Source organism: Cyanistes caeruleus, chromosome Z (assembly GCF_971803275.1).
Source record: "Cyanistes caeruleus chromosome Z, bCyaCae1.hap1.1, whole genome shotgun sequence".
Lineage (NCBI taxonomy): Eukaryota > Metazoa > Chordata > Aves > Passeriformes > Paridae > Cyanistes > Cyanistes caeruleus.
Window position 1 is genome coordinate 1,807,644 of NC_141732.1, and position 144,179 is coordinate 1,951,822.

A 144,179-nucleotide genomic window follows, 5' to 3' on the forward strand; every position below is an offset into this window, starting at 1 on the left:
ATAGAGCCATATCAGTTATTTTATTTTTTTTTTGTTTTTGTTTTTTTGTTACTGCCCCACCTGGGGCAGCAGAAGTTCCCATGTGACTCTCCATGACAAGTTTATCAGCTCTTAATTCTTTTGAGCCCGGATTGTGTTTTAAAAGTGAAGACAATCCAAATGAAAATTCACATGAGTAATTATACTATAGATAATATATAATATATAATACAAATAATATATAATATAATATAGATTATATAATACATAATATAGATTATCTACTATATACTATATATATATAGTATATATAGTATATAGTATATAGTATATATACTATAGAATATAGAATATAGAATATATAAAATATATAGAATATATAGAATATATATTATACATTATATAATACGTTATAATGTTATATATTATACACATTAGCAACCCCTTGTTACTGAAATTTCTAAATTAAATACAATATAGATAAAATAAAAAATCTTCTAATCTGTGAGAAGTCCTGCTGAATTCCATGCACAGTTAACCTTGCTTGAATTATTACTGCATTGCTTGAATGCTTTGCTACTGCAGCTTAGACATACCCAATAAAAGCCTTTTTAAAGAATTTGTCACAGGATTGGCTGAAAATTACCAAATTCATCTGTATTGTGGATCAGTGCAGAAACTTTAGCCTTGAAAAATGCATTGGAAAGATGAACATGTCTATAAATAATGTTAATTGTGATTAAGAATTATCACAAAGAAGTGCTATGAGTGTGCTTATTTCTCAGGGCATACATATTTTTGTGTTTTTTTTTTTTTCTTTAGCTTTTTAGTTTTTCACTCACAATTTATATCCCCTTTCACAGAGAAGATTGAGACTTATATGCTATCTTTAGAAATTTGTAAAAGGAGGTTTCAACTTTTCTGGAAGCATTCAGCCTTGAAGGTCATGTTTTAAAAATGGGAAAGGCAGTTTTTCCTGGCGCCATCCTTGATGCAGCCCTTTTATGATAACTGTCTCTGAGATAACTTGAGAAGTGTTTGCAGAATCTGTGAGAATTGGAGGCCTTTTTCGTAGCTCTGAGTTTTGGGGATGTTCTTCTGCATTTGGATGCCACCTCTTGGGGTAAGAAAGGTGAAGGTGTTACTGTGGGACTGAGATGCAGAGAAATGTTAAAAAAAAGGGGTTAAAAATACCCCAAATGTTAATTTTGTGCTGGGCACTCTATTTTCCAGAGCTAAATATCCCAAGAAGCTCCCCTGAGACAAGCTGATGCAGTAAAGCTGAGCTACACTTGATTGCAGTCAGTAACAGCATAAAATCTTATTTTAACTGGCTTTGCACAAAAGCAACGCTGGGTGCATGATAATCACACTCTGCTGCATTGCTCTCTAAACAAAGAAATGCTTTGTTAGTTTCCCCCAAAAGAATGGACAGAAACCAGATTACTTGGGTGTTTTTTGGAGCTGGTTAGGGTATGGAGGCTTGATTAAAGTGGTATGATTGCAGTTTAGTGCTGCCAGCTTGAGACACTTTTGAGAGCCCAAAAGTCACTCTCAAACTTTGGGTTTTTTTTTTTTTTGTATCATTCTCTTGGCAGGCTGCAAAAAAACCAAACCAAACCAAAATAAAACAAACAAAAAAACCAAACAAAAACCAAACCAAACCCCTGTTTTTAAAATGTAATTTTTCTTGGGAGCCCTGGTGGAGGGCTAAATGCCTTGAGGTGCACTCGGTGTCTGAGCACTGCCATCATCCCCCAGCCCCACCACAATTCCATGGGAGGGCTTGGAAAAGGAGAGCAGGAACTGGGGAATGGTCCCCTGGCTGCCCTCCAAACCAGAGCAACTGGATCTTCAGCACTGACCACAGCCAGACACGTCTGCATCTGCACAGTGCTGAGTTTTAGGGCTTTTTTTCACCAGGTTGCATTTCAGTTCAGGCCCTGAGGCACAAACCCACCCTGTAGATGTGTTTTGAAGATGTCCCAGGGCTCAGGGATTGCTTCAGGCCCCTTTTATGGATGGGATTTGATGTTCCACCTCGTCCTGAGCTTCATTTTGTTTACTTTCCTCCAAAGAGAACCTAAATCACATGCACAGAAATTGTATAAAAGGAGGCCAAGGGCAAAAAGGTGGAGGTCATCGGGAGCTGCACTTCAAAACCTCATGGCTGCCCTCAGTTAATTGCAGTGATTTTTTTTTAATGCAGCTGACCTCAACCTGTGTGCACAGCACTTAAATTGTCAGCTAACCAGAGAAATCACTGCTATTTCTGTTATAGTCAAAAATTTAGAAACACTTATCTAGCAGACATTTAAGTCCAAGGAAGGGCTAAGCAGGGTCAAGTAATGAGTTTAAGTACTTCTCCCACTAATTAATAACATAAGTGTGAGTGTCTACAGGACAGAAATGATGTTGGCTTCCCCCTGACATCCTTCCCGCTGGTTTCTGAGATGTGGTTTTCTTGTTCCTGGTGAAAATGAAATATTCCAAACTAACAAAGAGCTAAAACCTCATTGAAAACCTCCTTGAAAGTGAGGGAAGTGTAGAGCCACCGATGGCTCATGTTTCTAGCACAGAATGTAAATTCATTTCACGCAGTTTTTTTTTTTTTTTATCCTAGTTAATTGTAAGAAGCAGGCCCAGTTTTGCTGCAAAGAAGGTTTCTCAGTTTGTCTCTCTTGTGTTTGAGCTGGAAAGCCAAAATTTTTAAACGTGACCTTTTTCTGCAAACAAGGAACTCGATTTTCTTCCAGCTATTAAATCAGGATGAAAGTAGCAAGAAAACAGCATCATGTATATATGTACAGTGAACATCCGTGTAGGAAGTACTGAGCTGAAATGCCTCACAATGTATCTTTTTAGGCAAAGAACAAGCCCAAAACTGTCCTTGTTCAGTACCAAGAAATACCATTTTGGGTCTGTTTGCTGGCATTTAAAAAAATTAATCCATGAAATACCCACTGGGTGCACTGGAAAATATACCAGTGAATAATTCATTAGCTGAGGCCTCTGTTAGGGCTGTTTTCATTTGTCAAACAAGTGCTTGCCTCTGGCAAAATATTGAAGAAATAGATGGGCTTTACAATTTACAGTGTTGTGTCTTTATGGATTGAGACATTCTTAGACACCCCCCTCAAAAAAAAATCCACCAGACTGAGGCTTTGCAAAGAAAAATTAAAAATCCCTTCCAAACTCTTGGTTTGCTATTGATCTAGTTGGGGTTTTTTAAATTATATGATTAAACATGAAGCTTAATGATTACTATTAGGCAATGTATAACATAATCTGTGTGAAAGATCAGGAACTAAATTATTGCTTTCTGGTTTCTTTCCTTTTTCTTCAACAACCTGCATGTTTTAAAGGGACCTTCACTGTTCATGGCACGGGAAGAAGAGAAATTATTTTTCAGTTGTTATCATTACATAATTTCCAGCAGTGGTGGGTTTTCATTTTGTTTTTTTGTTTGTTTTTTTGTTTGTCTTTTTTTAATGTTTTTTGTTTCTTTTTTGTTTGTTTGGTTGGGGGTTTTTTGCTGGGTTTGGTTTGTTTTTTTTAATGATTTTTTGTTTTAATTCTCTTTTCTAATTTGAAAGCCAGAGGAGTCTTATCTCTTTATATAACAAATTATCTGGCATTAGGATTTTTCTGCTCCAAAATACATTTGTTAATCTGTTGTAACTGCTTCTGAAAAAGGGACAAAATAGCTGAAAATGGCTAAAAATGGCTAAAAATGGGTAAAATTCATCTTCTTGAAACATTCAAGAAGGATGTCTGGCTGTTGTGGAACAGAAAGACCCTGGTATCATTCCTGGGGAAATGAGAGAAGGGCTTAACACCATGGCAGTGTTTTTAATTTTCTGAGAGTTTGGGTGAAAATCCTCACATTTCTGGCTTTGAAGGTTCTTCCATCAAGTCTCAAATCCAGCCACTTCCAAGCATGAAGACAGTGACTCTGTTTTGAACAGCTAGATATTGCAGGGAATTAAAATCCTTATCACTGAGTGCTTGTTCCTACAAAAGGCAATTTTAATAATGTTGTGAAATGAAAATGCTGCAAGTTTTAAATGTTTTAAACTAATTGTTTAAACTTAATTGCTAGAAACAAAATTGTTAGAATTGTTAGAAGCAAAAGGATGTTTTTCTCAATCGTGTACTCAAGATAGCACAGATTTCCCTTGTTCTGAGTGACAAATTTTCCAAATTTTTGTCCTGTTTCTAAACATGGCCAATGTACCAAAACTTTATGGAATATTAGTATTTCCCAGCAAAGTGGTGCAGTGCAGGCAAGTTTCAGGGTTAACTTTTCTGGCACAGATCAATAAGAGAGTGCAGAAACAGTGTGATTACAGAAGCTGAAAAGCTGGCCAAGTGCTTTGAATAATTAATTCTTGCCTGACGCTGGAAATTTTTCTTGTTTCACTTTACAAAGAGAGGTTTTTTTGTTGGGTTTTAATTCATAAGGCTGGAGGATTATATAAATAGTTTAATAAATTTTCTCATACATGAAACACTGTCCTACATCCGATTTCTTGAGATGGATGTGCAGTGCCATATCAACCATAACTTTAAATTAATTTTAAAAGAACCTTCTTTATTTATGGCTTATTTTATTTCAGAAGATGGCAGAAAGCACAAAGAAGAAATTAGTACTTGCACTTCTACTTTAAAAATGCTTCAAAGAAGCATAAACCAAAGGATTTGGAACACAGTTCTCTTTATTTTATTTGTGAATCATATTCACAGAGCAGTCTTTCCCCTTCCACCCCTTAGTTTTATAATCATGTTGTTTACTATGGCAAACTAAGTATTTTCATATTTTGATCTGTTCCTTTCCCTATTTGTGTTTTCTGGGACAGAAGTAGAACAGTCACTCAATAAGGAGAAGTTATCATATTGGAAAGAACAACACAATTTAATTGTTGTTAATTCATGGGCATTAAAATTCTGATACATTGTGAAATAGAAGATAATGACAGAGAACACGACGCTAACAATATTCTCTCATGAACAGAAAATAGCACAGGCTTTAATCCAGTTATTAAGCTGCTTTTTGAAGTTTTTATTCAAGCACCTAGCTAGCTTAGTTGAAAATAAGAAAAACATCCCGACATTTGACATTACAAAAGGAAATGGAGTCATTAGCTGTAAAAATAAATATAATTCGTGTCTTTTTGTCCATTTGTGCCCACTTCTCAGGTAATCATACACATTTATTGTGGTCTTTATACCTGTTTACATTAGAACTAATTTTTTTTTTTTTTTACACACTTATTTGTGTTTTTTCCCCACACAAACACATTTTCACCGGACTATAATCGATTAGCTGTTACAATAGCACAGTACACAGACCTAAACCTAATCCCAGGTTAGACTACCGAGCTCCTGGTGAGCAACACGGTGGGTGTGAGCCCACACCCTGCGACTCCACACACGAAATTAACAAAATTACCACCCCCACCCCCCTACAACAACGAGCGACGTCTCCAACGCCAACCCACAGGCGGCAAAACCCAAATTGGGACGCCTGTGTGGTCAGCATCCCTCTGGACACCCTCCTTGCCCTCCTGGTGCTGCCAAGCCAGGGGTTGTCCCCTGGGTGGGTGGTGCAGAGCCTGCTCAGCCACCCTCCTGGGCTTGGGCTGGGATTTGGGGGATGCTGGAGGTAGGGGAGGGTCAGGGGATGCTACGCCCAGACCGCGGCTGGCCCGGGGAAGATGTGGACACAGAAGGCAAAAAACAAGAGCAAGCCTGAGATTGCTGTGATTTAGGACCTGACCAGCCATCTCCAGAGCGTTGCAGAAGTTGGTGAAAGGCTGAACTTGGCCTTTCCCGCAGTGCCTTTGGTCTAGCAGTGAGGGCACTTCAGCCAGCCCCACGAGTGGGTTGGATCTGTACATTTTTATTAATTTATTTTATTTTTTTTTTTTAATGCAGGCAAAATATAATCCCCATTCCTGCAAAAAAAAAAAAATTAAAAAAAAAATAAAAATGCGTCTGGGTGAAACCCTGTCGAGGTTTCTTTGGAGAGGTACAAAAAAAAATAAAAATTTCATGAGGGTCTCTTCACCTCTGTGCAATAAGAAAACCATGCAGCCTCCTCCAGGTGTAGCAGATCTTTGGGGAGGGTAGAGCCAGTTGCATAAGGCTCCCCTCTTTACAGCAGCTCTGGATCTAGCTGTGGTAATTACTTGGATATTCTCTACAGCTTTTCCCATCCCACAACCTCCCTGTCCAAACTTCAGAAGAAAATCTGTAGAACAGTTGGCATTTTTTTCCAAATTTTCTGAAGGTTGGATGGAGGAATGACAAGTATTCCTCTTGATCATGGTCCACTTTCACATACCCCACTCCTTATCCTGGTTGGATACTTAACATTTCTACTTCCATTCCCACTTTTTTTCTCCAAAGGTTTCAGAGAAGGCTCTGAATGGCCTGAGAAAATGTGTGAAATGGGCACTGATTTTAAAAAATGGCTGTTCAAAAAAGGTTGCACGGTTTTAGGGACTTTATGAATAGTAAATCACTATTTATAGCTAAGGGATACTGTTTCGAGAAATTCCAATTCCTAGTGGATTAAAAAACAAAGGGGGGGAGGGGTTTGGCACTGAGATTGCTCCACCTGTAAAATATGAACAGATATCAACAGAGGATGCAAATATCCCCAGGAGGATGGAAATTTGCTTCAAAGGGAAAGAACTCCAATAAAATACACCTTGCGCTATGGCCCCTTTCCATATCTAGCTCCTGGTTTGCTCACAGAGTCTTAAAACAGGACCACAACCACTCTGGGAAAGAGATTTATTTACTCACATCCACGGGAAAACAGCTACACCGAGCCATCCATGAAAGCATACAGGTTGTGTCCTAGTTGGATAAATCCCACTACACCTCTTTTAAATCATGGAAACAGTGGGCAGCTATAAAACTTGGCGTAAATACAAATGTTGGTCCTCTGAGTTCTTCGTAGTTCAGCAAGCATAGAGCAGGAAAAGGAGTTCTCCATTTTTAAGTGGTAGAACCAATACTGGATAGAGAACATCAAAACCCGCTGAAGAGATTACCCGAGACCAAGATATTTTTAATCAGTGGCCTCCCTGCCTTTTTTTTCGTTTGTTTTGGATATCCAGCCTGAGACACCATAAGTGGAGTAAATTTTCAGAAAGCCTCGAGCACCTGCTCTCTGAAAAACTGGTTGCATTAAGGTATCTGAAGATGAGCACCATGAACTGCTGCATCCAAAGTGAGTTTTGCATTGGAAATCCCAAATTCCCTCAACCTGGTACTTAGGGAGGACCTAGTGCTTTAGGCAGCTCTGAAAATCCTAGGCACCATGCACAGTGCGTGTTTTTCTCTGACACTGGCAGATTTAGGTAAACATCTTCTGCCTGGACCACTGCAGATTTAGTGAAAAGAAGTATTTCAATAGCTTTATTTCCTGTTATCTCTAAGGAGGACTAGCTAAGTAAATCAGGGCTAATGATGCTATGTTATTTCACTGACAGTTTAAAAAACAGGTGCACTTTTTAGATACAAATAAGATGTAAGGAAATTAAGTGTTTTGTTTTTTTTTTTCTTTTTCTCTTCTAAAACTGAATGGCTGGTTTCAGATTTTGTCTAATAGTCTTTGTTTAAGACTTCATCATTTTAAATATTTTTTTTTTCTAATTTTTATTTCTTGTGATGTGTAAATAGCTAAGAAATATTAAATATTGTAATGTTCTATAATTAAGACAATAACATTTCAAAGGCTAATGTAAAATCAAGCTGCTAAAGTTTACAATTTCTCTGTCCAGCAGTTCATTTATACAACTGCCCTGAGTAGATGCTATTATGCTGCTTAGCAAATGGCCTTTAAGAGTTTAAAAATAGCTCAGTAAAGCTACTCAAAGGTAATACAACACTTCTCAGGCATCTTTAATTGGAGATAAGAAGAAAACAAGAGTTTTCTTGTTAGTTAATTATTCACTCAATGATTTATACACAACACAAACACAATTGAAATGTTCAGGAGAACTAACTGTGCTTCTTCCTATGCATGGGACCATGAGCTTATTTTTTCAGAAAGGCAAGGTTTGAAATTGTAAAACTAGTCCTATTTTTGTGGACCGTTTTAGCTGCTTTTGTTAAACTCTCTGTTGTTCCCATGTGAACCAGTGAAAACAGTTATTTGCTAACATATATTGTTGTGAGATTTCTTTGCGAAACCTCACTGATCCCCTTTAACAAAAAGATTGTTATATTTTAAAATTCCTGTCATAATCAATTTGCAGTGTTTCTCAAACTGGTACAAATATGTAAAATCTGTGCTTTTAAAAGCTTCTGCTTTGAGTAGCCTTACACTCCATAATTGTGCCCTAGCAATTGTCAAGCTCTATTGCATGCCCCATTCATGAAAATTATAGTTTTGGGATGACATAGCTTAAAGAATTTGAATCTAAAAGTTCCTTACCTAGAGCTTCCATTAAATTATATTAATTTAAAATATCTATGGAATGATATTTTCACAAAAAAAAAAAAAAAAAAACGAAACAAAACAAAACAAAACCACTAAAATGAAACAAAATAAACCAATGGGTTTAGGGGAGGGAGTGCCTATGAAAATGACTCTTTACAGTAAGTAAAAGAGGTTTATCACAGTTTTGGTAGCTTGCATGAGTTCATACCGAAAAGGAAAAAAAAAAAAAAGAAACCTTTCACACATTTTATCAAAAAAAAAAACAAAACAAAAAACCAAAACAACTGTCATGCTCTAGGTAGGCTCTCTCAGTTGTAGGCCCTGAAGCAGTAGACACCGTACAGCTTGTGCTTCTTGTCGGGGAAGCCCACGAAGCGCACGGCGGCCTCGCTGGGGCTGCAGCGCTTCCGCGGCCGGGAGATGGGGTAGCGCACGCTGCCGTCCGCCAGCCAGCCCGCGTCGCAGCGGTCGTAGCCCAGCAGCTTCCAGGCCGCGAAGATCTGCCCCACCTTGGCGATCTGGGAGCCGTCCTTCAGGCAGGCCTGCACGGCCTCCTCGTAGGTCAGCTTGGTGGGGTGGATCAGGTAGTAGAAGCGACCTGGGAGGAAAGGAGGGAAGGTGGAGTGGTTAGCGGCGCGGAGGTTGGAGGTCAGCGGTCCTGGAGGTCCTTCCCAACCTTAAATCCTGTGATTACGGAATCACAGATTCACTGGGCTGGGAGAGGCCTTCAGGATCATCCATCCAACCCAGCCCTGACACCTCAAGCAGACCACGGCACCGAGTGCCACATCCAGTCTTTTTTTAAACACATCCAGGGATGGCGACTCCACCACCTCTCTGGGCAGAACATCCCAGTACTTTATCGCCCTTCCCATAAAAACCTAAATTCAACCTAAATTCCCCTCAGGGCAGCTTGGGGCTGTGTCCTCTCATTCTGCCTGGAGAAAGAGATCGACCTCCACCTGGCTACAACCACCTTTCTGGGGATTCTGTGAACCTCAATGGTGTTGCCTAAAGATTTTTACTTTTTATGTGCTTTTCCTAAATCCACGGCTCTGTATACCAGCTGTGTAGCTCATGGTAATTTTCCTACTCTTTCTCTCAGATTTTGGAGCAATTATCTGATGACCTAACACTTTCCTGAAATTCTGTTTGGTCTTATTTTCAAGTAGAGGACCTATAAGAAGATGTAACAGGAATTGGGGCATGGGAGACCTTGCACCAACCCAAGGGGCAACTGAATCTCCTACTGGATGTACCTCTAAGATATCCTAATTAATTAACCCTATAAAAACTGTAGAAATTCAATACCAGAGTGCCCACAGCCCATGACTATGGATACACCTGGAAGATTCCAATAGGGAACTGCTTTTTTATTTTAACTGCATTTTAATACTGTGGGAAGGGTTTTTCTCTGTTTTGATTTCAGGCAACGGTACTGTAACACTGACTTTCGAGGAGAAATGCAGATGTTCCTTAAGGATCATGTCAAACAGTGGTTAATTTAGGTCTGTGCCAGTTGGGGGTTGTGTTGTTAAAAAAATTGTGATTTTTTTTTTTTGTATGGTGAGTTCATAAGTATCAGGAGGAAAAAAGAACTTACCCAAAGAACAACCCAGGTGCAGAAAACAGATGATTTGAACTAAAAAAACCCCAAACCAACTCCACAAAAAACCAAACCAAAACCAAACAAAACAACAGCAAAATAAAAACCCAAAAGCAATGCTATATTTATTTCTCCTAATACCAAAGTATTTCATCTCCACCTGAATTTTTACTCAGTGATAGCCTAACACATGTTCTTTAGCTCTCTGACAGGATGGTGACCTTGTTTCTGATTAAATACAAGCAGAAATAATTTTTTTTTCCTTTTTTATACAGTGAGAAAGCCAAGGTATCAAACAGCTTTTCAGGAGGAGAGTTTGAGCCTGTGGTAGAGCAAAATTATGTCTGTCTTAAGTCTTTACCAGCAGTTCTGCAGCTCTGTTTCTTTTTAGGCATCAAAGGGTATACCCTCACCACAACACGAGACTGAACTGATAGTGCTGCTAAGAAAAATGTTCCCTGTCTCAGGATAATGAAAATATATGCCAGAAAACAAAGCCCAAAAAGTGAAGTCTCCCCTACTAATCCATACACAGCAATAATATTAATATTGATTCCATTTATCAAGGCAATAAACATTCACTGTAAGCATTTCATTCATTATTCTTGGGGCTATTTATCATCACTGATTTGACAGCCAAGTGGACTGCAGGGGAATCGTGTTTCTTTGAAGGCATTCAATAATTTCCAAATAAATTCACAACTTTTCAATCTGCCTATTCCTGAAGAGGAGAGTTAGCTGAAAAAAAATAAAGGAGTTTATTTTTGTGGGCACCTTCTAATTCCAGAGCTCACTCTTTACTGCTTAATGTACTCCAGGACAATATCCATTTTCTGCCTTGCAAAAATCAGGTAGATACACAGAACTCTGCTTAGTATGAAATTACTTTCTTGGTGAAGAAAAAGGAGTGAGCAAGTTAAGAGTTATGTCAGCTTTAGATTCCTGTGAAAATCAAACAGGAATTTTTTTTTCAAATGAAGGAAAGCCAGGTCAGATGACAATATAATGGCAATTGAATTAACCCTGTCTAAAGGTCAGAAATTGTATATCAAGACAAAAACAGTTTAAAAAATGGCATTGACATTGCAGCTGTGGTGGAGAAGAAACTTTTCTAAAATTTCATTGCTGTCAGTGACAGCATCTACAGAATTTCCACAGAAAACTACTGAGAACAGGTAATCATCCCTCTGTAAAACACTTTTTAAAATTCCATTTCGGCAAGTTGAGAGCATTTACAACACGCTGCTAAAGAGAAGGTTTACTAAATGGAATCCTGTTACTGATACACTATTAAGAGGTCTCCCCAAAGCAAACAGGATTTCTGATTTAAGGGAACAGGGGTTTAGGCTGATAGTGTGTAAACTTCACCTAGTTTATGAGTTCCTCTTCAAACCATATGTCAGTGGAATGTAATTTCCTAGGGATTTGCAGTAAGGTCAGGCTTTTGACATATGACATCAATAATAAAAGCTCCTATACTCTGCTGCCTCCTCAAACAAGAGAAATTGAATAGTAAAGCCCATAGGGATGCAGTGTGTATCCAGATTGTCTGATTACATAAAATTCCATGAATAAGCTCTATTCAGATTTGCAGGTTTGTTTTTTTTTTTTTTTTTCCCCTGATAATAATCGGGAAGGCTTCCTAACTATTCAGCCTCATAATTTATTAATTGACGTGGAAGGAGAGGGAGGAATTGATTCTCTCTCCCTCATGTCTGGTGGTTGGGTCACTTCTACAGAGGATCCTGCCTGATTTGGCTCCTCACACCCAAACCATGGGGCAGAGGGTTTGTGCAAACCTGCTCACACCCCATCTATAACAGCTATTTTAAGATTTTGTGTGCAACAGGACAGCTTAAAGAGGCAAGCTCCAGCCACTGACCCAAATACCCCACACCCTTGTGACTGTGGGAGTTTGAGGGATGAATCACACTTGGAAATTTCTTCAAGCTCAGTGCTAAATTGGGAGGTTTATTAGTGAGTTTCCCTTACATAAAGAAAAAGGAAAAAAAAAAAGAAAGAGAGAAATATTTATGACCTGGTAAATATTTTGACATCCAGTGATCCTCTCAAATAGGTGATTTTGAATTAAAAAATGTGAGAAAAAAAAACTTTTAAACACACCAATATCAGTAATGGCTCTGGTGATTCAGAAGCAACCACTCCTAATAAAAGGTGTGTAATTTTAGTTTGGGTTTAATTTCTCTTTTTGGAACAGTTGCTACATGTTCCCAGTGATAAAATGTTGTGAAATGGTCAAAAGAACAGTCAGCATTATTCAGACAGGACTTTCCACAGCTTTCTCCTCTTTAAATGGCAGAGATGGTTGGCTTGTAACATGCACTGCTGTAAAAAACAGGTGGCTCAGAGCTGTGCTTTTAACATGCTCTCTGAAATTTATTCTTTGTGCTCTTAACTTTGTTAAAATAAGATTTTCATTTGATTCCCCTACAGGTGATGAAAGACCAATTATGCACTATGATTCTGTGGACAGGGTATATAACAAAATGAGTGTTAATGAGAAGAAAGAGTGATGCAAGCTGTACTTGTACCTTGTTTAATTTTCTCTGAAATTGCTTAATTATAGAGGACCTGATAAATAAATTTACATTTAGCTCTTTTAGCACTTTTCAGTGCGAAAGTTTCTCATGGGTTTTCCTTCAAAAAAAGAAAAAAAGTACTGTTGTCCTTCAGAAGACCTTTGAAAATAAACAAAGAGTAACCACTCAGCTCTTCCATTATACATTCCTTGGTTTATGGCTATTAGGCTCAGTGGGGAAGATTGTAACAAAATGATTCATCTGAATTTATTTCCTCAAATTGATCATCTGGAGTCATTGCATGGGAGAGGAGCCTCCCCATTCCTTGGGACAAGGCAAGGAGAGAAATTGGGGTGATTTTCAGCCCTGGAAAATGCGAAAGTTCCAGTGTGGAATTCCCAAATTTAAGTCAGACACTCCCCACTCCTGTGAATTAATTTTCAATAGTCCTTATCAGCACAAGGAATGTAAAATCAGATTGGGAAACATATTGCCATCCAGTGCAGGCAGAAAATATTCTGTTATTTCACAATATTTTGATGGATTTGACAGATAGCATCAGGCTGGTGTTACTCTTTGCTTTGTTTTATGAAACACACCACTATATATTCTAATAAACTGGTAGCTGGCTGGTGCTATTAGATATAAAAGGTGTGAAATGATTTCATGTTCATGGATACAAAACATGAACAAGTCTTGTATGAACCAACCGAATGGTTTGAGTATAATTCATCTACACAGGCAGAATACAATGTTTTAGTATTGTATTTGCCTCAGTCTATGAAAAGGTATCATAGAGGGTAATTTCACAAAGTAACAAGATTATTTGATATTGCAGTTTTGCTCAAACCATTTCCCTGTGCAGGTAACAGAAAAGCATGTAGAATTTTTTACTGGTGGCATAATCCCTTCATTTTTAACCATTATTTTTTGTGTATCCAGGTAATCACAGTTGAGATCCAACAATTCCACAGGGAAAACACTGAACATGGATTTGAATTCACTGCATTGATGATTACAGTTTCATTTTTTTTTACCCTAATAGCTAAATACCATGGCTTTTACCTTTCTTCTCCAGGTAAAAAAACAAGCTTTGCATGTATTTCAGACCAAGATTTCTTGCTTTTACAGCTGAATTATTTGAAATAGAACCTTTCTTTTTAATGGTCTCTGAGATCATAATGTATTTGGGAAATTTTTTCCCTATAGAGAAACCATTTAGAAGGTATCTAAACTTAACCTCTTTTTTTATAGAAACTCCCAAGAGACCCTATTTTTTTTTTAAACTCTCCTTATCCTTCCCTGCTCCTGTGGCCCTCGTCATTTTCCCATCTCCATTATGTAAAGTTGAAGCCTCCTCTGTTCTCTACTTTCAGGAGACTCCAGAATCCACTGGGAATGCACTGTGTCTTAACCACCTCTCATTTTCCTTGGCTGTTCCTGAGCTGAGAGAATCAATATTGGGTCTTGCAGAAATACTGCTTTTTTTGAGTTGTGTTGTTTTTTTTTTTTCCTTTTCCTACACATATGCCATTAAATACACTTATCCAAAATGCTGTGCTGAAAAGAGGGAGCTGGCAGAGTGTCTGGGTTAATTGTGGGTGTGAAGGTGAGCTTGGGACAAGGAATAGTGGGAAAGACAGCAGGGATGTGTGAGGGAAAGGTGATTTGGTGAGTTAAGGGAATGGAAGCTGAGAGAAGAAGAAATCTGGATTTTCAGATGATGCCATGAGAGACATTTGACATTGAGTTGTGGGGATATCTATCTATCTATCTATCTATCTATCTATCTATCTATCTATCTATCTATCTATCTACCTATCTATCTACCTATCTACCTATCTATCATCTATCTATCTATAATCTATCTCCATATATGTATATAATTTATATATCTATCTAAATATCTATATCTATAAAGCTATATATAGATACACTTCTCCTCTTTTTTCTCTCTCTCTCTCTCTCTCTCTCTCTCTCTCTCTCTCTCTCTCTCTCTCTCTCTCCCCACATTGCTGTGCAATATCCTGTCTCCAGGTCAGTTTCAAAACTCCTCAAGGCTGAGATTTGTGTCTGTGTCTTGTCTTTGATTGCTCTCCTACCTTATCCTCACCTTACCTTTCTCCTTCCCCCTCTTTCTTTCTCCTTGTATCAATGCACAGACAATATTTATCTTAGTCAGTACTTATTATTCTTCCTTTTCCCCAGAAATTTTGCTTCTGCTTCCTTAAGGGATGCTGCTCAGCTCCTTGTGTTAAAAAGGTGGTAGACACAAGGTTTTACTCTGGAAGCATTAGAAAAAAAATGAAAAAGTGCAGCTATTCCATTTTAATTATTTTTGTTTGATTATTTAATACCTTGGTGATATTTCTATAGCACAGGGTTAAATCTGTATAGAAGAGATGAGTCTGTGCAGGATTCCACCTTGGATAAATGAAGCAAGAAAAACTGAGCCAGCACTTAATGGGATGAAGCAGTATGATAAAAAAAAAAAAATCAGCCAAACTTTTGTTTCAGATCACTTTGAACCTAATGCAAAACTAAACTGTTGGCTTCAGGATTTGTTTGGGTTTTCCTGCTGAGGTTTTTTTTCGTAGGGGTTTTATTCTTGTGTGTATTTTTTTGTTTCGTGGTGGGATTTTTCTGGGTTTTTTGGTGTTTTTTTGGGAGCTTTTTTTTTGCTTGGTTTGGTTCATTTTTTTTTTGCATGGATGTGTCTTTTTCTGAGGAGGGTGGTGCAGACTTAGGGCTGGAGCACATCTTCTGAAATCAAGGCTTATGTTTATTTTTTGCTGCGCTGTAGGATGGAGCTGCTTTGCTGTGGATAAGCAATCTGTGCATAAATAAAAAAAGGCCATGCTCCATGGTCTGAGTGTGCTGCAAGCCAAACATGTGCAAAGTTGTGCAGGAATTATCCACAAGTAGGATGCTGTAGGAGCACAAGTAGGAGAGGAGGAGGCATTCACAGAAATGCTCTCTTAAATTTATTTTAAATGTTTTTTCCTGACACTAGGTAAACCCTGAAATGACAGCAAGCTGAGATTGGGTCATTTAATTTTGTTTCATACCTAAAAAAACAATCAAATAATAGCAAAACACAGGTTTACAGCAATCCAACCTCAGAGCAAAAGTGGTCGAAGGCTTGGCAGTGTACTAAGATTAGAAATCTGAATTATTAAGAAATAAAGCTAGAAATAGGTCTGTTGATAAAGAACTATTAGCTATATTAGACCTGCTACATGAGCAGGAGCTGCTTGACACTGCAGACAGGTGATGATCAGAGTATTGTTTTGGTGGCATATTTAAGCAATATGGACAAAATCATTATTGACTTCAACAGGAAACCTCAGTCAACGAACTGCAGGTTCCTTCGACCGAATTAAACTGGTTACACACCAACATTAAAAGGGTATGTATAAATTTCAGTGGGGTGAGAGGGTAGATATTAAAAAATCCTGCCATTACAAGCCCTGAGTTGTAAAAACTACCTGTGTGACCACGTGGCAAAGACGACTTTACTCTCTGCGTGCACCCTTGCAAATTCCACAACATTTTTAACCCGTTGGTTATTTCATCCCTAGCATTCCCCAGGTTTTACATGAGCTTTGACAAACCACACACCCCTTCCTGCCCTGGCTGCCTAAGCCTGGCCATTTTGCCAGGGAAGGGCAAAGGAGACGCTCTCACCGTTGAAGTTGGAGGTGAAGCAGAAGACGTCGTAGCGGCTCTTCTCCTTGTCCCAGAACCCGTAATTCCTGACTCCAGGCACGGTGTTCCTGCCCCCGCAGGGCTCCCTGGGCTTGGTGATGGGGTACTGCACGGAGCCGTCGCTGAGCCAGCCGGCGTTGCACCAGTCCAGCCCCGACCTCCAGGCGTCGTAGAGCTGGTCAAACGAGGCCATCACCGAGTCCTGCTCCGCGCACGCCCGCTGCGCCTCGTGGAAGTTCAGGTTGTACCGCCCCAGCCGCGGGGAGTAGGGGAACACCACACCTGGAGAATGGGAAGAGGAGGGTTACCAGGTGCTGAAGGAGCAGAGAGAAGGGAAACAGCTTTGGCAGCCACCAGGAGGAGGAATAAAGGGGAAGGTTGGCTCCATGGTGCGTGGCTTACTTCTGGGGAAGAACGCCCACGGCAGAACTGGTTTTGGGTCTTCTTGGTTTTGGGTTAGGGCTGCCAGCCTCTTCCCAAAAGCAAAAAAAATTTAGGTTAGATGTTAGAGAGAAATTCATCACTGAAAGAGGGGTTGGGCACTGGCATGGGCTGCCCAGGGAGGTGGTAGAATCACCATCCCTGGAGGAGTTTAGAAAAAGGCTGGACGTGGCACCATGGTCTGGTTCATGAGGGGGTTTTGGGTTGTAGGTTGGACTTGATGATCTCAAAGGTCTTTTCCAGCTTGGAAACCTCATTCTGTCAGCCTGTGATTCTGTGCTGCCTTAGCTAGCTGGCTCATCTCCCAGTGGCCTCGTCCCCTTCCCAATGGGAATCCTGCCAGGTCTGCAGGTCCCACCTGCACCTAGCTATCACCACGGTGGTCTCACTCCCCTGCTCCCACGGGGCTTAAAGAGGAGCAGAGATAGATGGAATTTTGCAACTACAAGTTTTTTGTAGAAATTTTCCATTTATCCATTGTAATGTCAATTTCTCATTTTAAAAAGGGAAGATTAAACCCTAGCATAGCTCCAATTTTGAATTTGTTTGGTTTTGTTTATTTTTTTACTTATTTTAATTTTGTTTGTTTGGGTGACTTGTTTTTTATGTGTGTGTTTTTGTTTGTTGGTTGGTTTGGTGGGGTTTTTGATGCATGGAAAGGGAGCAGGTGAGCCCCTGGCAGTTATTTAGAAAGAAGAAATTGTTGAGTTAATCACTACATTTCTATGGATTTCTTCTTTTTACGGATAGACATTGAGACAAAATGTTTAGATCAACATAAAAGAGCATTGTGTTCTTTGCATGAGACCTTACCAAGATTTCCTGAGAGATTCAAGACAGTTGCTTTTTTGTTTGCTTTTTGGGGGTTTTTGTGTTTTGTTTTTTTTTTTTTTTTTGTTCACTTGTTTTTTGTTTTGTTTTTTGTTTGGTTTTTTTTTCTTCATTATTTTTTTAAATTAATTTTATATTATTCCAGGAATGGGAATGTCTGCCTTAACAACAGCATTTCAATCTGGTAGGAAGCACAACTTCAGGTTTTAAAGCAGGAACAGCTATGGGGAAATTAAATCAGCGGATCTGTGTGGGAGACTTTCCTGCTGCTTTCCACCTGGTTTTGGGCCATTTGCCACCTCTCAGGGCAGGTGAGCCCCTCACAGAGGGCAGATGGTGGCACAGCCCTGGTCACAAGCCATGTGTGACACCAGCGTCCCTCTCTGCCCCCGCAGCACTGAGGGCTCAGCCTGAGGGAGGGTGGCTGTGCAAGGAGCATGGCCCTGCCAAATGCTGTCTTCCACCCCAGGGGACAAGGACACAGCCTGAACCCAAGCCCTGTCTGGTGCTCCTGGCTGCCCAGCCCTTGCAGACAGCTACAGCAGACAGAGGACATCCAAGAGGGGCTGGGAAACTTGGGGACAGCTCCAGAGTGGTTTAAAAAGTGACATCGAATCACAGTCACTGCCTTTACCCGACAGCTTTTGGGTTTTTTTTCCTTCTTCTGCTTGTTTTATAAAAAAGAAGTTAAGCATTGTTCCTTGGAGCATGAAAGACATCTCAGAAAGCACCGAAGGACCACCTCCCCATGTGGGTTTGATAAAAGGGAAAAGAGAGACTTGAAACAAAATTTGGATCAGACCACCCTAATCTTTGGCAGGGCTTAGAAACTTAACCCAGACCTAAATTTTACAGCTGGCTTTAGCCCAGCCTCATAATAAGCTGAAATAAAATGGTATTAGAGAAGATCCAGCTCAGAATGTTTATCCTCAGACATCTCTGTAGATCTAAGTGCTGTAGGACTCAGAGGGACTGAAGACAAGATAACACATCAGCCAAAAATTTAGCACTGGCATAAATATCCACCTTTCTTTTTACTTTTTTCCTGCTGTTGGATCCTTTTGACTATAACAATTTCATTGTCCTCAGGGCAGCGCAGCACAGGATAGAGAAATTACACAGTGGTCAAGCATGGCGGTCACCATGTGATGAAGCCACTCTTCTTTCAGAACATTCTAACCCATTTCTGTATCTATTCCACCAGTTTCCTAAAGTCCCCTTGCTTCCTCTACTCTCCCTCACCCTTCTGTCATCCAAGTGTTATTTTTGTTAAACAAAGTCTTTGCTATTACTAAATCTCAGTCCTTGGTCCAAGAAATCCTCAGTGACTTGGTCCAAGAAAATAAAGCATGCAAATGTAAACTTGGCAGGGTAATAATAAACAATATTTTGCTCTCCTTCCTCAATTAGCTAAAGAGTCTGCTTCAGTTCTTCCCTTTTTGTAAATCCTTTGTTAAAGGGCTTTTCTGTTTTGTGATGTTCTGAACTGCAGCGTATGAATGTAATGTAACACAACCTGTGTTAAATTTAACTTCATAAACAAGACACTGAAGATGTTTCCTATTTTTCTGGATCTCTGTTTTTCCTTCATCATATGTTTGTTAAGAAAATATCCATTCTTCGTCAGTGCTAATGGATAGAAATATCACTGGGTATAATAAAAATTTAGCAAATGTAATAGGAATCCAAGCCTTTTTACTTTATTCGAAATCTAATACTTATTATTTTTTCAGAACTACATTTCCCCAGACAACAGACTCCTTTTCCAGTACATGTGTTTGATTTGCATATACATTAAAAAAACACCCTACAATTAGGAAAGATCAAGATATAAACTTACATACTTCTAAAAACTGAGCAACAACTAATTGACAGCTATTTAAACAGACTTGATTCCTTAAGGTTTCCAAAATCACTTTTCAAAAGGGGCTAGCTGTGTATGTAAATGTGTTACAAATCTGAGTTTGACAGCTTGGGACATAATGTTTTTATAACATAAATGTGCACTAAACTGTAATATTAGCTTTGGGCTATATTTGAGCAGACTGCATAGAAGCTGATTTTTTGTTGGAGTTCATCTGCAGTACAAGCCTGCAACTGATTAGCATTAATTTCACCCTGCAGCTGGGGGTGGCCAGGGGAGATTTTGCTGAGGAAAATGGACTGGGTATGTGCTTTGTGCAGTTTTGCATTACCTTGCAGTTTTGTTAATTTTTTTTTTTTCCTCCTTAATTTCCCCACCAAACCTTGATAAAATTCATAGTGAGAGCTCGATTTTCATCTCCCCTTTCTTTTACTGAGCTTTAGTTAATGGCAGGGCGTCTTCCTCAGCCCTGGACCTTACAAACCCGTCAAAGTGTAATCCATCCCATCTGTTCCTGAATGGACAAAAGCTGTCCTGAGGCTCCTTGCTGTTCCCAAAGCACTGAGCCTCAATTTCTGACTCCAGCCCCGTGCTCTGCCGCTAGACAAAACACCCGCTCCCAAACATTAACAAATTCAGCTTAAAAAACGCAGGGAGACAAAAACCTCCAGCCTCAGAAGGTTAAAATCTGGTGACTTTGTGGGAAGGCAGAGCTGAGGAGCCTTGGCTTGACCCTGGTGATCCCATTCCCTACCCCAAGGAAGCCCTGTGTGGAGCCCGAGTGGGGATATTAATTTCCATTATAAGGAATCATGGCGTGGCTTCTCTCCCAAACCCAGGATTCTCTGGAATTGGTTCTGCCCCCAGGGAAGGACCTCCTTGCCCCCAAAAGAGACAGGAAGAACCTGAGACACACCAGCTCAGCGGAGAATGGATCTGATGCCGAGAGAGGAGGGGATGTATGCACCTGTGACCAAGCAACTGCAGCTGAGGAAATGAATCCTGTAATGGAAATTGGGATTTCTACCAAATCAGGACATGAGAATTGTACTATATATCCTCCCCACAGGAACACCAGCACTTCTATGGATTTCTCATCCAAGTGAGAAAATGTACAGCTCTTCTCCACTTGCTGTGGGTTTTTTTTGGGAATGTATTTATCTTATTTATATTTCAAAGTCTTATACGTAGGTAACCCCTAAAATTCAGTGCAAGTAGTCACTTCAAACACACTGTCAGCACAAGGAACTCCAGCATTTACTCAAAACAACAATATGAGGAAAAAAAACCTCAGAAAGCTCAACTCCTCTATTGGTTTATGAGCGTTAATTAAGCCAGCACCACACACAATTAGCACCAGGACTATTGACACGTGGAAACAGAATAACACAAATTTCTGTTGATCCATACGGGGGAAAAAAAAAAATAATAAAAAAATCTTTTCACAGCTGGAGTAAAGAAAGGCTTACTTGAGTTTTAGCCAAAACTGGAAAGTAAGTTTTCCTGCAGCCAGTGTAAACATGGGGCAGCAGTAGGGTTTGCTATTTACTGTACTGTAGGGTACAGTTTTATCTTGGCAGGTCCGTACACTCGATGGCCAAGTTTTCCATGCTGGATTCCTGAAATTCCATAAAAACTGGTGACCCCCTCATTTTCACAGAGTCTCCATCATTTTCCTGCCTGTCAGAACTGTCAGATGTGTGATCATCCAGCCACTGGCTGTCAGCAGGTATCAATCTCCCTAAAAATGAAACTGAACCTTTAGACAGTGTCCCCACAGCATCCCATTACTGTCAGTGGGGTTGCTTATTTCTACGCAATAAAAATACACAAACTGCACTGATCTGGCCCAGGGAAGATTATTCCCTTGTATTTCTGCCCCCTTTATCAAAAATTTGGAGACTGTTGCCTCTCTGCTCTCCTAAGTACTCCCAAATTTTTTAACACTTTCCTTTTGTGTCATCATTTTCAGTTTCAATTCAATTTCAGGCGAGTTTTTTTAAGCTTTTTGTTTCACCTGCATCTTTTAAGGACCATTTTTTCAGAGCATGTGCAAACACAGCTCTGTCTGCAAAACCCTGCCACAGAAGGAATTACATTGGTCTGCTCTTGACAGCCCCCCTCTTTTTGTTTTTGTTCTAGGGACCCACAAAAGCTGTGTCCTATAAAATCAGTTTTTCATCAAAGAGTAGAATGGATTATCACACAGAGGATATCAGAAATGGTTTTGGTTTTTATTTGGTGTCTTTATGGATGTAACAGCAACACACAGAGGAAACAAATATGGCATTATTAGGCTAAATCTGATTTCTCCTGCTCTTGAGAGCATGGAGTTGATTTCCTGTTGGTTTCAACTCTGAATTCCCCATTGTTTAAATCCAGCTGAAGACCAAATGAACAGAATAGGAAAATGATTGTTTTGACAATTTGAAAAAAATTGTTTATATGAAGCTTATGGTTCTGTTTGAGCTATTTTGAACTATAGAGTCTGGTTTTGAAAGGGATGCCTGGTTTTTGGGTTTTTTTCTCCTTTCTTGGACCTAAAGACCCACATAGCTCAAAACAAGAACTCAGATGCTGGTGGTTTTTGGTTCTTGGGGAGCTACACAAAGGGTTAGCTTCTATCTAGAGGCTGCTTTCTACAGAGGCTTTTAATGATTTTATCCAGATCTTCAAATTCCCAGAAGAGCTGGATGTGAAAGGTAATTATTTTATAGCCTGTGTTCAACTCTCACCTCCCTTTGAAGAGCGAAACTATTAATAAATAATTCTAATAGAGTAAAAACCTGCCTTTGGCTGCTTAGCATTGTCCTGCTTTCTCTGTCACCCCTCCCAAGGCTCTCCTGAAGGAAGGGCAAAACAAAAACCACACAAAACACACAAAACCTGTGCCTGAGCAGCACCTCAGGGCTGGAGCTTTCCATGCCCAGGAGGCCAAACTCACAAACCTGGCGCAGTGAGATTCATTACAGCGCCAGGTATTCACGGGGAAATAAACTAGCAAAGCACAAACATAAAGAAAATTTAGTGTGGGACTGTAAAAAGCTGCCGTAAACAAAATTTAATGTAAGCTGAGGATTCTTTTTTTTGCTTACTACTCGGGCAACAATATCTGCCTGCTGTCTGAGGCCTTTTAATATGTCAGGCTTTTGACTTTCAGGACACAAAGAGTGTAAAACTCATGATCCATATTTTATGTGCAGGAGGAGAGCAAGGCCAGCTCAGAGAGAAAATGTCTTTGGTGATGAAATTGATTCTCCATAAAGAATGCCCTGCTTTCCTCAACTTTTTGCAGCTGCTGTGCCCAGACCAACCCCTCACGAGCCCCAGGGCCATTCCTGCTTCTTCAGGCTACAAGCAGGGTGAAAATAATGACATGACTGAAAAGATCCTAAAGCTGGTGGTTGTGGAAAGCTCCAGTTCTTAGTTTTTGCTGGTGCTCAGCATAATCTCTCAGGTCTGGGGATAAAATGTGATCCCAAATTAAATAAAATGAGAAAACACAAAAATGCAAGGTATGTAACAAATTCAGACTAACTTCAGTGTTTTTCACAAAGCTAAAAGTGCCCAGTTGTGATGGATGGTTTATTTCATGACAACCCCAGGAGGCCTTTAAGGCCTGTAAGAATAAAATGCTATCAGAGTGGGAGAAGAAAAAAGGTCCATTGAGGTGGAGGTCAACAATTTTGATATTGATACACAGCCATGGGTTTTGTACAGGGAGCTCACACGGGAGCCACCAGCTGCTTTGCACTGCTCTTGGGCATTCCTGGGTGAAAATGGCTTTGTCCTGCTGCCAATCAACATCCTTAAGGCCACCACCTCAGGACATCAGGCTGCTGATGCAAATCATTCCCACTGTGAGATCAACCTGATTATTTACACCAGACTGTAGAGTGTTAGAATGGGCCCATATACTTTAATTTTTTGTCCAAATATTGTTTTTGTTTTTTTCCCCCCCAGCTCTGTTCTGCTTTGCTCAAATGCATGAAATGGCAATTAATGCCAGAACTACATAAACCTGCAGGGCTATTGGAAAAATAAACACAGGGGCATGCAAACAGAGGAATATATTCTATCAGCTATAAATCTCCACTGTAATATTACTATGTTTTAATAATTATCTTTTTATTAGGAAATTTCAGTGTACCACAGACCCAGAATTACTGGATTTAGTCAACACAAGCAAGCTTGTGTTGACTCTCACCACTCTTATCTTACTTGAAAGCTTACATTTTACCATAAAGTTTTGCAAATTTCAAAAAAATTATTTCATTTTGCAAAGAAAATGTTCCTGCCAGTTTAAGAGACACCATTCCACAATGTCAGAAATGAACAGCCTTTACATCTGTCTGGTGTTTGACAAAAATCACTGAGAAAACATTGCTCCTTATGTTAGTCAGACACTGGTTAAAATATATACACTTTCATTTGAATGCAGGTTGGAGCATAGTCGGCTGAAGAAATATGATTCCTTCTCTATTTATGAATTTCCTTGTTTTGGAGGGGGGGACCTTGACCTTGTATCCAAGGCTGGTGCTATATTACAAAACAGTAACAGTAAAAAAGGTAAAATATTTCCCTTTTTCAAAACAAATCTCCCTTGTGTTATTGCATGCAGTAAAGAAATGATTTCTCTTTGCTCTGCCACTGTAGTTGCCATCTAATAATGCACTTCAGGTACGAAATTCTGCATGTGCACAAGAATTTGTACCAAGCTTCAGGCAAACTTGCTCTCCTTCCCCGTCCATCAGCATCTCCCCTTCCCAGGCACAGCAGGAAGTGTTCACAGCACAGTTCCATGGCTTTTAACAGCAGAAAAATGATGAACTTTTGCTGCAGAGGAAGCAAGAGCTGGGGCAGGTGAGGAGAGCCTTGTTTCACTCAGGTAAAGCTGAGTCTGCCAAGAGGAATTGCTCTCCCTTCAGCGGCTGAGCAGCTGAGCAGCCCCTACAGAAACTGCCCCAGCAGAGGGGAGGCTGAACACACAAGAGCTTTTGGGCACCAGAGAAGAATAAAGTGTTTTCTCCTCCAACTCATTTCTGTCTTCACTCATAGAAGCTTTAGAGAACTTAGGCTAAATATGTAAATGCCCAGTTTTCTTTAACTCAAAAGTTTGAAGAGAACAGGGTAGGTTCTTGTTAAAGATGAATTATGTGGAGTGGAACAACCTAAATGCAGTACCCCGCTGGCATGGAAACTGGGCAGGGATTTTCAGCAGTCCAAAGTGGGAAGTTTCTGTGGCCTCCAGCCAGGAATGAAAGAATAGATGTAAAGAAGTAAACTAAGCCATTATGTCAATTTAGTTCCAAGAACCACTCAGACATTATAATTGTGCAGGCTAGCTGTATCCTTCCCTTTTCCTTTTTCTTTTCCCTTTTTCCTTTTCATTTTTTCCTTTTCCTCTTTTCCCCTTTTCCTTTCCTCCTTTCTTTCCTTCTTTTCCATTTATCCCTTTTCCTTGCCTCCTTTCTCCCTTTTCCTTGCCTCCTTTCTTCCTTCTCCTTGTCCTTGTCCTTGTCCTTGTCCTTGTCCTTGTCCTTGTCCTTGTCCTTCTCCTTCTCCTTCTCCTTCTCCTTCTCCTTCTCCTCCTTCACATTTTCTCCCTTTCCTCTTTTCCCCTTTTCCCCTTTCCCCCTTTTATTTTCTTTCTCCTCTCCCTCTCTCAGGATCCCTCTGGCACACACTTGCTGCTAAGTGTCAGAGATGTGAAATGTCTTCATGAAACCTCTGTGTTCAGTGCAGTGCTTTGGGAAAAAAAAAAGGGAAAGGGCTAAACACCCTTTTACGTGCATTGAGACTCATAAAATGTATCTGAATTGCATAAGAAGTAAGGAAAGCTGAAATTTAGTCCTCTTTAAACCCATTTCATTACCTTTTCACTTTACTCATTTCAAGAATAATGCTGAAAAAAATGACATTACATGTAGGAGCTATCCTGACAGGTAATATAAAGATCTTATCTAATTATAAGGCTGCAAAAATGCAAACCCACTGTCTCTGGATAACTACTCCAACATTTTTCATCTTTAAGAGACAATTTGCATTTTCTTGATAATCTAAAATATCCTGAAGTTTTGTAAGTTACTACTGGGGGGGAATTTGAAATAATTTCACCTAGGTAAAAAGATGCAGCGGCCTCTGCAAAATGACAGGAGAAAATTAAAAACAGATGTAACTCTTCATACTGTGTTTGCTCATCCTTTCTTGGCTCCTCTCACACCGGGTCTGGCTGGAGTCTGGACAAGCCACGGGCTAGCATGACCTATAGTAGCCCTAATGTTCTTCCAATATTTTGTCATGACATTTTTGACATGATTGTTGTCACGGGGTGCCAGACCGAGATTCCCTGGGGCACAATGAATTCTGCTTCCTCAGCTTGCTGTTATTGTTGATAACACAAAATCAGTGATAACACAAATATCACTGATAACATCAGTGATAAACCAGTATCTGATAAAACAACATCACCAGTACCAGGAGGGGGAAAAGAAATCAAAAAGAAAGCAGGAATTCCCTAACACCACATCAATCCTACTCGAGGTGTGACTCAGGTGTCACCTACCTTCCAGATTGAGAGTCACCACTGCCGTGTCATCCTCCAGCCCTTCGATCACCTCGCACTTGTACCTGCCGTAGTCCTCCAGCCTGATGTTGGTGATGACGAGCGAGGCGTCGTTCTCGCTGCTCTCCCGCAGGGACACCCTGCCCTGGTAGCTCCCGTAGCTCTTCCTGTGGTGCCCCATGGCCACGAACACATCCACCTCCTTGAGGTAATCGTAGGTGAGCTTGGTCCACTTGACGCGGATTTTGTGGGTTCCTGAGCCGGCGGTGGACGTGTGCTCGTGGTAGAATTTGCATGGCAGTGTCACGTTGCCGCCGCGGTGAGAAAAGATTTTGGCTTGCTCTGCTACCACGAGGAGACGGGGCCCATTTTCTGTAGGATTTGAGGAGAAGAATGTCAAAAAAAACTACCCACCCCCAAGAATTTGTTTGCACTCTTCCTTTTGCAAAACAAATGTGGTCGATGCCGTAACAACCAGCTGCAGGATCAGTGCCCTGCAATCATTCTGGACCTGTGTTTATAATAAGGTTTATAAACCTGTTGTAAATAATTATTTGCTCACCTAAAAGAACCTCAGTGCCCCTCACACAGGCAGAGACCATCCTATAATCATGAGGAGGGCACTGTGTAAATAGATTAACAGAGCTGTACTGCTGATGAATGAACACCATCACCCATAAAAGGCTCCGAAGCAAACCCCATTATTTTCCTTGCTCAAGAGTTGTCTAGCAATGCTTTGTTTTTTATTTCCACAATCCAATTTTTCTGGGAGGGATTCAGCTTTGTTCAGGCAGCAGCACAAAAAGCTCCTTGCAGCCTGGGATCCAGAGGATCCCACTCACAAGAGCAGGAAAAATGTTAATATATCAAGCAACACTATTTACACTGACATGAAAAGTGTCAGCAAAATTCTAAAATTTTAGGCATTTGTACTTGTATTTTATTCTAACTTTTGAGTGTAAGTTCCTCTTCTGATCATAGTAAGGAAGTCCAAATGTAAAATCTGATCCTCTGCTGCCCACTCTCTCCATCATCCCAATGTTGTTTCTCCTCATCTTTTCTTCTGACTCTCCTTAAAACTTGTCACTGTTTTATCTTTTATATTTTGACCTCACTTTTCATGCAAACCTGTAAGAGACCTGTCTCCTCTCCTCCTCACCCCAGGATTCCTGCTTTCCTTCCCTCTGGTAGGTCACCACAGCAGATGTTGCCCTGTGAAATAATTTTGCTTAGGACAGTCAGCTGGGACAGGTGCTCACTTCCAGCCCCGAGTCTCTGGGGCTTTTACAGGCTGTGCTGCCCTGGGAAAACCCTGGGAAATGCAGATTTCATGTGCTAGTCAGCAGATGTACCCAAAAGTGAGAATTTCCCCCCCTTCCATTGCCTCTTGCCTTGCTCCTCGTGCGAAGTTTGCAAAACTGGCTGAGCAAGCTCAGCGCTCCCCTTGGGTTTGCTGTCCTTGACCACTGAGACAGCGACCAAAACCCCCAGAAAATCACCATCTCACTGTGAAAGCACCACCAACCTTATTCTGCATTCACAGGCTGTCAACAAAGTCTTTGCAACCCCCTGGGCATGTTCTGCAGGTCGATGTGGCTGTCTAGAAATGTGATTCCCCAGGCCAAGGCTCGGCCTGGCTCTCCCTCAATCCAACAAAAGCTGTGGGTAAGCTCCCAAAAAACATAGGCTGCTGAGGGGCTTGCAGCAATTTTCTGCTGGGGATGAATCTGGGTTGGTTCAGGAGAAACTGTTGGGAAAATTTCCCAAATGGAGGGAAGGGCTGGGATGACAGGATTCGGGTGGTGAGCTCTCCATGGAGTGTCTATCCCACCCCTCCAGGCCTCTGTCCTCAGCACTGCAGGAATCTGCGGTGTGTCCACAGCACGAGGGGTCTGCAGGGAGACTTTTGGGTCATAAATGTCCCCAGACAGTCCCAGGCTTCTGAGTCCTGGTGACATGTCTGTGGTTAAATGAAATATCGGCCTGAACTGCAGCCTCAGCTGGGTTTCCCTCTCTGTCCACTCCTGCACTGAGCTGCACCCCAGGGAACGCAGCATTTTGTGTTTGTGCAAACACGTCTGAGGGTGGTAATTGCCAAGACAAGCTTGCTGAGTGCAAATGTGCATCTGCTTGAGGAAAACAGGTATCACAAAGGTGCAGCCCTTTGTCAGGAGGTGCTGTGTCCAGAGCATTGCTGTTCCCTGCACAGGCCAGGGCTCCAAGAATGAGCAGGTTTGAGTGCTGCGAGGTGTTTTACCAGGGTGAGGGACCTTCCTGCCTGGTGAAAAGCCAAAGCTGCAGAGCAGGTCACCTACAGCCCCTTTTAAATGATGTTCTTTTCCACTGCCTGCCTTTCCAGAGGCTCAGGGATGCTCTAATTATCCATCTTCCCCCTTTCTGGGGAGAGCATCCAAGGAGAGAGGTGATCTGAGGCGAGGCACCACAGAAAGTGTTACCAGCAGTTTCCACAGGAGGAGGAAAGGGAAGACAGCCAGCACAGCTTGTCTGCAAATTTTCCTGTTTCCTTTGGGGACAAAGACGTTCCACTGTCCTCTGTCCACCTTGGGAGGAGAAATGTTATGCTTTGGGGTGGTTATTACCAAGAAATCTGATTCAGAGCTCAGCTATGTTGGGTCTTTAATACTGAAATAGTCAAGTTAATAAATATTAGTGGAAAGGACTGGGGCAGCAGGGAGGCTCTGACTCAGGCTGTCAATGCTCACTCTTTCTAACAACTGTGCCTGTGCCAGCAAGGGCTGGAGGCTTGCCCAGAGCACTGTCACCTCTGACTCCAGCATCAGCATCCTAATTTGGGGATGCTCCTCCCGAAACTGCTGGCTGCCTTCTGCCTCCTCTGGCCCTCAGCAGCAGCCATCACCTGAGTCTCAGTGGCTGTAAAGAACAGAGGGGATGTTAACCCAGAAAAGGAAAGGAAAACATGGCTTTTCTCATCCTGGAATATCTCCTTTGCCCCTGGAAGTTCCAAGGGAGATGTGACACTTGGAATGTGCTTCCACCCACAAGTTTTATAAAAGGCTGGTCTTTTATTTATTTTTTTTTACAGAAAATGGGATGATGTGCCCTTCTCACTGGAAAGACGGTGAGGCAGAAAATTACTTTGCTGCTGCTGCTTCTCCTGGATCTGGGAGAGGACGAAGGATCTCTGGCTTTCGAGGAAAAGCAGATGTCAGACTGGGGAATGAGGGACAGTTTGGACTAAAAGACATGAAGGCAGCAGGGACTCAGGATTAAAAATTAGATGACAGGGGTTTGGCAAGAGGCTTAGAGGTCTTTATTATCCAGTAGCCAGTGAAAGCCAAGGATAAATCTACCTAAACTGCACATTTTTTGGAGTGTGGCAAAATGAATGGTCCTGTTCTTCCTGGAGCTGACAAATTTAAAAAAAAAACCAAACCAACAAAAAATCCAAACCCCCAGGAAACCAAACACAGAGCAAATCAGGACCCCTTAATTTAAAATATGTGGTTGTCTCCGCTTTAACTGTTGTGAAACTCAGCTCAAATGAGCAAAATGCTTACTGATTCCTGGGTCATCTAAGTGAAACAAGGACTGATCTGCTGTGAAGCAATGATGGGAGATCAGTGATGGGATGATGGGGACAGTGATGGGAGAGGAAACACTGATTTGAAGGGCAGTAGCTCCCTGGCTGCTCCTTTCATGGGCATTCTTACAAGGCTAATACTTCTGAATAAAATTGCTTTTGTCTCTAAATGGCAGGGGTATCTGAAAGGCGGCTTCAAGAAGGAAAAGGGTGGGACACCCAGGTGTGGTCACAGAGCCCAGGGTGTCACTTGAGGAGGATAACACTTCTTTCCCAGAGCTGCTCCTGTCAGAAATACCAGAATTACCAGAAATACCAGAGAATTCATGAGGTGAACAGCCAAACAACTGTAGGACTCTGGAACCCCTGGAATAAGGAGGGTTTAACCCTCATTGAGGAGCTGTCCTTACAAGCAGGACAGTTTGGATTTTTGCTGGGGACAGGGCAGGTCTCAGGTATCACTGCTGAGCCTCAGATGGTGGATGAGCAGTGCTGGGCAGCTTCCAGCTGCTCCTTCTGATGGGACAGAGGTGGCAGCACCCTGCTGACTGGCTCTGGTCTCAGCTCCAAGGGCAGAATTGGGATTATAAAGATTTCCCAGGTGGAGTTTTCCACCCTTCCAGGCACATTTTGCATGGTCAGACAGGCAGCAGCCGAGCTGTTAGAACAGAGCCAGGCCCCACTGCTGACTAATTTTCAGTGTTTCTTTCCACTCCTGCCTCCCTGCTATTGATTCTGACAGACTGTGGCCTTTTGTTAATCCTTTTGGTGCAGGTAGGTGGATGACAAAGGCAAAAAGCACAGTGCAGGAGCAGCCAAGCTGGCTGGAACAGGGTTGGATGCAGAAGGAGTCCAGCTCTGCAGGACAACACACATGTCCCAGGCTGTAGGGAAAGGCTGCCTGACAAAAGATGAAAACTCACTTAAAACATTGATTTTTTGTGGGCTGGCTTTGCTGTATCTCAGTATCTGGTTTGAATTGTGAGGGAAAGGATATTTTGCTACCTTAAATGATGAGGCACAGGCTAGGCACCTGTTCTCTCCTCCTCCTCCTCCTCATCTCTGCCTCCCCAGCAGTGTGAAAGTGGCACAATGAGCACTCCTGCTCTGGTGGTCATTGCTCTGTCCATTTCTAACCTTGGTGTTGGTCAGTGTGATGCCCATTTCAAGGACACTAAGGTGGCCTTGCTCTTTTGGAGCTCTCACTTCAGTCCCTCAAATTTTTTTTTAGCTCAAAATTTTAGTATATGTTAAGGTTTGTTTGTCTTTTAATTGTGGGCTGTTTTTTGGGTTGTGTTGTGGTGTTTTTGTTTTGTTTTTGGGGTTTTTTGTGGGCTTTTTTTTGTTTTTTTTTCTGTTCTGTTTGTTGGTTTTTTGTTTTGTTGCTTGTTTTGTTGTTTTTTTGTTTGTTTTTTTTGTGTGTGTGTGTTTTAATTATACTTTTTAATTATAATTATATTATAATTAAATATACTTTTAAAATTATAATTATATAATAATTATTGTTATTGTTATTGTTATTGTTATTACTACTACTGCTACTACTACTACTACTACTACTACTACTACTACTACTACTACTAATAATAATAATAATAATAATAATAATACTGTGGGGATTTCTTCTGGTCTCCTTTTTTATTTACTTTTCTCCCTTTACTGGGTTTTGCACACCAGCATGATGGCAAGCCTGGCTTGGAGGGCCAAGAACACTGTGTGGGGCAGAGAGGATGAGCCACACCACAACCCCTGGCAAACAGCTTTATCTGCTTTATCCACCAGGACTATCCACAGTTCTATGCTGGCCACAAAAATTATTTACTCCAGCATTTTCATGGAGTGTCTTACAAAGCAACAGCAGAAGAACAAATGTGCATTTTTACATTCAGGAAAAACAAAATCATGAGCAAGGGGTGACATCACAGAAGTGTTTTTTCAGAATTCATGTCTCCCCTAAATGTTCCACACTGTTAGCAGGCCCCTAGCTTAATAATATTCTATGCCATTCTGCTTAAAAAAAAACAGAGACTTTTTTTGTTATTGTTTTTGCACTTGTTATTTGTTAAAGTGTTTACTTAAAATTAAATTAAAAATTAAAACTTTATTAAAATAAAAGTAGAGAAATGCATTGCTGATGTATGGGAGTACCACTCAAAGAGCACTGAGGAAAAACATGAGGGAGAATTACACACACTTTTTTGCACATAGTGCACATTTTTTCTATATGTATTTTAACTAGTTATCTTTTTACTTCTGCTTTTGGGGGAAAAAAAATTAAAAATCTTTTATATATATATATCAGCTGCAAGACTGGTAAAAGATGTTCTTTTTTGGCTCAAGCAGGGATGCAGTTTTGCTGTGTCATGAGAAAGAAAAGGCAAGGATCCAACTCCCATGTTCCTGCCTCTGAACAGACAGGATAGAACACCCCCAACACATTCCTCTTCAGTTTTGATATAAAATTGGTAAGACAAATGCTAGATAAATCTTTGTGAGAAGCTTCAGCTTCCAAATAATAGTACAGCTAAAAATACCTGGTTTATATATGGCAGAGAAGAAATCTGTCTTTGTAAAAAAGACATTACAAGGCTGGGATAAAACATTTTTCAGCTGATTCCATCTCCTCAACTTGAGTAACTCGTTGAGAGGGGATTGTTAAAGAGGACATATTAACTCAGGTTTAGGTTTCTAGGAGACCTAAGACCACATAAAACCATCAGGGAAATAACAAACATCATCTCTTTGGAATTATTGCCTTAAATAACTTCTAAGTGTGCTTTTCTTGGGTGTAGATAAATTTCATGGAGATCAGGTGTCACAGAGCAGAAAGAAGAAAGGAAAAAGGATGGAACAGGAATCAAGGCAATGTCTCTGCACTCTTTCCTCACAGAAGTAAATCTTCATGGGTGGCATGAGGACTGTTTGACAAAACCAAAACGCTACGCAGAAACTTCAAGGAGCCCTTCCAGTCCCTTCCTCACCCCTAAACGCTATTTATAAACGTGGAATTCCACTAACGTAACCAGAAAAAGGAAAATTAATGATTTAAACCTGTGTCCCATGTGAATCCTTGTGTTTCTGCAGCAATATGCGTTTTTTAGAACCCAGATATAAACCTATCACTTAGGGTGTGCTCCCGAGCACGAAGTCTGGGGTGCCCTCAACGAGAGCACATCCTCAAAATTGTCCTGAACAGCAAAACAAAAAAGCAAGGAGGAGAAAACAAGCCAGACATAAAGCAGGAAACACAAAGGCAAGAAAGTGGAAAAAATGTCAGTGTTGTGGCAAGTGGAAATATACAGAAAGGTGGGAAGAAGGAAAGAAGTCAAATGTGGAAAAGCATGAAGATAACCAAGATTGTCTTGAGCAGATAAGAATTAGTGCATTTAATCTTTTATCATGTTTTTGTCTGGTCCAGAAACAGTTCAGATTCTTGCTCTTTCAGAGCAAGACTTGATTTCAAGAAAAAGAGGTGGACTGTAAATAAAACTCATTATACTGGAGAAAAAGTTGGTCAAACTTTTCCTCTGCTTTTCTTATTGGTTAATAGACTTATTTGTGTGTGCTTAGGATTTTTTTTTTTTGCTTTCTCTTGTTTTATTTTTAATTTTTTTTTTTATTTTTTTGTTTCAATTGGGCAGCATTTAGAAGTATTCTCTTAATGCCATGCTGAAATATTTTTTTGGTATGCATAAATAAATCTGTGCAGAGATCTTGGCAGGCAAAGGGGTGCATCTCAAACATAGCAAAATGCTGCATAACATGAATTTCTTACATTCAGAGGAACGCTGAAATGTTAAATTTGATCCTCCATGAACCAAACTTGGTGCTGCCTCTTGTGTTTCTACAGCCTGAAGAAACTGGAATTGTGTTAAAGGCTGTGGTTCACCTTAGGTAATTAACTCAGGAATTAAATGGCTTGGTCAACTCTCCTTATTCTCAGAGCAGCTACACCCAGGGGAGTGCCCTTATCTCTCAGGGGTGCTCTTTTTTTGGGTAATTGGTCAGTGAGCAGCACCAGGAGCAGATCAGAGAGAGGGACAAAGTGAGCACTGAAAGGATCCATCCTCTCTCATGGGTCACAGAGACTTTGTAGATCTTCAGGGGGGGAAAAAAAAATAAATCTGAGTCTCTAATTACATTGATATTCTGGGAGCAATGCTGTTTTCTTTCTGACCAGAACCATCAAATCCACCACAGGCTCCAGCAAAGAAAATAAGGCCACAGAAGATGTAAAATGCAGCTTTACATATTTTATAAATTTTGTTGATCGATGCAGGAATAAAACCAAAGGAGGAAAAAAATTTATAACAAAAGAAATTGGGACAGAGGAAATAAGCTGAAAACACTGTGAGAAGAAGGGAGGTGAAACTGTCTTGCAGATAAGAAATTTTGCTCAAGTCCAAATTTAACAGGATTAACCAACAGAGAACCAGGAGCTGGAACTGACACTGTCAGCAGGAACAGAGCTGTTGATGAAATCAGCAAATCATTTCTAGAGAAAAACTGAAATATTTAAAAGAAAACAAAGACATAAAGCTGTGTCTACTGCAGTGTGAGAGACTGGGGAACTGTTTAGTAAAGATAAAGAAAACTCTTTTTTCCCAGGGATTGGACATTTGAAAGGCACAGCTTTGTGTCTATGAAAGCAAAGCATAATTGCAGAACAATAACAATTTAGGAAACGCTGCTCTGATTGAAAAATATTGAATTTGAGAGAGTTGTCAGGAGATTTTACACTGATGTAGGGGCAGAAAATTGGGGTACCCAGACCTACTGGCAATGGGTGTGGCAAACCTGATGGTGAAGCTGTGACCTCACCTGTCTCTTTAGGACAGTACCAGGCATTTCTGGGCAGCAGCAAAATAACAAATACATGTGAAGAAAGTAATTCAACCATGAACCAGCTAATTAGTCTGACCTCAGCAGCAAACATGGTTTTAGATCAAATTTTGAAGTAAGGTTGTTGAGCAGCAGGAATAGAGTCAGGACTAGAAAGAGGGATAAGATGAAACAGATACTTGCCAAAGAAAATCAGAGTAATCTGATATCAGGTATATAATAAAAACAAATGTGTAAGGCTGAGGAATGTGATGTATTATTTGCTTGGAGCTTAGGGAATTGAGTGATATGGTAAAAATATATGAAAAAGGCCAGTGAACCGCCTCCAGTACAATTTCTCTAGTATTTCCACTAATTTTAGCTTGTAAAGTAATTGTGACTTTTGGATAAATAAAGTTTTCACATGGCTTGTTAAGCAGTACTGGAGGGGGGAAAGAGGGTATTTAAAATATTTGAAGAAAGAAGGGTAAAAAAGGTAGGATAACATTTAATGCTGAGTGCAAAACACAGCTCTTTGAGGTCCAGTATGAAGAGTTATTGATATAAAGCTTGTACTTGTTAATTTCAAGAGGCAGTGAGGGAGATTGACAGCTAAATACTTTCTATCACCACAGGCTGTTGATCAGCACTGCAGCACAGCTGGGAAGAGCAAATTTGATCCAAGGTCTGAAGAACAAAGCACTGTTAAGTGGAAAACAGAAATACTAAAGGCAAATGAGGATTTTATGGATCCTGGAATAAAGATTCTGGAATAAAGTTCTGTCTGGGTGTACTCAAGGAGCAAGAATTCAGATGAGAACCAGTGTAAAGATGAATTCCTGATATTATCAGGTGACAGCATCCATCTAGTACAGGGATCAGGAGGTGATACACTTAGAGAAGAATTTAAAAAGTACACTCAAATGATAGCTGTGTGTATATGGTTCTATCTTATTGGTGTTTCAAAGTGAATTTCAAAGAAGAAAAAAATGTTATTTGTAAGCCAAAAAACAACAGAAGGAGAAGAACAAGACCATAAAATAAATGTGCAGAATTAGGAGGATGTTTTCCATATCAGAAAAGCCTTTCACAGTAAGAAGACCTGAAACCCAGCTTTTCAACAAATTAAACTCAGCCTACAGGAGATTGCATGAGGTAAAGAATGGGGAATATAACAGTTTCCTTCTCTGCCTCAGGAAATCCCTTTCACCTCTCTGTAAGTACTTAAATACACAATGTTCACACACCTTTTGTAATTCCAAGGCATTCCCAGGCACGCCACCCTGGCAGAGTTTAGCTACACATCTCCTGCATTTCAGCTGTGGAGAGGGATGCTGGATTTGTTAATGTGATTAAAAAAACCTCACACCTGAACACCTTCTACAGCATTCCCTGATCTCCATCCCATCTCCAGGTGTAGATTTTTTAATCTCTTTTTTATTTCTTCTGCAGCATTGGGGCGGAGAGGGATCCCAGCCCTGGTGGGATTCCACAACGCAGAGAGGAATAGCAAAAACCAGAAGCAAAAATGCCACATCCCAAGCAGTTTCAGCCTCTTTGATTTGTGGTCTGCCTGTGTATTTCAGAGCCTGAACCAGCTGGTGGGAGAGCTCAAATTTAAATCTTTATCCGGCTCTTCTTCAAAAAATAAACCCTTGAGGCACAGGTGAGTTCTCATGGGGAGGGAGAAGGGCTCACCTTGAAACCTCTGTGAGCTCTGAACTGCTTGGTTTAGTAACAGGGGACATGTATGACAGGTGAATGACACTTACTGCACTAATTTAACTCTCCAGAAAGGTAAAGCTCAGAGATAAAAAGCTGCACTATACAAGGAAGGGCAAAATATATGTTTATTAGACATCAGTGTTTGAAATTTCCTGGAAATTGGTGAGCCCTGGGAGAGAAGTGCTCATCAGAGCAGCGATAGGTCTTCATTTTGACATCACACCTTCATTTGACCTTCATCCTGTGATTCTGCTCAGAGGGAGAGCAGCTCTCTGACCTTGACAATCCCTCTTTTAATAGGTGCAGGGTGCCTTTAACTTCTGTGACTTTCCTGTGATTTTCTGAGCGTTCAGCCCTTTCCTGGTGCCCTGCTCTATCTTGGTAATTCATATTTACACAGAAACTCAAACAGCACGATTTTCTGGCTGTTGAGAGGGGGAAATCAAACTTTAAAAGGAGAGAGAGATAGGGAGAGAAGGGAAGGTAATTCTGCATTTCTTAATTTTGCAAAATTGATTTCAGCCAGGCTCAAGGAAGGCAGGAGTGAGAGCAGGAAAATCCCTGCTCATTCTTCTTGTCCTTACTGCATAAACCCCCTGATTCTTCCTGTGCAGGATAACCCTCAATGACTGAAGCTGGGACTGAAAAAACAGCTGCATTGTGCTGCAGGCTCAAATCCTGCACAGCTATAATCTCTGGGACTCAAACATGAACCAAACAGGATTATGCAGAAGGCCAGGATAATATTTAGTGTGAATTAAAGGTATGAGGAAAGGCACTTTTCTTTCAGGGTAAGTTTCTTTTTTTATTTTTTTTTCCCCTCCCTGGTTTACGTTGCTCAATTAAGATCTCTGATGTGCTGAGCCTTTTTAAATAAACCACAGCAATAAATTTCTGTGCTGTGGAGAGCTATGTGGAGAGCAGACCTCTTAAAATCAAATCTATTCTACAATAAACTGAAGTATCTCAACCCACTGCAGTTGTTTATTACTTTAAGATGCATGCTTTTTCTCTCTGTCTTAAATCATCCTGTACTTTACTCACTAACCTTTACAAGGTTGTTACTAAGTGCTATTAAACAGTGCAACTTTCTTTTTTTTTCACTTTGCTTAGGAGAAGTAATAATTCAACAGAACCAGATTAGGAAACATTTGGTCACCAGTAATAAAAGCATTTAAAAAACAGTGTGACAACATTAAAAAAAATTAATTAAGGATCATTAAGCACATTATTCTGTTTCCCTCAGCAATATGAAGATATTGGTATTTTCTCACTTATTTCCTTACCTTGAATGTGAACAATTCTTTCATGCTCCAGACTTGAGTTGCCAGGGTGAGGTTCAGCCCAACAGACAGAGATCAGCACCAGAAAAAGTAGACTCTTCATCTTTACAGCCAAAAGAATCTTCTTCACTGTAAGGGCATCACACAGGGAGAGGACTGTGAATTTTTGGAAACCTTTTACAGTGTTGCACTGCACAACTTGTTTGAGCAGTGATCTTATGAGGGTTTTTTTTTAATGTATTGAATCCACTCAGCTGACAGAAGTTACAGAAGTTAATTTTTTGGGCACGAATATTAGACCATATTATTGTGGACTTCAACTAAGTGAAGCTGGCAATCCAAATTTAACTCTGCCTGTGCGGAAATGCAACAAGAAAAAAAATAAATAAGTGCACAGACAAATATTCCTGAGCCCAACTCCTTCCAAGACCACATGTAAGCAGTACCTGTGTTTCAAAAGAGGCTCTGGTGTACTTTTGATTTTCCAGACCTACTCTAGGTCTGGTCTGCAAATACAATTAAAACAATCAAAGCTCTATCACTGTATCTCGACCCACTGCATGATGCAATCTGCTGGTGACAGGTTTTCAAGATTAAAACAATCTTCTTGTAGGTTTTGGCTTTTCCATCAAGTCTGCAGCTTAACTTAGCAGTCAGGGTGGCAAATTTGCTCGAGCTGAGCAGCAAAGATGACAAAACATTTATTGGGCTGACTAGGAAGATCAGCTTTACTTCAGATCCACTTACCACTTTAAAAGATGCCTAAGCACACAATGAAATGTTTGAAACCATGCACAAAGTGGGTTAGAGTTGAGTATGCTACCACTGCAGCTGCCCTGATTGATTTTTCATTCATTTCCACCTAGAATGCTGACGCACTAACTGAGTGTGCCAGGTAGGGTCTCTGCAGTCAGCAGAGCTCAGCGCTGCAGGGAAAATCTCTGCCAGCCTCTGAGAAGTAATTAGGCAAATGAGGACCTGAAATAGAAAAGGAGGCATAAAATACAAGAGGTTTTGTGTGGAGGCTTTGGGCTGCTGTTGTGTTTTAGGGCTGTAATTTTTATGAATCTGATTCCTTGAAATAAAAGGGAGTTGTTTCCCAACTTTGCCTTTCAAGAGAGTAGGATTTCCCCCACCACCCCCATCATCAAATAGTGGTGGCATTATTAATATGTTTTTTTTCTCAAATGCAGAGAGATAATTCTTTCCTTTTTTTTTTTTTTTTTTTTTTTTTCTATCAGAGCAAGAAACACATAAAATTTGCAGAGTACTCAGTCAAAACCAGGGTCTAGGTGTAAGTTTTGAAAGCAGTCCCCTACCCCCAAGCAGACACAAAACCTGAAGTGCTTCAAGTCCACATCTAAATGCTGTAACCTGAACCAACCTCTGCTGCAGACAGAAATGAAAAAAAAAAAATGCTATTGCCAGTTTTCCATATCAGAACATGCACTTTTACTTGCCTGCCCTTCCATTTCTTCACAGCCAGCTTGGGTGGGAGCTCAAAACCAGCTCAGCATCCCTGAATCCTTCCTGTGGAGTGGCTTGAGGTAGGACAAGTGCTGTCTGCACTCTCTTTCCCAGGTGGTCCAGGCTCAGTAACTCAAGCCTCCACGGCCACTCCCTCTTTCCTGGAAAGCTTGGGAGGCTGGTGACCTCCATCTGGGAGAGCAAGGACAGATGTGGCTCCCTCTAGAGCACATCAGCCCGAGCCTGGGCTCAGGGAGGGTCAGCTGGGTGCTCCTTCTTGATGCCTCAGGATTTTAGTTTTGTTATGTTTCAGCTCCTGCAGTGCACTGGTGCACAGCTCCGAGCTGCATGCAGAGTGTCAGCCACTGCCCTCACACTTTGGTCACACACAACAATCCCTCTGGGCCCGGAGCTCAAGCACACCCCACAGCCTCAGGCCCCAAAAGCACAAACAAAAGTGACTTGGGGGCAGCAAACTGGGGCTAAATGACTTCATTAGCTGAAGCTGTAATTGCAGGGTTAGCCCTGAGATGTGAATGGACCCAAGTTAGAACTGTCTGAAACACTCTCATCCATTTTGGGTGTAGCCCCTGGGAGGTTTCTGCCTGCCCAAGGTGCATCTGTTGAAGGCCTTTAATAAATATCCACTTTTATTCTGCCCATCTTGCCCAGCTGCTGCTCCAGGTGGCCGCTCCAAGGCTCCTGCAGGGTGGCACTGCTGGCCTGGGACCCACCCCTGTGACACTGCCCCTCACCAACCCCACACCCTGTGTTTCCTCTCAGAGTGCAAAATGCTGCAGCTTTAGGGTCAGGGGTGGGCTTTTTATTTTACTTTTTTATTTTACCTTTTTATTTTATTTTTTTGGCTGCTGGCTAACATCTGACCGTTCTTTTTTATTAATGATTTTTATTGATTTAGATGTAGCCTGTTTAACAAAGGAGCTGTGTTTGGAAGGCAAGGTCTGTGGGAGTATTCCCAGCTCCACCTGCAGCTTGGAGGCAAAACCTCCAGGCTCTGTGAGTGGGGCAAAGCCCTCAGGGGCTCTGCAGATCAGCCTTGACAGCTCACTGACACTTGGACTTTACTTCTTGCCACGAATCTGCCCTTTTCTGTGGCACTGGTGGCAGGAAACAGTCTCAGGGACCTTTCTTGGGGGCATCCAGACCAAACACAGGCAGTGAGGAAGATTCACCTGCTGGTAGCAGGGATGGAGAGCTCCATACGTGCCTCACCTCCCTTGCCTGACTCCCTAAACTGATGGGGGAAACTCCTCTGTGCAGCACCATGCGGTGGTGATTTCCAGAATGAACAATCTTAGGATGGAGGATACACCTTTTAGGGATATTTTCCTCCAGGCAGGTAAACATGGTTTTGCTCCAGAGAGTTTGTGTGATAGCATCACACAAGCAGGGTGAGAGGCAGGCTGGTTCTGACCTGGAATTCTTTTTCCTTTTCCTCAGCATCCAGCTGGACAATCCCCACGTGTCACAGACATGGCAACCTTGTGGCTACAGATCATCACAGGGTTTTGGTTTGGATTCTGGGGTGGGGATTTAGCCAAGCTGGTGGCATTTTGGATCTGTAAAAAGGCAGAGATTGTGCCACGTGTAGCAGCAGCTGGGGAAATGTGTGTGCCTGAAGTGAGGAACGAGCTGGTGCCACTCTCCTCCTGGGATTCCCCACGACGGGAACGGGGGCACCGAGCCAAGGATACATTACCAGCCCAAGAATCTGACCCCTGGTGCTTTGTAGGTTATCCAAAAAGCAATTAGCCAGAGGAATTGACATCCTCAGCCTCTAGCCAAAGCAATAGAAGTCAGACTCCATTTCTGCAGCAGCCTGGGAGGACCTCAGGGGAGACGTGATAGGTGTGGATGTTTTCATATTAAAATTAATAAAATCTTGGCTGGGGCCAGATGATTTTTTTATTTTATTTTATTTTTTATTTATTTTTTAGGTTGTGGTAAAGATTAGTCATACTCAGGAAACTCACAGTGGTTTCAATTACTGCAGTTTATGATTCTGCTATCTCCATGGACAGGCACGCAGAGAAGCTGGGAAGCAGTTTTAAAGGGAAAGAAGTTTTAAAGGGAAAACCTCAAGGCTCAGAGAGGTGTTCAAGGCCACTGTACATTGTGTAAATGCACATTTAAATTCTCAGGAACTGCTCATTCCCAGACACATTTTGAGGCTCTGACATTAATCACCATTTTTTAATACTTACGTAGCCTTAATTCATCTACTACTGTCATATCTAAAAGGCTGTAAAGCACCAATTTTTGTATTTTAACATCGTATTACGAGAGTTTACAGCATGCTTTCAAGCAATTCTGCTGCATAAGTGACAAGCATCTCTCTGAAGGGCAGAGCACTGAAAAACAGGGTCACCTACCAATGTCTGTTTTGAATAGAATAACATATCTCTTGTTTACTTTTGCAGCTGCTGTCTAGCTGCAGAACACGCAAACATCCACTGTGTGAGGACAGGGGCCACCTACCTCAATATTCTCTCTCTGGCAGGAGTTAAAAGCCTCTAAAGTGGAAAGCTTTGTGTTCACAGGAGTTACTTTTTGTCTCATGTGAAGAGGTGATGATGTCTCATATCAAATGTTTGTTTCCCTAATTTGGAAGACCTGTGGAAGCCTGAACTGAAAATGGCACAGGAGAAACCCAAACTCCTTGGGCAGAAACAGGGAGCCTCCTAATAAAACTTGGTATTTTTCTGTGGAGCATTATAAACCCAGTACACTGAGGCTCAGCGAGTAAAGGAATCAGTGGCACATAAAGCAGGCAGCAGAATTAATAAAATCAGTCTTGATAACTTGGGGTTGAAATAACCCCCAAATCCATGGATTATTCACACCCATGCACCAGCCTGCTGTATAACACAAGCCTTTACAGGCTCCTCTCTGTGGAGCTCGGATCTGTCTGGGAGCTGGTGTTAAGCAGAGAGAAATATCCATTAGCAGAACAAAATACGTGTATTTTCAGGGAGATGGTGCCAGCAGCAGTAATGAAGGGTGTCTCATCTTCAGACCTGTCTGGTGGGTAATAGAATAAGAAGACCAGTCCAGGCAGTACTCACACACTCCCTTCAGCAGCTTTTCTTAAATCTGGCAGCTTGGGGCAGAACACTTCGATCCAGCTGATTAAACAGATTTCTGCTCGGTCCCAAGGCTCCTGAAGATCAAATCTTATCTGTACATGTGGACCCCTGGGTTTTGGCAGCTGAGCCAAACCACGAGAATGGAATTCAGCTCCAGACTGTGGAGCACCTGAGCTGTTTTGTCTGTGTGCAAAATGTTCACATCCCACTCAGAAGCCCAGACTATTGTCACAGTCACTTTGTACCCGGTCAAGGTGGTCAGTGGAAGGGAGGTGTGTGTTTCACCGACCTAGGATGCCTTTTCCCCATTCATTTTCATTTTTTAATATTCTCCACCTCCTCCAGAAACCTTTCATTCTCCGAACACAACCAAAAATTCTTTTCCAGCTGAGGACTTGAGACCTCAGCTCACCAAATCTGATGAAAATCCATTGCCATGACTACCCTTACAATGCCTCCTATGGATTCTGCTTTTTCACGTGTTTTGCTAAGACAACTCTTTCTCCTTGAAAAAGTCCCCCAGGATGATGGAATCAAGGCAGGACAGATTCAGCAGACTGGTCCCCAGGCTAAATTGCTCTTGAAAAATAAAATTTGCTGGTGCTGTGGTGAAAAACAAAGAGCAATTGGTGGCAGAGGAATAACAATGATTACATTCTTGATTAGGATGACTTAAAGGTCACATTCCAAGGCCTTCCTATTCCTTGGTACTTCAGTATTTGAAGCAGTTTGTGAGGCTGTGTGAGATTTGGGGCCATCTCAGGTGGCAGACAGTCTGTCTGGAGAACAGGTTGTCATCGTGGCTCTCCAGCCATGGGCAGAACAGCTCAGTGCAAAAGCAGCATGACACCCCAAACACATCTGCAATCCTCTGGAGCCCAGTAATTTCCCAGGAGGAATGCTGATAAATTGCTTGCAGAGAGAAAGAAAATGTCTTTAGGGCCTTTGATGTGCCTGGTTTGCACCAGATATGGAATTTATACCAGAATTTATTCCAGAAACTCAGGGTAACAGCGCTCCTGTCATGATTTGTAGGGTAGAGTCAAGGTCGTGTGTCCTAGAAAATTTGGCATTCCCAGTTTTAAATACAATCAGGGATAAAGCAAATTTTACTGTTGAAGGAATGCTGTTCACTCAGTGCCTCCATTAGATTTATTTCTTGAGTTTTCTTGGAGTTTTTATGGGTTTTTTGTTTGTTTGTTTTTCTGTTTGTTTGTTTGGTTTTGTTAGGTTTTGGTTTTTTTAAATTTTATTTTAATAATGCTCTGAGTAAACATGTTTTTAGTCCAGGAATTTGGATGCTTTTCCTTGAAGTATGGCAGTGGGATGCCCTTTGATAACAAAGAAAGGCAAATTTGCTTTCTGTGTTATGAACTGGATCTATTTTTTGGCAGTCTCTTCCTCTAAACAAAGTTTTTAACTCAATCTCCACTCAGCAGTAGCCTTCAAAAAAATGAGAGCTGTCTTTCCAGACAGATTGTGTTTGTATTCTGATATTTTCCTCAGCAAAAAGCTCTTCTTGAGCATGCAAGCATGGAGGTCACTGGGAATCAGTAGAAAACTTGATCTCCCCCTCACTTTCTTTCTCTTTTAGCTGTATTTACAAAACTGGCTTTTCATCAGGGCCTTTCTGCTCCCCAGGTCCTCTACAATTACCCTCATCTTTTCTTCAAGGTGATTCTTTGGTGGCAGGAATATTTCCCACTGCCCTGGAAAACTTCTGCAAACTCTCCTTGGGAATTTCTGCCAGGGTTTTGGTGTTTCTGGTTCTGCCTGTTCTCTCCTGCATGCTTGGGTTTCTACAGGGTCATGAATGTCTTAAATTTCCAGTGCTCTATCCCCCTGCCAAGGCTGAATGAAAGCTGGGTGCCTGTCCTCTTTAGATAGTTAAAAAGGAATAAATCTAATCTATCAAATAACACTAGGCAGTTTCTTACAAACTGTTCTTTTAACTTCTTTACAATATGATTTTATTATTATCTATTATTTTTATTATCTATTATTATTATTATTATTATTATTATTATTATTATTATTATTATTATTATTATTATTATTATTATTATTATTATTATTATTATTATTATTAATTGCTGTCTTTGGGAGCTTGAGCTGCCTTTCTGTACCCACACTAGTTGTGCCAGATTTCATGCTTTAAACTCAATGGTTAGTCCAGACCACCCACCTTTTCTAATTGGGCAGACAGAATTTTTGAGGTTTTTCTGTGCAGTGAAAAGGCAAATAATTTACTGAAAGCCCATTCAGGCTGGTGGACATTTTGAAATTTAATTAATTAGGATGAAACTAGGGATATTTGAGTAGGGAGGCTCTAGGACTGATTGTTCCCACTATCAATTTTCAGGCAACTTAACACCAAAGAAGCACCACTCTCTAAATTCTGCCAGGCACAGCACCCAGGATGATGAAAAATGGGTTTTTTTCCAAATTGTAGTCCCATTTCACATCTTTCTGTGGTGAGTGGTTGCTCATTCCTCCCACAGCCCATGCCACGTTTCCCCCCAGAGACCTCCCATGCCCTCCCAGCCACTGAAGTTGGGGCTTTGAAGCACAGCTGGAAGATGAATCTACACAATCTAAACCTTCTCCAGCTCCCACCAAGTCCATGCATATCCTTGGTGGAAAAAAAAAAAAAACCTGTTATTGCACATGGAGAAGAAAATGAGCCTCAAACACCAACCCCCGCTAAAAAGGACAGGGAAAAAATTATTTTCTGGAAATATGGCAAAAATTTAGTTAATTCAGAAGCAGACAGGTAAACCACCTACTGATACACCTTGCATGAATTCTGTGCTGCTGCGGGCAGCTGGCTCCCAAACCCATTTCAACTTTTTGGCCACTCAAACCAAGTGGTCTGATGGTCATTTCATATTTAGTCTTAGACTTTTTTTGCTTAGGAAATATTGTAAAAGTCATGGGAATGTTAGGGAAATGTCCATGTAATGGGTAGTGCTCCGAGGTTTGGGAATGGGCCAGGAACTCTCTGTTTCCTCCAGAGGAGGTGCAGCATCTCCTTCCTGACTGTCCCACATTTAATGTGGGGGAGTCCCCATTCCTTCCCCCCAGCCATGCTGACTGTCCCAGCAATATAAAGATTAAAATTAAAGACATTAAGAGTGCTGTCACATCCTTCAAGGATACCACTCTGTGAGAGAGCAGATGCGCTGCCAGACTTCCTGAGCGCGAGCTGTAAGGAATTACTAGCGGTGTAACATTTTTGTCATGGGTCCTGGAGCAGAGCATAAAACAGGACTCCTTGTCCAGCCAGCCATGAGAACTCAGTCCTGTCCTCTCTCTTCTTTTCTTTTTTTTTTTTTTTTCTTGTTCTTGTGGTCTGAGAATTGCACTGTCTGCACTCCCAGTGTCATTGAGAATGACTTTAAGAAGCCATTCACTTTCAAAAAGAAATAATACCAATGAAATAGTACCAATGATACAATGATACAATGCCCTGCACACTTTCAACCTGAAGTTCCACCTTGAGTCACTGCTTCTGAGAAGGTAAACACTTTAGTTTTACAACAGCAGAGCTTTCATCAAACATCTGCTCCTTACTGCAAACATACGTGAGTTTTCTTTGGCTATCTGGTGGTGAGGAGCTGGCTGTGGGTGCAGCCAGATCAAAGCCATATGGGGGTCATTTGTGAAAGCACAGCTCTTTCAGCAGTCTTTTTTAAAATTGAATTAATCTGCAGTCAATGGCAAAACACACTTTCTACTGAGATCAGTTGTTCTGCAGAGGGTGGAGGTCTCGGGGTCAGGCCATGGGTTCAGGCTTTGGGGGGACATGAGTTCAGCCCTTCACCTGGAAGCTGGAAGGGGTAGGGAGGATTGGTTGTGTGTTCCTGAGCTCCCTTCTGGTGACACCATGGTGATGTTTCTTATTGTGGAGAGGAGTATTTTTAGAGTTAGAAGGAGCTGCGGTGTCGGTGCAGCGAGACTTTACCAGGAGAGATTTGGAATTCTTCATGAGCCCACCACTGGAAGCCAGAAACATCTCCACATGCTGAGGCCCCGTGTGACAGCTGTCTTCACACGGGAGAGCACTCAGATGGCCACTTGTGCCACTTCCCCCCCTTCCCTGCTTTTCTTAGCTATCTTTTCATCATGGTATCTTAGGCCCCAGAACGCTGGAAAAACACATGAGTCATATGGTTGTTTAGCTGAAATCTTGCTAGCTGAATTCAATTGAAAACAAATAACAAACACGCTTAAGACTGTGAATGTTTGCAAGAAAATATTTCCAGATAAAGACAACCTTTTCAAACTTTTAAACTAAACAGTGTCACCTCAGTATTATGCATACACTTTTTTTTGTTGGTTTTTTTTTGTTGGTTTTTTTTTTGTTGTTGTTTTGGCTTGTTTTACAAAAGAATCAACAATAGCAAGAATACAACAAATTCAAACTACGGTCTGAAAACCACTTTTTTGTTTCAGGTCCAAAAATGCATGACTCATTTATTTAAAAGGGGAAAGAAAAAAAGAGAAAAAAAGAATTATTTGCTGGTTTACAGCAATGATAACAGAGAGTTACACAGTCATCCTTGGTCAGCCAGATGCGAGAAAGATGACAGAAATTAGTATTTCTTCAAAGGTCCAGACTCTCTATATCTGCAGTTGCAGATACTGACAGGGAAAGACTGCAGTTCTGCACTTTGAACTAAATAAGTGAACAGCAACACTAGAGAGAAATAGGAAAAGGATTTACTGGGCTCAAGAGGAAAGAGCAATAATTTGAAAACTGATGTGCTGCAGAAATACCTCTGTGAGGGAATGGCTGGTGGGGGCACCTGAACAGTAAATGTGCCAGCAGTGGAGAAAAGCTTTAGCAGAGTTAGATCACATCAGAAAAGCTCTGATAAGGTGAAAAAGTGTCTAGAAAAGGGTCTCGATAAGGACCTGAAAAGGAAAGCATCAGAACTGGGTGTGACTCAGCATCAGGAATTATCACTTAGGATGGAGGAGGAAGACACTGGGTTTAAGGAGGCAAAGAATTTTTTTTTTTTTAATAAAAGGTGCTTCAGCTGTGCTAAAAGTCAGAACTTTGCCTCAGAGCATCAGCAGAAGAGCCCAGGGAAGGGAAGCAGCAATGTGGCCCCAGAGCTGGGTGGTTTTGGCTGCCTGGCCTCCAGAAGTGCTGAAACACAAGATTGAACTTCTGGCAACTGGGCTGGCCTGGAGCATCAAAGAGCTGGAGTGGCCACTGGGTTTCACCATCACCTTGGCAATCTCTGCTCCTCTCCCAGCCACTGGCAACAGCCTCAGGCAGCTCCTGGGGATGGGGAGGAGGTGGCTCAGAGCTGGACAAGGCAAGGGTTTATTGCTGCCATCAGAGGAAAGGAAAACGCGTTTATAAAAGGAGGCCAGAAGAACTTGTCTGGGTTAGTCTGGCAAAACACACCTCAGTAAGGTTATAATTGCTCTCTGTAAATAAATATATCAGAGAGCAAATGCCAGAGAAGGTAAAGAATACTTCAGCTAAGGCTTGGGAACAGAACTAGTGGGGCCATAAAAAAGTTTAACCTGGAAACTATATAATTTTAAGCTGTTGAAAAAACTTCCATGAAGACATTTTAGGGTGGAGGAAAGAAACACAGCTAGTTTTAGATCAGAACTTGCTTGCTCTATGAGAAACTGTCTCGGATGAAAGGGACTGTGGATAGGAGAGCACTGGATTATGGCATGGGGGATCCCTTTTGTTAATTCTTCTTTACCTGATTTTTGGCAAAAAACCCTCAATGTTAAGTGGGTCAATCGATTCCTACTTCAAGCATAATTTTTTTCCTTCCCTTTCATGACAGGTCCGAGCTCTCCTGGCTGATGATTTTAATGACACAACCCAACCCATTCAGACAGATCCTCCTATTGATCCCTGCAGAGCCACAAACCTGTTCCCAGTAACTTTCCTCACCACTGGGCTCCCCTCACCGGCTCTGACTCCAGCAATTTCCCAAGTGGACTCCTTGCTTTAAGCAGCAGCCCCCCTGATAAGGGTGATTAGACACCTGCAAATGAAGTGGAGGCACTTGTGGCTGGCTGAAGGGGCTGCTGAAGTGCCTGGCCACGCGGGAGGTTTCTGCCTGCCCGCTGCAGAGTGGGTGTGTGCAAAATGTGAACGCAAAAAAAAAAATACCTGCAACTTTTTTAATCTGTTGTTCTGATTCTGCTTCACTTCACACCTGGATTTCTCTGTCTCCTCTGAGCTGAGCTCCTTTGGGATCCTCCCTCATGGGGAGTCCTGTTTATCTCAGTTCTCTTGGTCAGGGAGAAAACTCCAGAGCTCATTAGGATCTTGTTTCTCGTGTTTATTAGGATGTTATCAAAGGACTTGGCAGGTCTCTCCAGACTTCCTGCACAAGTTCAATTCACAGCAATCTGGCTCATTTTGGCTCTGATGGCACAAAATGGCCCTGAACTGCACAGCCTTTTTATCTTTATACTTATTCTTATCCAATTAACAATAGACACGTGTATTATTCTTCTTAATGACCCAATGACCCATCAGCTGTGTGCTGCACTGTGACATTTTCTATACAATCACTCACTATCACCCAAAAATCTCTAGAAGAAGGACATGAAGAAGAAAGAAGAAGGAAAAGAGACAACACCTTAAATCCTCCATCTTGTCTTCTACTCCCTAAACTAGTTTAAACTGCAAACATTAACTTTTTCACCTAATGATTAAGAAAACTCTAATCGACACACTCACACTTTTAGTTTTTCTAACTTCAGCAGTTGTTTTCATGTATCACCATGAAAACACACCCATAAATTTCATGTGATATGAAATTCAGTGTTCTCCTGGATCTCAGGCACCAGAGACAAGGGCACACACCCCGTGTGTCTCAGACTCCAACACACACCTCTCGTCCCAGAGGCATGGCAGAGGGAAAGTAAAAAAGTTCTGTTTCCACTCAGGACCTCTAAGACTGACTCAGGGTATTCAGTTGTACAAATAATTTCAGCACAGGCCTTTAAATCAAAGGTGGAAGACGGAAAAAAAGAATAAAATATGCAGGAGCTGCCCTGAACAAACCACCCTGGTTTGACGTCCTCATTGTGGAAAACCACAATGGTGAATGAACAAATCAGAGAAAACACAAAGCAGAGGATTGGCTGGGTGACTTGCAACTGCTTGATAAAACCATGATGCAGAGAATATCACGGCAAAGAAAAACCTCTTAAGGTTTAAGCATATTTCTAAGCATAAAGGCTTGCAGAGCAGGCAGTACAATTGTACAAAAAGCACCTTGTACAATTACAAAAGTGCATCATATTTTAGGTTCAGACATAACCAGATGTAGAAGGACATGACTGCAGAGTCTATGCCTAGGAAACCCTTTCTGAAGGAGAAAAGTGACATAATATTTTCAAAAATAATGTGGAAATAATAAATGGAAATCCACAAACAGGAGAGAACTGAGTTTAGCATACACAGGGTTTGAGAGAACCAAAGTCCAAGGACAGGGTTTAATTTGTAGAGTTGTGACGTGAAACAGAAGACATTTTAAAAAAAAATAAACGCCAAGATTGATGTAATTGGTAAATTAACTGGCTTGGGACTTATTTTTGTCTGCCAGCAATATCTGCTGGCTTGTGGTCAGACCTGAAGATAAAGTGAACCTGCGCAGATTTCAGGAAAACAAAACAAAACAAAGCAAGCCAAACCAAAACATTAAGCCAACAGCAGGTTTTCTTGACAATCTTTTCTTGACTCAGCTGGGAAACTCAGTTATCAAGGGAATTGCATTGATTTGGTTTAAGCCAGACAAGGCCATATGCTTGCTTAGTCAACAAGAATATCCATGTTAGTAGGCTGAAAATGAGTTGTGTTTCAAGGCTTAAATTAATGGCTAATGGATAGGATTCACTTACTTCTTTCTGCAAGTTCCTCCAAACTTAGTTAATTACAGGGATCAGCAGTTCTACAGTCATCCAGAATAAACCCCAGGCTCTGGTCTGGCCTTTCATGTCCTCAGGACTATGCAGGCTGTTTTCTGCTTCACAGGCATTATTCCTGGTTCTCCACAAGCACCTGGCAGGGCTTTAAACACCCTCCAGTCCAATTGCTCACCCCTGAGGGGGAGCTGTGCTCCTGGGGCAGGGATTGTCATGCTGTGACATCCCTAAAGCAGACAGGGGTCTCTCACAAAGATAGACGAGACAGAAGGTCTGCACTCCTCCTGCCTGTTTTTTTGGAATAGATATTCTTTCCTTAAGCAGTTACAGGTGATCACTGGACACAGGGCAAGGATGCTTTTGCCTCGACGTACTGTAGCCATTCTCTATTTTAATTTTTTTTTTTAATTTTAATTTTTTTATTGTTATTTTTATTGCTATATTTATTGTTATTTTCATTGCTATTGCTATTTTTATTGTTATTTCTATTTCTTTCTATTTCTACTTCTAATTCAATTTCAATTTCTACTTTCAGTTACCAAAGCTTACACCAAATACCTGCCCCAGACATGAGGGGAAAATTTCCACGGTGAGCTCCACTCGCTGCAAACAGGGCTGTTAAAAATGTGGGCTGGGGTGAAGAACCAAAAAGCACTGGGGAAAAAAATGCATCTCCAAAACTGCCTGAAAGGAGAATCCCTGCCCAAAAGTGTTGCTTTTGTAAAAAGGATTGGTTTCCCCTTTGGTGTGCTAATGGCAGGGGTGGTAGCCACTAGCCCCCACTGCCCCAGAATAAAGAGGGGAGAAGAGGAGGATCAGCTGAATTGGTATTTCCCAAAAATACCTGGAATTTCTGCCCATTTCTTCCCAGTCAGCACTATGGAAAACTTGTCATTTTTCTCCACAGCCCAGGTAGCATCACCTGCCCCAGGTGTTGCTCAGACCACCAGGGATCTGTGCATCATCAAGGCTTATCATCCCCTTGCTCCTTTTTTTGTTAGGGCTGCGATTTTTCTACCAGGAGCATAAATTATCAGGCAGATCAGCTGAGGTACTGACTCCAGCTTTCATCCCAGTGACATGCACAGATTTCCCCAGCCACAAAAAGTGCAGAGCACACGGGGCGTGGGACCCCACTCCTGGGTCTCTCACTTACCAGCAGCTTAAATCTTGTGGGGTCAAGCTCAGCTTCATTCCCTCCTCAGAGGCCAAAGGCACAGGCACCCTGACACCCAAATACCAAAATCTCTAAATCCTGTTCTCCAGGCTGTTTTGCCAGGGTTTTTAAAGAGTCAGATGGTGGGGGGTTAAAAAAAAGAGCCCCAAACACCCAAACCTGTCCCTGTGCATAAACCATCCCTAGCACAGCTCCACCTCCCAGCCTGAGGGCTGCTAACAGCCCTGGGAGCTCTGCTAATCCCTAATTAAATTTAATCTACACTGGAGAGGGTTTGTTGATTTAGCTGGGTAGGTAGGGAGATGCTGACAGGTTAGTCCTGGTGTAGGCAGAGCTGTAAGAGGCAGGTGAAAAGCCTCCAAAAGCATAATTGGTAGCAGTTGGTGAGCAAAATGAATGCTCATTGTAGAAAGAATGTGCTTTTCTGAATATTACACATGCATGGATGGCCATCCCAGCCTTGGCTGTTGATAACACCCTGAAAAAGCAAGATATGTTTTTGGCTGACGTGGCTGCATTAGTAAAAGCTGGTTAGAACAACCAGGAATTTGTTCTTTCTCTCTCCATTGATGCCTACAGGGAGGGAAATTACCGACCACGAAGCCTGCAATGAAATAATTTCCCTCTGCTTTTCACTCTTGAAGCATCCATATATGTTGTAACCTTCTCTGGAGGAAGAATGGCTGCTCCTGCAGCTACTCTGGGTGCAGGGCAGAAATTGAATGCTTACTTATAAACCATTAACCTTCTGTTCTCTGGGACTGGAATCTCCCAGGATGGGCTTGAGCAGACCCCAGGTGCAACCCCCATGCCCACCTCTCCTCCAGACCTGTGTGATGGTTAACCTCTTCCTAAAATGAATCACTCATGTACAACAGCTGTTTCAGCCCTCTCACAGGGAACTGCACATCCAAGGGGAGAATATCTGCTTGTTTTAGGTTAATATGGCAAAAAGTGGTAAAGAAAACGCCACTGGCAACAGAGGATTAGAAAATACGATTCCATAAGCTGATACATGAGGGCAGTCACGGAAAATATTCTTGTCTTTTGGTCAGTTTAAGGAATGGATACTACCTGCAAAGCAGCTTCCTATAATTAAAACAAAATTATCTGAGAAGCACAAATGTAATTGAGGAGCTTTTTAATAGCCTAGTCTCACTGGAAAGGCTGCAGACAGTAGAAATCTCTTCCCCCAAAAGTCAGATCATTTCTCTAATTAGACCTGACACAGACGTAGGAATATGCATATAAACCCTGCATTCAGTGAAGATAAATTTCCCACCTCCAACGTGCCACTAAAAGATTACACCACACAGAATTAATGCCTTTGAGCCCTGCTGTTTTAATCCCAAATTTACACCCACACATCTTTTGAGATGCAGCCACGGGTCTGTTTTGTATAAACGCAGAGCAAGGGCCATTTTCCTCCTGCTCCCAGACTAACTTGAGGCATTTCTCTTTGATCTTTGCCGGTGTCAGGATGCAACAATCCCTGCCTTCAGACACCAGAGGCATTCCAGTCCCAGGGAGTCACAGTGTCTCAGATGTGCTGCAGGGAAAATCAATTAAAGAAACGTGATACCTTCTCTGCCGTGGGACAGGGACAGCAATCGTGGCAACAAAATGAGGTTTTTTTAATTTTTACTCCAAGAGTGTGGGTAAGGGCTGGCAGGGGGAGTGGAGGAGAACAGTTTTTGAGCAGCTGATTGGGGTCCATAATTGATTAGACTCCATAATTGAGTCTAATGATGGAGTGAGAGGTGAAGGGGGAAACCCAGATCAGGTGAGGAAGCAAGGATGTGCAGTGGGTGAGATCCTTCCCTCACTTTACTGATGCACTGGGTGACCTCTGCTGCAAAGATGCTATTTAAAAGCTCAGAAATTCCCCTCATTATTGCTATAAAAGGACTGCCACACGTATTTTATGAAGGATTTCGTGTTGGTCATAAGAAAAGACAAAAAAAAAAATAAATAAAAAGTAGCCCAACTTTTGATGCTAGTCTTCCACTCCAAACACCTCTGTTTAAATGTCTCAAATTAGATTTTGTTGGAAAAAAGGTACTGGCACGCACATAACCTGACATACTTTCCATTATAAACTCATTTCTACTATAAACTCCGAACATAAAAGCTATAAATAGCACCTCCACTACAACTCAGATTTTCCTTATGCTCTCTGGACTCAGAAACAACACTTGGGCTTCAGCTGATTTCTTTCCTTATAATTTTTTTTATAAATAAATTCTAGCATTAGCCTTTTATTTATTTTATTTTATTTTATTTTATTTTATTTTATTTTATTTTATTTTATTTTATTTTATTTTATTTTATTTTATTTTATTTTATTTTATTTATTTAAAATAAGATTTTTAGAAGAAAATATTTTCTGTCTTGCTCTTCCAGGGATGAGGGATGTGTTTGCAGCTCAGGGAGGGAAACAGAGCAGTTCCCTGCTGTCCTGTGGCAAAGGAATCAGCAAATCCCAGGAAGAAAAAATCACCTAGGACTAAGTCTCAGGATCCAACCTCTCTGTGCCCTCTTTAAACTTCTGCAGCTGTTAAGAACCTATACTTCCTCAGTTAATTTTAAATTCTGCCAAAATTATGTATATATAAATATATATATATAAAATATTTATTTTATTTTATTTTATTTTATTTTATTTTATTTTATTTTATTTTATTTTATTTTATTTTATTTTATTTTACTTCATTTTATTTCATTTTATTTCATTTTATTTTATTTTTTAACTTTTCCTCAGGTTTCCTTGTAAGTATTCCACACTGTCCTCCCATCTGTGTGTTGCCCTCCTTTCAAAAAGACATTTGGCTGGAAAAGATTCCCAAAATTCTCCTTTCTTGCCCTTGTATGTTAAGGAAATAAGAGAATAAAATCTAACAACCTAGCACCCACTAGGACATCTAGACATGGTTCCTCTAGATGCCCTAAAACACCTGGGATAATGCTGAAACCTGAAAGAAACCGTGAAAGCCTGAAAAAATACTCAAAAAAATCTCCACAAAGAAAAAAACCAGCCAGAAATACACAAACAAAAATAAACCCCAACAAACCAACAAAAAACTCCACCAAAACCCAACAAAACCAACTAACCAAACAAAAAAAACCCAATAATGAAAATATTTCTGAAGCATGCAAAGGTATTTGAGACTTCTGGGTTTTAATATTTTACAAGGCTAAAGCTGTGAAGGCCCAGTTTTCCTTTTGCTGGCCATGAGAACAAAATGGAAAAGCGATTTAATTTTGTAGAACTGGCAAAACAGTCCAGTGGGTGCTGTCAAAGATAAATATTGTCTGGTTTTCAGCAGGCAAAAGGAGAGGTTAAGCAACGCTGCCTATGGTTCTTGGTCACTGAAGCAAAGATATTAATTTCACAAGAGACATCTTGTGAAAGCTGCAAATCCAAGACACATTTTCAGCTGCTGCAAGGTGCATATCCTGACCTGAAAATGTTCTCTGGCCAAGGGTTCCTTGCTGGTCTGCTCCTCGAGTCTCATGGTGGCTCTGTGCAACACCTCAGAGCAGTGCACAGCACAATCATGGCACAGAAAATTGGGTCTGTGTATGGATATTTAGGATTCTCTGCACCGTGGACAAGTACAGGAAAAAAATCACAAGATTTCTCTTCCATTTGAAGCTGCTAAAAGGTGGCCCAGAACACCAGTTTTAATAAAAAATAAATCTAAAAAATTTATGCAAATATATATAATTTTATATATAATGTATAATTATATATAATGTATAAAATATAATCTATAAAATAGAATATATGATATATTATCTTATATGTAGACAATATATATTATGTCTTATATAATATAGAAAATACATCACATATCACATATTATATATAATATATGATATATGATATATGATATATAATATAAAATATATGTTCTATTCTATTCTATTCTATTCTATTCTATTCTATTCTATTCTATTCTATGTTATATATTATATATTATATATTATATATTATATATTATATATTATATATTATATATTATATATTATATATTATATATTATATATTATACATTATATATATTATATTATATATTATATATTATATATTATATATTATATATTATATATTATATATTATATATTATATATAAATAAATTTATATATACTATAAATTATATAGATATTATAGTTATATAAATATATAGAATATATTTAATAGCTATTATTTTATTTATATATTTATTTTATATGTATCTATGTATCTATGTATATATTTATCTATTTATATATAAATATATTTTTATATATTTATATATAAATATTTTTATATTTATTTTAATACTTATTTTATTTTATTTTTTTTTACTATTTATATTATGAATTTTAACTTCATGTCCACTTAAATCACTTGCTGCTGGCTGCCATCTCTCTTTTGGCATTTAAGATGTGGGGATGGAAAAGCAAATTTGCAAGAGCTGCACATTATGTTCATGGTTGTGAAGAAATCCTTCTGAAGATGATCTATGGCAGGGTTGCTGGAGGCAATTGCAGTATTCTGCCATCTCCCTGAGAGTCCCACAGCTCCCATTTGTTTCAAAATCTGAAATTATAATGTCAGAAGTGCAGCAATTGCTATTTAAATGCTACACAATTAATGCCTTCATGAGGAATATCCTTTCCGAGCTGTTATGTCCAAGTTCATGTTGGCTTTTCTGACACCCCAAGGCCAGAAATGTCCTCCACCACCTGCTAAAATCTGGAAAACCCCAAATTACCTAAATTCTGTGGCATCCCCTTTAAATAAAGGTGGTCTTTACTTTGTGACATCTTTTATCAAGCACATACCCACAGAAAAATCAGCAGAGCAAGGGGCCAGCACATGAAATAATTTTACCTGCTTTGAATAAAAGCAGCTAAAATCCTCCCCCTATAAATCAGTAGTTTCAGAGGCTATCCATATTTTAACGGGAAAATGGAGTCAGAAAACCAAGAGAAATATTATTGGCCTCTGAGTCAATGAGTCAGAAGACATTAGCATACCCAACCCTCACTGTAATTACTCAAGATTTTTCAGGCTGCTGTATTAACCTTTAGAAAAGTAAATAGTGGAGAGCTGCATGACTAATTTCAACAAAGCTTGAGCCAGAACTGCTTTTCTTTGTCTTCTACAGAAAGAGCAATAACCTCATTGCTCAAGGCAATTTTGACCAGATTCTTATTTTACTTTTACTCATGTAGACATTTATGTCTTGGTAAAGTAAGTGCACAGCATCCACATGCAGAATATCTCCAGCAAAGTGAATAAGGGGGGTTTTCTTGCATTCAAAAAACCACACCAATTTCCATATATGATCTCTATTTTTATATGTATTTTTTTTAATTTTAATTTTGATCACTGTTGTCATTTATAGGTGACAGACTGCGTGAATCTTATGTGGGTTTTTCCCATTGTTTCCACATCTTCCCTGTGTAATTTGTTGTATTTTTTCCTAGATTTTTTTTTTTTCCCCTCCCAGATGATTCCCAGTGCTCTCAGGCAGTCTAGCCTTTTATATCTAGATCCTTTTATTTCACCCCCATTTATTTTCACTGTGATCTCTAACACTCAGACATCTCCTGTATTTAAAACAATGACTATTTGAAGCAGGACGGAAGGTGGTAGCCCAAATCAATACGAGTGCTGAGAACTTCTCTGTCTTCTGAAGGAATTGTTTGCTTTGGGCTCAGATGATTCAACATCTCACCAAAGCTCACAGACCCTGCTGGAACCACGATTTTGCACCAAAAACGCTGAGTTTGTATATATGAAAGGAAAAGTGATACGGTACCAACTGAGCAGAGATTGAGGATAGGGATGCACTTTAATGCAATCCTCCTTGGATTTTTTGGGTTCCTCTGGATTCCTTCATTCTAACCCCTCCCAAAGCCACTGGAGATGGCCAGGATCAGACTGGCTTGCAGGAAGGCCCTCCTGGGACAATGTCACAAGGAGAAATAAATACAGCCCTGAAGATGAGAATCATAATTGGCCTTTGCTTGACCGAGCTGGCTGCACAGACACATTTTATAGGTGACTCTGTGTCACCAGCAGAGAAACTGCTGAGGCTGCCTACATGAATATCTGCCTCTTCACACCCTCCCTCTGTGAACAGAGGAAGTTTTATCATCCCATTTTGGTAGGTGGAGGAATGAAGAGCCTCCAACTTATTTAAAGCCAGGGAGGGATTTAGGCCTGGGCTGAAACAATGCTTCACCAGCAACAGTAAAATATCCTTACAGGAAAACGTACAGCTACTCAGCAATTCCCTCTCTTCTATTAGAAGCAACACATAATTAAAGGGCAACAATTAATATTAGTTTTCAGGTGCCTGAATCTGAAATTGATGCTGTGCTAGGCTCTCTGCTGGCACAGCAAGTTGTGTCCTCGGAACAGCGAGGAGCTGGGACGGCAGAAATGACTCCCTGGAAGTCCTGAGTGGGCTCTCCATCATGCACTGAGATGTTGCTGCCCTGAGTGGCAATACAAGGCAAGATATGTGTGGCTCACAAAGCAGCAAAGTGCTGGGACCCAGCTTTTCTGTGGAGTTCCAACGAGGTCGCAATCACCCCGGAATTCCTGCAGCGCGGGAGCGATAAACTGCATTGGAGGGATGCAGCAAGCACCTGCTGCATAAATGGCCTGCTCTGTGTCTATCCTCTGCAGGCATTTCATTGCAGATGAATAGATTCAGAATGAATAAACAGATTTTATTTCAGGAGGGGGGAAAGCAAAGGCGGCTCTGTGGGCTCATCCCTCACTGTCCCAGCAGAGCGCTCCGTGGAATACATTGGGATGGAATACGTGGAATATTGGGATGGAATACGGCGCCCCAAAAGACTCTCCCAGCACTGAATCAAGCACCCACAGCTTCCTCAAGTCAGTCTGGAGGATCAGCTCAGTGCTGGAGGACTGCATTAAAGGTCAAAGCCAGGAGCAATTCAGGGCTGGGTGGTAGGAAATGGAAGGCTCGATCGGGAAAGTGCAAATGAGCCTCGTGCTCTCTGTGCTGTGTCCTGCCATCCTTCCTTCTCCACATTCAGTTAAACACAGCTCTAACAAGACTTTTAAACATTTTACAGCAGTGCCTAGAACGCACAGAAGAGCTGAGCTTCCTCCTCACACCCCTCTGTCCTCGCTGGAGGAAAAAGCAACACCATTATTTTGATATATTTTGCTTTTTCCCCACAATTTTTACCCTTCTTCCTTTTTCCTTGAGAGGCTCTAGAAAATGCTGCTAAACTGGAGGTTTTGTCAAATATCTTCTCCTTTTTTATTCTTTATTCTCCCCAGTTTACTCCTGCAGTTGATATATTTGAGCTTTCCATTGTAAGCGCAAAGAGACTTTTCCTCCTGGGAGTCAAGGCTCTTATCTGATATCATGGCTTCAAAACTGATGACCTAATAAAACAAACCCACAAAATGTTCTGAGAATTTTTGTTTTGTTTTGTTTCAATGCTTTCTAGGCCATCTGCCATATTTAAGCTTCCATGACAGAGGAACATGAACCAAATTTTCCTTGAGGTAAAACCACTTTTATTTGCTGTGTGTTTTGTTGTCCTTGCTAAAGTCTGGGAAGTACCCAGCAGAGAATCAGAATTGCCTTTTCCATGAAAATATATATCCTAAAAACCTGAGAATAAAAAGTTAGGGCTGTTGGCTAGAAGAGTGTTTCATTTGTCCTTTTGCTCATTTTAATTTGCATGTTTTCACTGAAATTGCAAACACCTAGTTGCAAAATAAGAGGAAATAAGAGGAAATCTTTCTTCTGGTTTTCCTCCAGATAACAAATTTCCATCTATAAATTTCCCTAATAATGGGATTGTGACTCCATGGGCAAAAGAGCCAGTCCTCACAGCTGGCACAAGCAGAAAGCCAAAATATATTGAACCAAGATCCTGCATTTCTAGTGACTTTGGGTCACAGTTTGGGGAATATTCAAGCCTGATGCAAAAAAAACAAAAAACCCAAAAACAGCCAACCAAACAAAACAAAAAACCAAACCCAAAAAAACCCCACAAAAACAAACAAACAAACCCACAACACAAAAAAAAAAAAAAAAAAAAAAAAAAAAAAAAAGAAAAGGGAAAAAAACCCCATCAGATTTGCTGTTTGATGTCAAAGGAACACAAAGATGTTGTGGTTCCATTTCAGACACCCCCAACTCTCTCTTCAGATATTTTTCAAAGTGAGCTCTTGCCCTCCACCATGTGGTCACCATTTTTACACCTGCAACTGCAATATTTTGTTTTATTTTAGGTGGTAAACTCAATATAAACTGGAAAGTTGCTACTAATACATATATATAAAAGCATAAAACTTGTCATTCATCATTCCATGGTGGTTTCTGAAGTTATGATAATGAGGAGTTGATGAATATCATTGTGTGTGGAAAAGGGGGGGTCGTTGTCTGACATGATTTCTTTTTTTTGCACACTGCAAGTCACAGAAATAAACAGAGATTTGCTGAAAGTTGTAATCAGCTGGAAGTAAAGCCCCATTTCCCCAGATCAATGCCAGGAAAAGGCTGAAGTCCAAACAAACAAATTGCAATAATTCAGTAATGATGCAGAAATCAACCGGCATTCCTCAGAGAGGAAAAGAATCTCTACCAAATCATCAGATGCAGCAAAAAAAATTAAGTCACTCTTAAAACATGGCTTGACAGAATCTGTGTCTCCTGGTCTGGAAATAAATGTCTGTGCTTTCTCTTGACACTTAAAAGAGTTTTCCCTAAGTGTGGCAGTTCAATTTGTTATAGGCAACCATTATTCATTGGAAAAGTCCTGTTTAAGGGACTTAATCATAATTCTCTGCATAATTTGCTGCTTGATAGGTCTTGAAAAACAGTAAATCTGAAGTTCCTATCAACTTGGTATTCAAAATGGGTCACTCAGCACAGTTCACAAGTGAGAATGCCTCTTCTGTCTCAGGTTTGCAGAATGTGATTGAAAATAAGTAATTTTCAAGTTTTTGAGCGCTCAAATGAGTTTTGAAGTCATATTGGGGTGAGCTGTTCCTTCAAAGATCTTGTATTTTAATAACTTTGTTCAAGAGCAGAGTTATGATTTGGGCCACAAAGTGTGAACTGTCATTTGCCTCTTTAGATTTTGTTAAATGTTTTCCTGCTTTTTTAGATGCCCAAGTGGTGAATCAAGTAGGTTTTGCTATTGGGGTCTCAGTTTTCCAAAATTCTGTTTGGTGAAAACACTATTTTCTTTTCTTTTTTTTTTTTTTTTTTTTTAAATTTTAATTTTATTTCTCCAGCAAGGCAAAACCATTTGAACTTCGAAGGAAAAACAATTCAGGTCTCTTCCTATTTTACAATTTCTAAAAATTGTATATTGCATTTTTTCTGTTCCCTTACCCCAGCCACTAATGACAACCTTGAAGGGTTGTCCAATGCTGTCTAGCCCTGGAAAAAACCCTCATTTGAAACGTGTTTCTGCTGTCACCATGAGATTTTTACTTCCCAACCAGTTCTGAGAACGTGCCACACCAGTTTTGTCCAGGGAGCACCTCCCCAGCCTGCTCGTGGGGATGTTAAACTTGCCACTGCTCTTCTGCCACCCTGATGGGTTTTAAAGTTTTTCCTAGGAAAAGCTTCCTTTGATCAGAGCAGAACTCAGGGTAAAGTGCAGATGGAGCCAGCTACGAAGGTTGCTTTGGAGAAAAAAAAAAATTAAAATAATAAAAAATAATAAAAGGAATAAAAAATAATTTTAAATAAATAAAAATAAAAATAAAAAAAATTTAAAAAATGAATAAATGAAAAAAATAAAAATAGCAATAAAAAATAAAGAATAAAAAATGAAAATAAAAATAGCAATAAAAAATAAAGAATAAAAAATAAAAAATAAAGAATAAACAAAAAATAAACAAAAAATAAACATAAACATAAAGAATAAAAAATATATAATAAAAAAAAATAGAGAATAAAAGTAAAAAATAAATAATAAAAATAAAAAATAAAAAAATTAATAAAAATAAGAATTTAAAATTAATAATAATAAAAATTAAACAAAAATAAAAATAATAAAAATTCAAAAAATAATAAAACCCAACAAGAATTAAAAAATAAAAATAAAAAAAAATCTGCGTGCTTCTCTTAGCCTGCTCATGGGGGAAAACACATGAAATGCCTGGAAACTGGGAGCAACAGCCCATTCATTGGCTGCATTTGCTACATCAACAACAACAGCTGAACTACTCCTGCTTTTCCAGCTGGGAAAAATCTAGAAAAGGCTTTGGAGATCAACACCTTTGCTGTTTTACCCTGGCTCTTGGATCACAGAATGGCCATGAAGCCCCCACAGCACAACAAAATGGCATGGGATATAAAATAAAATTGAAAAAAATTAAATAAAATTATAAAATAAGATGAATATGACCAGGCACGCCAGCAGAGGCTCCACCAGACACAAAGGCACTGCTCTTACACAGCTCTTAGAATGATTGAGCTTGGAGAAGAACTTCAAGATCATCAAATTTATTTCCAGTGCCCCAGTGTAAATGAGTTCTAATGGAACCAATCAAAGAATAAATACAGCATCAGCTGGGAAAAAAACCCAACATAACCCAAACCAAAAGACCTCTCTGCCTGCCTGACTTGATGATAAAAGCTGAATCATGGACAGGTAATCAAAGCTACCAGGGAAACAAATCTCAAAGACTCACCAAAACCTGACATTCTTCTTCAGATATCTGAAAATCCAGAAACACAGTTTTTCTGGGAACAACAGTGTGGGCATAAATCCTTAAGGTGAAGCGTGAAATTAAAATCCCAGACCTTCCCAGCTGCGTGTGCAGCACCTTGGGTGCCAGACAAGCTGAGCAGGTCACCTCAGGCCATAAGCAGTGTGATCACAAAGTGGTGGCACCATCACGGTCTGCTGTAGCTCAACCAGGTGTGCAACACTGAAATTTCAGCTGCCACACATCCTGCCACTTTATTTTCCTTTATTTCTCCTCTGTCACTTTATTTTCCTCTGATATGGTTCTTATAAATCTCTTGATTTGCCCCAGAACTCCGGTGTTTTCGCATTTTTCAGTGTGATTTCCCTATTTCAAGGCAGTATTATTTTTATGTGGCTCAGGGGGTGGTTTTCTTTTTTTGCCTGAAAATATGTTTATGGAAAAGAAGGACAAAACCCAGCCAGCAATCACATAAATATATTGCAGCGTAGCAAGTTAATGGATAGATGGGTAGTTAGCTTCAACTGGACAATTTGGGAAGTTATTTCAGCAATGAAAAAGTTCTTTTTTTCCTACATTAGTGATGTACTTCTTCCATAGGTGCAGGACTTGATTCCTGCAGTCCTTGCAAACGTGCAGAGTTTTGCTCAGAGCTTTATTGACATCACCTTACGGGTACTTATGTCTATAAAACTGAACAGATTTGCAGCTGGGGGCTTTGTGAGCCGCCTCCTGATCAGCCAAGTGCGATGCCACGCATGCAAAGAGGTGAACAGTTTTATTCACTGAGGCCTGTTTGAGTTGCTATTGATTTCAGCAGGTGAGTAATGTTGATTATCTGTGTTTTTTTCCTGGAGCAGAACCTCACAGAGCAGTGGATGCACACAGGCTGCCACTTCTCCCTGTGCGCAGGCAGCGCTGCAGGGAAGGAATTTGGAACATTAAAAAGTGTTAATCACAGTGGATTTAGGTATTCCTCAGCTCGCCAACCTTTGTTGGCACAATTTGGGTACCAGGTAAGGCGACACAAGCGGTGGAAATTAAGATATGACACACACAAAAAAAACTTAATATACCCAGAGAAAAACTGATCAACCCCAAATTTCAGCTGTCCCCAAGTGACTCCATGGCAGGGGAGCTGGAAGGAGATCACCTTTAAGTTCCCTTTCCAGCCCAAATCATTCTGTGTTTCTAACTTCTCCTTTTGTTTACACTGGAGCAGTTTGAAACTTTTTGCTTCTTACCACTTGAGATTTCTGTCAAACCCATTTCCATCCTAACCTGCCTCCATGGCCCACATTTTCCTCCTAGGCTTGCATGTGTTTAAGGTAGAAGATATTAATGGAAATAATAATAATAATAATAATAATAATAATAATAATAATAATAATAATAATAATAATAATAATAATAATAATGAAGGAAATATTATTAATTTCTCAAGATAGTGGATCTCCTGCAAATGCCAAGATGGCATTTTTTTGGAGCAAGACCCAAATATCAGGGGACATTCTTCTGTCTCCTGGCTTTTTTTTATTTCCTGCACTGCCAAGACACTCATGACGCAGATTTTGCCCTGGTGGGCCCTGCTCTGTGTGAGTCAGTCCCAGGAGAGGCTCAGTGGCCTTGCAAAGGCTCTCATTATTAAGTTTTTTATTATTTTATCATTTTATAATTTATTTATTTGATTTTACATTATTTTATATTTTTTATTTATTTTTCTTTCTTATTTATTGTCTTAATTTTATTTTATTTATTTATTTGTCTGTTTATTTGGTTATTGGTTTATTTATTTTTCTTTCTTTCTTATTTATTATTTTATTTTATTTGTTTATTTGGTTATTTATTTATTTATTTATTTTATTTGTTTATTTAGTTATAGATTTATTCCGTTACATTTTTATTTATTTATTTATTTATCTAAATCTATTTATTTATTTATTTCTAAATTTATTTTTATTTATATATTACATAATTTATCTATATTATAATATATAATGTTATTATATAATTTTTTATTTATTTATACATTATAGAATTTATCTATATTATATTATATAATGTTATTATACAATGATATTTTATTAACTATTAAAATAATTTATTTATTTATTATTTTAGTTATTAATTGATTCATTAATTTTAATTTTTATTATTGTGGGGTTTTTTTTTTTCCCCTTGTGATTCCCAGCACCAGGCTGGGCAGAGCTGAAAGGGAAGGTGAGTCACCTGTGAAAGCCCAGGGCTGGCTCTCTCAGCTCATCTGTTATTCTGATATTTCTCCCCTCATGGTGCTTAATCCCTAAACTTTTCCTGATTAATGGAAAAGCAGGCTTTAGCCATGAACTCGTGGTGCTGCTAACAACCCCCCGTGGCAATATTTCGTGTCAGTCTTGGGAAAAGGTTGCAGTAAACTCAGTATAAACTGAATTTATATTTACAAACTGAGTAGTGCAGGCTACTGCTGTGTGACCTCCTCACGCCTGCTTTAAATGTTGTTTTTTTTTTCTGAGCTACTGATCACCTTGGAGACACCCATCCTGGCGTCCTAATCTAAAGAAAAACAACAACAACAACCAAAAAAAAAAGGTGTTTTCAAAGCTGACAGAAGGAGAAGCACACAGGAACTGTCTGCTCTGCTGAGAGTGGCGTTGCCATTAGATTTCCTGCTCAGGGATTGAAACCAGGAGGAAGTTAAGCACAAGGAGCTTGGCTTCACCACGTGTTTTAACAATTCTTCGCTGCAATGGGCACTGTGGCACTTATTTTAGAAATGTGGGGTCAGAACCGTGTGTCCATCACCTCGGGGTGATGCAGGGGAAGCTGTGTCGATGGTGACATTTCAAAAACAGGCTTAGGAAGAAGCTTGTTTTTAGAAAAGCTTCTTTTTTTTGTTTTTAGAAGCTTGCCACTTTCCACCAATCCCATCACAAAGCAGGTCCAGATGCACGTTTGCCTGCTCAAAACTTTGTCATGGACGGGGTCATTTTTAGAGCTGCGAGGACTGACAGCACCTGATTGCCTACCACTGAATAAACAAGCCTCATAATTGTTAAATAAACCATTTTCCTTTCCCCAGTAAGAAAGGGAGTTTAAGCTGTGAGTGTGTCTGACATCTGAGGAAGGTGGCGATAAATGGCAGGCGAAAAAAAGGAGAAAAAAGAGGTTTTTCTTTTATCTGCTATTAGAAAGAATAAATTTTCTTCATCTGTGCCTGACACAGACACAATATTCAGGACAAAACACGAAGGGGGTTAAGGAAAGCACATCCTGTGCCATAAAAGACTTTTGGCAGGAGCTTTGAAGTCCTTGCTGCTGGACACAGCTTCTCCTGACACAATATTTGTACACAAATTTCCTCACTCGTACACCAAGAGCTCAGCCCATGGGCCTGGGAGTTTAGTGGTGCCTGTGACTGAGTGCTTTAAAAACTCTCTGCAAAGAGTGGCAAATCATAAATTTGCTTTTTCTCATTTCTGACGGGCACTCAAAACTCAGAGGTAAAAACCCATCATTTAAAACGACGCCAAACAAACAAACTGATTTCGCTTTTTAACGATAAACCTGAATAAAACTAACCACTCACAGCCAAATTGCACCGGAATTAGTTACAGATGTTGCGAGTGCAAGAAAATCCTGCCAAAATTTCGGAGGGAAATCCACTAGGTGGCATCCAGTGACCGCGTTTGGGCCGCCTTATCTCCACAAAACCTCTCATTCATAGGGCAGAAAAAGAGCCGCATTATTAATTTATACCGCTGCATCCACTCTACACCTAATATTTGTTTAGCCAGCTGCTTCCTCTAATCCTCCTTAAACACCATTGATTGAAATCCTAAGTATGTTCGGAGATTTTTATGGGCTTCTTTTTTTTTTATATATATATATATATATATATATGTTTTGCTTTTTCTAAATTTTTTTTATTTTATTTTTTTTTTTTTACCCCAAAGAACATTTTGTTACCTACAAGTTACAAGCTGCCTTTTCAAGCGCAGCACTGTGTGCTACAGTTCCTACCAGCGGAGACAGAATGTCTAATACTTCCTAACAAGCAACAGAAGCAGCTTGTCACACAAAAATAACTTTTTTCCTCCCCCCCTCCCCATTTTTTTTTTTTTTTTTTTTCATTTCCATAGAGTTTAAGCAACGAAGTACACTGTCAGGTTTACAATGGAACAGAAATGCAAAATATTTCGACTTCCAGGAATAGTTTAAGCAATGCTCCAGTGAAAAAGCAAATGAAAAGCAGAAAACATTAATTCCAGTTTTCGCACCTTAATCCTTGCAGCGAATTGGAAAACTTTTAATGTATTTAAATGTAAGCAATTGCAAAGTCTCTCTGCACTTGGGGACCTCGAAACACCTTTTAAAGGGTGGCCCACATTGCTTCCAGATTTTTTACCGAGGGGCAAGGAGGTTAAGCAACTTCATTAAGTATTGATAAAAGTTCTTTTGGCTCCAGGCTGTGACCAGGAGTGGGGCAAAAACAAAAAAAAAAAATCCCTTTTAGTCAAATAGCAGCATAAAAAAAAAAAATCATAAATGTTGGGGACCCACTGTAGGAAACACTCTTCTTGTGTAAAATCACTGATTTTACGAATTGTAACGCAGGAGAAACCCTCCATCCTTTCCTGAAACCTTTCCTCCCCCTGCCCCAAGCCTTTGTACTTCTCTGGGGTTTTGTTAGGTTGTTTTTTCAGGGGTTTATTTTTAGTGTCTGGGGTTGTTTCAGCCGGGCTGGCTGGCACTGGGAGGAAACAGAGCCCTGTGGGTTTGTGATGAGAGGATGCTCTGCTCTGCATTGTGCTGGCAGGGAAGTGGCTGTGGACAACACTTTTCTTCCTGATGGGCTTTCCTCCTCTTTCTTTCTGGAATCTGCTCACACATTCAGCAATCTTACAAGGGAGAGTGGCCTTTTGGCAAAACTCCAGCGAGGGCTGGCCGTGTCTTCATTATTGCATTTACTTTTTTTGGGTGGTTCAACTTGAAAAAAGCTGCTCTCCACATCTTTCCCCCTCTACTTCACTCTAACAGCAGTGTTGAAAAGCATCACGAACTGCGTTTTTTTAAATTATATTTTATTTTTTTGGTCCCCCTGCGTTCTTCCTCCTTCCCTTTCTCCCTTGGCACTAGCGCAGGCAGGGAGGTGTGTAAGGGTTTGGGGTCTCAGGTGATGCACTCAGAACAACTTTGCTCTACAGGGCTGTGCTTTTGTGGCCTCAGCAGACCCAAAACCCAGGGAAAACTCGCTCTGCCCGTGCCTGGCACCAGGACTTTGCCTCCTGCACGCCACACCTTGGCCCAGGACTGCAGGTCCCTGGTCCCTCCCTCGCAGGAGGTGATTTTGGTGTGATCTGTATCCCCCCCAGGTGCTGGAAACAGCCTGTTCCTAGAAGCTGTGTTCATTGAGAGGGTCTGTACCCATAGCTACCCCACCTGTGCCTCCAGCCACCACATCACATTTCGTATCACACATATCCCGTGTTCCCGACACAGCAACAGGGCTCTTTCCAGGTTCCTCCTCCTTTTAGGCATGGAAACAGCCCTGGCAGACCGTGTAAATACAAATCTGGGGCTGTGAATCACCTACAGGGCTCTCTGGAGCACTCTGCCAGGCCCCCAGAGCCCCCTGAAGGTGTGGTACCCCTTGGATGACACCGAGCACCAGCATCCATGGCAGCACTTTCTGCCCTGGGAGCAGCAATTAAACCCTCACTAATTATACACAAACAGCAATAAACCTCCTTAATTCAAAGGCACAAAAGCTTTCCAGCCCTCGCTATCTAGACCTGCCACACAAGGAGGAAGGTTTTTAATGGCACCTTTCTATGGGTTTGACCCCAAATAAAACAGGCAGTAAAGCCATGCAGTTGCCAGAGCCCTGGACCAGCTCATGTGCAGCCGCATTTGTAAAAGGCATCCCAAGCTCCTCGGCACAGGAACCTGTGCCAAAGCTTATCCAGGCTTCCCCCTGACAATAAATAGCCAAAAATGACATCAGCATGTAACATATCGCATCGTATCAAAATCTCCCTGCGTCCAGCTGGATGGGCAGTGCTTTGTGCAGATTCTGCTCCCAGCCCTTGAAATGTTTGTTCAGCGCTCTTTTTCCCCGAAAAAAGTTTTCCCTGAAAACTTCTGAAAGCATCTGAACGGATGGGGAAACACTTTAAAAAAAAAAAAAAAAAAGGAAAGAAAGAAAGGCAAATCTTTGTGAGAAGAATAATCCCATAGGAGGAAGCCACAAAGAGCAAGGAGTACACGACTTTTTTGTCTTTCTGCAGTTGCAACATGATCCCCTCCTTTGGTAACACAGAGCGCTTAAAAGTCAAAGACACTGAAGTTAACCACTTTCAATCCGTCTTTCACCCTCGCCCCCCGCCTCAGCTGCCAAATTAGAACTCTCAAAAATCCCTCCAGCTCCGACAGCCCTGAGGCTGATGTCCCCATCCCACTCGCAGCAGCAAAGCGGCAAAAAAATAAAAACTTCCCCAAAAGTTTGACTATTTAATTATTTTTTTTTTTATATATATATTTTTTTTTCCCCCCCCCCTTTCCTTTTACCTTGTGCGGAGCTCCCTGCGGGTTGAGATGCTCCCGGGACTCTCCAGCAGCTCGAAAGGGAGGGCAGCGAGGAGCAGGGAAGAAGTTTTTGGTGCTCACCTTAGGTCAGCCTGCCTGTGTCTGTGTCCCGAGCGTCTCTTTGCGGCTCTGGCTGGCAGAGGACCCGGTGCAGGCAAGGGAGAGCCACTTTCTCACCGAGAGGAAAAGAAAAGCAACACGTCATGAGTTAAGTACGCCTCCAAGATGTCTAAATTACAGCCCAACGTGCTGCCCATTCAGACCCCAGGAATGAGAGGGGGGTGGGAAAATAAACCCACACACGCCCGGTTTCCCACCCCTCCCGTGGCTCTCACACCCACACACACCCACCCCATCCCTCTCCCTCCGGGTCCCCCTCCGAGCCCCTCGGGTCCATCCCGCCCACACCCGCACCTAAAAAAGCTCCTCTGAACTCCACACAAGTCCTGAGATTAAAAAAAAAAACCAAACCCAAAAAAAAACCCCAAAAAAACCCCCAAAAAAACCTCAAAAATCCAACCCCCCCCCCCCCCCCCCCAAAAAAAAGCCGGGGCTTAAAAAAAAAAATAAAAAAGGAAAGGAGGAGAAAAGGAAGAAGTTGGCACTGTTTCCTCATGAAGAGACCATTGAATTCAGGGATTTAGGGTGTGTGACACCCTGAGAAACACAACACTTCTGACCACTTGCCTCTGCCCTCTCCCGGCCCCCCCTCCTTTTTTTACCCCCCCCACCACACTCCCATTAACTCAGGGTTTTGGACATCCCAAAAGTGATGCAGGGGTTGCAGTGGGGTGGGAGCAGCTGGATCTAACAGGTTCCCCTTCTGTTTTTTTTGGGTTTTTTTCCTTTTACCCCCAACTTCCAGCAGAATTATAAACCCAGGGAATGAACCCACCTTCTCTTATTACACCCCAAAACCAGAACACACCTCGCTCAGGGCACTGGCATCGCTAAATCCCAGCAGCTGGTGATCCCAAAACTTTTTTGGGATCAAAAAGTCACCCACCACCCCAGGCCAAAGTATTCCTGTGCTGCTGTCCACTTTGGATCACAAGACATGGATTTTGGTGCCAAAATCCATGCAGGGTGTGGCTTTAACCCCCTAAATGCCACGGCACACACGTCAAATCTCACACCTTACAACTGGAGGCCAAAGGTGTGGACGTTGTTGCGTCTCTGAAAGTGCCTAATTTAAAAAAGCAACCAACCAAAGCCAAAATACCAACTCAAACAACAACAGACAACAGGAACAGGGGGGGAAAAAAGGCCAAGCCTTGTTGATGTACGACTTGCTGGCAAATTTGGGCTCAAATAATGTTATTTTTGTAAAGCAGGTGTTACTTCCCATTCTTCTCACTTGAGAAATACGAGGTTCTTGGTGTCCAAATCTCCCAGCAGCAGCAGGAAATAAACGTGGAGCTCTTAACCCGTAAAATTTTCTAGATTAGGAAGCACAGGTGGTCCAGCCAGCTTGGTCCCGTGGATCAATTTTGTCCTTTCCCCTTCCCCCCTCCCTCCCACCCCGCTCCTTCTCCAATGTCACACCCATGGCAAAATCCCCGACACCGCTTTCCAGCCGGGACCCCGCTAAGCTTTTATCGTGGTGGGTGTCAGACCCCGAGCCCTCGCCATCAAAAGAGGCTGCATCCCATCAATCCTGCCAGGAAATGCCGCAGCCTGACACATCCTGGTGCAGGGGCACATCTGAGGGGACATGGCTTTGGCCAGCGCCACCGAGCCGGGGTCAGCACCGCTGACTTCACAGCACAGCCCGCTGGAAGGGGAAAGAGAAGGAAAATAAAGCAAACCCCGGGCAAATAAACACGGCTCTGTCTGGAAATCACGGCAGATCCTCAGATGGAAGGCACCCAGCAAGGGTCACCCAAGCCCAGCTTCACAGGGCACCCCGAGGATCCCACCCTGGGCCTGAGAGAAGGAAGCGCCAGGGGGTCAGAGTGAGCTCATTAATAGATTTTTTTTTGGGGAAAAATGAAAAAAAAAATAAAAATAAAGGAATAAAAGCATGCAATGCCCTTCTGTGGTGCAAAGCAAGGAGGTGCAGGTGGCTTCAGGGGAGGTATTTAGGCACCAAGGATGCTCGGACACGGCCGGGGGCTGAGTCCCCATCCTGGGGTACCGAGGTGGCTCTGTCCGGGCTGCCCACGGCCCCCGGGGGTTTGAGGGGTGCTGGGACCCCCGGCTGGGGCAGCACCCAACAAAGGGAGCACCGCGGAGGAAGCGGCCTCGTGTTTCAGTAACAGAGGGGGCTTTGATGGGGCACGGAGAGAAAAATTCACCTCCGGCAGAGGGGCCAGAGGGGCGGCGGGAGGGAGGAGCCGCGGGAAGCCCGGGTGGGTGGGATGCGGGACATGGGATGGGCAGCGGGATGCGGGATGCGGGATGTGGGATGCGGGATGTGGGATGTGGGATGGGCAGCGGGATATGGGATGTGGGATGTGGGATGGGCAGCGGGATGCGGGCTGTGGGATGTGGGATGGGCAGCGGGATATGGGATGTGGGATGAAGGGCAGGATGCAGGGCCGTGTGCGGGATGCAGGATGTGGAAAGGGTTGCAGACAGGATGCGGGGCAGGATGCAGGATGAGGGGCAGGATGCGGGATGTGGGACAGCATGCAGGCAGGACATTGGATGTGGGACAGGATGCGGGATGAGGGGCAGGATGCGGGATGAGGGGCAGGATGCGGGATGAGGGGCAGGATGCAGGATGAGGGACAGGATGCGGGATGCAGGCAGGATGCAGGATGAGGGGCAGGATGCGGGATGCAGGGAGGACATTGGATGTGGGACAGGATGCAGGATGAGGGGCAGGATGCGGGATGCAGGCAGGATGCAGGATGAGGGGCAGGATGCGGGATGAGGGGCAGGATGAGGGGCAGGATGCAGGATGAGGGACAGGATGCAGGATGCAGGCAGGACATTGGATGTGGGACAGGATGCAGGATGAGGGGCAGGATGCGGGATGCAGGCAGGACATTGGATGTGGGACAGGATGCGGGATGAGGGGTAGGATGCGGGATGAGGGGCAGGATGCGGGATGAGGGGCAGGATGCGGGATGAGGGGCAGGATGCAGGATGCAGGCAGGACATTGGATGTGGGGCAGGATACAGGATGAGGGGCAGGATGCAGGGAGGTGTGCGGGGCAGGATGCGGGATGCAGGGAGGGATGAGGGTGGAATGCGGGCAGCTCGGCACAGAGCTCCAGGGACAGCGGGGCTGGGACCGCATTCCCCTCCCGTTCCCATCCTCGGAGCTCTTCTCACCTCGCTGCCCCCGCCCTGTCCCTCCCCCCAGTGCCATGAAAGTGACCAGAAATGGGCATTTCGCCGAGTTTTTTCACCCCCATCATGCTTTATGACGCTTATTTATTTCCCCAGCACTCTTCTTGGGGTTGTTTGCTTGATTTATTTGCAGCGGGTTTGGGCTGAGAGACTCCAGCTTATCTACACCCAGTGCTGTGGGGTTTGGGTCAGCAAGGCTTTTAGGGAACCTGTTTTTGGATTAGGGGCCCTCTTTTTGCTTTATTAGACAGAGTAAACCAAAAGAAACAGCAAAGTCAACCTGTGTGGTTTTTCATTGTATTTTTTTTTTTCCAGATAAAAGTCAGGTTTCAGGTGACTGAGAGGATGAAATATCTTAAAATATTAAGAGACTTAAATAAAGAGAGACTTAAAATAAAGCCTTCTTGTAAATCTTAAAATTAATTCTTATGGTGGTTTGAAGACCAGCTAATGGAGCTGCTGGACACCAAGAGGATATATCTGTGGAAAGTTCATTTTTTCCTGGCTTTTCCACAGTCATCCTTCAGGCCCCCACCACTGAACATTGCTGAGCCAGATGCTGGGTACAGGAATGCTGTTTTGGGGCAATATGGGTGTGTCCCATGTATTAAGTACTAGAGAGATGTCATTATCATTTTGTTGAGCAAAGGCACAGGTTCAAAATCAGCAGAATGTTAACTGCAAGCTTTGTTTGACGAGGGAAACGCATTTCTGCAGGAGTTTTGGGCTAAACCCAGAAGCTCTGCTCAGCATGACACGAGTCAGTGCGCTGTCTCAAAGGAACTTGCCTGATTAGCACTCAACAGAGGTTAAAAGAAACTCCCCCAAACCCTGATTTCATAAAGTTCTGACACTTCTGGAGGCCTATTCTGCCTATCTTGATAGTGATGTTTCTGTACCAGCCCCGTGGAGGGTTTTCTGAGGGATGTGGATGCTCCACATGCCGAGCACCGCTCCGTGCACATCCACCACCTTCGAGAAACACCGAGTAACTGCATCTGTAACAGTGATCAGGGGTGTTTATTGCCTTTCTTCCAAGCACAGAACAGATTTTTTATATTTTTTCCCCCCTCAACTCCCAGTCCCTGACCACGAAAGGGTGCAGAGTGGAAGCTGTTTGCTCAAACCCAGCTCAGATAAGATGAACGGATATTGGCTTTGCTTTTACCTAGGAGCACTGTCACGACTTCACAGGCCTGCTGATTGTTATTCCTGGTGCCTCAGACCACAGCAAAACAACTCAAAGGAAAAAAAAAACCAAACCCAAAAAATCAACCCCACGAACATTCAGTATCACTTCATGAAAGATTTTTGAATTTTCCTCTTTAATATGGATGTAAAGATGGCGTTCTCTGCAAAAAGCGAGTATTGTCATTCATGTTGCGTGGGACCACAATGAGAAAACGTTTTGGAAACTCCCAGTGGTGCCACTTAAAATTGTCTATTTTTCAGCCTTTGAAGAGGAGGACATTGAGGAAACAGCACCTAAAGCATAATCTTTCAAATAAACACAAAGAGCAAGGGAGGAAGAGTTTCGGGGGTTTGTTTTTAACAGATTTATCACTTGTTTGATTTGGCATTTCTCACTTCTTGAGGGACTTGCTTCTAAAGCTCATGAAGGTCCTGCCATCCTGAAACTCTTACAGATTTTCAGATCATGGTAGTTGGTGTCCATCAGGTTGTTTTTTTTGGGAGAGGGGCAAAAAATGAGCTAAAACCATAAACTTACACACCTGATCTAACACTCAGAGCTCTTTAGCGTCACAGTGAGGTGCTTAGGATTTGTCAGAAAAATCAGATGTCAGCAGGCACATCCCCCTGTGGGAAGATCATTGTCCTGTGACAAACCCACAGTCCACTTCCTCTATTTCTCAGCACCACTTTTACTGCCAGGTGCCTTAAAATTTCACCATTATTCTTATTATAATATGTATTTCATACATGTACATGTAAAAAAATATTATATATTTATTATTATAGATATGTTCTATAATATCTAATCATTATATATACATATATAGATAAATGTTATATATATAATATATCTAGATAATAGACAATAGATTTATATTGTCTAATAATAGTCTAATAATAGACAATAGATTTATATTGTCTAATAATATATAATATACAATATATTCTACACAATATATTATATGTTATATATTACATATTACATATTATATATTATATATTATATATTATATATTATATATTATATATTATATATTATATATTATATATTATATATTATATATTATATATTATATATTATATATTATATATTATATATTATATATTATATATTATATGTTATATATTATATATTATATATTATATATTATATAGTGTATAGTATATAGTATATAGTATATAGTATATTGTATATTGTATATAGTATATTGTATATTGAATATTGTATATAATAGATACTATATATTATATATATTTTGCCATTATTATTATTAATAATAATAACAATAACAATAATACTACTAATACTAATACTAATACTAATACTAATACTAATACTAATACTAATACTAATACTAATAATCAGGAGTGGATCTGCTGCCTGGTCCCCAAGGCACCCCAGACATCTCCTCCTTCACTCTGCCTGTGGCCACTCACCCTGAATTTCATTTTCAGGGAGGTGCTCACTCTGAATCCAGGAAAAGGGAAGGATTCAGGAGGCAGAGATGAAGCACACTTGATCCCACTGAGGAAGATGTGAGGTAAAAGCTAATAATATGATGAAAAATGTGAGTTATGCACTTCCTCTCCTTGGAAAATTCAGCAGGGTGGACGCTGTGAGTCACTGGCATAAAGCTACTGAATTCTGCAGGGGGAAAATAAAAAAATGGCAGCAGAACTCTTTCTATTTATGGTTTCTCTTTTTTTTTTTTTTTTGGAAACAGGCCTACACATTCATGCAAATTTTTTACTGGAAAAGAATGAAAAACAGAGAAGATAAATACAAATATGGTGACAAATGAAGTAACATCCATTTAAAAAAAAAAAATATTTAATCAAAATAAAATATATTAAAACACTGGTTTGCCAAACTGACTGAAAATAAAGGAAATTATTTTATGCCAGCTGAACAGTCAGCTTTCCATTTGAGATTATTTATAGATTCCCAGTCTACAGAGCTTTCTCTTTCTTTTACAAGTTGGGTTTTTTACACTATGAGGCTGTTTTCTTCAGACTAGTTGTCAGGTCTCAGTGAGGTATTTGTAGCTCTTTATTACTCCTGTCTACATAATCTTTTCCTTTTTCACAGTATTCTAATTTCTACTGCTTAAGAAAAGGAAAGCCCCTGCCCGAAAAAGAAATAAAATCACAGAAAAAAACTTAGATTATCTCTCTTCTAACATCACTTTCCCTGGAGATGGATGGATGGGCTCTGTAAAAGGAATTTGCATGGTCTCCATCCTGCCTGATTGTATCAGGGGGATGATTTTCATATAAACACACTTTTGACTTAGCACTTCATCACACCATCTTTACACAGCCCCCTCCAGAATATTCACTGATTTTTGCCTTCAGATCTGTGTTATCTCTGCCTTGCCTTGGAATCTGGTTTGACTTACTAGCAAGCTGGGAAAGCCAGGCTTTTCTGGGAATTCTTTTTGCTGTTAATGCTGGGTCTCACAAGGAGCTGTGCCCCCGCCACGCGCCAGGCTGGCAGTGCTTCCTCAGCTCCTGTCACCTTGGGGTGCTTTGCCCTTAATTAAACTGTTAAATTTAATTTATTTATTATTTATTTATTATTTAATTAAATAATCCTAATTAATTAATTAAATTCCTGATAGGCCCTGGGGATGAACTGATGGGGCAGAAGTGACCAAGATGCCAAGAAGGAAGAAAAAAAGGAAGATGAGGAGCAAGACTTTATATTTAACGAGTTGAAAGTTTCTGCCACCGGCTCTCAAGTTAGCAAAATACTTTGTATTTTCACCTCCTGCAGCTCTTACAGGTGTCCATGAGTGTTTTTGCTCTGCACATCCCAGAAATGAGAGAGATCATTTCACTTTTTTAACATGAGATAGCAGGAATCTGTTTTGGGAAGTGACAAAAGGAAAATATTGAAGGCAGTCTTTGAATCGAACAGGTTCAGTAGTGGACAAGGTACTTTTAAAGCATCAAACTACCAACTTCTCATTTCTTGAACACTGACTTTTTTTTCAGGTGAGTCGAAAGAAAACCACCACCTCCTGTAAATGACTCGATTTGCTTTCACCACTTTCATTTTTTTTCAAGATTGGGCACACATGAGACTGCTGAGTCTCAGGACAGTCAGTGAGTGTTGGAAAATCAGTGATTTCTCCTTGTTTGGGGACTGTGGCATCCCACACAGGCCAGGTGGCATTTTGCAATCTGTGTGAACATGGCTGATTTTTGGTACTCAACACCACAAACCACGTCAGGCAATTGTGGCGCTCTCCAAACTGGAAAGTGATTCCAAGGAGTGGCATTTTCACATGGAAAACTGAACAAGTTTTTACTCAATTGAGCAAAAAAAACCCAAGCCAGCTCTCACTCGTGTTGGACCATCCTTGACAAAATGCTGCTAAACTGACCCTGCTACCACCTTTCAAGCCACCCTGACAGAAAAAGTCACTTTTTATGACTGAACTACCAGACAGCCACTAGAAATAGGTTTCTCTGGGTGAATATTTTTGGCATTCCCACTGCATCCAGAAGGCTCAGCATTTACAAGCTGCTGTCAGGAGCTGATCCAGAGACTTCTTTAAAGAGGTGCTGGCTCACCCCCACCTTATTTTACAGCTTCCACGCTCCGTAAGGAGCTTTTTGTGTTACACTTAGCAACTCACAAACCCCATTCCTTCTGCATCTGGCTGAAACAAGGGACAGGCTGGGTGTCCTGCTCATCCTGGGGAAATTATGAACACTTGCTCAGGCCCACTGGAGCAGGATTTCCATTGTGAGCAAAGGAGCAGGCTAGCCAGTCCCAATTACCTGCTCTTTCAGCTGAATATTCGGTGTGGGTAGATGAGGTAAGGTGGTGATGCTGTCAGTGTGTGACTAGTAACACCTCTTACATCTCTGAGCAAGGCACTTCATTATTTTTGCTTCCCAGGGGTTGTGAGAAAAATTAAAGTTTCTGTAGGAACAGATTCCCCCAAGGTCTAGGGTGACCTCTTTTCTCGTTCTGCATATTAGGGCCTTAAATCAAATGCAACAGTTTTCAGTTAATGCATTTCATTTGCTGACAGCGTGACATTGTTGGTATTTAGGCTTAAATTCACATTCTGTCAAATCTCATTAGTTTATTTTAATAAGGATCATCTTGATTGTAGCTCTCTGGCTTCAATTACAGCTAGGATATCTTTTAATAACCATGAGAAGCTCTGATATCAGTTCCTTATTTGAGCACTGCTCTGTGGTTCCTTATGGGACGTGCCTCAAATGAGAGGTGTTAAAGCCTGAAAAATATTTCGTGAGAGACACCTGGTGAAAGTTTAGAGGTTTTGCCATTTGCCTAGCCTAAAAGGCACTCCTGATTGTTGTCTTGAATTTTCCTAAGGTTTTTGTGTCCTGGATGTCCAGGAACGTTTTCTCCAAGGAGTTTGACGGGTTGTCATGAACCGTCCTGGCAATTCTGTATTTGCTGGTGGAATTCATTGTGCTGCTGCCTGGAAGTGATGGATGACGTGGTTCCCAGCAAAGGAAGCAGCCACTTTGTCTTTTCAGCCTGTTAACACGTTTTCTTGCAGGGAGGTTTCTGTGCTAATAGAATGCTCTCCTTCTGACAGCAGTATTTCTACTTGCAGGTGTGGTTTTTTGGGATTTGCTAGAATTAATACTCATTATTTGAGTACAGATATATATATATATATAGGTCAACACAAATAATTTTGCTCATCCTCTGGGCAGGGTTTCCATCAGTGTGGCTCAGGGAAAGCTGGATGTAGTTATTCTCATTTCCTGTTTACTTGCTCTTGGGGAAAAAAATGTCGAAAGGGATGAAAACCTTGTCTAACTTGTGACAAGATCCAGTGAATCACTTTTGATACCATCTCCTGATCCCTATCTGGTAGAGTATTTAGAACTGGAGTCTCTGTCAGCACAAATATATTAAACATATGCACACATAAGATAGGGCTGCCAAGAACTTAATGAATTTAAATGTTTAGGAGCTCAGCATTTGTACACCGGGGTGTGTTTGCACCATGATTTTGAATGCTGTAGACTCTTGGTTTTAATTTCTTGAGTGATTCAGTGTGGAAAATATTCGTCAGGTTATAAAGAAACGTGTTGACTTTGATCCCTCTTTATTTTCCTTTTAGGAAGACTGAAAATCTTTGCCGTCACAGTAAGTGGAAAATCAATATAATAAGAAAATGATGGTTTACCTTTTCATATGGAAATATGTCTTCTGTGCACAGCTAGAAAAAGAGTCTTGAAGAGACCAGATTCAGAGAAATTTTTTTTTTTCCTTTTTAAATGAGGATGCTTATTTAAGAAAAACAATTTAAATGGGAGAAAAAATCTTATTCACCAGTGCTGAAATTAACTTCACCTGCATAAATTCTGAGTTATAATCTATGAAACCATTCATATGAGGAGAACCAAATGCTCTTGGAATGCTGAAGTTTTACAGTGGTGAGCCACGACACATTGCTGAAAATCAAGTCCTACAAAGTAAAAGACTTTCAGCCCAGCCCAGCTTTCCTCATCCTCTTTTAATAAATGCAAAAGGTATATTCCCTAGCAACATGAGAATTTACCTGTTTTAAAAGGCACATTGCTGCTCTGCAGAGAATGTAGAAGAAAGGAAGCAGCGTCAGAGACATCAGAAATGGCAAAATGAAATTTAAAAAAAGAAGAGGTGGTGAAGACTTGCTGGCCAAAACACAGAATGAACAGAGGGCTTCTGTCATTTGTAGAGGATGAAAATTAAAATAGCAGTTCAGGATAAAACCCTGCAGAGCTCCAGCCACAGGGACCCTCACCCTGATCTATAAAGAGGATTGGAGTAGTTTAAAAAGGGTTTCCTATCTTCAGAGTCCTTTCAAGCTGCACCACAAACCATTCACCACAAGGAGCAGGCAAATAACTGGCTGAGGTGGGGATGAAATTTGAAAAAAAAACCTGCTCAGATTAAAGGAAAAAACAAACAAAAAACCCACCAAAGGCAAACAAAGAAAGAAACAAACAAAGATGCTCTTATGCTATTTTGTGTCAGTGAATAATCACAGCCATGCTTTCACAAATAAACACCTAAATGCTTTCCTAAAATACCTAGAAAGCCGTTTTTAAAATTTTTGTTTCGTTTGTGCTCTTAAAAATAATTGCTATGAATATGTATGTGCATGTCTTTTTTTGAACCTGACATTATTTCTGTCCCCACCAATTAAGTATTCAGTGGAAAAATGCCACAGTCAATAAAAAACTCTTTCTTTAGTTCTTTCCTGCATCATATACCAATTTTCAGGTAGACCTAATATTACCTTTTTGTCCAATCTTTTTGCACATTATTGGACCAAGAGTGGTTGAACAATTTCTTTTTCAGTCTTCATTTTCTGGGGGGGGTGCTTTGTGACAAGAGAGCACCACCAAAGCAGTTGGTGAAAAGAATCCTCCACATTCCTTTAATATAGCAATAAACCATAATTCTTCTGCCCCCTTTTAGTCAGAATAGCTTGCTGATCTTGGTTGAAGCTTTCCAGTGTTAGGGACTACAAAGTAAGAGCCTTAATTAAATGAAAAAAATCTTAGGTTACTAAGGAAGTTCTTTATTAATTTCCATTTTAGGGAACCAGAAAATTATGTGGTTTAAAAAAGAAGTGTTTATGAGGTATTGGGTGCAGCAGGATTACTGAATTTTATAGGTAGATCCGATCCAGGAAGGTGAAAGAATTCAGTGTTTTCTGCACACATAATCTGAAATTTCCATGTTTTCTGCAGATTTACCTAATTATTTCTGCATTAAAAACCAGATTTTTACTTCTGCAGCCACTTAACTCCTTGTACAGAGCCCTGAAAGGGTTGTAACCTCAAATACAGAGGAAAGAACATCTATCTGTGCACAATTTGATGCTGATTCACAGCAAAGTGAGAGACAGCTGTTTCTGCTGCCAGGTGGAGAACAGGGAGTGCACAACCACTGAAATGCACCCAGAATAGATTCAGTACTAAACTCTGTGATGTGACCCAGAGAGGGATAATTCAAATGCCTGAATTAGGCAACAGAAAGTCAGAATGAGGGCACTGGCTTGAACAGGTAGAGAAGGTTGAATTTGCCACCTGATTTGGCATCTGATTTTGAATTTAGCTACCTACATTTCACCTGTATTTTATTTTATTTTATTTTAATTTAATTTAATTTAATTTAATTTAATTTTATTTTATTTTATTTTATTTTATTTTATTTTATTTTATTATTTTATTTTATCTTATTTTATTTTATTTTATTATTTATTTTTTTCATTTCTGGACCTACAGCATTGACTTGGAACTTGCTTTATCACAGAATCTTATATCAAACATCCCTTGCTCCTATAGTGGTTTTTTTTTTTTTTTCAAGGTGAAGAGCAAATTGCTGTTGTCATCTCTAAGTATGCAATAAAATAAAATGCTGTAATCTTGGTGCCACAGTTTCAAGGCAAAACCAGCAATTGGTATGGGCTGGCTAAGATTAAATTTGTGTTCACATCTTTTTTTGTGAGACCTGCCCTTCTTGGTGGCTGAGTAGGTTTACTTTCTGTAAAGGGTATTGACGCCAATTGAACTTATTTCATGAGAAAATGAAAGTAGTGCTTTCACAGAACAAGACAAATTCAGTCTGAATAAAGCATCCAAAGGAGGGCCTTAAATGCTCTTTTTTAAAAAAAAAAAAAAAATAACAAATTCACACCTTAGTTTAAAATCTAACTTAGTTAAATATGGTAACTAATATCTTTGTGTATGAGAAAATACCCTACCAGAATCAGCTGGTCTTGAGTATGTGCTGTGAGAAATTTATGGTCTAGAGGTGAAAGATTCGTGGTCTACAGGTGAGAAATTTATGGTCTATAGGTGAGAAATTAAGGTGAGAAATTAAGAGCAGCTTGATTTGAAAAAGGCAAGGTGAAAGAGGTCTGGATGCTGCAGGTGAAAACCGACCCAGGAGTGTTGTTTTCCCACTGGATGAGCAGTCAGAAGCTGATTTTTGCTCAGAATGGTGACAGGCACTTGTGGCTGAGCAGAATTTCCTGCTCCAATCCAGCTCTGTTCCTGTCCTCTGAGGGACTCCAGCAGAATGAACTCTCACACAACAGAACACTGCCCAAAAATTCCAGGGGAGGCAGGGAGAGGATGTCCATCTCTGGCTGGAAGCTGGAGGTCTGTGCTTGCAGTGTGTTGGAGGCTGAGACACACAGAGTGTGTGTCCTTGTCTCTGGTGCCTGAGATCCAGGAGAACACTGGATTTCATATCACATGAAATTTATGGGTGTGTTTTCATGGTGATACATGAAAACAACTGTTAGATAGAAAAGCTAAAAGTGTGAGTGTGTAGATTAGAGAGTTTTCTTAAGTCACCGGGTGAAAAAGTTAATGTTTGCAGTTTAAAGTAGTTTAGAAAACAGAAGGCAAGATGGAGGATTTAGGGTGTTGTCTTTTTTCCTTCTTCCTTCTTCTTCATGTTCTTCTTCTCGAGGTTTTTGGGTAGTAGTGAGTGATTATATAGAAAATGTCACAGTGCAGCACACAGGTCATTGGGCCATTGGGTCATTAAGAAAAATAATACACGTGTCTATTGTTAATTGGATAAGAGCAAGTATAAAAAGATACAAGAATGGTGTAGTTTTAAGCCATTTTGTGCTTTTCAGGCCCAAGTGAGCCATGCAGTGGTGGGTTGAACTTGTGCAGAAAGTCTGGAGAGACCTGCCAAGTTTTGTAATAATTTCCTAATAAACACAAGAAACAAGATCCTAACGAGCTCTGGAGTTTTCTCCCTGACCCAGAGAACTGAGATAAGCAGGACTCCCCGTGAAGGAGGATCCCAAAGGAGCTCAGCTCAGAGGAGACTGAGAAATCCATGTTTTGAGAAGCACAGCAGACCAATCAAGCAGCACAGAAGTTACACAGAGAGCCAGAGTTTGTGAGCGTGGAGGGATGTGAAGGCGAGCCGTGGTGGGGAGACCACTGAGCCAAGCCTTCCAAGCACTCATCTTTTGCTGAGCTGGGCGTGTTAACCAGCAGGAAAAAAGGGCAATTTTAGTTGGGAGAGCTCTGTAACTAAGCTTGCCCCAGCACCTGGAGCATCTCATGTGGGTGTCTAGCTGGGTGGACATCCCTGCCCTGCAACAAGTGCCTGGAAGGCTCCTGCTGGGAATTCCGAGCTGCACTTTAAGATCCTGCTTTATGTCAAACATCCAACTCCTGACAGTGACGTCTGAAGCCTTGCCAAATTTGGGTGCTGGCTGAGGTTCACCCAGGAGGGCGTGCTAGGAACTAATAATGAGCAGCATGATGAATCTCAGCATCAGTCAGGAGGGTTTTCCTACCCTGCCCTTCCCTCTGCTTTGTTCCCCTGAGCAGTTACTCCCTCTCAGCTCAGATGTTCAAATATATGTGGGTTTTTCTGGATCAGCAGTCTTAATCTTTCCCAGTCACTTTTCTGGCTCAGCTCTCTTCAGTGCTGATTTCCCTTGAAAATGTCAGGTCCTGAAGTTTTACCCCCTTTTCCTCCCCTACCTTCCTCTTCCCCCAGGCACTTCAGCAATGTTTTGTGTCCTGGTCGAGGAGTATTTCTTGTGCACTGCAGCTTAAAAACGGTATTTAATGTTTGCATGCTTTGAGGCTTTTCACAGGCACCATCCATGACCTCTACTGCAGTTCCTGGGATTGTGCTTTGTAATTATTCAGAATATTTTTCACACCAGGTCCATTTTTTTTCCCCCCACAGTCCCATGTTTGAACTTACAACATCCACTGATTCATGGGCTTCGTGGAGATCACGTGGAGTTCACAAAGGGTGCTTTCTGGCTACCCTGGATTAGCTAAAAACTATTTTTTTGATTGCAAATTCCACAGCAGACATACCAGCAGATCTTAATTCTGATTAACAAATCTGCAGCCGGTTTTGTCAGTTTAATGGGAGAGAGTGGAAAAAGAATGAGCAGCTGCAGGGTTAAATTTGATTTCTGAGGTGGGTATTTGACCAAAAAATAAGTAATGGTGAATGAAGCCGTATTTTGTTACATTTTCTCCAGAGGAAAAGGCTACACTCTCCCAAAACTACTTTATTCAGCTTTATTTATTTATTTATTTATTTAAGCCTTCCTTAAAATAAGGAATAAACTAACGAAAAAAATAACTAATGAATAAAATAACTCCAAAAATAAGAAAGAAGTGTGGGTTAAAGTCAACAGGTGGGGATGCCAAGAGCTGCCAGGGTGGAGCAGCTGCTCAGATGGAGTTTCTCTGGTTTCCTGAGGGATGTGAACCTGCATTTCCCCCAGGAATATCTGCAGTTTGCTCCGGAGAGCGCGGGAAGAGGCGGGAGAAGAGCCTGCTCAGGTCTCCCATTGAAGCCCTACTACTTTGAATAAATAATTAAGCTTTCACACCTCTCAGGCAAGTGTTCTCACCACAGCTGACACAATCCCATCTCTGTTCTCACCAACTGTTTAGGTATTTTTTTTATTTTTTTTTTTTTTGGGAAAGAGAAGAATTACAGTGCCAGAACCATCAGGCTGCATGTACAGATGTGGGCCTGCCTCCGTTTTTTTTCCAGTTTTATTGGTTATTACTGAAAGGGACAAAATCTTCCTGACTCTCAGGTGTCTGGGTGAAACATCTGAGTGCTGGTGTTTGTCCTGGTGGGTGTTTGATAATTAATGGAAGGTCATGAGAGGAAGGGCAGAGCTCCAGTTTGGGCACAGTGGTTTATTCCCACAGGCACAGGAGGAGGGTGAATTGGAAGAATCCCAAATATCCCACAACATATGGCCCGTGCTACAATTTCCAATATTCTTCTTGGTAGCAGGACTTCAGTGTAGCTGTTTTTGAGCAGAAATTAAATACTTTGGTTTCTCTCCTTGGAAGGCAGCTACAGCAATTTAAATGGCTGTGGTTTAGTTTTCCTCTGCAGGTAGGCCCTGAAGTGACACCAGTTTAGTAATAGACTGAGCAGATCCTATGGGAGAATGACTGACCTTGAAATATTAAAAAATCAAAATATAAAGCCTGCGTAATTAGACCAGAAAAGTGGAAGCCTAATGCTCTAGTGAGGGCAAATGGCATATATGAAAATATTAAACAGCTGCTGGCAACGTGGTACTGAAATATCAGATAATGCCAGTTCTGTTCTCAGATGAATTCCAAAGGCATTTTCTTCTTGAAAGCTCACTTAACACTGGTAAGAACCATCTGAATTTTTCATATACCTTGATGGGTTATAAATTAGCTGTGATTACTCTGGAGAAAGACCTCTGCCTCACAGGAGAAAAGCTCAGTGAGAACATCTGCTCAGCTGTGCCGTGGTGGTCAAAGAAGCAAAGAACTCAGTGGGTTATGTCAGGGAAAATGTGTAGAACAAAACTCAGATTTCAGTGTTGCTGCTACATTATAGATGCATTATCCTTATCTCTGTGCTGAATGCTCCAGGAATTCCGGAATGTCAGGGAAAATGCTACAAGTGTGCAAGCCTGGTGTCTGACTCCCCTTTGGTTTTAAGGTGTGAAATGACAGCTTGTTTTATTTTTATTTATAGCCTTGTTTTCATTACATAAAAACAGTGCTTAAAGCTTGAGCAAGTATTAACTCTCGTAGCCCTATCATAAATAAAAGTGAGAGAAAATCTTTATATTAAGGTCATCCTGTCTTAAATAAAGATTCAAGTACAAAGCACATCATTTGAGATGTCAGAGGATTTTTCACATGCAGAGAGCTTGAAACAATGGAAAAATCTGAATTATTGAAAAATTGAATTATTTGAAAATTGAATTGTTGCAGAGGAATTGTGGCCATTGTAGGAAAAAAAGCCCTGGAAGATGGAGCAACAGAGGGAGCTGAGACCCTTTCCCTCCCTCAAAGGAGAGCTAAGGGATGCTCAGTGCAATGAAAAAATGGCAAAGAGTTTTCAGGAAGGCTGAAGGTGTTAATTGCCACTACCCTGGTCAGGACTCTGCAATCCTTATCTGAGTTTCTGGTGTCCTCAGGAGATCTCCATGTCCAAAATGGCATCTGCTCATGAGTCACTCTCATTTATTATTTTTAAAGTTTTTTTATTATTATTATTGATTATTTATTATTTATTTATCCATTATTCTTTATTATTTTTATTGTTTTGTTTTTGTTTTTGTTTATCTATTTGTTTGTTTGTTTAATTTATTTAATTTACAAGAAGGAAAAAAAAAATAAATTACAAACACACAGAAAAATACATTAATGCAAACCAAAACAGCTGGCATTTACCTAGAATCAAAGTAGAGCTTTTGGTAAGTGGCAAATGTCCTGGTAAACATCTTAGTTTCCTCTGGAGCAGGGAAATCAGGATGATCTGACTTCTGACTGATGACACTGTGGGCCAGATGAAAAGGAAAGAGTCACCTCCCTTCAGGTTAAAGCTCTCTGCTGTCTCCCATTTCCTGCTGACTCTCCACTCCAGCCTGTTTATTATTTCCATGAAATTCAATATTTCCATGAAACACTGTTCCCCTCCTGCTGCTTTTTTGCAGTGGTGCTTCAGGAAAACCAGGGGACGCTCAGCTTAACAAGGCTGTATTAAGAAACGATGTCTAGAGACAATGAGGAACACTTCCACAGCTTTTCAGAATATTTGTGAGGACTATCCACCCTCAGCCATCACAAAGCTGAGTCTAAATGTATTTTGGTGTGTGGTGCGTGGTGTTTTCCATTAATAAACCCTTGTTTTGGGGCAATTTCTCAGGATACATTTAAGTTTATAGCTTAATAATGTTTTATTTTTAGCATGTTACCTGGAATATTGAAGGGACTGATTGGAGCAGAGACCCTTCTGCTGCCCAAACCTTCCACATCACACTTAAAGATGTATTTCTACACACAGTTATTTCTTTGGAAATTTCACAGGATAAAATCACACAATCTTTTTAGGCTGGAAAACACCTTTAAGCTCATCCAGTCCCATCCATTTTATTGAGAATTGGTCATTGGAAGGCAGTAAATATTTAAGTCTGGTGCCTGTGTCAACAGGGTGGGAAGAATAATTTTGCAGGGAACAGGTGTGGCAGAATTGTTTCCTTATATATTGAGGACAAAAACTAAATTTGTAAATCGCTGTTACTCGGTACAGAGAGATGGAGTTTGAATTGTTCCCTTCTGTATAATTCAGGAGCATCCCATTAAGGTGGGGATGGCTGCCTAAAACCACACGAAATTTTCAAGAACTTTGTTCTTCCCCTGAAATCTGTGCATCTTTGCTCTCCCAGGAGACATTGGCAAGGAGGGGAGATGGAAGCTGCACACCCCACGGGAACTGAGTCCTCCTCCTCAGCTGCCTGTGGCTTCAGAGTTGCTTTGTTGCAGGAGGTGGTGCTTTAGGATTTCAGCTTTTATATTTCTCATGCATTTGTAACCCTGCAGTTCTTTGGGGCACAACTCCAAACCCCATGTGCAGGGTCAGCTGCTGCTTCCCCACTGGGCTCAGACCCAGCAATTCCTCTCCAGGCCTGGCAATCAAGGACACCTCAGTGCCTCAGGCCCCAGAAATGCAAACAAAAGGGAGCTGGGGACAGCAAACTGGGGCTGAATGGCTTCATCAATTCCTGCAGCTGCAATTGGGAGATCAACCCCCGGTGTGCCAATGGAGCAGACTTAGAAAAGTGGGGAACCCGTCAGCCCTGCTCCATTTTGGGTGCGGCCCTGGGGGGCTTTGTCTGCCCTAAATGTACCTGAAGGCCCTTCAGCAAATCCAGCTGCTTTTTATTCCAGTCACTTGGCCTGGCCTCTGATTTAGGTAGCCCAAGAAGGCTTCAGTGAAATTGAAAGGCCACACATCCAGCGCTGCTCACATTTCTGGGACATCTCATCCCACACAATTCCTCTATTTACACCCATTTTGGGGGGCTTGGGGGGGAAAAGCAGGTTTCTTTTTGCTGCTTGCCCTGATCTGGTGGTAGTGATGACTTGTGAAGTTAGTGTTCTGTTGGATCTGTATGTTAATTAATAATGGGACAGGGCTGCAGGCCTCTCTGAGCTTTTTATTCAGCATCAGCCTCATCAGTACAAGGTGTGACATGGAAGGTGCTGGAAGCTCTTGTCAGACCAAACTTCTTGGTTACAGTGCCTTTTTAAAAAGTTTTTTACCAAAAGCATAATGTTAAAAGCTTACAAGCGTTTGCTTAAGCCAATCATTAAAACTACAAAAGTACACTTTGCCCCTAGCAATGCCTGCTTGTCATAGCTTAAAAACAATGGTTAAAGCTTCATGGTTAAAGTTATATTTATCTGTTATCCTGCTTACCTTATTTTCTAAGGCCTATCTCCACACAGCTCAAAAATACAGCCTTATTGTTTCCTGTCCTTGTATGTCTGTATTCTTGAATTCTTCTGCTCTGAGATCTGCCTTCACACAGCTTCTGAGAGTCTTTTACCTCTCCTACTTCCCAGACTTTCTTTCTGGAGGAGCTCTGGCCAATGCTCAGCTGGAATTCCTCCACAGCCTCAGTTTCCCCAGTGGGAATGAATTGGAATCTGGCTGGGGTTTTGCTTTGTGCCATGGCAATGCACTTGGTGATCCCGAAATCCCTCACAGAGGGATGTGCATCCTCTGCTGCCAGTGCTGTGAGAAACCAAAGACAACAGATAAAGACCTGGGGGCAGAGAGGAGGTCAGCAAGGGACAAGAACACAGCCACTTTCACAGAAACAAATGGCAAAAGGCTGGAGGCGAAAGCATCCCTTTGATGTTTCAAAATGACCAAAGAAATCAGCGCTCAGCGATCAACCTCCAGACAAGTTTGCTGCTGCCTTTTTGTGCTTTGAGCAAGCAGTTTTGCCCCCTCGACAAGGGAAGGGTGGAGCCAGCATTCATAAATGATTGTACATCAGTAGTGAGAAGGGACTGCTGTAATCTGCAGATCAGAATCTCTCTCGGGCAGATCAGGTAGTGCTGACACGTGCGGTATCACAGTTGCTATTTGTTGCCACAAATTCAATTATCTTGAATTTGTCATGTCAGGATGATGTTAAAAGCACTGCCAGACCTAAAGTCTAAATAGATTTACAGCACCAACAGATTTGTGTTCAAAAAAGTCAGTCATGGGACCTAAAATGAAGTAACTGTACTTCATATACATATGAAGGCTGGTTTTCTGCGATTAAAACAAAAAAAGAAGAAACAAATAAGAAGTGGGGTTTTTTTTCAGTTTTTAACAGGGACATTGCAGATCAGCAGAGTTTAAGTGTTAGAGTGGAGGAAACCTATTGAAAATGGAGATAAAAAAAGGGAAAAAAAGTACATTTTAAAATTGACTCAATGAGTAAAGCCACATAAGTAGATGATCTGTGCCAAGCTACCGTGCACTAGAAAAAGTATGATATTAATATCACCTCACTCGGGGTGAAAAACTTGATCATGAATTATGAAAAGAAGGTGAAAGATTGTAAAGAGTGGACTTTCACAGGAAAAAAAAATGTTGAGGAAACCTAAGTAACAATTGATGAATGCTGTCGGTAGTAGCCCTGGTCCAGCTGTTCTGAAGGCAGACTTTAATACAACTATTCCAAGGCATCTGGAGCAGTAGTCAGGCAGGTTTGCTTAGAAACAGTTGAGGAATAACTCACAAAATAACGTAAAATACAGTAAATTGAAGATAAAAATTGTTCATGATTTATTCAGACCTGTGTCTTCTCCATTTAATGGTTTTAGTGGTTATGTTTCTACAGTTCCTGTACATCTACTTCCAATAACAACCCTTCCATCCCCAAATCACTGCTCCCTTAAGCAAGAAATATCTTAATTATTATTAATCTCAGCTTCTGAGGGAGAAATAAACATGCTGCCATCTCATTTGTTCTGTAGCTAAGTTATTGGTGCTGTGATTAAGATGTTAATTGATTTGGTGTGACAGCAGGCACGGAAGGCAGAGGTGCTCAGTCACAGAGCCATGGAGCCATGGGACATTGAGGGGCTGGAAGGGACCTTAAGGATCACCCAGCCTCAATTCCCTCTGCCACTGGGGAGATTCTTACCTGGCTGCCCAGTGAAGAATCAGGATGACCCCCCCCCTGCATCAGCTGGACAGGATGGACATGATGGACACGATGGACAGGATGGACATGATGGACACGATGGACAGGATGGACAGGATGGGTTTCATCCAAGGGTGGAGGACCTGGGCAGTTCCTGTGCAGCTCTGGCACATCCAGGGATGGCCCTGGTGCCCAGACAAAGGTGATTGCTGCAGCCACGTTCCAAAAAGCCCAAAAGGTCCGGGGAGGGGGAAGCTCCGGGCTGGCCAGCCCCGCTCGGTGCCTGGGAAAACCGCGGAGCGCTCCCGGGCACGGGAATGTCAGAGAGGGTTTAAATCCCTCCTGACCCACCTGATGTCCTGGGGAGAGACAACTGGAGGTGTCTGGGGGAGAGCAGAGGGGGTCCTGTGCCTGGGCACTGCCGCTTCTGGGAATCCAGAAGTGGAGAGGCATTTCTCTGTTTGTCCTATTCTCCAAAAAGGTATTGATCCGATTTGTCACTAACAGAAAAGCTTCCAAATATCCCTGGGTAAACCAGGGTCTATAAAAAATTAAGTAGAAAGTAGTAGAATGCTTAGTATGCCACTGAAGTGAGATATATAGATTTTAGAGTGTTTAATACATGGAGTAAAGATGGAAGAAACAAGGTGTGATTCTTAGCTCTCCTTCCTTCCTTCTCCATGGTTCTGCAGTTTTTGGGAGCACAAAGAGTGATTAGTTGAAATTCAGTCACAGTTTTATTCATGTAAGTAGATATAGAAAACTTATTTGTAAATATATAAAAGCAATACACATGAATATAGTTAATTGGGTAAAAATGGATATAAAGATGAAACAGCCACGTGGTTTGGAGCCATTTTGTGCCATCAGAGCCCAAAGTGAGCCAGGCTGTAGTGATCTGAACTTGTGCAGAAAGTCTGGAGAGACCTGCCAGGTTTTGTGATAACATCCTAATAAACACGAGAAACAAGATCCTAACAAGTTTGGAGTTTTCTTCCTGACCCAGAGAAATGAAATAAACAGAACTCCCCGTGAAAGAATATTCCAAAGGAGCCCAGCTCAGAGAAGACTGAGAAATCCAGGTGTGAGAAGTGCAGCAGAACCAAAAAAACCAAAACAAAACAAAAGTTACATCGCTGTTCGCAAATAAAAACCAAGTTTGCAACTGAGAAGTCTTTTCTCCCCTTTTTTTTTTTTTTTTTTTCCTAACTCTGCTGGTATAATTGGGCTATTTAATACACTTGACTTGATGTGATTTTTCCTGGGAGAACATACTTCAGTTTATTTACAGGTCATCTACCAATAATTCCAAGTGAAAGCAGAGATGAAAAAAAAAAAAGCCCTCTCTGGGTTGTTTTTCAGAGAAAGCTTAGGAGGAAGCTCAATCCTCATTTGTACTTTGAAATTTTTAATTAAAAAAAAAAATCAAAGCAAAGCTGGCTTTTGTAGTTGATAATTTGCTCTTTCAGCAGGACCTCAATGCTCCAACATGATGGCAAATGACCCAGTGTCATTACAAATATCATATTTTTCTTACTAGCAGGCCGGTCACTATGAGAATAGAGGGAAATCTTAATTTAATGGATATGTTGCACTACCCATGTGCACTTTCAAGCAGTTTGTTGAGGGCTCCCACAGAGTGTTGAATTGTATTTTCTGATTTAAATGGTGCTTTCTGTTTTCCAGAGATTTCTACATTGTGTTCAGGATGTCACCATTAAGAGACAGGTGACAGAGGCATAATCTGCAGTCTGATCAGCCTGAGAGGAACAGACTTTGTGGACTTAGGTGCACCAGGACCAAAAGTTTAATTCTTAAATCTGTACTGAAGATGTAAAATTTTAATAAATTTGTTGGTGTTTGCAGTGTGTCATTAGTTTTTCATTCTGCCTTTTACTCTGAAATAGTTTCATTGTGCATAACTTCATCTCTGGGAAATTTGTGGGACTCTGCATTCTCCCTTTTCTTTCCTCTTGTTTCTGCTTTGAAGATGTGTGAAGATCTCAATATCTGGCATCGTTAAAATGCCAGTAAAAGCTAATTAAAATGCCTGCAGGTTGCAGAAAGCACCATAAATGGGGAGATCTCTTGGATGCCCTAGCACTGAAAAACCTGGGATGGGCTATTCATCTGTCAAAACCAAAACCTTGCAAATAGATCCTCATTTGGCAAATCATCCAGAGCTGGTACCAGCTCCTGATGTTGTATTTCACCCTGGCCTAAGCACCTGTGAGACTGCACTGAGCTGGCTTCTCAGGCACCAAGAAATCATGATCTGGCTAGAGCATGCTGGGGCATTTTAATGTGCTTTTTTATAGCTGTAAAACAGGTAATGACTTCAGTATATGATAGGAAAGGTTTTTGGGGTTTTTTTTTGTCTTTTTGTTTTGGGGTTTTTTTGGGTTTTTTGGGGTTTTTTTGTTTTTTTGTTTTGTTTTGCCTGGTTTTTTGTGGTTTTTTTTAATCCAGTTGGCAGATTGCCATCTTACCCTTTTCCCCTTTGTCCCTGTGATTCTGCACTGGAAGCATGCTGCTTTCAGAGCAGACACCCTATCAAAAAGTGAGTGGGGCATCTCGCTGATCACAGCACCAAGGGTCACCGCCTGCAACGAGGAGACCGAGATTCATCTGGCACCATGGTTTGTAAAAATTTAATTTGACAGCCGCAGCACGTAACGAGGAAACTGAGAGGAACATTTTGAGCCCCACATCAAGACGGTTTTTAATTTTAAAGACAGAGACGTCCACTGGCTCCGGGGGGGTTGGGATCTGGGAGGTTAATTTCAAGTCCTCCCTCTAAAACAGGCTGCACACCTGAGCTTGGGCTCTTCACTTAGGTCAGGAATTTCTAAGGGCACAAGACAACTGAAAACACTGGGAGTTGAGCTTCAGCATGGCTCTGAGGATTTGGGTGCAAAAGCCCCAAAATCACCAAGTGCTCTGTCCATTGTTTTCACTGAAGTGACCAGCAGAGCAGGGATTGAATCCACGTTTTGAGAAATGTCTCCATCCTTCCCTGGGAGCTTAAGCATGGCCAGGGAGGCAGGAGGAGGCCAGCCCTTGTGCCACCTGCCAAGGACACACCTCACTGCATCAGTTCCACTGGTCCAGGAGAAGTCCCAAGGGTGTGAGGCAGAAAGGCTGGGCAGCATCCCAGCTCCAGCACGGACCAGGAGCAGAGGTCTGGGCTGAAACGCAGCTCCTGCCGAGGGTGGCAGCCCCAGCTGGCGCTCCCAGATGGATTTCTGGCAGCACAGCTGTTCTCACAGCTGGCTGGTCCCAGGTTATGCAGCTGTGCTGAACACAGGCAGGTGAGACCCCAGGAAAAGGTGTGGGTGAAGAGTTTGCTCTCAGACCCTTATTAAAACACAGGTTTTCATCTTCCTCCACCTCTCACCCCTGAGTGGAAGACGCTGCAGCTAGGTCAGGGCGATCCCCAGGTCAGACAGGGGAAAGAATGAAATGGGAACAGTCCTACAAGGAAGAGCCACTGTGGACACTGGTGAATGAAAAATTTGGCATGACTCATTTTTCCCAGCTGCAATGGAGACAGAACTTCTGTGAATCCGAGGCCAAGCCAGTCACAGACCTCAAAACCCTTCCTCTGCCAGGTGTGAGCAGATTAATTCCCAGTGGAATTGCTTTAATGGCTGGGGTACCTCCACGGCAATTCAGAGACATTAGAGTTTAAAAAGAGCTATTTGTACATTTGTATAAAGGCAGGGTTAAACTCTTTGTTCAACCACTCCAGTTCTGTCTCTCCAGCTCCATTTGTTTCAGCCCACAGGTTTTTCATCATACCCGAGGGAGTGCTCCGTGGCATGATGCATTCCACTTCTAGGAGCTTATCCAGACACTTGGCTTGGATTATTCCTTGCTTAATTTTCATCTCATTAGTTTTGGTTATTCTCCTTTGTGGTACCTGAGATATATCTTTCCTCTGCTTGGTTTTCATATCCTTCAGCTATTTGTTAATGGTTATCTTGATGCCTTTAAAGCATTCCACAGCCAGACCATGTTTATTTAGATCTTTTCATCTTCCTTCATAAGTCAGTGCCTCCAGCCCACTTTAATCATATCAGTGGCTTTGCACTGACCTCTCTCAAATTTACAACTCTTCTCAATAATGAGAGTCTCAGGGCTAAACACAATTTTTTGAGAACAGCCATACACTGTGGGGAAATTATTTTACCTGTGATTTCAAGTGTGATGTATTTGCAGCTGCAAACCATATTTTCCCCCCGCAGTTTTGCATTGAAAGGTCTGTTTGCTGTCAAGATTACCTAATTTTCTGTAAGATGTCCACTTTTTTCCCCCCCTCCCTCAGATCCATACACACCATGAATGAGAAAAATGTTTCAGAGGAATGTGGAGATCAAGGGAACTGTCATGGGGCTCTCACCCAAATGGTGTGGAAATATATGGAGGGGTTTTTTTTGTATTTTTACTCAAGGAGTCAGAAAAATGGGCAGAGTTGCTATATCTAAGCATCAGACTCAATGAATTCCCATTGCATTTAGGAGAGATGAGGAAGTGTAACTGCTGCACTCCTGGCAGTTTTTGGGTATTAGAATTTTTCACCCAAACTGGTGGTCTGGATGAAAGTCCTTGTCCATGGCAGGGGAGATGGGAGAATTCAGTGAACCTTGTAAGCCACCCTTATGAAAGGCTTCCACAGTGAAAATCAGCAGTGTGAGAATTCAGTTCAATGTGACAAAGGAAAAAAGCCAGCAGAGGGTAGCAAACAATAAAATGATCAAGATGAGAGCCACAGAAGGTTCATTTTAGGACTGCTTTTAGTTAGGGGCATATCCTGAGCATGAGCTCAAAGGAGTTCTGTTATGTAGCAAAATGTTTGCTGCAGCTGAGAACATCAGTGATGCACATTTTTTATTTAGAAAGACACCCACACCAGCAGAGGGGTGAATGAAATGGAGATCTGGTTTGTCACTTAATGAGTTATGTGTTGTTGCTGTTGTTGTGAGCTCAACTTTTCTATTATTTCTGCCTTTCCCCATGGTGCAGATTTGTTGTCAGGGTTCCCTCAAGTTCCTGGGTAAACTATGCAGTATTTGTAATAGGAAAAATCCTGACTATGGCAAAAGTGGTAAGTGGAGAACAAATCATGCTCTGCAAAACTTCAGGCAGGATTATGGGGAAGAAATACTGTACTTCTTTAAGATTCAAGTCAAAACCCACATTCCTTGCTAACATGGCTCAGCAAGCATGCCCATTATTTTTAGCTCATTTTTTTCCTACAGATTAACTACTGCAATGATCACAGTGTGTAACTTGTCATAAGAAGTACATGTTTCTCTTGAATACAGAATAGTGTCATAAATGTAGATGACAGAACATATAAATTATGGGTATGCTCACAATGTGATAAAATGTAAACCTCCTTTTTTTTTTTTTGTGAAATATTAGATATTCAGTGCTCCGTCTGGATTTTCTGAATATTTATCTTCTATTTGTCTTCATTTTGCTGCATCCTCCAGTGGAGTTGAGGTGGTGAACTAAAACACAGGAGTCACCCCAGATTTATTTAGTGTAAAAAAGGATATGACTGAAAGGAAAAGGGGACTGGATGTTTACTAGGTGAGTACCAGCAGCACAGACCGTCCTTTGATCTAGTTTTCATCTCTATTTCTAACAACATGGAGCAACTGGGTGTGACAAAAAAGGCCTTTAGAAATGCCATGTAAACTCGAACATTATAAATAGAAATAGTAACTCATAGTTTTTGGGTTCTCACCTCTGTTTGACTAATGAGTCATATGAATAATCAGCATTCAGTCTAGTGGTTTTTCTGTGGCTCAGTTTTTAGACTAAAAGAGAGTATCCTTTCTCTGTTTAAATATATGTATGTTTATCCACGATGATTTAGCCATGGCCAGAACTCTAATGTGGAAAATACTATCATAAAACATTAAGTTTTTCTTTTAATGAGCCTGGTTTTCTTGGAGGAAGTCTTCATTTTGTATGTGATTCCACTGCAATTAATAAAGCTTCAGATTCTAACCAGGATATAAATGGATGTCTGATTACTTATGTATTCAGAGCAGTTATTTCTAATTTAAAATACAGAATCTAATCATGCCACTTCCTTCATTTTGGGAGCCCTTGCTCTTATGTTTTGCCATTCATCACTTTCTTTCAACTTCCTGCAGATGCACAGAGATAAAGAGACGGTGGATTTTTCTTTCATGTTTCCTTAATGCATTTTGATAGGTAGGGAGTAAAAAATTGTCATCCACATCAGTGTATGTAATAGTAAAATGATATTTTCAACCTCTGCTAGCTGAAAGAAAAAAATAATAATAAAAAAAATCATCAATGAGTGAAGATTATGAGAATAGATATTTGATTGAGACAAAGCCTAAGTACCCAGGATTTTGACAGATGAAAAATGGAAGTCTCTGCACAGAGTTAAAGAGTCACAGAGTAAACACAAATAATTCAGGTAGGTAAGTTGGTTGGTCACTTAGTTACCACCTTTGATCTCCTGCGATCCTCACCTGCCTCTCCAGGGAGATGCAGCCTCAGCATCGCTTTAAGGCTGTGACCTCTCCTGTAAAAGGTCTCCAGGCTTCTCAAGTTTTATCTCAGTGCCCACTAGAAACCCTTTAAAGGCTGCTGAAAGGCATGCAGCTCTTGTAGGCACTCATGTGCTGCTTATTGATGTTTTTAGGGATCCCAATAATTATGGATAATGGCCCTACAGAAATTGCCAAAGTCAGAAGAAGATCCCGAAGGCTTTTAATCAAAGATTTATTGCCTTGATATAACTCCACAGATTTTATTCCAGACAGAAAGTTAATCTGCATTTAACAATTATTGTGAAAAATATCCTTATGTGATGCATTTTCCCCCCACCCTTTCCTCTTTTGGTCCAATTCCCGAGCAGCCAAGCGTCAGCTCTGATTGCAGGTGACACAACCTCCTTGCTGGCCACGAGGCCACTGTTTCATCCTGCCAGCTGTGTCTAGCAGCAGCTCAGCATGGTAGGGTCCCACAGACACAGCAGCATCCCAGCTTTTTGTTGTCATTTCAGCTCAGCTCAGCCTGGAAGGAAGTGACACTGAAGCCCATGGGATCTAATGCTCCACCAGCACTGCAGAATTGCCACCCGGGACAACCACACGCAGCTCTCCTTTCAGACAGCCCCGGAACAAAAAGTGAAATAAATTAAGGTGGTTATGATGATCCTAGGCTAAGTCTCACCAGCTTTTCACACACAGGCATCTTGGAAAAAAGTCAGTGGGGTATCCACACAGGAGCAAGGATACACTTGTTAAAAGAGAGATCAGTTTGGCTGCGCGTGTTTATGAGACACTAATCAAAGAGAATTGAGGTCTCTAGTCTTTCCAGGTACAAGCCTTCCTCTGAATTCAACAGGACCTGTCTGTGCACAAGAACAGCAAGATGTGGCCATGATCCTCACAGCCTTCTGCCTAAACTGAAGCTGTCATAATCAGGTACTAAATAGGATCACTGAGAAGTGAATCTGAGTCTGCTGCCAGCCCATTACAAGTCAGTGTCTGATTGTTTCAGAAAGCACAAGCTCAACTGACAGAATTGCTTTGTGCTCAGATAATAAAACTGATGTCATTCCGTGCCATTTCTCCAGATTTATAGGAGCTCTGTGGGCAACTTAACAAAATTCAACCTGTTATTTTTAGAGAACATACAAATTGAGGCTCAGGACAAGTCTATGTTGTTCATGTTTAGCAATAACTTTTTATCTGAAAGAAGCACATTATTTACTAGCTCAAATATATTTTCAGCATCTGCTGCAGCTTTTCTTAAGTTACAGACTTTCTACTGACACTAAAAGAACTATTTGTCCATTTAATTGTTCCTTTGCAATGCTGAAGAATAATTTTTCAGGAGAGCTTTCCATGCAGCTTTCAATGCAGTTGTTCTGCCTTCTTTCTGCTTCTCCCCTTCTTTTCTGACTTACTCTTTGTCAGTGTCACTTTATATATTCATGAAAGTATGGAAAGTGAGAATTGTCACTGTCATTGTTTTGTTCTCTCTTTCAAGAGCCTGTGATCTTAGTTTAGCAGCTAATTCATCACAACAACAATTATCTTAGCAGCGTTCACAATATGATTGGTAAAGATGTGTATGTCCACTGAAATACTTAAATTATCCATTTCCTAAAGGCCTATAATGGCATGTCAATCCATGGTTTTTTTGGTAGGAGGAGTGCAAGGAACGGCACTCACACTACAGTAATTATTTTCAGCTGTCAAGAACATTCAAATTTCCAGACTCCACAGGGTCTGAACGCTGGACTCATCCAGAATGAGCTTTGTACGGTGACACTGTCACAGCTGCCTTGCCCTTGGTCCCTCCACCAGGAGTTCCACCGTGCTGCCTCTGAGTCTGTGACACCTTTGAGCAGCTGAATGTCTTCTCTCAGGGTGAGAAGGGACCTGTGGAACAAGCCTTGTGCCATCCAGGGCGGGACACCTCCCACCCAGAGGCAGGGAGAGGAAAGAGGGGTGGGGTGGGGCTCGGAAATTTACCAGCAGCTTAAATTCGGTGTGCCCCACCCCAGGCCAGGGGTGGGAAAAGCAGCCTCCAGTAGCCCAGAAGCCACGCTCTGGTTGCTGCACCAGAGGAGAAATACTGGAGCCTTGATTCAGTGCTGCCCTGTAGCTTTTCATCCTCATTTGTTGCTGCAGCACAGTAAATCTGCACTGTACCATGCCCTATCTGCACCAAATTAGGCAAGTACTGGTGCCAATGTGCCCTCAAGCTTACAGAAAAGAAATCAAGGTGCTGAAGGGAATGTTGCCACAAGATATCAGGCAGGCAAAGAATAATTGCACGCTGAATTGGAGTGATATTCCAGTGCTGTTATGAACAGAAGTGCAAGTGCATTAGGAATTCTTGGATGGGCTCCTTCTTTACCTCCTCATCTCCAGTAATCACTTTTTCCTGTACATGTGTACTCTCTCACACACGCTGTTTTCAGAGAAAATTTTCAGAAAGTCCAAACACGAAACTTGAGTCATCCCTCAGTTTTGGGCTGAATTTGAACTTTTTACCTGGTAGTCAAAAAAACTGCCTGAATATACTGTCGCCTTGTTTCAGCCCATCAGGTTCCACAAAGGGACCATTTTTGTTGGAGGAGCATGAGCACACTGCGGTGGGATTAATCATAAACCTGGGCCTGCGAGTGTCTGTGCGTGTGAATGATGCTTTCTGTGAGCTGAGCTGCCACCAAGAACAAAGTCAAGGCCTGAGCCTCAGAAAGCAGCCTCTGTGCTCTCCTTTAAATGCCCTAATTCATCTCTGGGCAAAAGGGGACTAGAACATACCAGGCGGGTCCCCTGAGGTACGCGGTGCCGTTTGCGTCGTGAGGAACGCACAAGGCGAGGGCTTGTGTCAGACGCGCTGTGCCCTCCGCTGACAGCTTGGGAAAAGCGTCACACTCCCCCAACATTTCCTGCTCTCCCTGAGGATGATAAATATTTCACCCCCAAATGGCAAGGAGAGGAAGAATGGGGGGAAAAGCCCAGCAAAATCCCGTCCTTTCGCCTCGGTTCAAATTTTGAGTGAGAACTGGGAACGTGGAGAAAATTATCCTGTCTTGAAGCATCAAGAAACTCCTGAGTTTCCAGCTCATGGGGAAAGGGTTGTGGTGTGCTGTGGAGTAAAACTTCCTACCCTGTGATTCAGCCCTGCCTGCTTTGAGGGCCCACTCAACCACTGAGTGCCCTGAAAGGCAGCCCCAGGAAAATCAGCTGCAATGGGCTTGGCTAGGGCTAAAATATCCTGCTGTACTCAGTACAAAATATTACTATTTTTATTATTCTTACTCTTATTCTTACTCTTATTCTTACTCTTATTCTTATTCTTATTCTTATTCTTATTCTTATTCTTATTCTTTCTGGCTATACCCTGAAAATGAGTTACACCAGCCTCTTAGACCCAGTGAAATACTACTAATTTTTGGCTTGCTGGAACAAATCAGCAAGCTTTTTAAGAAGTTTTTCTGAATAACAAAATTTAGAAAACGTAAGAAGGTAGCACAGCCCCAGGGACATCTTTTGACACATTATTTCTGGAAGGTTCCCTAGTGTGTTGCCACTTGTCCCTCTTCTTACACAGAACAATGAAGCCAGCAGATTTAAATCTGAATTTAAACCTTATAATTCAGACGGAGTTACATAAAATAAAGAGTTTCATCTCACCCCTTGCATAAGGGGGCTCTTTGTTTGCCTGGGTTGTGACCTGCTTGTGCTGAATTGTGTGAGGAAAAGGCATCCTCCTTGACTAAACTCAGCTGTCAAAGTTGAGTGTTTGCTCTTGACAGCTCAGGTGTGTTGCCTGCTCTGGGAAGGTAAATGCAAAGTTGCTCCCCTGGTCTACCCTGCAGGCTGGAAGGAACCTAAGGCAGAAAACTGCCAGCCTCTGGCACTCCTTTTCAAGTCAAAACCTTGCTCCAGATGAAAAAGGAGAGATTTGTGTGTTTGTGATAGTTTCTTTAGTGCAGAAAGTATCGACTTCTATCACCTTGTAAGTGTGGGTTGTTTCCCAGCACCTCAGGTTTCATTATGCTCCGGAAGGTAATGATTATGTGACACTGTTCAGTGAACTTGGCTTCCAGGAGTTTAGTAATACTATCCCAAACATTACGAATTAATTTGATAGTTGATTAAAGCTGATGAGAATAAATCCATTTAAATTGCATATAGAGGTCATCTTCTTTTCCAGATAGAGTGTGATGTGATTTTTGCAGCAGTTAATGGACATTTGTCATTGTGATTGAGTCTTCTGCATGAAGATGAGAATAATGGCCTAGAATAACACTCATTCTTGTTGATACTTGAATAGCCAGTCTCTTATTTCAGTTAAAGCCATAAGGAAATTAATTGGTAACAATCACATTTCTGGATTAACTTTTTGAGTCTGGGTTTGGCTCTTTTCAATTTTTTTTTTAATTTTTTTTTTTTTTTAATATAAGGTCACTTTTGCCTCCATGGCTTGAGCTCTCTCTTTTTTTTGGGGAAAAATATGACCTTCATAATCAAAGCACTTAAAGAATGATGAATTAATTCTCACACTGTACTCCAAGGCTGACCAAATGTCCTTCAGGTTCAGGGGTCTTAAAGAATACGCAGCAAAGTTAAATTAACGCAGAACACCGCCCTGCTTTTAACGTGTGTTTATTCAGATTTTATATGATAAACTGTGCTCCTCAGGAACTCAGCTATACATTCCTAGTGAACAACATTCCCCCAACACCAAATAAATACATGCTTCAGTCGCCATAGTTATAAAAGGCCTCTTCATAGCAGTCAGAAAACTCACACAGTCCCCACTGAAGGTAAGAAAAGCCAATTCACTCCAGGCTTGCACCTACCCCACCCCAGTGAGAGGCAAAATAAAGGAAGCTGGCTTCTTACCTAAAGGATTAAGGAGTCAGAGCTCTCTGACCGTAGCAGGAGACAGCCTGTAGGTATTTTTAATTTACTTTGAACCATCTTCACTGCTATGAATTACAGGTGGGGAGCGTGAGACAAGAGGCACATCTGAAACCACGTTTTAGAGGTTAGAAATCAACACCACAGGATCTGCCAGGGCTCATCCTGAAACAGTGGAGCCATGGCTAAAATACTGGACATTCTGCACTACTTTTAGCTCTTCTTGATTTAGAATGTGTAATTTTAAGTCTGAAAAGGGCTGAAAAATGAGCTCAAGGAGAGATACAGTCTGTTTCCATGCACTGAGATTAGGTGAAGTTATTTAAACCTCCCAAGACAGGTATTTCCCTGACACAGTGCAGTGGTTCCCTCTCTGAGAAGTGTCTAACTCGCCTTTAATGCAGGATACAACAGCCAGCATCCCATCTGAGAGTTTACTAATCACCTTTCAGCAGAGTAATTGGGTTTTACATCCTCTGCAAAATAATGCAGTGTTAATATAAAACATAATTTTAAAGCATAGCTTTAAATTTGTGGTCTGCCTATAACCTTTGGGACCTTTTCTGCTGCTTGACTCAAGGTAGCTGCTTTGCCCTCACTTGGTATTTGTGAATTTAGGGTCCTCTGCCAAGCTGAACTCCTTCCTGGATTTTCTAATTTGATATAATTTTGAATTCTGACTCCGTCTTTGAAAGCATTTTCACCTACTAAGTGTAACATGACCTAGCTTTAGGTATGACTTAAAAATAAACAAACAAACAAAGAAATAAATGACAGGGAGAGGGGGAAATCCTCCATGATAATCAGGCTCACACTCGAGAGGAAAGTTTTGAGCAGGTCAGATGGGTAATTGATTATATTGTTCCTTGGTGATTGACAAAGTAGGAAGCAGAGCCACAACACAGGTGGAGGCACATGCACCTGTGAGAGGAGAGATGATATTCCCACATGGATGGAAAGAGAAAAAAAGTTTTAGAACACAAGCAGAGAAGCCAATATAATATCCCTGTATATATTCCCATGAATATATCCCATATCATCCCCATGAAAAAAACCCTTGTCAAAGGTTTGGAGCAAATTTAAACCTAGAAATAATCAAGGGGGTGACGCATGGTACATCTTTTATAAATAAGTGCTAGTGGGATTCACTACTCAGTGCTACCTTTTTAACCCCCCCTGCAGGAGACAGAACTTTAAAATCCTAATTCTTTGGTTCAAAGAGGCATTACAGGACATGAATTTCTTTTGTGAGCAGGGGTAAGGTTATGGCAGTGATTGCAGTGAAGGGAAATTCACTACAGGCTGCTGCAGGAAGGTCCTCTGCCACAAGTCGCAGACAACTAATTAAATCAAAGTTCATCAGCCAAAGGTTACATCATAAAGCTCTCTGATCTTCACACACTGCATGGACACAGCTGGAGTGGATTTCCCTTGGCTTTCTGCTGTTTTATATGATCTGAATTGTATTTTTGCCCTGAAAATATTACAGGATATTTAGTTTTCCTTGCATCATGGTTCATTTTTACTGCCACTGGCGTTGTGACAGGTATTGCCCCCTGCTGCAAACAGCAGTGTATTTTAGTCATGAATATTTGATTGCATATGGTGCCAGAATGAGGGAGAATGGGAAATTTCCTCATAGCAAGAATAGAATACCAACTCTAAACTGTAGGGAATTCGGCACATCCATTTTTAGGAGCTCAGGGTGTAAGACTGATCCACTACTGCATCCTTGCAAAGGTCTTTGGGGTTATATCACCCTAAGCCTTTGTGATGATAACAGAATCATGTGGGAGCAGTAAGATCTCCAGATGTTTGGGAATTTTTCTTTGAATCTTATCCTGCAGCTTTTGTTGCCTCTTTCTTTTCAGCCCTTTGTCATCACTGGTGGATTATCCTTTAAAGTTCTGTATCTTCCACGAAAGCCTCAGCTGTAGGAAATGCAAGTCTTTGCCTTTCTGGATTTTCTGTAAAGAGGCTCTGGCAAAAATAGAAATGCGTTGCTGTTTCTAAAACAACAGGGACAATTATTCCTCTCACCTTTCTGTCTCCCTGGCTCCACAGCCTCACCTGTCTTGTGAGAGTGGCTGCTCCTGCAAACAGCCCCAGGGCTCTGTAATAATCTCAGTTCCCAACCCAAATCTTCCTGCTGCTCTTATTAAAGGTTGTTACTGGTGCTGGTCCACTCAGTCTCCAGCTGTTTCCTCCACACTGGAATGAAATGACCAAAGTATTTATTCTCTCTTGTTAAGAGTTCTGCTTCCTCATCCCTTAGGCTCTGATTTGCATCAGTAACATGTGAATAAACCTTAACAATTTATTTTCTTTTTTTTCATGTCTGTAGTTTCTGCACCTCTCCAGCTTCTTGTACCACCACGTGGTGAGCTAGAACATGGAATTATCAGTCAGCAAAATTTATTTTGGGATGCATAGGAAGAAGGGCTGTTTTTTCAGATGAGGAAGATTCCGTATGCCAGATTTGCCCAGGTGCAGGAGCAGATGTACTGGTACAGCAGAGGGGACTCAAAAGGTGCAGATGGGAGACAAAGAGGCAGACAAAAAGACTAATGCAGAATTACTGCCATGGCCTTCTGGCCACTCAATTAGGTCCTTTTCCTTCTGCCCTCCTGCATAAGAGCTTTCAATTAACATTACTGCTACACACCTTAATTGCTGCATTCCTGGCTTCAGGCTGTTTTCCCCCAGCTTGCAGCTTCCTTAAAGTATGAAACTGTAATTTTATAAATGTGCAGTTTAGATATTCAGAGTGCAGCCCCTTCTCAAGGTGCAGAAGTTAAAAACTTGTGAGCTTTCCTCGGAGTCCATTTATGTAACTTGCGAGTGCCTAAAAATTGCTGATCTGAGTACGAAATGACCCTTTGTACTTTATAAGATTTACGACCTTCAGATTATAGGTGTTGAGCTAGGCAATAGCCCAGGTAATTAGTCGTATTTAAATAACTGATTAGACAAAGGAGGGTTTAACGCATTATCACTTAAAGCTTCCTTTGAAGTGCAGAATTGTTCCCTTGTGCTTATCCCGGCTTCTTGACAAAACTGAATGCAGTCACTCTCCTCTGTGGTGGCCTTTAAATGACTTTTTGTTTTCTTTTTGTGAGTGGGACAGTATGACACATATTCTGATTACCTCCATTTTTTTTTTCACACCCACTGTGCAACTTACCTTACTGCATCTTCATTCTGCAAATAAGTGCAAAGTTATCTTAATTTTCTGGAGAAATTTATAAGGTTCTCTTCTTTTTCTGTGTCTCTTTAAAGGAAAGTAAACTAAACTTACTGAGCATAACAGAATTGTTGCTTTCTGTTGACTCCTCTCTAATTTGGGTTTCTTTGTCTTTATCTAGTTCTGTAGTCCAGACTTTGAAAAATTGTACAATGATCCAGGAAATATATTTCTCTTTTCTTCCTGACACGTTGATCCTTGTGCCTTAGGAAGGCATTAACAATGCATGAAAAAGGAGTCATTACTCATAAGTAAGAGAAATGGTTGTTACAATTGGATTGTCTCAGTTTTAAATCAGTGTTTTGTATTATTGTTTGTAAATTCCCTTCTTAATCCCCTGCCATCAACAAAGCAACCTAAGGAACAGTTTTAGCATTTGTAAAAACTGCTTCAGGCCCCAAAATAGGAAAAATAATCTATGGAGTTTCTATTTACTGATAAGGCTGGAATATGGGTTTGAATCATGAAGAACAGATTGCTGAATATATTAAGCAGTGAAAGAGAACTTGCAGCTGGACCAGGTTTGCTAATGGATACTTCTGCAGCCTGTGGGAATAACTGCAGGTCCAAACAAGCATAAACATTAAGAGAAAAAAACACCTTCCAGAAAGGCAAAGAAGGTTAATGAGTTAGCCTTCCATTTTCTGGCTGCAGAGCAAAGTAATTAAAAGGTATCTAAGTGAATGTTATGAGCTGGTGTTCATTTCAAAGATGCAGAGATGATGTCAGCTACTGAATGGTGCATTAGTATAGGTGTGACCTGCTATTCTAATCAATTATCCCTTCCCCACAAACATGGGGAAAACACATTGATTTAATCTTGTGATTTTGTTTCTGTATACAGCCTAAATTGGTTTTGGCACCTTGAGCATGACAGTAATTTACTCTGCTAATACTGTGCTTCGTGGTCTCAGGTGGATTTGAATACTGCAATTTCCTCTTATGCTTCCCCCCCAGCCACCCAAAAAGGTAAAAGAAAAAAAGAAATGAATGCTTTTACAGGTTACTCTTTTGGTCTCCGAATAATCACCTCGTAGATTTTCCATGTAGAAAGTGATTAAGATTTAGAAAGAATATTTATTCCATCTCTCCACTCTGTATACTGTAATTTGTGGAGTTTATATTGTAAATCTAGCCAGTAATCAGTGTAACAATGTGAGATTTTACATATCTCCTTCTTGAATTATCATACAGCTTTTGTCTTACAATTTGCTCCTACATGCAGATCTGGACCATTAGGATTCCCTTCATGAAAAGTATTCCCTAAAGCCCCCATTAACCTTGTTTTTAATTTTCATATATGTTTCCTTGTCATTTTATCAGTCACACTGAAATAAATGCCTGTATTCTGACATTCTCTATGACAGTTACATCACAGTGGCACCTTTTTGGTTTCACCCCTTTTCCTTCCAAATGTCATAATTCTAGGCTGTTTTAACCTACTTCTATCTCTGATAACTTTATTTAGGGATCACAGTAGTCCTTTTCTCCATCTGTCCATCTCATCCATATTGTAGTCAGAACTTGAAAAATAAAGGAAATACTGGTGTCAGAATACTTTTTTAAGTTCTCCAATGATTTAAGCAGATCTAAATCTGTTTCATTTCAGAAATATTCTCTCTCTTATTGACACTGCACGTTTCATGGTCCTCAGCCAGAAAACCAAGTGAAATGTTGGTGATCATTTACCATCCACAGATGGGAAAGAAGTCAGCACAGAAGGTGAGAATACTGTGATGCATTCCTCTCCTCTGCACACTTTGAGAGGCTGACAGAGCTTCAGCTGAGGTAAAATGCACATTCCAAAGGTGGTGTCTGCTGTGAGGCTTTGGTGGGCTGCACATATTTCTAGGTGCATGGAAATGGGCAGACTTTCCCTACCCCCCCGAATCATTAGAAGGGAATGTGATCAATTTTATTTTAATTTTTTTTTCTTTTCCTTTTTCTTTTTTCTTTTTTTTTTCCTTCCCTTTTTTCTTCCCTTCCCTTTTCCTTTTCCTTCCTTTTCTTTCTTTTCCTTTCCCCCCCTTTTTTTTTCTTTTTTCTCTTCCTTCCTCTCTTTGTATTTCTCTTTTTCTTTCTCTCTCTCCTCTTGTCTCTGACATTAACAGTTCAATAAATCCCCACAACTGGCTTTGCCATAGGGTCTCCTTTGCTCCTTCACTTGGGCACAGCTGCTCCAGATCATTTCCTGGGTTTGCCCACCTTTTAAATGCCAATCTCACAGAGGCGGATCCAGCTTTTTAAATGGTTTAATAGCTTGTTAGTTCTCAGAGCTAGCCACCTCTTGGTTTTTGCTAGGTACAGCTGCTCTTAGCAGCTTCTCTGTGAAAAATCATCTCTGTGGGTGGCTTCTTCCAACCTCACCTCACCAAATGTCAATTCATGCAAAACCAGCACAAACTGTTATTCCTATTCTCATATCATTGTCTGAGAGTGCCCTAATTTCAAAAGGATAATAACTGGGAGGGAGGGGAGGTTTACATTTTCCAATGCAAAGGAGGCTTCTGCCTTCCTTAGCAGACCTGTGTCTTTCAAACGAAGACACACACGGGATCCTTTTCCACCTTCACTCGGCCCCAGCCGCTCCTGATCATTTGAAGGAGAGGCTCAGAAGAAGGGGCTGCAATCCCCCAAGACCGGGGCTGCTTTTTGTGGTTCCCAAAGTCCCTTGTGACATCCCAGAGCCCAGCTGGGGGTATCTGAAGGGCTTGTGGGGCCCTGGGCTGGCCAGTCCCAGAAGAGCGGCTGTGTCCAGGTACCTGTGTGTGCCAGAGGACTGCAGGCACGGAGGAGAAGAAGGCAAAGCCCAACTCCCAGCCCCACAGGCCCTGGCCCGGCTCACAGAGAGCCCAGGCCTTGAGGGAGCAGCAGGAGGAGGCTGAAAGGGCAAGGAGAGGGAGGAGAGGAACCTTAGATGGAGACCGTCTTTGTGAACTTCTATACTGGGGAAGAGCCGGAGCTCTCCCGAGAGGAGGAGAACAAATTCCAGCAAGGGACTCCAGGGGAAGCTCATGCTGAACTACAGCTGTCCCCAGGAGATGGCCGTAGCTCCCTGGAGCTCTCTGATGGGGATTAAGGCCTTGAGAAAAGGCTGGACCAAGAAGAATCCAGGAGCTACTGCGATTTCTCTGACTGGGAGGAATGCAGGGAACAAGGGAGAGAAAGGTCTCTGTCTGGAATTCCCAGACTGGGAAGAATCTCCTGAGCAGCGGCTGTTCCCAGGAGAAGGCACGAGCCACCGGGCACTCTGACTGGGATGCTGGCCACAAACAAGAGCTGTCCCAGGAAATGTCCAGGAGAGACAAAAAACCTCAGCCAGGCAGGAGTGCATTGGCCAGGAGGTGACCGGAGGCAAAGCAAAGAGAAAATCCTCCAGGTCCAGCTGGGATGACGACAGTGACCGAGAGCTGGTGCAGGACAGTGGGGAATGCAGCGATGTCCTGAGCAGCCAGCTCAAGGCCTGGCAGCGGGAGGACGATGACTGGGATGAGGTGAGTGTCCTGGAGCCACACGAGGAAGGAGAAGAGGCCAGGCAGCAGAGACTGGCGGATTTAGCCTGAGAGGGAATCCTGCTGCCTGTCGCCCGAGAGGGAATCCTGCTGCCTGTCCCCCGGGAGGCTCGGCTGGAGCACCAGGAACCCGAGCCGTGCCCCCAAGAGCGGCTCCGTGCCGGGCCCGGCCCTCTGGCAGCCCGAGCCGCCCTGGGAGCCGGCTCTTCTCCTGGGCAGCCGCTTCCCCGCAGGCAAGGCCGCTGGCTCTTGAGGCGGGCGCTGCGGGGGCTGTGGGCGCTGTTCCGCTGCCCCTGGCTGGCGGCACAGCCACAGGATCAGCGCCCGCTGCCAGCAGCGCCGGGCTGCAGATGGCGGCTGCCCCGCGGCCTGCCCGGCGCCCCGAGGGAGCCGCACGGGCTGCCCCGGCCTGCGCCGGCCCTGCGGGCCCAGCCGGCCCCGGCCGCTCTGCGGCACCCCCGGGCCGGCTCCCCGAGGGCACACGGCAGCCCTGCGGCCGGCCCCAAAGCGGCACCCGAAGGGGGACCCTCGCTGCCGGGGCTCAGCGCCGCACCCCGGCCCGTCGTCCGGCCGGGAAGGCGCCCGGAAAGTCATCGGCTCCCGGCGGCAGCCTGGCACCGCCGGCGGCACCCCTGCACCGGGTCCCCGAGGGCCGCAGCCACACGGCTCTCGGCCTTTTGCAGGGACACCGGCTCCAGCTCCTCTCTGCTGGACTCCAAGGCCATTTCCTCTCCTCCGGAAAGGATTCCATGCTGATCCTGTGGCACTGTGGCCGTGAGGAATGGGCGCAGACAGGAGGGGTGTTGCTCCCAGGACATGACTGCACACTGCCGGACTGCGACACACACAATTCTAAAAAAATAATGTTGCATTTAAGAGGTAGTAATATTTAAAAAAATACGAAAAAAACCCATAGCAAAAAAAGCATAACCCCCCCAAAAAAACCACAAAAAGCTTAAGAATAAGAACAGGAATATTAGGAAGAGCAGGAAGCAGATGAAGAAATAGTAGTGCTAGAACAGAGAAAGATTAAGAATAATAAAAATAAAAGGATGCAATTAAGAACATAGTCAGAATTGGAGTAAATTAAGGGAAATACTAAGAGTAAGAAAAAGAAAGATTAAGAATTGAAAGAAAAAAAAGAAGTATAAGAAGAACGAGAACAAAAGCAAAAAGTATAAAAAGAAGAACAAGAAGTATAACACGAATAACAAGAACAAGAACAAAATGTATTAATAGATGACAAGAACAAGTTGAAGAATAAGATGAAGAAGAAAAAGAATAAGAACAAGGAAATGAAGAAGAACAAGAAATAAAAAGAGTAAGTCTGAGAGCAAGAAGTATAACAAGAAGTAAACAAGAGCAAGAAGAAAAGATCAACAAGCAGAGGCAGTGAGAACAAGTCACAATCGCTGCAGGGTTCCCAGAGCTCTCCCCAGGCTCACTGCTGAGGCCTTGCAGCACAGCACTGCACGGGATGCAAAGCCATGCAGCAGATGCAGAGTTTGCTGCACGAGGCTGTGTCCAGGTTCCCCCAGGCAGGGCAGGTCCCTGGGTGCTGTCCCTGGCCCAGGTGTCTGTCACTGGCTGAACTCGATGTTCTCAGAGGAACCCTCAGCACTGAGGAGACCTGATGGAGATTGTCAAAGGGATGGCATTGGCATGCACGGAGGGGTGAAATTTTCATTGTAATCTGTCACTTCCCCTTCCCCTTCCCCTCCCCACCCCTCCCTTCCCCCCCTTCTCCCTTCCTTCTCTCTTCTCCCTTCTGTTTTTTGTTTTCTTTAGTTTTTTTTTCTCTCTCTCTCTCTCTTTCTCTCTTTTAAGGCAAAATAAATTTTTGTCCACAACTAAAATCCTGGGAACAAAAGTTACTTGAGTTTGTTCATCTGATACTGGTTTTCCTTCTTTTCTCACTAAGACCAAGGTATAGAAGATAAGCTTTGTGAGTATAAGAACTCTTTACAGCTTGTCAGTGCCCTGTCCTGTTTACCTGCATGCATAAAGGATAAAATTGTAGAAGCACAGACTACAGTGTGAATCATATCCTTTAATTCATAGTTACAGCAACATTATTCTGAAAACAAAACCAATGTCATTTTGTCCATTTTTGTGTTTTGGAAACCTTATGGAGTTCTTTGGGCTAATAGTGAGAGTTTGGACAAGGAGAATATCCAGCTGATCTAAACATACCATTTTCAACAGTTTGTTCAGCTACAATCTTTATCAGATCTTTTTGAAAAAGGTAACCCACCATTGGTTAGAATCAGAATTACAGGATCACAGAAGGGGAAGATTTTCACCTGGAGAAACAATGACTTCTTTAAGAAAAAGGAAAATAGATTTGAACTTCAAAGTAGGTAAGTCAACTCTAGAGATTTATATTAATATGAAACAGCATTTATGATGTACTACCTGGTCATGTAGACACTCATGCCTTTTGTGAATGAGTAAGTAATTTTGTTTAGTAAAGAGACATTTGCAAAGAGTTCCAGCAGGTCTTTGGTTTGGAGCATCTGATAACTAAGATGAAGATGAAATAAAATGCAGATGCACGTAAAGTGATAGACTGTGAAAACCTCAGGTCAGTAGAGGCAAATCAGTGAAAAAGATAAAAATTACAGGAGTTATGAAAAAAAAGAATAGCAGAGAAAAAGGCAGAACCTTCTATTGTATGTTGCACCTTGAAATTTCACCGAGCGCACAATTGGCTGACAAGGTGTTAGAGACTACAGACACAGCATTCCAAAAGGAACAGACTGCTTTAAGGAGGGAAACAACAGGAGAGGTTGCTGGGGAGGGGCATCTGGGGAGCAGCTTTGAAGGCTCCTTTTCAAATCTTGGACTGTTTCTATGTTTGTATTCATGGTTGTCCATCTAAATCCTGAGAAGCTCCAATGAGGGACATGAGGTTTGTGGTTGGACTCAAAGATCTTAAAGGTCTTGTCCAACTCAATCATTCTATGACTCGGTGATTTTTATGATTTCACAACCTCTCCCGCTAAACTCTCCTGTTAGTGCACTCCCCTCACTCCTAAAGGTTTTTATGTCTACTTTGAACTTCCTAAGCTACAACATGTTGTTACCACCACTATTTTTATTGTGTGACACTACCCAGAAAAGTGTATCTTCATCATCATCCCATGTTTAGTTGTGGGTGCCTGCCAGATCATTTTACTGCAAACCTGCACTGTCTCAGAATAAACAAGACATTTTCCAGCTCTTTTAACTTATCCTCATAGATCAGATCTCTGTCCCTAACCATTTTGTTAACCCACTGCTGAACAAATCCATCACTGCTCTCAAAATGTCCCAGAAACTGAGCAGAGTGTTTCAGTTATGGCCCCACTGCTGCAGTCCTGAGGTGGATAATGCCTTCCCCTGACCTGCTGGCTATGGGCTTTTCCTTATTCTACAGGAAAACCTGTTTTTCACTCATTTTCAACCCGGTGACCACCCAGCCTCCCAGTCCTTTTCATCAGAGCATCCATCCAAACCAGTCAGGCTGTCCCCTACCTACCTGGACCCTCTGATCCCTTCACAAAGTCATTCTGCCTTGGATGTAAAATAACATTTTATTCTTTGGCCAGCCAAAGATCTGAACTCAAGATATATTTTTGGGAAACATAAAAACATTAAGCAAATTAATATTGATGGACTTCCTCATGAGCTTATTTACAAATTATCTAGATTTTTTTTTTTTTAGAAGACACATTTTTTGAAATTTAAATATTACTAAATCTGATAGGGTTTTATGTATTTTTTCTCCTCACTAGTGAGCCAAATGAGCAAGAAAGCTTTCCTGTATTTTTGAGGTTCTTTATTCTAGATACCTCTTATGTCTGAATGATTTCATTTTTTACACAGTCAATTTGAGTTGAAAAAACTCAAATTTACCTTTTCCCCTTCAGATCAATACCAGGAATACCAGGAATATCTTTCTCTGCCTCCCTCCCTCCCAGCCTATTTCTCTCTCTGTCTCTCTCTCCCTCCTCTCTGTCCTATCCCATCTACTTTGCGTGTAGTCAGAAAACCCTGGTGCAGTGAGCTGGGCCCGCAGAGCAGCTCTGGGCAACGTGGAGACCAGAGAGAGCCTTTATTAAAAAGGGGCACTCTGTAAAAGGTGCCAGGAACAAGAGACCCAGGGGAAGTCTGAGCGTGCAGGGTTTATACAGGAGGATCAGAACTGGTTAGCTGAGGGCTCAGGGCTGGAGAAAAGGAGAAGGACACATGGCATGTGCAGAATCTACCTAAGGGACAATAAATTAAGGCCTGTTGTTTGCAAGGCCCGCTGGGGGCGGCTCCTCGTGCCCCCATGAGGTAGAGTTGTGCCCTCCTAAGGGCTTCCACTCAAGGGGTCACTTTAACCTTGCTGGCCTTTGGGCCTCGTCCTCTCCATGGGAGGGCAGATGTCTCCAGGTTGGAGGGCCCAAAGCCCTCCACACCTGAACATTTTGAGAAACGGGGAACAAGGGGCAGCAATCCCCCAAGGCGGGGCTGCTCCAGGCCGCTCCCGGTGCTCGGGCGGTTGGAGGGTTGCCGGGGTGGCCTTTGTGACACAGGCACGGTGCGTCAGGGCCCTCGGTGACACGGGACCTTGCGGTGCCCCCAGTCCATTGTGACATGGCAGCCCCACCCTGGCTGGGGGTATATAAAGGGCTTGTGGGGCCCGGGTCAGTCCCGGGAGAGCGGCTGCGTCCAGGGGCCTGTTTGTCACGGAGCATTACAGACATGGAGTAGGAAAAGGCAAGCCCCAACTCCCAGACCCCCAGCCCCTTGCCCAGCTGGCCACAAGACCAGGACCTCAGTGGGCAGTGGCTGGGGACAGTGGGAAGCTCAGTCCTGCCTCTGTCAGAGCCTGAGAGGAGCCGGCCTTTGTCACCATGGACGAGGAGTGGGAATGCGCTGGGGACGAAGAGCTCTCCCCGTGGGCAGATGTCAACAGACGAGAGCTTTGCCTGTGGGATGAAGTGACTCTGCAAGAGTTTTGCCAGCAGGAAGAAGCGGCATTCCAGGAATTCTGCCCCTGCCAGGTGAGACACCCGGAGCTGCACCACTGCCATGTGAGAGTGCAGTGGGGAGATGAGCTGTCCCCAGAGTGTGTGGCAGTGGAGGAACTGCACCAGTGCCATGATGATGATGATGATGACAGACGCCAAGAGTTGTGCCTGTGCGAAGAAGAGGTGACAGGCCAAGAGCCGTCCCCATGGGAAGGACAGGGATACCAGGAACTGTGTCTTTCAGATGAAGATTCGTATGTCTACCCATCAGAAGAGGACAAGGGAGACTCTGAGTTGTCCCAGGAGGGAGATGAGAGCCACCAGGAGCTATCCGAAGACCCCAGCATCCAAGAGCTGCCTGAGTGGAAAACAGACGTGAGTGAGGCACAGCTGTCACGTATCAGCAGCCTCACAGGGTTGTCCCAGAAGAACGTCAATAAGAAGCTCTGGGACAGCGCTTTGCTCAGAGAGAAGGACAAAGAAGCCCCGACTGATGCCCAGCAGGTGCCCAGATGTCCCATGTGTGTGTGTGCCGAGGTGGCAGCAGAGGCAGCCCCTGCCATGCCCAAGTTGCGGGGCTCTGGCCAGCAGCCAGAGCAGCAGGGGCGGCTGGAAGGCCAGGACCCGGATGGGCAGCCAGTTCCCCACAATGAACGTCCCTCGTTCTTCGGGCGGATGCTGCAGGCGATGAAGAGGTGCTGCTGCCCCTGCCTGGTGGCACAGTCGCAGGATTAGCGCCCGCTGCCAGCAGCACCAGGCCTGCAGATGGTGGCTGGCCCATGGCCTGGGCTGCATCCCAGCCGATGAAGTGACCTGCAAAGTCATCAGATGCCACCGGCAGCCTGGCACCGCCAGCAGCACCCCTGCACCGTGTCCCCAAGGGCTGCACCCACACCGCTCTTGCTGCCTTACAGAGACACTGACTCCAGCACCTCCACCACCTGCTGGAACTCCTCCCTCCCTCTCTCCCTTTCTTTTTGTCTTTTTGTTTCATTTTCTCTCTTTCCTCACCTATTTCCCATTTTCTTTCTGCCTTTTCTGTCTTTTCTAAGCCTCTGCGGCAGGACAACTCCTTTCCCTTTCCGTTGGCAATAAATCTCTGATACAATGTTGTTTTGTTTGACTTCATTTCACCCTAGAACATCTGTTTTTAAAAGAACTCCTCACAGTTCCCCACAGTGGAACGATTCCTTCCTCCCTCCTTCCCTCCCCACTTCCTTCCCACACTTCCTCCTGCACTTCCTTTCTTCCTCTTTCTCTCTCTCTCTCCCCCCCTCTTTACCTTTTCTTCCCATCCTATCCCTTACTCTTTTCGTTTTTGATTAGGATCACCAATTTTTTTACACTTTGGAAGTGGCACCACTGCCCATCTAAGTGTATTTCTTTGGTGTGCACTGCCACATATCTTTGCCAAAGCAAAGTTTTGGTGTGCCTGGACAACAGGTAGAAATAAGTGTTGTCAAAATGATCCCTTGGCTGGAGTCCTTCAATGGGCTGGAGTTAGAAACTTGTCATTGTTGCAGGGCTGAGCTCTAGGGGTCAGCACAGATTCCTGTGATCTCTGAAATGACAGCTTCGTGCTGCTCAGGAGTGAGGGTAACTTGCAGATAATAATGGGAGCTCTTGGTTCAAAGTGCCTTTTTCAACATCTGAGAGCCTCCTGGGGCAAATTTATCTATATGGACATGCTAGGAATGCAATTTTTTTTTTCTTGTTTCTGTCTGCACAATAAGACTTTGTTAACATATATTTAAATTATCAAGTTTCTCCTTTACTCTCATGTATAAAACATATTAATAACCATTGGAACAATGGTTTGTCTATCACAAATCTTTTTTCTTGACACCGGTCTGTAGCAGCTTTTCAAGTCAGAGAATCCAATAGGAATAGGAGATTATGAAGTTCCTCTTTTTTACTGGATGTAATCTGGGTTTTAGAAACTCCCCTGGACCATTTTTTATTCATTTTTTTTTATCACTACAGTTATCTTACATTTCATTGCAGGCAGTCATTTTGCTCATTTATTTGTTTCGTCGCTCTCAGAAATCTACACAGCGACCCTCCTTGACGGGAAGTTTTTTTGTGGGATTTCCTTGCTGCACTGGGACCTCATCTAAGAGAACTTTAGAGCTCCTTATCGTTTTTCATTGTCCAGACACAGTTTCATTTCACTCACCCACACACACAGGGACACACATCAATACATTTATGGAGCTTAGGTATTTCTCTGCGTTTTCAAGAAAAATGATGTTCAAAAGCCTCCCATTGATTTTTTGATAAATGGTTCATGCAGAAACTTGCTTGACAGCCAACAGGAATGAATAAGCTTATTCCAATAAAATCACCACCATGTCTGATTACAATATTTTTCAATGGCCAGTTTTGTGCAGAGAGAGAGATCCCTGCAGGGAGGTCATTTGTCAGCCAGAGTCAGAGCTTTAATGTTACTCTGAAACAGCTTAGTTGAAGTTGTGTGTGAGTTTCTCTTTCTCCTTTCAGAGGAATAAAAAAAAAAAAAAAGGTACGAAGAAAGTAGAAGAAAAAAATGGAGAATCACAGCAGTTGTATAAATGAGCACACAGCAGCCAAAGTGATTTCCTGTAAGCTCCTGGTGCCAGTGCATTCATTTTGTGTTCTAATGGGGCACTTATTTGAGAAAAACCTCTTTTACATTTTTCTACATCTACATTTTCTTTAAATCTATTGCAGCTTATTTTACCAGGGTCTGCTTCAGCACGTTTTAATCATAAGATTATCAGATTCATGTTTATCAGTGCAGTGGCTACAATAATATATGCTCTGTCTCTAGGAATTAGTTTTGCTCTCAGCTCTTCCCATAATTATTTTTAACTAGACTATCCCTGTAGTGTCTGAAGCAGCTTCTGCACTAAATGTTTTTTTACAGTGGGATATGAAATTTAAATGGCGAAAATTCTACTTCCTTTGCTCCACAGCCGCCAGCCAAACCAGATTTTTTTTTTTTTTTAATTTTATTTTGTAAAGTGTGCATTTTTCTGGTCACATTAACCATTTCAACACCAGCTTGAACCTGATACCCTCAGTTAACAAGGCCTAATTTTGGTGGAGTGACTGGATGAAGAGTGAAGGAAAACTTTTTCTGCAGTGTGCTTAGCAAACTCTAGGCAGGACTGTGAAAAATATAAAGAGGAGCAATTGTTGTAGGTTGTACAATTGATGCAGCTTGAAGGGAGAAGGATTTCTCTTAGCTTTTCCTATTTTGTCTGATGTGTAATTGGAAGTAAAAATTTTCGTTGTTCTTTGAGGAAAAGATCAAGCCAGGTTGGATGTGCTGGAGTCTTCCTCTACCCTTCCAGTTCTGCCAAAGCGATAGTGTTTGGTGTCTCTTTTTTTCCAAAACACAATGAAAATGTGATTTCCTAGCAGTGCCTTCCCTTCACCTCTCTGTTTCTGAGAAGAGTAACTATCACACATTAAATTTTACAAAAAATATCCCCCCCCATAAAAATCTATTCAGTTGTTGGGTGTTGCCATGTGTAATTTTTAGGTGGCTTTTTCCCACAGCAGGGGGGCTGGAATTGGGTGATCTTTGGGGCCCCTTCCAACACAAACTGTCCTGGGATTCTGTGATTCTGCCCAGAGGGAAATCCCAATGATTGAGGCACTTCATGGAGACATTTCAGGAGGGAATTCAGGATGCTCAGGCTGCTGAGCAGGGAAGCTGGCTGGAGATAACCAAGAGAGCGTGGGGCCAGGTCGGACTTGGAACCTTGCCCTTCCACGGATTTTGTCACTATTCAGAGTGAGACCATCAGGTGGTGCTCAGCACAGCCCACCTTCATCAGGGCTGGGAGGCTGGTCCTCTCCTTCTGAGCAGAAAGGTTGCTGCCAATCAGAGTTTTAAGGTGGCTGAAAGAATCAAAAGTGTTGGCAAAAGCAGGTTTAGTGCAAAAGCAAAAGCGTGGCAGAGTTCGCTGGCAATGTTCACTCTGCTACTGGCTGGGTGGTTAAAGCACACAGAGCAAAAGCAATCTAAACCTAAAATCAATCAATCTAAGCCCAAAATCAACCTAAAAAAATATCTATGTGGAGGCTGGGTGGTAGGCAAGGGGGAGAAAAGGGAAAGGGTAAGAAAGGGCAAGGATGAAAAGGAATAAGGAAATTCCTCCTATTGAGTCACAAGGTTCGGAATGGACCCCCAGGTTAAACTGAGCTCAGGACCTAACTACGCTTTAGGCCCAATGGTTTAACATAATTTAAGGTTAACAGTGCTTAATTGATAAATTAAACTTAAATTAAATTAAAATATTTATATATTATAGCACAACAATAACTAATTTTCAAGCCTAACTTAAAAATCAAAGTTAGTTAAGGATCTAGGAGAGTCACATTCCTGGTACATTTTCTGTGGCATTTTCATACTCTTCCCCACACAGACCTAAAGAGTCCATACCAGGTTTATACACGTGAAAAAGTGCCCTTGAATCCAGTGACTGACTCATGCAGGATGCCTTTGCATCTTCTCAGTGGATGGAGTTTGAGGAGTGGGGGAATCAGCTCAGGACCCACTGTTGCTGTTTGTTCCAGGTGCATCAAACTGGAGACTTCACTGGCTCTGGGAAGTGCCCCACTCCCAGGAAAATGCTGCTCATACCCAGCCTGCTGCTGTCCAAGAGATCTCAAAAGTCTCTTGGCTGCTGTTTATAGGGTAGCAAGAAGGTGGTTTTATCATAGTAATTTTTCACCCTGGCCATAATTCAGGTCAGTAACCTTCCCTGAAAGTTCAACAAAAACATTATTATAAAATGGGATTCAGGCAAGGAAAATAAATTTCCGAGGCTGTTGGTTAAAAAGCAGGAGCTCGTTAGACAGCACAAGTTCCTGGGAGCAGAAGGTGTTTCTAATGAGCTCAAGAGGGGCTCAGCCCAGGCACTGCTCATCAAAGCCGAGGTCTAAGGAGCAGTTCTGAGATCACAGTGCAGCTCAGGAGCCTGCAGAGGGGGAGGTAAATGCACCACCACATCCTCTCCTTAACCAGATGTGCTTGAGAAGAAAGGTCCCTGCCCATGGCAGGGAGACTGGGACTATGTCATGGTTTAACAACCAGGCACCTCACAGCTGCTTGCTCACTCTCAGGGGTTCTGGAGAAATTTGGAAGGGTAAAACTGATAAAACTCGTGAGCTAAGATAGAGGTTGATTGAGTTCAACAAGCAAATCAAAAGCAGGAATCTATTCTCCACTTCCCATGGGCAGGTGTTCCGACCTCCCCAGAAGTCCAGACTCTGCACTGCCCAGCAGAACCAAAACCATCCCTGTGCTATCAACACCACTTCCACCACAAATCCAAACCTGACCCAAAAGAGCTTTCGTGACAAAAGTTAACCCTATCCCAAACCCAGCACTAGCTACATGAGCTTGAAGGTGGCTCCCAATCCAAACCATTCTGTGATTCTGTGGAATGGGTGACTCTCAGGACAGAGGAGAAGTGCTGTAGTCTGATTTTGGGTACCAAAATTCATTGTCCACTGTTGCTGCTGTGCTGCAGGCCACACATTTCACACAGAGGGTTTCCCCTGTGCTGTGGGAGACTCGTGGGCAGCACCTTATGATGCCCTGACCCCGGGTACCAGAGCCTCACAGCCTTGGGGCTGTGTTGTGCCTTCAGCCCTGTCACCCTGAACCAAACATGAGATCTCTGATGTGAGACAAAGTGAATTCTGAGCTGCTGAAGGGCAAAGTCAACAGTGTGGTTGCTAGATTTGGATAGAGAATGCAAAGAAACAAGGCAATTACAATGCCTTTTTAGGGTTTGGCTGAGGTTCCTGCCTCCACTCTGCTGGTTTGTTCGAGGGCTGACAGGATGGATTTGAGTTTGTTTGGGCTAGGACCAAGCTCCTGTAATGAGCCACATCCATCTGGCATCATCTGTCCCTCGCTGGAGCCTCCTACTTAGGACAGAATCTTGCCTTTAATGAACTCCTTTGCTCACCAAAGCTTCTGCTGAGTGTAAACACACCGCAAGGGAATTGTCAATAACCTCTGGTCTTGATGGCTGGTTTGACTACTGTCTGAATTTATGAGCTGTCTGCTAAAGTAAATCTGTCTGATGCAGAATCAGCTGCTGATACATAGACGTGTTTCCAAAATAAAACTCCATACTGGGTTTCCCAGGTAGTGTTGTCACTCTCTTCATCAGCAGATGATGCATTAACACCATATAAATCCCATATAAATGCTGCTCTCAATGCATGGTTGGTGAATGTACATGGAATCAACTGAGCTTGTGAGGCTTTATGTAATTAGCTCTGCTAGCACATCAGATTTATTTATAACCATATCACTTCAGGGACAACTAAATTTATAGGCATAACTCTGGGGACGGAACAAAGGGAAACAGCAAGTACAACGTGATTTTTTTGTTTGAGAAAATCTCAAAAAAGCAAATGGTAAATTGTTCTGATTTCGTGCATGGGTTAAAAACCTTATACAGCTTTCACATTGGAAAAATAAAGCAGCTTCTTGTGAAATAAGTACCAAAAAAACAAACAAAAAAAGTCAGCTGAAACACTTTATTGAACAGAAAAATGCATGTAGTTTTCTCTTGGGGTTATATAACCTTTTAATTCACCCCACATTTTTGTTAATTTTCCATGAAAGCAGTGGTTTAAAAATTAAAAGCCATGAATGGTGAAATTTATAAGAATGTTGAATGCAAAATTTTGGGAAGCTCAAAATCAGTATTTTATTTCATTGTTATGCTGACCTCTTCTAGGTAGTTTTGATATTAAAATTCACCTTAGTTGTGTTGGGAAAGTCCTCTTCATTGGGAGGGTTTAATCCTGCTTCAAATCCAGGAGGACACATTGCTCTGAGTGACAGGTGAGACGGAAAAAGGTGCTCAGCATCTGCAGCCTAATTAAGGGTAATTGTCTGTTGCATCTTAATGATGCCCAGTGTGAACAACATTAAATTTCTTCAGGATAATTGGAGTGGAGCTGTGTTTTCGGGATTGGGGCTTTAGAGCTCAAATTCTGAACAAATTTTGTTTTGGTGTCATTTGTCCATCTTACCGAGGGCGACAGGGAATCTCTCATCACTGCATTTTTAAACTTTAAGACTTGGAATAAGAAGGAATTTTCTTTTGCCTTTGCTTTTGTAGTGGTACCTGGTGATATGTGAAGTTTTTATACAGCAAAGAGTTGAGACCAGGTTTACTGAAAGATTCTTACTTTGATAAGGAGCCCAGAATTCTCCAAGACTCCTGCTTGCAGCACATTTACATCTCATGGAATCAGAGAATCTCCTGAGCTGAAAGGGACCTGAAAAGATCATCGAGTTCAACTCCTGGCCCTGCACAGAACAATCCCCAGAATCCCACCATGTGCCTGAGTGTGTTCCCCAAATTCTTTTTGAGCTCTGGAAAGAGTAATTCATTAATTCCTGATTGTGTCTGCGTCTTACCCCTTGTTCTACACCCCCTCTCAAAATGTAGAGGTATTTCTTTTGACTATAATAAGTTAATCAAAGTTTATTTCCCAAGTAAATGTTGCTTCTTTCAGTACGTGTTTTCCCTACAAACAGGAAAAAATTCACAAGACAAGCTTATCCTTATTTACACATTCACACACCTTGCAGTGGTGTGCTCATTTTGCAGAGGAATTGATGCAGTGCTCGAGGCACTGCAAGGCTGGCAGCCCTGAAAAATTAAATGTTTCAACCACTGCAAGGCCTCAAGACTGAGGCTTCCCAGGCTGATTTTGCCCAAACCTCACCTGGGCTGCCTGGAGCTCTGTTTTTTCATGGTGTAACCACATCAGTAATTTTTCTAAAGACCAGAAGGCTATCCCTAATTTATTTTACTTTTGCTTGTATTTGCGTGATACAAGCAGGGTTTTTTTTGTGTAGGTAAGTGTAACAAGCCATTATTCTTCTGTAAAATGAAATATTTTTGGGTGAGATGGTGGTGTGGCATAGAGGATTGGAGTCCTGGAGTGGTAGCAGGGCCCTTGGGAAATGGAGGTGTGGGATGTGAAGAAGAGGAGGAGCCATGGGGTGATAAGACAGCGGCAGCACAGGATGCCTATAGACAACTCATCAGTTAAATAAGTGAAAACTGGGAAAATCAGCTTTTTGGGGTAAAAGAGAGAACAAAGAACAAGTGTCCAGTGTGAGAAGGTCCCTGTGTATATTGTGAGTTTGGATGGGCTGTGACTTACAGGGTGAAGCACGTTAATAAATCACATTAATAAAGTCCATTAATAAACATAAAATAACCCACAAGCAGGTCCTGGAGTAAAGAAGGAGAAACCCCCACCATCATCAAGCTGCTCCAAGTGAAGAACTTGGGGTGCTGACAACCTGCTGTGGTCAAAATATGAGCAAACAGCTGGGAAAATGGTTAGAATCTAGAAGTATGTCTCCAGTATTAACTGTATTGTGATTATTGAGGGATTTGTGGTGATTTTGTGTGAGTTTTCTTTTCCTTCATTTTTTCCCCAAACTTTTAATTCTTTTTCTTTAATTAAACACTCTTTGATTAAGCTGTTACGGTTTTACTTATCCTGATACTAAATTATTTATTTTGCATATCACTGAATTCCTGTTCTTGGCCATGACAAAATTTTGAGTGTGACTCAGCTAGATCTGTAATCAGGACTATAATCTTGATTAGATTCTCACATAACAATTGGGCTGTTTTCAGAGGGAAGGTAAGTAAACCCTGCCCCATGTGATGACTTTAGATTTCTGTGCATTTATGGTTAACGCTTATTTTATAATAGTTGAGACATGAGTGGAAATAGAATGAAAATTGTCAATTTATGTTTTGTGGAGGTTCCATTTCCCTTGCTTATCTCTTGTTTTACAGAGCTGTAACAACCGAGGCTGTTGTCCCTGAGATCAGCCCTGCAGAGGGGGAAGGAGGAGCATTGGGATTGCTCTGAGAAAATAACAGGAAACTTGGGAATTCCGGGAATATCACCTCCATTCTACTCAAATAAAGAGATCACGCCCTGCATTCTTTGTTTTCTTACCCCTGCCCTTCAATCAGCAGCACAAAGAGGGACGATTTCACTTCAAGCCTGGTCAAGGTGGATGGCAGATAGGGAGTGAAGAGTTATGGGGTGGAGTGATTCTTGCTGTGACAAAGGCAAAGCCTTGCACCTGCGATTTCTTTTTGGGAAAGAAGTCAGAGTCAACAGAAACCCATTTTTCTTGGGTTTCCCCGTGGCAAAGACGTTAAAATATAATCACAAATGCCTCATTTGTGACAATTTAAAATTTGTGACAATTTTAAAGCAAGCTCAATGGGAAAGGAAAGCTGAGAACAAGCAAGGTGGGGACTGAAGACTGGAAAACCATGGAAAGTTGTGAGGAACCCTCCCTGAAAGGACATCAAACAAAAAACCCAACCAACCAACCAACCATAAAGGAAATGTTCCTATATTCTCTGGCACGGGCTATTATTATCTCTAAGGACTTGCAATTTTTGCTCAAAAGAGTAAGGAAAAGGGGGAAAAAAGAAATCTCTTTGGGGTGGTGAAGCGGGGAAAGCACACAGAGGTGGAAGAAGTTGAAAAGCTCCCCAGAAATAACAAAATTTTAAAAAAAAAAAATATATATATATTTTTATATATAAAAAATATATATATTTGAGGTTTTTTTTGCAGTAGTTTGCTTTTTGCTTGTAATTTTTTTAACCTCTTTTCCCATAAGTATTCACTAAATTAATTAATTAGGGACTCAGTAAGCAACATCAACCTTGGATTCAGGTTCTTGGGAGAGAGATTATTGTTCCTTCTGCATAAAGAATTCACTTTATCAAAGGTATGAGGTGTCTGAGACACCTCAACAACTGACCTGACAACTCTCCACACAGACATGATCTGGACTTTTGCATTTCTATCTGTGGAAATTTGGTTTTTTTTGAAAGCTCTGCATGCCAAGGTGGAACGCAGTTGTGTTTTGAAGGTGAATTCGATGAGTGGAAGGGGAATGTTCTCCTACACGTGGCGGAGATTTATGGCTGGATGGTATCAAATGAACTGTAACAGCCCCCCAATTTTTGCTGGTATTCACAGAAGCTAATGATAAAATAAACATTTTACAGGCTGCACTTTTTTATCTGGGGCTTAGTCAGCTGGATTCTGTCTGGTGGGGAGTGGTGTCCTAAGAAGTGAGGGTGGCAGCCGGGAGAGGATGTTGGTGCCATGGAAAAAAATGCAATTAGGGCTTTTTCCCAAGAGGAATTTAATATAAAGGCACTGAGTGAATGCCCTTCACTACTCTGGGATTTAACTCATGGGTAATGAGGTAAAAAAGAGAACTTCAGTGTTTCTAAAGAGTGTCCTTTCTGCCACAAACACCCTCAAACCACTCAGTAATTTATGAAGTCTGATGGGCTCAAAAATTTCAAGGCAACACAAGGAGTGAGACAGAGAGGAAACGAAGCTCAGAACAAGAAAAAAAAAACCAAAAAAAAAAAAAAACAAAAAACTAAACAAATGAAAAACCCCCCAAAAAAACAAAACATAAAAATGGTTTATTCTAAAATCAGGAAATTCTTCCTGATCCCATGGTGCTGAAAAGATAATCCTGAGTGCACTGCAAGGAAAGCTTTCCAAGCTGGCAATTTAGAGCAGCCTAACAAAAGATATAGCCAAAGGCTAGGTAAGGTCTTGGAAGGGAAAAATACCTAGAATTTGTGAGAGGAAAGGGAAAACTGTTCCATAATCCTAAAGTCAAGTTGTGAGAAGCTTGAAAAGCTGAGCATTTCATGGTGAATACCTTGTGAGTAATATTAAGAGTATGTTTAAATGTGCAGAATGTCTTTGCTGCTGCCACTTCAGCAAATGAATGTATTTAAACCGTTTTGCTAGTGTAGGTTTACTGATCTCAAATCCCCTTTTCGAGATCTGTATCCAGATTTTTGCATTTCTGGTGGCTCAATCCTGAAAGGCAACTCAGCTCTGCATTGCCGGGGACCTGGAAAGGCAAAAGTGAGGAAACTTTAGGGTTGAGATAAAGAAATGTTAATAGAGAGAGCCCAAATGAACAAGGTTTTGGTTAGGATATTTATTCTCAGTTTATATCTACTTTCTGCAGGTATTCAGTGCTTAATCATATTATCTTTAACTCTTATTTTCTAGGCTTCAAATGTACTTTAAGTGAATTTATTATCCCCACAAGGATAATTTCAATCTACTTTTATCCTCCTGGTAGTTCTCCCTGCAGGCCCAACTAAACTGACCTTGTTTTTTGACTAGAAGTGCCTTGAATTTTATTTCAAATGACCCATATAAAGACAAAGAGGAACCTGCTCCAAGGAGAGTTTCAAGGAGAACAACCATCATTTCCTGGAGTGTTTTGTCTTTGTGGAAGCAGTAGCACAATTGTGAGGGATTATTATATGGACATGTTTGGTCCATCAGGACTTTATCAAGGAGGGATCAAAACTCACTCCTGTCATCAGGCCTGATTTATCTGAGCAGGTTCCAGAATGTTTTGTTTTATGACTTTTTAAAAAAAGGTTCTTCCTGTACAAAAGTTTAAATATGATATATAAAAAATATATTAAAAACTTTATAGAATTATAAATATATCTTATATAATATATAAATTATATAAAATATAATAATCAATACATATATTAATAGATAAATATTAATAATGTAAGAAAAATACTAATTTATTTAATAAAATAATGTGTGGATATATAATATACTATATATAAGTATACATAATAATTATATATAAATATATAAATATATAAATATATAAATATATAAATATATAAATATATATTATTATATATAAATATTAAAGTTTAAGTATAAATATAGGTTTAAATATAATAATATTTAAATATAAATTAAATGTCTTTATATATTAAATATATTAGATACATATTAAATATATTTAACATAATTTAAATATATATCTAAGGTCTGCCAAGAAAAAGGGATAAAAATTGTTTAAAAAAATAAATATCAAATTCAATGACATATGTTATCACATAAGGTACCAAAAAGTTAATATACTGGATATGTATTCAAGAAAATTCCCTTCTCTGAGAACTTTCCTCTTTATGAAAAGAGGCTGTAATGCTGTGCTGATCTGATATTGTGCCATGCAATATTTATTTTAGCCATCCTGTGGGCCCCCAGATGAACCCAGGACAGCCACAGAGATGTGACAGTGCAGCCTCTTCCCAAACCTTTTGTTAAAAAAAAAAAAAAAACGAAAAAAAAGGAGAAAAAAAAAAAAAAAGAAGTGAGGTCTGACTCATCCCAAAAGCCCAGTTTTGATGGACAACCACAATTTTGGTGGTATTTGTTCAAAATTTGTTATGAGTGGTTACATGCCCATAACCAGGACAGAGGGCACACATGTGGGAGAGCCCTGGCTCGAGGCCTGGCTGTGATTCATGAGGAGTTTTTCCCCCACAATTTATGCTAAATCAAGAAAATCACATCCTAAGGCAGATTCAGCAGGTTTCCCATCTCCATGAACCTTTTTTCTTCCCCACTCCTGTGCTTGTGAAATAACTTTGTTGAGTTGAAAACTTCCCTGTGCTGAAAAGATTTCATCTCTGACAAAATTATTTTGTCTTTCAGAAAGGACTTCCTGGCAAGGGGCTGCAGCCTTTTCCCCCCAGAGCTGGAATCTACATCCTTGATTTTAATTTTTTAATGGGCCTGGAGCAAGGGATCTGTTGGAGTCAGAGGCACTGAGAGTGTGCCCTTATCTCTGATACCTGGCTCTGACACCCAAGAAAACACTGAATTTCATATCACGCCTTGAAAACAAGTGTTAAATAGAAAAACTAAGAGTGTGTGTAAATTAGAGAGTTTTCTTAAGTCACTGGGTGAAAAAGTTAAAGTCTGGAGTTTAAACAAGTTTGGAAAACACAAGATGAAGGATTTAGGGTGTTGTCTCTTGTCCTTCTTCTTCCTTCTTCATCTTCTTCTCGAGGTTTTTGGGTGGCAGTGAGTGATTGGGCAGAGAATGCTGCAGTGCAGCTCACAGGTGTTGGGTCATTGGGTCACTAAGAAGAATAAATGACCTGGAATCTGTTAATTGGGTAAATGGAGATATAAAAGACCTTGCAGAAGATCTTTGTTGGCCATTTTGCACCTTTTCTATCTTAGTGCACTCAGCTCCTTGTGCCCTGTACCCATGAAATGCAGATAAAAGGAGAATAAACAGCCAAGTCTGAACAGGAGAAAACTGCCTCTCTCTCATCAATCCCAGTCCAAGGGGGAAAAGAACCCAACCACAAGTGTCCCATCAGGACAGGATCCTGCAGGTCCTGGGAAGCTTTTAGAACAGCTCTAGGAAAGGCAGGAAAGCCCTGAGGGTTCATTGTAGGGTCTGGCTGGTACCAAGCCTGCGAGATGAACACTCTGTGACCCCGAGTGGATGGAGGCAATTAGTCTGATTTATGCACCTGCAAACACAGTGCTGCTCCGTGCAGGAGTGGTGAGTGAATGCTCTCTGGTGACCATTTATGAAGGCAGAGTGTTAAAAGTGTTAATGTGATCAATAAAAAAGGGAAAGGGCCTGGGAGCAGGACTCAATCCAAGCTGTCGAAGCTTTACAGAACACGGCTGCAGAAATAAATATTTAGTAACTCTGCACTGAAGGTGCTGCTCTGTTGACAGGATGAGTTTCATGCCTCACAGCACAAAAGTTATGAGATTTCAGTCAGTAATCAAATAACTGTGGGGTTTTTTTTTGTTGTTGTTGTTTTTTTGGGGTTTTTTTGTGGGGAAAAAAGACACGACCTCTTTTTCCCTGACTTACCTGTGATTAAAAGAAAGTGTCCCACCTTCTATCCCCTCTGCACCCCATGCTTTCCATTTCTGGGCAAAAACCAAAATATGTAGGGTTAAAAAAAAAAAAAAAAAGAAAAGTACAAAGAGAGAAGAGGTGAAGGAATAGGAGAAAATGTGTGTTAACCACTTGAAATTGGTGTGGGTGTGCAATAGATGCCACTACACAGCTCTATTACCTGGTTGGAGTCTGAGGTGGAATTGTGGTGGCCTCAAAAATGCTCCAGAGCTTGTGATTTAGATCACAGGGAATGGACTGAGACTTAGACATGAAAAATACCTGGGTATAAAAAAAATTATAAAAATAAATATAAACTATATTAGTAAAAATATATTAATTAATAAAATATAAAAATATCAGTTCCTGTTGGAAAACAGATGGCATTTCTCTCACTAAGGGATTACCACATCGTGTATTGACAGGATGATGCTTTGTAGATGCTTTCTGTTATTAACTAATTTTACAAATTTATTTTTAGACTAAATTCAGACCACTTCACACAGAGCTTCCAGCTAGGACAGTGAGGGGGTGCAGAGGTGCAAGTAACACATAAATAATAAAATTTTGGCACGTTTCAGACGAGAAGCTGGAGATTTTCAGACAACTGAGAACTCTGGCAGGTAAGAGAGCTCTGGAGAAATTACATCCTTGGCAAGGTCTTCCTGCTATGAAATACCTCAATAACCTGTTAAAATGTTTTCTGGCTGCTGGAATCCTCCAGGTGAGTGGTGCTGCACCTTGAAATCACATTTCCATGAGTGTTTCCAACTCCTCAGCCTCTGGGGAACTGCACCACACCCACCAAAGGGCGTTTTTCTTAAAATCAGATTTTCTTAGCCATGAAATTTTCATGACTATGAGGGGCAAAGCTGCAAGGGCGTATTTTCCTGATAAGGAGTTACCTGTGCCAGGTGAATGGTTGTGACAAAGCTGCAGGAGAGAGGGGGAGAGGGCAGGGAAACCTGTACAGGTGTGAAATAAATGGTTTGGCATCCAGCAGCTCTGAACTGGAATGTGCTCTGGAGAGAGAGAAGGGGTGATAAATTGGCACCTGAGCATCCTTGAATTCCCAGAGTGTGTCTGTTCACCTCCTTGGAGATGGTGAGGGAATGCCCCAGCACAGAAAAGACTCCTAAATCAGGGAAAGTTTTGTGAATAAATAGCAGAACTGACTGCATTTTTATTAATGTATGGGCTGCAGCCACTTGCAAATTAGTTTGTTTCTCTTTGTAAACTCAGTGTATTTCAGACATTCAAAGTTCATGAACAGCTTATAATGCCTTAAATTATATTATAGCTTGGTGCCTAGGACAAGCAGGGAAGATAACAAGATATGGGTAGTATTTTGTTAAAAGTGAGATAATTTTTTTTTTCCTTTTCAAAATTGAAAATGTATTATTAGAAAAACAACCAAAACACTAATTTTTAAAGTAATTTCTGAAAGCACTTCCATCAGTGTGGTTCTGAAGTCACTCCCCACTCAGTGGCAGCCAGAATCGGTTTCTAACACAATTTTCAGCTGTTTTTGTGCTTTTCAGCAGCACTTTTGAGTCTCTGCAATCAAGGTAATGAGACTGAGGTCAGCCTCAGGTGTCCTGGGCGGTTTTCCTGTAAGCAGACATGCCCAGGAAAGTGAAAATGTTGAAGTGTACCTGTTCCCAGATGAAGTCTCACATGTATCTTCACTGATTCTGTGTTTTATGGCTTATCTCCAAAAAACTCCAAGGAAAAATCGCAGCTCCAAGAAATCCTTGGCGAGGTTTCATGTGTGTTCAACAATTTTGGGTTTTTTTTCCTGTGTATTTTCTTTTTTCCTTGATCACTGAGAGAAACCCCTCAATATTATTTCAATATTTGTTTGCTGAAGATATTGCCTTATTTCCCAGGAGGAGAGTTTCCAGTGAGATATCCCAGCAGTGGAAATTGCTTCTTTATATGTCTTGGTACTTAATAAAAGTGTTGATTTATTCATTTTCACTTTTTAACTTCTTGAATGCTCACGTGAGTCCTACTTTTAAATGTACTGGGCATGCTGGAGTGGGGAGTGGAATCCACACAGTCTGTCACCCTCTGTAGTCATTTACAACACTGTTAACTCAAGTAATTATAATTATTTTTATAATTATTTTATATAATTATTATATAATTATAATTTAAATATATTATTTAGTATTTATTTATGTGTTGGGTTTTTTTTTTTTGTGTTTTCTGTTTGTTTTGGGGTTTTTTTGGCAGGTTTGGTGGAGGTGGTAAGAAGTAAATTCCCCTGTAATAAAGGAACACATTTTTGCCTTCATGCCATTCAATATATTCCCTGCAATTTTTTTTTCTGATTACTCCTGTGGCTTTCTTGAGCAAGAGGTTTAATTGCAAACATAGAGAAGTATCCCAGCATATTTTATTTACATAAAATATATCAAAACCTCTCAGTTAAATGAATATTATATTATATTATATTATATTATATTATATTATATTATATTATATTATATTATATTATATTATATGTTATATATTAAGGTTGTTTTCCAGTAGCTTAGATTATTTTTTTGTGGAGCTTATTTATTCCATAAAATTGATAGTTGCAAGGAAAAGCTCTTCTGCTTTCTTGCCTTTTCCTTTTTTTTGGCTAAGTTTAAAAATCCCAGCTGTCCTGCTAAGGTAATCATTACCAAATATATTTTAGAACACAGTGCAATTTTCTCTGTCTGTGTTAACTTTTGTAGAAGGAAAAAAAAAAAACCCCAAACAAACCTACACAGGACATGGTTAAATATGATAATTTAAATATCTAGTTATTTAAAATAAATTAATATCTGGTTAAATATCTTTTATTTTAAAAACAAAAAAAAATAAAAGGGGAAAGATATAGTCAAGAAGAAAGCTTTTGAAAGCACAGAGTACTGGCCTCAGACTGCTCCCACTGAAAGTGCAATTATTGACTTCAGTGATGTCAGCACTCATGCAGCTCATATATTTTTATTTTTTAAGCCTATTTTTATTTTTTCCCTCAAGAGCTACACTTGCCTGCTGCAATAAAGAAAAATAAAATCACATTTGAAAATCAGGTGGATGAGGTAAACTGTGAGATGCTGCAGCCAAAACCTGAGCTCACCTGACCTCAGGTCCTGTGAGCTCCAAATTCTGCTGCACGTGATGGGGAGACAACCTGTCACTCTACAACTCATGAGAAAAGCAGTTTTTTACAGGCCAAGTGTATTTATTTTGGTTTGCTGCACTAAAACCTTTCTGTAAGGAACTCCTCAGCTTCATCAGAGCAGTCACACCAGGCAAATTTTGTCTCAGTCAAATAAATTTGGTATTATGCTCAAGCAGAGCACTTTGGAATAATTTATGAGCAAGCAGAAGTCCCATGTCCTGGTTTTAAAATGAAATATATTTCAAAGGTTAAATCTCACAAAAGTCAGAGGAGCTTCTAACCCATTCATGGCTATGAAGAACTTTCACCTACAGAGATTTTTAAACTCTCCAAGGGTTTAAAATGCTGGTTTGTTTTTCAAAAATGGGACAGCAAACTCCACATTTGGAAGCCTTATTCCAGGTTATATTGAGTTATTGCCTTGCCAAAAGGCCATCCTTAATGGCTCACGTGTTTCTTTGCAGAGCTAACAGCAGGTTGGGCATTCTTAATTACACACATTTGTTATTTACACTCCAGTCAGCATTTCAGGAGCCCACAGAAATATCCTGAATGTAGATGTTTGTACAAGAGTGGCAACCTTTCTATATTTTCTAGCAGTTAAGTGCTGTACATTCATCACTGTCCCTTTCTCCATCTCATATCTGTATATTTTCCCCTTTCACCAATGTGTACTAGTGAATATATATTTTACCAGTATAACATCCTTCTGCAGTAGGTTTCTAGGTCCTTCACTTTCAAAGCACTTCTTTTCACTTGTTTTATACACAAACCCCCACCAAACTTCTTTTAAGCCTTCATTTAAACTTCATTTCACACCAAGCCCATCCCAATTCAGCTGTCCAAACTTTGCATTTCACCTCCTAATTATCTGAACCTTTTCCAAACCATTCAGTTTTTTCCCCCCAGTCTTATCTTTTCCTTCCAGTGAGGCTGGTCTCAACACATTTTTTGGGGTGAAAAATTATTTTTTTTTCATTCCTGTAGAATTTTTTTCCCCTGCTTCCCCCCAGAATGGGCTCAGAGGAGGTGACAGGTCCACAGGTCATTCTGCTGCTGGAGACAGTTTCCTGCCTTTGGAGGAGACCTAATGCATGTGGTGTAGAGCACCAGGTGATCCCAGTTCTCTGGGACTGCTGCTCCACAGAGGCTCCTGCTGGTTTCAGTACTGGAGCTTTTTTAATCTTTAATTTTCTCTTTTTTCTCCCCTTTTCTTCCAACCCCCTCTTAAAAAAAATTAAAATAAATAATTTATTTACTTATTTATTTTGTTCCTTTCATAGCCAGTGCTGAAGATGCTGGGTTCATTTTTCACTTTCAGGTTTCCTTGGTGTCTCATGGACCTTGTTGACCAGGCAGCTGGAAGCCCAGCCAGCCATCAACGAGACAATGACCAGCTCTGCTGAGCCTCATTTTACTCTTCCAGCAGGGGATAAATCAACAGTTCTGCTTTAAAAGTGATTGCTGAGCTCTGTCACTGGTCCTTTAAGCTATCTTGATCCTGATCTGTTTATTTATTATTTTGTTTTCAATCATATTGTTGTCCTTTGCTAGACAGCAAATTCCTCAGTGGTGTTGAAGGATATTTTGATTTTCCCATAGAGGAAGATAGATTTTGCTAAATCTACTTGCTAGGAAAAAAAAAAAAAAAAAAAAAAAAAAAAGAGAAAAAGGTGGTTCTTCTTATGTACACTGCTATTTCAATTTCTACCCATGATTCTATGAGGAGTCAGTCTTCCCTGTTTTTTTTTTCTCCTGGAATGGTCAATTCCAAGATCTCCTCAGAGCATAATCATGCCTTTTCATCAAAGATGTGGGTGTTTTTGTCTAAAGTCACACAGTCCTTCACACAGAAATAAAGTACAGGTCATATTCTGAAGTTCCATAATATCTGATTTTTAAAATCTAAAATTAATGCAATATTAATGCCTGCTTAATGTACTATTCATTAATACAAATGAATTTTCATTATGCATTAATTTAATTATTGCCTCAGGAAGTCGTAGCTGATACTTCTGTGCCTAGAGGGGCACAATTATATTCAGCTCAAGCTTTACCTCCCTGATTTGGGCTTGCAGAGTTTTCTGCAGAACTTCTCTGAGGTGCAGCTCTGTTTGAGGTACACATCCTGGGAAGGTTCTGAACACCCACATCTGCTGAGGCAGCTGCAGAAACCACACTTGTGATTCCCAAACTAGGGAAAAAGTGTCCCATAATTCAAATTTGTCTCTTTTTTATTTCTGTAGAAGGGTGGAGTTGGCTGGTAGAAAGCCTAGCAGCTTTGTTTCTTGTAGAATTGTGGAATCCCAGAGTGGGTTGGGTTGGAAGGGGCCTTAAAGAACTTCTCCTTCCAACCCCCTTGCTGTTCTTTCTGTTCTTCCTTTATTAAATAAAAAAGGAAAAGAAAAAGAAATTTTTTTTTATTTTTTTTTTGCCATGATTGGCTGCAAAATAGAAAATACTTATGCCTTCAAGCAACTTTTTAATGTCATGCTCCCAGCTTTACTATCAGGTTCTGATAATAATCTTCATTAACAACTCAAAATTACTGCTGCAAATTTTGATTATTGTAATTTGTATAACATTAAACCACGTACATTTTTACACACTGACCCCACAAGAGGGATCTTTCCCTCCGTATTCCTTCTTGAGGGAAAAGGTGAAATATATTTTATAAGGGGCAGCTTTTCTTCCTAAGGATTTTGGGTGCTCCAATGAGCATCTGAAAATGAAGGATATTCTGTGCACAGGAGTTGAATGGAATTCATTCCTTTGCCATTGACCACCAAAAAACGGAGGCATTTGTCAGCCCTGAAATTTGTTTCCAGGGGATGGATGCTGTGAACACAGCATCAGCTATTCCAAGTGTTCATAAACAATTTCACCTTGTGTTTCTCACTGTGTTTCAGGAGAAAATAGACTGAAAATCCGTATCCACTGGTTTGGGCTTAGGCATTTAAAATTATATCCTGTATCACTCCAGCCTGAAAACTTTATATTTCCAGCCAAAGAGAAACAGATACCACAGAAGGTTGGGGCAGCAGAAAATAGAAACAGAAAATATCTATTAATATTTAAAATTCCTTGTTACCAAAAATAGGCTTTTTGGGATTTTTTCACCCCCCCAGTGTTTTATCAGAACCCGAACACAGCAAGACAAACGTTTATTCCTAAGTGAATCATTCCATCTGAAATATCCCACATTTACCTTTCGATAATGTGTGCACACAGGCATATTTTATGGTTTAATGTTTCAAGATATTAATTTAATGTTTTAAGACTTTTTGGGTTTGTTTCTTTGTTTTTATTTTTATTTTTGTTTGCCACAGCTGATGGTAGCAGTTTAGCAGGATGAAACTTGGTGTGGCACAACTGCTGGCTGTGTAAGGAGGAATAAATGCTGCACTCAAAATTGGCAAAGCCCAGAATAAACTCGTGGGTGTCATGGACTGAGTCCCAGGCAACTTTCTGTGGCAGACAAATACTTCAGAAGATACAAAGAAATTGCCTATTATGTACCAATTTATTAGTTCATTTCACATCAGGCTGTGATTTATACTACACGGCTCCAAAGGGATGACAGAATAGAAAGAATAAAATGATGGGATTTATGCTTCAAAATGTATTATGAAATGGACCAAAATAATAGTAGTTAAAAGATGACCTTAGAAACACCTCCCAATGCCTGTGCAAAGAAAATTGAAAGTGAAAAAGAAGGATAATTGTAGCATCTCATTTGAAACGTGATTTCCCTTGTTTGCATTCTCCTCCAAAAGCAAGAGGATCCCTATTTATCCTCATGACACCCAACAGTAAAAGGACTGGAGAGGTGATATTATCATTGGTCTTTGCTCAGACAGCTGCATTGTCTCGACAGTTCGGAGCGTTGCAGAATTTCAGAATTTTCCCTTTTTATTTTTCATTTTTCCTTTAGTAACGCAGAAGTTGTGAAAAGCAACACTTTTGTTATCCTGGCGAATTCTGAGGGTGCACAGCTGAAATCCATAATGGAAATACTGCCCACAGCAGTATTTCTCCCTGGAGCCTCCCACGTGCAGAGACCATCAATGTGTTCACCCAGCCCGCGAGGGGCCAGCAGAAACAGTCAATGTTAATAACGTGGAGTTTTTACACAGCTTCATGGGGACGCCTTGAAAACTCAGAAACTCGGGTGGTTCGAGCTGCTGTGCTGGCACAGAGTCCTCATTTCCTGGAGAATAATTATCTGCTGAGGCTCCCGTGGGACAGGGGGGACGGGGGAAGGGGTGACCTGTGGCGGAGGCGCGATGCCATGAGGAGGAGCATCCCAAGAGAAGAGCGAGCAGGAAAACCTCCAGAGGCGGAAAAACAGACATTTCTCCTTCCAAAACACACACTTCATCTTCCATGAAGGTTATCCATGAGATCCTCCTTGGCCTTGGCCAGCCCCATGAGGCCTCCCCTTCTCGACGTGCCGTGATTTCGTAATGCGGAGATTCCCTCGCGCTCATAAACGCCATTAACAATTTATTTTGAAATCGCGGTTCCTCCAGATATTTTGCTCCTTCGCAAAGTTGTCTGAGCAATGACCAATGATAATAAAAATAATAATATCACTTCTCCAGTCCTTTTACTGTTGGGTGTCATGAGGATAAATAGTGATCCTCTTGCTTTTGGAGGAGAATGCAAACAAGGGAAATCACGTTTCAAATGAGATGCTACAATTATCCTTCTTTTTCTCTTTCAATTTTCTTTGCACAGGCATTGGGAGGTGTTTCTAAGGTCATCTTTTAACTACTATTATTTTGGTCCATTTCATAATACATTTTGAAGCATAAATCCCATCATTTTATTCTTTCTATTCTGTCATCCCTTTGGAGCCGTGTAGTATAAATCACAGCCTGATGTGAAATGAACTAATAAATTGGTACATAATAGGCAATTTCTTTGTATCTTCTGAAGGATTTCACCCGCACTAATAAATACATTATACTGAATTTTCGTAAGTGGCTTTTGGAGAATGCAAATTCAGAAATCTCTGCTTCTGGAGGAATTTAAATTCTTGACATTCAGAGCGCTGAGAAGACACAGGAGTTGGGGCCTGGATCATTTTTTTGTTTTGTATTTGCTTTCCTGGTGATAAAAACACAGTTACCTGTAGCCATGGAAGTCATTTGGTGAAAGAAACTCCAGCTAAGCACCGCAGAAAATAATCTGTTTATGATGACCTTGTGTCAGTGCCAGTACAAAACTGTCTTCACAGCTGAATGCTCTAGCCCTGGGGATTACTAATGATGGAAAGTAATAGCTTTTAAAGTTCTAGTCACCTGAGCTGTGTGTCACATACATTTAGTCCCGCTGGAATTAAAAAACCCCTCATTTATGCAGTATCTTTGGGGATGTTTTCAGAGCAGCAGTATCACCTTGGTGACAAATTCACATGAATTTCGGGCACACTGCAGTAAGACCCTGTTAGTGATGAGTTACCTCCAGGGAGCCCAGGAGATCAGAGCTGCATGTGGCCATCTAGAAAACATTGGCCACTCTCTGTTCTGTGGGTGTTCAGTAAAATACTCTCTGGAAATGCTCAGGGAAACAAATCAGCAAAATACCTATAAGAATTTCTCATTTGTTTCAGTTCAGAGATACAGATGAGAAGAAGCACTTGGATTATGGGGAAAAAACAACCCCAAAGACTTGCAGGCTTAAACAAACAAGGCATATCTCTTGTGACCTTCAATTCTTTCCTGAATGAACTTTCTGCACATCTGTTCTCTACTGAGCCCTGTGCCCTGGCCCGTCCAGGTTGGAGACATCAAGCCCTGAAGATGCCAGGTGTTATTTTCCTTGGAAGGTTCTACTCTCAGTGCAGGAGGTCAGTAAAAATTTTATGGGTATCTCTGATTTCTCTTGAAATCTAATGCTCATTATTATTGCCAGACCCCATGAAAACATAAAGCAGAAGAAGCGGTGCTTTGCCAGAGGTGTTTATGCCACAGAATGGTTTAGGTTGGAATGAAAATAATCTCACCAAATTAAAATTGTGTTGGATTAAAAGTAATCTCATCCCACCCCAGGCACGGCAGGGCCAGCTCGCAGTGTCCCAGGAGCTGCCAGCCCCAATGTCCAGCCTGGCCTTGGGCACTGCCAGGGATCCAGGGGCAGCCCCAGCTGCTCTGGGCACCCTGTGCCAGGGCCTGCCCACCCTGCCAGGGAACAATTCCTGCCCAAGATCCCATCTAAATCTACGTTCTTTCAGTTTATGGTGTAACCAGTTGAAGTTTGGGTGAGCCTGAGGTGGAGCGTTCAGCTAAGTGTCTGCACTGCAAGGCAGCTACGTGATGTTAAATGAGAATTACTTCATGTATTCAGTCTTTAAGGAAAGGAAATTACCTACTTTCATTGGACTTGTTTTGTTCTTTTTAGCTAGTTTGGAAATTTATTGAGACAGTGTGTTTTTTTAATCACCAGCTGGAAGTGGATGATTAGTCACAGATGAACAATTGGCATGGAAAAAAAAAAAAAAAAAAAATATGTGCATTAGCAAGTATGGAATACAATAACTCAAAGAAGTGTATAATGTGATTGTATGTAAAGATTTTAGCGAAGCATTTCATATAAGGGCTCATAAAATTTGCCCTGGAATGTGTAACTCAGGTCAATTGGGAAAAGCATGAAGAGAAAATTACCAGAAGATCATTAAGAAGTGCCATGATAAACAGTAATGTGCTGGGGTGTTGGAAGGTTGGTGTTGGGAAATCAAAAGGATTAACACCCACTGTCAAACACTCAACAGCATGAGCTGAGTTCTTTTACAGGCTTCCAGGCAAGTTTTTTTTTTTTTCCCTTCAATCTTTATACAGCAAATATTTCTGTGATAAAGAGCACTGAAAGCACCTTGTCCAGACAAGGCAAACCTTTGGGCTGATCAGAAATTTATCAATAGGCCTGGCTCCACACTGATTTTCTCTCTCAAGCTTCTTCTGTCTGTCAAGAACCAGATTTTGACAGCAATTAGCAAAGTGCTATCACCGAAGACTACCCTCTCCTTTGTAATATTGAAATCTTGTCTTTGGCTCTGACAATAAAGCTAAAAATACTCGTCTGCTTCCAACAAAACCCATCTCGTGGGATTACGTGTGAAAACAGAGCAGGTACACTCTGCTGGCTCCGTCATCAGTAAAACAAGAAGTCACAACAGTTGGCAAGTGACAATTTTTGATTTTTTTTTTTTTTGGAAGTTTTAAAAATGTCCCCACGGCTGCTTCTGTCTGAAAGGGCTGATTATTGACTGCTGCAGATTTAATAATTTTTCTCAGGTTGAGGCAGTTTAATTTTATCTGCTGGGAAAAGTGATGAAAAGAAAACCAGCCCACCTACTGGAACCAGCAGAAGCACTCGGAGGATGATGGAACATAAAACAGCACAGTATATATGGTCAGGTGGTTTAATGATACAGTTGTGTTATTTCATGATAATTAGTGTCACTTGCATGAAAGCTCATCCCTAAAATATATTGATTTACTCAGAAATTATCTGCTCCAATGGTACCCTTAGGGACAGCTGTGAGTAATAACAAAGGGAGGAGATGTTGGAGCTGGATGGATGTTCAGGCAGGTGATTTACATGAGTGTGGGGTATACAGGTACAGTCCTTCTAATTAAAGAAGAAATTACCAAAAAAAAAATATAAATTTTTGAAGTGAATAATTTTTTTCATGTCGTGTGACTGACATGGAAACTCCCTCCCCCCTACACTCATTTTGCTGCTTGTGAGATTATCACCTTTATGATTCAATGTTCAGTTCTCTCTCCATCTCAGATTTCTCAGGTAACTGGTTTTGTCAATCTCAGTTTTTTTATTCTGAGCTCATTGCCAGGTATCTGAAGGTATAGAGGTATAGAGAGATATCTGCACACCCAGGAGTGATTTTACTCAAGTAGGGTTACTTCTCATCCTCTGAGGAGTTGTCTGCACTGCTCCTTGGATTTGTGGCACCCAGATATTCAAGCTGAAGAAAATAATCACTTTTTATTTTTGTGCTAGAACAGGGTGGCAGAGGAGCTGTACACCAGATTCTGTGCTGACCTAGTACTGAAACCACTAGCAAAGTCTGCAGTGGAAAACAGCTTTAATTTCAAGCAGCTGGGTGAGGGGCAAAAGGGATGGCTCACTGTCATAAAGAGCAGGGACTATTTGTGGGTGCTGTTAAAATGTCCAGGTTCCCAGTCCATCATCACCATGAAATTAAGAGAGTTTTAGGGAAAAGCACACAAATTTCACAGCATTATTGACACAGTCAAGCACTGCAGGAGTTTTGCAGGAGCAAGGCTCAAGGTTTCACCTGTGGGGCAGAACTGTGGGCAAACACCCTCCAGGTCTTTCACCTCCTCCAGTCCTCCTGGTGCAGGAAAGGTGATGCCACGTGCTGTGATGAGCCCCAGCAGGAAGCAGAAGCAGTCCTGCTCATCCTTCCCAGCCCTGAAAGGCACAAGAATCAAAGTAAATCCAGTTTGTAATTGCAACTGCTCTGTGCACGCAGGACCCTTTCTCTTATCTCTCTGGTTAAATGCACACTGGCAATTTTGTGTCTCGTCCAGAATGTGGGGGGGGGGAAAAAAAAAATAATTGCTGGAAGGTCCTCCCTTTGGCACTGGAAAATAAAAAGCAGGTGAGAGAGAATAAAAAGATATAAATAATGTGTAAACAAAGGAAATAAACAAACTGGAGAGCTGGGTTTTTTTTCCACTTCTCTCAGACTTCTTGATCATCTCTGTAAAAACTTATTGGTAAAACCCTTTATCTAATGAACCCATATAATCACTGTCATATCCATATAATTGCTACTGTTTAAAATTCCACTCTATTGGAATTCCAGCATTCCCTTCACCCCCTTTATTTTTCTCTTCCCTTACTTGCCTATAGTTCTAAATTGCATGCTTATCTCCCAAAAAAGGTTTTAAAAGCATAATATATTCATGTAGAAAAGAGATCATAGTGACAATTGAAAGGATCTCTTGAATTGCATCTCTTCTAGTAATCTTGTTCCAGCTGTGCTACATTATTTCTTTGTCAAAGAGTAAGAAAAGCATAGTGTGCCCTCTGAGCTCCTTGTCTTTAGGGACTGGGGAGTATAAAGCAGAGTGAACTCTGGAAGCACAAAGATTTCAAGATAAACATATTTAGCAATTATCCTCAGCGTTATGTGGGAAAGATCAAGCAAAACTAATCCATTTTTTTTTTTTTTTTTTTTTTCCAAATCAGAGATTCAGTCTCACTAGAACAAAAGAGAAAACAAAGAGAAGCCTGCTTTTACCCTTCCCAACACCATCCACGTGGCCATTTGCCATCTAGATGTTCCTGTCAAGAAAAGGGAAATATCAGAACATTTCTCGTGTCAGCATAACATCAAAGCAGCGCAGTCAAAACCAACCCAGGTGACCTTGACATGGAACTGGTCCAGGTTAAACCACCAAGATCAATACTTTGATAACTCTGGAAGGAGCTCTGTGTCCCCCACCCCGACGGAGCTTTGGCAGGTACACACCAGCCCCAGCCTCCCACAGCTCTCACGTCACAGCATCACGTCCCTTCCGAGGTTCCTGCAGCTGATTTTCCCAGAACTCCACACCTCCAGCCTGGTGGAGAGCAGAGGTGTGTCAGAACCCTGCATTATAGATGAAGGTCACTGGTTTTCACCCGCGCTGGAGAAACCCTGCTGTACTTCGGTGGGGGCTTGCCACCAGCTCCAGCGTGACAGTGCTGTCAGCAGCCTGACAATTTCCTCCCCAAACCATCCTTTTGAGGGCTCAGTGCTAAGCCAAGGCGTGCAGGAGGGCAGAGGTGGCGAATTTAGATGTTGTTGTGGGTGTTTTTGAGGGAAGGTCTCGTAAAGAACAAGCGCACTTCGTCGTTTTGCAGGGCTGACCTTGAGCCCCTCGGTTTTCTTCCAACAAAAATTGAATTTGTGGTCTCACTCTTCGTGGGTGGCTATATCTGAGCAATATTGTGTAAAGTGCATTTAAGCTATACATTTCAAAAACTTCCACTGCTTAGGAAAAGTCTGAGGGTGGGAATACATGGGCTAGAGGAGGTGTGCTGGCTGGAGCCACCAGACAAACTTTTCTATGAAAGGATTTTGTGGTTGTGCATCAGAGGTGACACCCATCTATCGTGTGCAAATTTAGAGTGCACAGATCCTACAGGCAACTGTGGATTGCTGTCTGTCCTGATTGGCCTTTTGACTTCAATTCACTCCCTTTCCTTGATGAAATGTGATTTTGTGCTAATTATTTTATTTCTTTTTAAACACTCATACTGGATTGCATGAGTTTGAAGTCTCTATTTCATTAGCTAAACCATATTATAAAACCCACTGAATCCAAGGTGTCCCACACCTTTATTTGATGACCTGAGGTTTTGGGGAAGCAGTTGTCCATTGCTGTGCTTCCTGAATCAATGCTGCTCTGGAGGAGCCACTGAGTTAATTTATGCTTTTCATCCCACGGTGCTCGTTCAGTCTGGCAGCTGTGGAGAAGGTCAGGGGAGGTAAAGCTGTGTTTCTTAGGTTCCAGGAGCTCTGAGAAAACCTGGGTCACTCTAATTACTGCCCGTCCAGGCTCAGCATCACGGCATCCCTCCTGGTGCTTCAGAGAGCCCGGCAGCCCCGTGCACCTGGGCAAAATGGAACACACTTTTTGTGTCATGCCCTCGCAGGGATGGAGTGGCAGTCACCTGGGAGGCAGCTGGATTTGCCTTTGAATGAAATCCTCTGAAGTGAAGCGGCTTAGCTGCCTTTTTGTCAATAATTGCACCTGCTACGTGGATCAATCGCCAAACCGTGCGTGGCACTTCCATGATGTTTTCCTCGCCAAACAGAGCCCTTGGTGGAACAAAGGAGCTCTGTGCCCTGTGTGGGTCGAGTTTCTGCCTTGCTCTTGCAGTGGCACCTGTGTTCTGCCCAAACCCAACCCAACAGCTGATAAATTCTACAGTTTTGGTTACGTGAGCTGAGTTCCGCACCTGGAACTTGTCCTGCCCACGTGGTCCGACCAGTCTGGGTGCTGAGAACATTTTCCTAATCATCAGCCTAGAGTTTAGATTCCCTCATGGATCCCGATTTTTCTGAGTGTCCCAGGGCCTTCACAAATTGTCCATTTCGTAACAGTTGAGTTTCTGGCCCTGCCTCCCCTTGAATTCATTCCTGTGTTTCTGAAAGCGTGACCGCGCATGAAAATGTGGAGCAAATGGTGCCAGACATTTTCTACACTTTGAAGGGAAATGTTTCCACCCAGGCATGTGAGAATTCTTCAATATTTAATAAAAATAAAAGTGTATAGTATTTGAGATAATGAAGATCAACACATGCTGGCAGTTTCTGGTTTAAGCTTCTCCTCTGAGTGGGTTTGTTCCTTGTGACTTCAGAACAATAATTGTGTAAAGATGGTAAGTAGTCAAAAGTAAAATACACACTTCTTTATTATTTAGGTAGAGCTTGAATTTACTGAAACAGGGTTGTACTTGGTTATATTAAAAACATATCTGAAACAAGGGGAAATGTGTTCATGTTGAACATATGCATTCTTAAAAAGAATCTTCAATATTTTTAGATGAAATATCCAGAATCAGACACTTCTGAAAATATGATTAAGAATTATGATTAGAAGCAGAAAATAATAATCTGAATTTACTCCCCCCCCTCCCAGTTTCTATTATTAATGATGTAGAAATTCACCTCCAGAAATAAACCCCGAGGAGACCCCAGCTTTTAAGTGCTTTTCACCCCGTACAGGCTATTTCTGTCTTTATTTTCTTTTTCAAATAACAAGCATAATTTTATGATGTGCATTTCACTTACCTCGTAGAGAACAAAATACTGCCTCAATTAGAGAGACACTTGAGCTGCAAAAAGACTGAAGTGTTCAGCATTCATTGTCTTCCTTCAGGCTGCGAGGATAAGGCATAACCTCTCTCCTGGTGGTAATTGTTTGCTGCATTTATCACATTCATTTTCCCTCCCTCTCAAAAATGTGGCTGAAGAAGGATGGAGGAAGAGGAATAGCTTCAAGCAAGAGGGATTGAGCAAGCCCTATCCTCAAATATTACACAGCATTCCACAGAACTGCCAGAACCACCCTCTGCATTAATCGCGTTGGCTGTCTGCATAATATTTGTCTAAGAAAATGCTACACTTTGTGAATTTAAAACCACGTCACTGAAAGTAAAAGGAAGGCCTGAATTAGGTGCACATTCAATTTTTGATTAGTACATTTGCATGGTGCATCTGTTCTAGGCAATATTCTCAGAAAAACTGTGGTCACAGACTCACAGAATGTTTCGGGTTGAAAGGGACCTTCAAGGTTATCCCACCCCAGGCAGGGCAGGGCCAGCTCCCAGTGTCCCAGGAGCTGCCAGCCCCAATGTCCAGTCTGGCCTTGGGCACTGCCAGGGATCCAAGGGCAGCCACAGGGCTTGCCCACCCTGCCAGGGAATAATTTCTTCCTGATACCTAATCCAAATCCACTCACTTTCATCTTAAGGCAAATCCCCCCTTGTCCAGGCACTGCATGTCCTTGTAAAAAATATCTTTCCAGAACCCCTTTAGGTACAGGAAAGCTGCTCTAAGGCAATATCTAACATTTCCACTCCCTTACTTCCAACTTAATTTTGATTAAGATCCACAGACACCTGTCAGGGACCACAGTATATTAAAATCCTGCAGTACATACTGTCTTTGAGGTGAAATCTGGTGGAATCAGAGCAGAAAACAAAGGGGCATGAAGCAAACCACTGTGCTCAGAGGTGAGCACAGAGCTGATGGCACTGCAGAGGCTAGAGGAAAAAACCTGTATGTCTCTGGGGGACTCCCACATCTGGCAAGAAGCCCTGACCTAAATAATGTACAAGTACAGAAAAGCTGAATATTGTTGTCTTCCCCTTTGGTGGTGAGGACCAGGCATAAGGGACACCTAGAGGTGTGCAAAGCACACATCTGGCTGCATTTCAGAATCAGATGTGATTCAGATGATGAGTTGCACTCTTCACCCACGTAATTGTATCAAGAAGAAGGCAGGTAGGGCAGTGCAGTGGAGGAGCAATCCTCATCTGATGGGCTCACCACATGATGAGGATCTCACAGCCTCAGCCACACCAGCAGACCCACCCTGCTGTGCCACGCTGGTTTTCCTCTCCAGGAGAGAAGGGGCAGATTTCTGCTCCTCTTGCAGAGAGAAGGGGAGGATTTCCTTCTGCCATGGCTGTCCAGGAGGGCTGGCATGGGGGTGGTGAGCTCCTGTCCTCCCTGCTGCCCACCAGCTCACTCACCTGTGTGCCACTGCAAGGATGTGCCAGAGTGGGAAGGGGGACAAGGGAGAAAAAAACCCCTAAAAAGTTTGTGCCTCTGTTGGGACCGTCCCTGGGAAAAGCTTGTGGCACATCCTCTCTGTGGCTTGCAGATAAATCTGATGTTTTTCTTCCCGTTTCATGCTTCTCACCTTTTATCTAGCGCCTGTTTTTCAAGTGTTCACACTGCAAAACCAAACAGTGTTTTCTAGGTAAATAAGCAGAGTAGCACAGAACGTATTCTCAAGCACGGAGTTTTCCTTGTGCTGAGAATTAACTCTTTGGTCTTTGTTCCATTGTCGGCTGCAAGGAATAATTAACATCGGACAAAGAACGAGTGCCACTGTAAGGAGCAGCACAGCTGAGATCTCTTGTCTCATTTGCAATTACGCCTGGAGCTAACAGGATCACATAGCAGGCTGAGATCCTGCATAATTAGCCAGGAGACTTCAGTGTAATAGGAACAGAAAAAAAGGTCATGGCGAAGAGGCAGGCAGAGATGCCAGTCATGCAGCTGTGCCTGCTTCTGCATTTTGCAGTCTGTGCAGGCAAACCTGAGCACTTACCCCCTGATAAAACCCATCACACCTGCACACACACCTGTGTGGGGCTGGGCAGCCCTCAGGAGGGCAGGGAAAAGGTGCCTCTTGCAGCTTTGCTCCTCCTGCAAACCTGTGGCAAATTCCAGTCTGCACCTTCAGAAACTCCGTTCTCTTCCTTCCTCGCTCACCTGCCCTCACCACTGCCCCTTAACTCCGATTTAATAAAGGCTGTGGATTAGTATTCGTGGGAATGATCTTTCCTGTTCTCAAAGTAACTAATTCCCCTGCATGCAATCGGGTTGTTTCGAGATGAAAACAGATAAAGAAGAGGCCCCAGTGAAACAGCTGAGGTGTGCATAAAGGCAAAGTTGGCATTTGAAATCACTTTAGCCAGAATTGTGTCATATGAATGAGTCTTTCAAGCAGGTTGGCTATGAAATTAATTTAGGTTAATTTAGGTAGGGGTAACTCAAGTGCTCAGGTCCAGACCACACTTCTTAGAGACTGAGAGACCTGGAGGGTCACAGGACTGCTGGGGGATTAAGTTCAGAGGAAGGTCCACTCTTTTCCCCGCTCCCGTCCCTCCATAATGAATATTCAGTCCAAATAAACTGGATAGAAAGAAATAAAACCAAATTCTGTGCTGCACAGGGTTGGGACAGCCCTTTGGAATGGGAGGTTCTGACTCTGCCTGTGCTGTTTTTGGCAGTGGTGCTCCCAGATCCTGGTGGCTGGAAGAGCTGTGTGCAGGGACCAGCCCAGCCCTGCCTCCTTCCACTCTGGCTTCACTTTCTGCGTGCTCTGAACCACGGAGAGAATGCCAGGCCAGCACCACGGGGAGGCTCAGAGATGCTGAGGCAGAATGGGAGCTGGAATCAGCTGCAGTGTGACTCTACCAGCACTGCTTGCCTGCTCCTAAAATCTCTGCCAGGAGTGGTGCTCAAAAAAGTGATGGGAGCTCAATTACTGCTGGGCAGCTGAAAGCCCACCTTGCCCCACGGCTGAGGTGCAAGCACAAGGATCTGTGTGAGGGCTGCCACAATTAGTATTTTTACTGCAGAGCTAGAGGAAAGGCCCCTGGGGAGGATGATAAATAGGAAAAGGGAAGGTTATCAAAGTGCCTCTCCCCAGCACAGCCTGCTGCACACGTTGCCTGGCTTGAAGTCTGTTACACTGGCCAGGGAGAGCCGGTCCAGACTGTCTTGAGACAGTGAAGGAATGCTAATGAGCCTTTGCCTGTTCAGTCAAAACACTCCTTTGCTGCAGTTCAGGAGATGATCTGGGCTGCAAAACTGCCAATACAT

At 41.6% G+C, this 144,179-nt stretch overlaps 1 protein-coding gene and 2 long non-coding RNA genes across 4 annotated transcripts in view; 1 reads left to right on the plus strand and 2 right to left on the minus strand.

Annotated features, from left to right (window-relative positions):
• Positions 1–4,572: 4,572 nt before the first annotated feature.
• HAPLN1 (hyaluronan and proteoglycan link protein 1) lies at positions 4,573–68,613 on the minus strand. 2 transcript variants are annotated; one of them, XM_086868063.1, is made up of 5 exons: positions 68,337–68,613; positions 37,387–37,512; positions 25,993–26,364; positions 16,271–16,573; positions 4,573–9,035 (listed from the first exon to the last, which is right to left on the minus strand). In XM_086868063.1, exons 2-5 carry the CDS (start codon positions 37,484–37,486, stop codon positions 8,746–8,748), a joined length of 1,065 nt encoding a protein of 354 aa, XP_086724189.1. In that variant the 5' UTR covers positions 37,487–37,512; positions 68,337–68,613; the 3' UTR covers positions 4,573–8,745. The 2 variants fall into 2 exon arrangements, with proteins under 2 accessions (XP_086724189.1, XP_086724190.1); XM_086868064.1 differs by lacking the exon at positions 68,337–68,613 and adding an exon at positions 38,844–38,961.
• Positions 68,614–118,663: 50,050 nt separating this feature from the next.
• LOC147647970 (uncharacterized) lies at positions 118,664–121,517 on the plus strand. Its single transcript, XR_015280527.1, has 2 exons — positions 118,664–120,417; positions 120,887–121,517. It is a non-coding gene; the product is annotated as an uncharacterized LOC147647970 (long non-coding RNA).
• A 17,551-nt stretch (positions 121,518–139,068) lies between these two features.
• The window catches only part of LOC147647971 (uncharacterized), a 6,245-nt gene continuing 1,134 nt past the window's right edge, over positions 139,069–144,179 (minus strand). The window contains exons 1-3 of the long non-coding RNA XR_015280528.1: positions 142,486–144,179; positions 140,850–141,025; positions 139,069–140,626 (exon numbers count right to left, since the gene is read on the minus strand). The exon at positions 142,486–144,179 is cut by the window's right edge and continues 1,134 nt beyond it. This is a non-coding gene — a long non-coding RNA (uncharacterized LOC147647971). The remainder of the gene's footprint in view (positions 140,627–140,849; positions 141,026–142,485) is intronic.

Coding starts and splice junctions, on each gene's coding strand:
- HAPLN1 (XM_086868063.1), bottom strand. CDS start 37,486: ATGAAGAGTCTACTTTTTCTGGTGCTGATCTCTGTCTGTTGGGCTGAA. Junction 16,574..25,992: donor GGTGACTCTCAATCTGGAAG/GTAGGTGACACC, acceptor CCCATTCTCCAG/GTGTGGTGTTCCCCTACTCC. Junction 9,036..16,270: donor CTTCACCTCCAACTTCAACG/GTGAGAGCGTCT, acceptor CTTTCCTCCCAG/GTCGCTTCTACTACCTGATC.